This window comes from Helobdella robusta (genome assembly GCF_000326865.2).
Source record: "Helobdella robusta unplaced genomic scaffold HELROscaffold_13, whole genome shotgun sequence".
Lineage (NCBI taxonomy): Eukaryota > Metazoa > Annelida > Clitellata > Rhynchobdellida > Glossiphoniidae > Helobdella > Helobdella robusta.
The window spans coordinates 2,063,500-2,202,689 of NW_008703718.1; the positions used below are offsets into that span (position 1 = coordinate 2,063,500).

General features: G+C 31.5%; 23 protein-coding genes across 23 annotated transcripts in view; 2 read left to right on the forward strand and 21 right to left on the reverse strand.

The window, feature by feature from the left end:
* The window catches only part of HELRODRAFT_185341 (hypothetical protein), a 5,792-nt gene extending 1,015 nt beyond the window's left edge, over positions 1-4,777 (forward strand). The window contains exons 3-9 of the mRNA XM_009014214.1: positions 72-240; positions 468-593; positions 806-967; positions 1,799-2,042; positions 2,589-2,759; positions 3,379-3,608; positions 3,966-4,777. Of these exons, the coding sequence (XP_009012462.1) occupies positions 72-240; positions 468-593; positions 806-967; positions 1,799-2,042; positions 2,589-2,759; positions 3,379-3,608; positions 3,966-4,153 (1,290 nt within the window). The 3' untranslated portion in view covers positions 4,154-4,777. The remainder of the gene's footprint in view (positions 1-71; positions 241-467; positions 594-805; positions 968-1,798; positions 2,043-2,588; positions 2,760-3,378; positions 3,609-3,965) is intronic.
* An 809-nt stretch (positions 4,778-5,586) lies between these two features.
* Positions 5,587-8,457, reverse strand: HELRODRAFT_190479 (hypothetical protein; the record flags this gene model as incomplete). Its single annotated transcript, XM_009014215.1, has 7 exons — positions 5,587-5,679; positions 5,713-6,538; positions 6,739-7,095; positions 7,283-7,334; positions 7,516-7,550; positions 7,818-8,064; positions 8,437-8,457. 6 exons carry the CDS (start codon positions 8,455-8,457, stop codon positions 6,270-6,272), a joined length of 981 nt encoding a protein of 326 aa, XP_009012463.1. The 3' UTR covers positions 5,587-5,679; positions 5,713-6,269.
* A 4,326-nt stretch (positions 8,458-12,783) lies between these two features.
* HELRODRAFT_168350 (hypothetical protein) lies at positions 12,784-13,847 on the reverse strand (the record flags this gene model as incomplete). The annotated part of the gene is made up of 3 exons (XM_009014216.1): positions 12,784-12,846; positions 13,289-13,494; positions 13,766-13,847. The coding sequence occupies 3 exons, from the start codon at positions 13,845-13,847 to the stop codon at positions 12,784-12,786; spliced, it is 351 nt and encodes a 116-aa protein (XP_009012464.1).
* A 5,281-nt stretch (positions 13,848-19,128) lies between these two features.
* HELRODRAFT_168352 (hypothetical protein) lies at positions 19,129-23,863 on the reverse strand (the record flags this gene model as incomplete). The annotated part of the gene is made up of 11 exons (XM_009014217.1): positions 19,129-19,296; positions 19,984-20,121; positions 20,681-20,738; positions 20,831-20,909; positions 21,249-21,375; positions 21,522-21,626; positions 21,785-21,951; positions 22,290-22,396; positions 22,808-22,991; positions 23,164-23,292; positions 23,740-23,863. The coding sequence occupies 11 exons, from the start codon at positions 23,861-23,863 to the stop codon at positions 19,129-19,131; spliced, it is 1,386 nt and encodes a 461-aa protein (XP_009012465.1).
* A 7,496-nt stretch (positions 23,864-31,359) lies between these two features.
* Positions 31,360-32,930, reverse strand: HELRODRAFT_168354 (hypothetical protein; the record flags this gene model as incomplete). Its single annotated transcript, XM_009014218.1, has 6 exons — positions 31,360-31,575; positions 31,850-31,999; positions 32,155-32,212; positions 32,345-32,423; positions 32,517-32,643; positions 32,817-32,930. The coding sequence occupies 6 exons, from the start codon at positions 32,928-32,930 to the stop codon at positions 31,360-31,362; spliced, it is 744 nt and encodes a 247-aa protein (XP_009012466.1).
* A 766-nt stretch (positions 32,931-33,696) lies between these two features.
* HELRODRAFT_168355 (hypothetical protein) lies at positions 33,697-35,840 on the reverse strand (the record flags this gene model as incomplete). Its single annotated transcript, XM_009014219.1, has 6 exons — positions 33,697-33,866; positions 33,990-34,096; positions 34,285-34,459; positions 34,824-35,054; positions 35,468-35,545; positions 35,660-35,840. 6 exons carry the CDS (start codon positions 35,838-35,840, stop codon positions 33,697-33,699), a joined length of 942 nt encoding a protein of 313 aa, XP_009012467.1.
* Positions 35,841-39,182: 3,342 nt separating this feature from the next.
* On the reverse strand, positions 39,183-43,817 carry HELRODRAFT_168356 (hypothetical protein; the record flags this gene model as incomplete). Its single annotated transcript, XM_009014220.1, has 11 exons — positions 39,183-39,365; positions 39,594-39,743; positions 39,949-40,006; positions 40,285-40,363; positions 40,619-40,745; positions 41,065-41,200; positions 41,410-41,587; positions 41,658-41,764; positions 41,868-42,063; positions 42,528-42,758; positions 43,697-43,817. The coding sequence occupies 11 exons, from the start codon at positions 43,815-43,817 to the stop codon at positions 39,183-39,185; spliced, it is 1,566 nt and encodes a 521-aa protein (XP_009012468.1).
* A 1,545-nt stretch (positions 43,818-45,362) lies between these two features.
* On the reverse strand, positions 45,363-50,070 carry HELRODRAFT_168357 (hypothetical protein; the record flags this gene model as incomplete). Its single annotated transcript, XM_009014221.1, has 11 exons — positions 45,363-45,713; positions 45,855-46,007; positions 46,117-46,174; positions 46,427-46,505; positions 46,648-46,774; positions 47,302-47,406; positions 47,985-48,148; positions 48,246-48,352; positions 48,565-48,745; positions 49,214-49,447; positions 49,866-50,070. 11 exons carry the CDS (start codon positions 50,068-50,070, stop codon positions 45,363-45,365), a joined length of 1,764 nt encoding a protein of 587 aa, XP_009012469.1.
* Positions 50,071-51,141: 1,071 nt separating this feature from the next.
* Positions 51,142-55,349, reverse strand: HELRODRAFT_168358 (hypothetical protein; the record flags this gene model as incomplete). The annotated part of the gene is made up of 10 exons (XM_009014222.1): positions 51,142-51,651; positions 51,922-52,031; positions 52,480-52,563; positions 53,510-53,662; positions 53,731-53,813; positions 54,119-54,305; positions 54,474-54,734; positions 54,807-54,808; positions 55,003-55,031; positions 55,107-55,349. The coding sequence occupies 10 exons, from the start codon at positions 55,347-55,349 to the stop codon at positions 51,142-51,144; spliced, it is 1,662 nt and encodes a 553-aa protein (XP_009012470.1).
* An 800-nt stretch (positions 55,350-56,149) lies between these two features.
* HELRODRAFT_168359 (hypothetical protein) lies at positions 56,150-58,518 on the reverse strand (the record flags this gene model as incomplete). Its single annotated transcript, XM_009014223.1, has 4 exons — positions 56,150-56,356; positions 57,204-57,284; positions 57,804-57,937; positions 58,272-58,518. The coding sequence occupies 4 exons, from the start codon at positions 58,516-58,518 to the stop codon at positions 56,150-56,152; spliced, it is 669 nt and encodes a 222-aa protein (XP_009012471.1).
* Positions 58,519-60,243: 1,725 nt separating this feature from the next.
* On the reverse strand, positions 60,244-65,013 carry HELRODRAFT_168360 (hypothetical protein; the record flags this gene model as incomplete). Its single annotated transcript, XM_009014224.1, has 12 exons — positions 60,244-60,353; positions 60,500-60,623; positions 60,704-60,814; positions 61,043-61,206; positions 61,271-61,377; positions 61,465-61,566; positions 62,095-62,182; positions 62,407-62,625; positions 62,888-62,989; positions 64,287-64,497; positions 64,724-64,846; positions 64,939-65,013. 12 exons carry the CDS (start codon positions 65,011-65,013, stop codon positions 60,244-60,246), a joined length of 1,536 nt encoding a protein of 511 aa, XP_009012472.1.
* A 2,461-nt stretch (positions 65,014-67,474) lies between these two features.
* Positions 67,475-69,530, reverse strand: HELRODRAFT_168361 (hypothetical protein; the record flags this gene model as incomplete). The annotated part of the gene is made up of 7 exons (XM_009014225.1): positions 67,475-67,642; positions 67,973-68,083; positions 68,567-68,634; positions 68,721-68,844; positions 68,912-69,022; positions 69,130-69,293; positions 69,479-69,530. The coding sequence occupies 7 exons, from the start codon at positions 69,528-69,530 to the stop codon at positions 67,475-67,477; spliced, it is 798 nt and encodes a 265-aa protein (XP_009012473.1).
* Positions 69,531-69,652: 122 nt separating this feature from the next.
* Positions 69,653-70,905, reverse strand: HELRODRAFT_168362 (hypothetical protein; the record flags this gene model as incomplete). The annotated part of the gene is made up of 3 exons (XM_009014226.1): positions 69,653-69,762; positions 70,141-70,359; positions 70,779-70,905. 3 exons carry the CDS (start codon positions 70,903-70,905, stop codon positions 69,653-69,655), a joined length of 456 nt encoding a protein of 151 aa, XP_009012474.1.
* A 1,911-nt stretch (positions 70,906-72,816) lies between these two features.
* Positions 72,817-75,978, reverse strand: HELRODRAFT_168363 (hypothetical protein; the record flags this gene model as incomplete). The annotated part of the gene is made up of 10 exons (XM_009014227.1): positions 72,817-72,959; positions 73,205-73,409; positions 73,490-73,627; positions 73,980-74,037; positions 74,299-74,377; positions 74,532-74,667; positions 74,751-74,861; positions 75,117-75,301; positions 75,377-75,499; positions 75,780-75,978. The coding sequence occupies 10 exons, from the start codon at positions 75,976-75,978 to the stop codon at positions 72,817-72,819; spliced, it is 1,377 nt and encodes a 458-aa protein (XP_009012475.1).
* A 609-nt stretch (positions 75,979-76,587) lies between these two features.
* On the reverse strand, positions 76,588-77,839 carry HELRODRAFT_168364 (hypothetical protein; the record flags this gene model as incomplete). The annotated part of the gene is made up of 2 exons (XM_009014228.1): positions 76,588-77,120; positions 77,593-77,839. 2 exons carry the CDS (start codon positions 77,837-77,839, stop codon positions 76,588-76,590), a joined length of 780 nt encoding a protein of 259 aa, XP_009012476.1.
* Positions 77,840-79,879: 2,040 nt separating this feature from the next.
* On the reverse strand, positions 79,880-86,062 carry HELRODRAFT_168365 (hypothetical protein; the record flags this gene model as incomplete). Its single annotated transcript, XM_009014229.1, has 9 exons — positions 79,880-80,016; positions 80,271-80,481; positions 81,202-81,327; positions 83,429-83,539; positions 83,833-83,996; positions 84,199-84,321; positions 84,726-84,842; positions 84,908-85,168; positions 85,822-86,062. The coding sequence occupies 9 exons, from the start codon at positions 86,060-86,062 to the stop codon at positions 79,880-79,882; spliced, it is 1,491 nt and encodes a 496-aa protein (XP_009012477.1).
* Positions 86,063-87,351: 1,289 nt separating this feature from the next.
* Positions 87,352-94,997, forward strand: HELRODRAFT_190480 (hypothetical protein). Its single transcript, XM_009014230.1, has 12 exons — positions 87,352-87,692; positions 87,889-87,981; positions 88,285-88,449; positions 88,644-88,840; positions 89,165-89,297; positions 89,560-89,615; positions 90,107-90,184; positions 90,420-90,530; positions 90,836-92,565; positions 92,738-93,115; positions 93,258-94,086; positions 94,349-94,997. Exons 1-12 carry the CDS (start codon positions 87,435-87,437, stop codon positions 94,380-94,382), a joined length of 4,062 nt encoding a protein of 1,353 aa, XP_009012478.1. The 5' UTR covers positions 87,352-87,434; the 3' UTR covers positions 94,383-94,997.
* A 1,054-nt stretch (positions 94,998-96,051) lies between these two features.
* On the reverse strand, positions 96,052-98,992 carry HELRODRAFT_168367 (hypothetical protein; the record flags this gene model as incomplete). The annotated part of the gene is made up of 9 exons (XM_009014231.1): positions 96,052-96,197; positions 96,290-96,494; positions 97,214-97,354; positions 97,529-97,586; positions 97,722-97,800; positions 97,935-98,061; positions 98,220-98,330; positions 98,455-98,618; positions 98,806-98,992. 9 exons carry the CDS (start codon positions 98,990-98,992, stop codon positions 96,052-96,054), a joined length of 1,218 nt encoding a protein of 405 aa, XP_009012479.1.
* Positions 98,993-99,200: 208 nt separating this feature from the next.
* On the reverse strand, positions 99,201-108,473 carry HELRODRAFT_168368 (hypothetical protein; the record flags this gene model as incomplete). Its single annotated transcript, XM_009014232.1, has 16 exons — positions 99,201-99,412; positions 100,478-100,849; positions 101,054-101,152; positions 101,418-101,659; positions 102,080-102,204; positions 102,271-102,310; positions 102,902-103,153; positions 103,422-103,498; positions 104,043-104,116; positions 104,664-104,790; positions 104,892-105,002; positions 105,129-105,292; positions 105,430-105,544; positions 105,663-105,802; positions 107,150-107,482; positions 108,233-108,473. The coding sequence occupies 16 exons, from the start codon at positions 108,471-108,473 to the stop codon at positions 99,201-99,203; spliced, it is 2,724 nt and encodes a 907-aa protein (XP_009012480.1).
* Positions 108,474-109,997: 1,524 nt separating this feature from the next.
* On the reverse strand, positions 109,998-113,713 carry HELRODRAFT_168369 (hypothetical protein; the record flags this gene model as incomplete). Its single annotated transcript, XM_009014233.1, has 8 exons — positions 109,998-110,155; positions 110,854-111,058; positions 111,255-111,383; positions 111,706-111,763; positions 112,196-112,274; positions 112,703-112,829; positions 112,943-113,053; positions 113,537-113,713. The coding sequence occupies 8 exons, from the start codon at positions 113,711-113,713 to the stop codon at positions 109,998-110,000; spliced, it is 1,044 nt and encodes a 347-aa protein (XP_009012481.1).
* Positions 113,714-114,404: 691 nt separating this feature from the next.
* HELRODRAFT_168370 (hypothetical protein) lies at positions 114,405-115,937 on the reverse strand (the record flags this gene model as incomplete). The annotated part of the gene is made up of 3 exons (XM_009014234.1): positions 114,405-114,595; positions 114,762-115,304; positions 115,718-115,937. The coding sequence occupies 3 exons, from the start codon at positions 115,935-115,937 to the stop codon at positions 114,405-114,407; spliced, it is 954 nt and encodes a 317-aa protein (XP_009012482.1).
* A 1,664-nt stretch (positions 115,938-117,601) lies between these two features.
* On the reverse strand, positions 117,602-120,056 carry HELRODRAFT_168371 (hypothetical protein; the record flags this gene model as incomplete). The annotated part of the gene is made up of 3 exons (XM_009014235.1): positions 117,602-118,739; positions 119,745-119,832; positions 120,017-120,056. 3 exons carry the CDS (start codon positions 120,054-120,056, stop codon positions 117,602-117,604), a joined length of 1,266 nt encoding a protein of 421 aa, XP_009012483.1.
* Positions 120,057-131,142: 11,086 nt separating this feature from the next.
* HELRODRAFT_168373 (hypothetical protein) lies at positions 131,143-136,566 on the reverse strand (the record flags this gene model as incomplete). The annotated part of the gene is made up of 4 exons (XM_009014236.1): positions 131,143-131,259; positions 132,992-133,971; positions 135,888-136,009; positions 136,334-136,566. The coding sequence occupies 4 exons, from the start codon at positions 136,564-136,566 to the stop codon at positions 131,143-131,145; spliced, it is 1,452 nt and encodes a 483-aa protein (XP_009012484.1).
* Between the last annotated feature and the right edge of the window lie 2,624 nt (positions 136,567-139,190).

A 139,190-nucleotide genomic window follows, 5' to 3' on the forward strand; every position in this document is an offset into this window, starting at 1 on the left:
AGTATTTTTTGTAAAAACTTACATTATATTTTGTTTGTATATTTTATAAATCATAATTATTATAACTTCAGGTTGGAACAGAGACCATAATAGACAAATCAAAAAGTGTAAAGACGTTTTTAATGCAATTGTTTAAAGACAACACAGATGTAGAGGGCATTGACACAACGAATGCATGCTATGGAGGAACTTCTGCTCTTTTCAACTGCATCAACTGGATTGAGTCCAGTGCCTGGGATGGTATGATGTTTTACTTTTTTTTCCTATATTCATTTCAATTAATTTTTGAATTATTTTATTGTGATTCATTATCTCAACTTTCTTGGTTCATGCTTTGAAATTTTCATTCTACCATTATTTATTTGCAGTAGTTCAATATTTATAATCTATTATAAGAATTATTAAGCCATTATGCGCTGCTTCTATTTATAAAATAAATTAAAGAAATTATAATTTGTGGAGCGCAGGTCGATATGCACTTGTGGTATGTGGAGACATAGCAGTGTATGCTTCAGGGAATGCAAGACCAACAGGTGGAGCTGGAGCTGTGGCTATGTTGATTGGTCCTCATGCTCCTATCATTTTCGAGCGAGGTTCGTTTACGAGTGAATTCGCATTGTTTGAATATTTTGCATGTTATTTAATATACTTTATAAAGTCCGACAATTTTTGGAATAATATTTACCTTACTTGTGAGGAAAATAAGACTGTTGGTGGGAAATGTGAAAATGTCTTGATGTTCTGGATGATAATTAAACAGCAAACATGCCAAATTACCTACAACAACAACCACCTACCAATCAAGGCATCAGATCAAGTCACATGAAGCATGCATATGATTTCTACAAGCCTGATCTCATGTCAGAGTACCCCGTCGTTGATGGCAAGCTGTCTGTCGAGTGCTACCTCAGTGCTCTCGATCAGTGCTACCAGCTCTACAAGAAAAAAGTTGCTATCACTAGCAAAGGTTTGTTTGTTGCTGCTGTTATTGTTTTTATAAATTGCGGGTTGAGAGAATATGTCAGTTGATATTTAAAAGCTTGATGATGAGGTCGAATGATCAAGAGGTTAACAATTTTTTTTCTTAAGTTGGTGGTGCAAAAAGGTAAAGAAAGTTGAAAATATCGACTGCATTAACTTCAAATAATGAGCTTACATTTGTGAAAAAGACACACCTTTGTTATGACATATGTTTGTAATATTTCGAAATTGGAAGTGTACCATACATTTCTGAGGAGTTTTTTAACTAATGTGCTGTTTCAAGATGAAAGGAGTGTCAAATGAAAACAAATATTTTATTTAAAGTTAAATTAATGAATTTTTCTAAAAATTAATTTATCAACTTCTCAACATTTTGAAAATAATAGCCAAGTGGTAACTTGGTAAAATTTGTAACAAAATTTTAAAATGTGAGATTTTTCATTATGGTTAACTTGAATCAAGTGTTTGTTTTGTAACCATTCTGAATAGTACATACTGTTGATAATTTTAAATATAACATTTTTCATGTTTTCATCATTCTTTCTTTGAAATATTCTGACTTTATTCCCTCTCTGGGTCTGCTAGTATGTTGTATGTTATGTAGGCCGATAGTCCTTGAACTTGTGCATGTGTCAGCCAAAATACATAATAGTTGGGATATGAATGTAGTATGCATGAATGATACATTCCAAAGGTCAGTTATTTAGTGAGGGATGTATGTTACAGTATGTGTGTGTGTGTGTGTGTTTGTGTGCGTGCGTGCGTGTGTGTCATAACAGAAGTCATAAAAGTTTACTTACATGAATCTTCATGACAGGTATGAAAGAGTCAGCAGAAAACAGTTTGCCCCCTCCATCTTCAGTTTCTTCATCTTCCACTTTCACAATTCAGTCAGCAGATGCATTTCTCTTTCACTCACCGTACTGCAAACTCGTCCAGAAGTCACTCGCTCGATTGTTGTTTAATGATTTCTTGTCGTCATCTTCATCTTCCACCACCTCTCCATCTTTCAATCATGATGATAATGCCAGCAAGTTGTTTGCTGATCTTGAGAGGTTTAGGTTTGTAGCATCCCATTTTTCACAAAATTTTTCCATTTGTATGTTATTAATCAATCTTCGTTTTGCGTCCAGAGACCCGGTTTCCCGAGGTAGGACGTATTTGTATGTTATTAAACACTAGCATTTTAAATACAAGTACTCATTGTTTATTAATTTTGAAATATGTGTTCTTTTTGTGACCAAATACTTTATTTTGTGCGTTGTAGTTGTCGTCGTCATTGTACAATAAAATAAATGTACAATCGCCCTGTAGCTATCAATTGACTGAGACAACTTCATGACACTTAGATTATATCAAGGACAAAGTTCATTTATGCCTAGAAATGTTCATTAAACTAATTGATAATATTATCATTATGAATCTCTACAATCTTTACATGTTTACATCTTTACTTGTAAATTTTTGTTATCATTTAATCAGCAAAATCATTTTAGTCATTTTATTGTTACTTTTTGTGATATAAATGATATTGTTGTTTCATATTCTTTTTCATATTCTAATGAACCATATTTTATTAACAGTTTGCATTTTTATTATATACACAGGAATGTCAATTTGAAAGAGAGTTACTTCAACAAAGATTTAGAAACATCTTTAATGAATGCCAGTCGAGACTTGTACAACAGCAAAACAAAACCGTACCTCTACTTATCCAACCAGATTGGTAACATGTACACGCCATCCTTGTACGCAGGGCTTGCTGTATACATTTTTAGGTTTGTAGATTTCTCGCATGAATTCTGTAGTTTTTTATATCTTCTAATCTAAAGTATGTTTTAAATGGGAAAGTTATTTGCAAGTCCTTAAATTGATTAATCTGATAACTTCTTGTTTTTAAAATTGTGCTATTCCTTTCAAAAATGAACCTTCAATATTCAGTGGCTCTGTTATTAATTTGGATAAATTTAGTGAGAATTTGATTGAAGTGAAAATGTTTGGAGGGTATATAATTTTTTCTACAGGATTTAAACTCTTTGAAAAGATATTTTAGCCAAAAGCATGACAAATGATTTTAAATGATTTGTTTGTAGATAGTTAGAAAGGAATAAAATTCATGTGGTGAAAAATTTTCATGTTCATCAGTATTGTCAGAATTAAACTACTGAAAATTGCACTTGATGTTTTTACAATAAACGCTAGGAGATCTTTCATTGAAGTGGATCGATCAATCATTGTATTGTATTTCTAGTTGCATGAAACTCTGGATGATACTTCATTTAAATGTTCAAACTATATAACTGCTGTTATAAAATTAATGTTAGGATGATCGTAATGATAATGATGATATTGATTCGTAATTTCAAAATATTGTTTTTTGATTTCTTTCCTTTGTAGACACAAAACAGTTGATGAGATGTTGGGAAAGACAATAGTGTTGTTTTCGTATGGTTCAGGACTGGCGTCATCAATGTTTTCTATAAAAATTTCAAATCAAAATACTGAGACCCTAACGAAAATTCACAATTCACTAAAAAGTCTTTCAACGAGGTTGGAGTCTCGAAAGAAAGTTGAACCACTATCTTTTCAGAAGATGATGAAGCTGAGAGAGGAGACTCATCATTTGGGTATTGGTTGTTGTATATTGTTGTGAGTTGCGCGTTGTTGTGTTTTGTTGTTCTGTGTTCCTAATTACTACTGTATATTGTTTTGTTGTTTTGTGTTCTGTCGCCTTCAATTATTGCTATAATTTTTGGTAGCGCTAGGTCGGCTGTGTTTTGGTTTAATGAGTATTTACTGTACAAGTGTAAATATGTTGATGCATGTATGCTTTTGTTTTTGACATTTTCATTTGATTAGAGCGTCCACTAAAGAGTTATGCCATTCTTTAAGCCAGTTTTTTATTTTGTTGATTATTGGGTCATCAATTGAATAACCCGACCAATTTATGCAAATATGCCCGACCTATTTATGCAAACATGCAGCTCCTTATGAACCAATATCCTGCACTGATGATCTTTTCCCTGGCACGTTCTACTTGAAGAAAATTGATGAAAAACATCGAAGGACCTACGAAAGGAAGGTTCCGTATCATCTCAACAATGGCACTTCAGCATCATCAACTGCATCCTCGCTATCATGTAATCATGTCCATTACAATAACCACCATTAATTTTTAAAAGATTTTCTCTTGTCAAGTTAATTCTAATTATGTTCAACGAATTTTAAGCTAAAGTGATACAACAACGAAACAAAAATAACTAATAAGTTAGTTGAAATTATGGATAACTGTTACAAGTCTTTCATTTTATATATATTTGTATCTCTCAAACTTATTGAATGCATTACGTTTTGAAAATTAAGATGATGGTACATTTATTTTTCACATTGCTAAGCTGACTGATGTGAAGATTGATCATTTCTGTACTTGGAAGACTTTGTGATTAGTTGTACAAAAGTATTAGGACATTGTTCTTGTTTCGTGTTTAGCTTATTTTTAACCTAACTTTATCTACATACACTCAATATATAAATATATAATATATATTTTATATATGTGTTTATGCCATATATAAATGAATAAACGTTACATTTTCAGGCATGCATACAGTGATTTATCTGATCATGCGTATAGCGTTGCTGTTTTCATATGCTTGGTCTGTTTTTGTCGTGATTAGTTGAACGATTCTGTAAATAATTTCATTATCTAAAAACTGAAAAATATAAATTAGTTTTCATCGTATTCAATGGATGAGTTTTTTTTATTATGTAATAAAAATATTTTGGTATTAATGCATTTTTTGGAGTTTTTTTCATGCTAGTAATTTTCTGGAAGTTTAAGTTAATTTAAAAAGCTGAATTGCGAGGGTGGTTTTTAAAAAAATAGCTAAAAAAACCGCAGACGGTGGAGTCGTTGCGTTTACCTCATTTTCAAGCTGTATTGCAGCTATCAACACAGAGCTCTAGTTACAGCCCTTGAAGCCCCTTAGTCATTAAATTTCGTTATTTTTTATTTTATATAGTTTAACCAATAAAACCTATACGTATAACCGTAAATGATTTATAGAGCTGCTGGTTTTTCTTGATGTATTCATCGTACACCACCATTCTACTGTTCTAATTTTATATTGAAACTGAAATATTTCATCGGGATTGTTCGTTCTAAAAGTGCGAGCTATGTAGGTAGGCCTATAAGTTGTATGTAAAAATACTTGGGTAAGTTTTGTAAAAAAAATTTATAACCACGAATGTTTTAATTTTTGGTTTATTTAAAAGTTAGAACATTGAAAAACTGAGTTCAGTAGCAGTAGTAAGTAAGTATATTAACGTTAAGTGAAAGCAGATGTTACCACAAATGCGAGCCTAAAACAATCGGCCTAAAATATGGCACAGGCGTTTAAATGCAAAATAAAATTAAATTGCGTTAACAGTTAATGGGAGAACACTGTTTAGAATTAATAACCAGAGTTGACCATCAAATAAAAATTATTTTGTTCGTTTGATCGCACACACTGCTTCTCTGTCATCCTAATTATAATTGAAAATATTTTGAAAGCTTCTGTTACGTAATATAAAACGCGATGTTGAGTAAATGAAAGGAAAAGAAAAAGTGTCAAAAATGTTTTTTCTGAACCAATCTATACAATAAGGACCCGCCTTTCGTTATGTATGTTAATATGTGTGTATATATATATATATATATATATATATGTGTGTGTGTGTGTGTGTGTGTGTGTGTGTGTGTGTGTGTGTGTGTGTGTGTGTGTGTGTGAATGTTACATCATATTTTTACAAATAAATAAATGAGATTCAAGATTGCACAATCATACATAACACTTTTTGAACATATCACTCACTTCAACGTACAAATGAAGAATCGATTGAAAGTTTGAGAATTAAAAACTCGTTCAACAATAAAGAAATGTATGAAACACCGAAAAAATATGTCTAGAGATAAATTTAGCTCATTCTGGCATCGGCAAAAATATTTTGCTCCACTGTCTCTTTAAAATTCATTCAGCCTCAGTGGGGAAGTTTTGAATTTCAGATAATGGGCTTGTTCTATACATTCACACACCAACCAATAATATTAATTTAGCTTCAGTTGCTGTGTCGCTGAATAATTAATTAATTCTCAATGTCACGAATCGATTTGAAGCTATTATGTTTCGTTAAAAGATAAAATGCTTATCCAGATGTGGATTTGTACATCGTTTTGACGAATTAAACAATTTCTCCTATTTATTTATTTTTACACGAAATAGTTTTTTCAGCCAAACACGCGCCAACTAGTTGCAGAGTTTTCTAATCTTGCAGACGTAGGGCAGCGGCGTGGCACAGAGCGTCTTCTCCCAGTAGTAACCTCTCTTGTCAGCATCGTAATAGTAGCTAGCACAAACATCCAACGAACTTGTGGCGTTCACCGGGTTCTTGTCCTTCCAGTTCGTGTAGGCTCCGAAAGGTTGGAGGTTGTCACGCGGTAGAAGATTGTTGAACCAGAACCACTTGCCGTCTGGTAGGCTGTAGATGGTGGACATCCAAAGTCGGAAAGATGGCGCTGTGCAGACAATTTTAATCATAATTGTGGACTTCGGTTCAAAAGTACAATATATATATTATTGATTTAACAACTTTATTTTATTTTGATAAATTAATTATTTTTTGATTACATGTCTCAAGTTTATAAAAGAGGCTATTATAATCATACATCTCTTACAGAATAATCTAAGAAAATGAAAGGTACAGGACAAAACGCACTTGTGCCAAAACCGTTGGACGAATTGTATTTGCCTGCTACAAACTCTTTTATGAAGTTATCTTCCGTTTTATCTTTTATAAAGACCAATCTAGCTCGGTCGGTGGTGCAGTCGATGGCAGCCTTAGCGAGATAAGCAGGTGTTTTGAAGAACTTGTAACAATATCCAAGTCCATATGATCCGACTTCATAGCTGCTGTCAGGACAGAATCCAAGTGGGATCCTTCCAATCAAATAATCGTTTAAAATTTTTCTCAACTGGTTAATTTTTATAATAAGTTGATTGACGATTTCTTGCTGATCATCTATCAGAGTAATTGTTTTGTTTGTAGGGTCACATGTACCAATATTCTGGGAACCTGGATTAAATTTTTAAAGTACTGCTATAGTTTCCTGACTCTTTACAAATTAAATTTGAAGAACAGATGAAAATGTTAATAGTAAATATTTGGATTAAAATAAGAAATCTTGTAACAGGTTTGTAGTCAATTATTTGCGGACTATTAATGAAAAATTACAAAACGAACATTTCCAAGCAGCACCAACCTCCGCAGCACGTGGCGGGAACTGTGATGTACTTTGAGTAGGAAATTGGAAGCTTTATTTGGGAATTTTTTCAAAAGTATTAAAATTTAAAATTTTCATAATATTTTTATAGAAATTTAAATATTTAATTTTTTAAGATGATCAAAACAATATAATATTTTTATTGAAAATAATCGATAAAAAACAAAATTAAGTAAGTCTTTATGTTTTATGCGTAATAAATGGTCACATACCGACTGAGAAGAATTCGTTGTGATACTCGGGCAACCTTTTAGAATGAAACAAAACAAAATGAATAGTATTCAATTTTTGCCTATTTATGACTGTGTTTACTTCAACTAATGCATTTTACATTTTAGAAATATAACCGTATATATACGTTTATATTTATATATTATATGTATTGTATATTTAGGTATATGTAATTGAACATGTTTTATTCTTCAGTTTATATGTGTCTGTTTATGTATGTATTTAACTATGACACAAGACCTAATATGCAAGCAGACAGACGAATGATTAATGGATAGCTTACTAGTATTAGTAACGCAGAATTTGACGAAATTCGAGAAGCTCCTCTTCCAACTCCAACTCTGAAGCGAGACGTTGCTGCTCGCTGGCAAGATGAACGGCGTAACGTAGGATTGGATCGATAGTCGGATGGATGAAAGCGGGTCGTCACTGAACGGAACCGATATTTTCATGTACGAGTTTCCGGGCGAGAATAGTCCCAAGTAGTCGTTTGAATTGATTGTAAGCGGGGCTGAACTAGGCAATGTGATCTGGCGAATGAAAAATAATTTTTTTCAATCATCGGTTAATCAAAAAAAGTTTGTTCACAGTCATTCTCATTCAAACAATGCTACATAGTTTAAAATGCTTCTTTATAGTTGATACCACGAGATATAAATTTTAAAGCGAAATGTTGATATATTAGCTCATCAAGATGTTTTTTTTATATTCAGAGTATATTCACAAGACAAAAAATAGACTTTTGTTAAAAGTTTTTAATAAAGATGTTTGCGTTGATCGTTGCTGTGGTTGGATAATTTTAGAATGCTTTTCGTGAACGAACACGTCAAACAACGTCAAAAAGACGCCAATAAATATTTTAATAAATCTTAGTGGGTAGTCATAATCCTCATAAGAATTACCATCATCATCACTAACGTCATTTTTGACGGCATTATGTTTCTCGTCAAACTTACACTAGTCTTCATAATCTTTTAAAGGTATTTTCAACAATAAGGTAATTTCATCGTCATCGTCAACATCATGATCATTAGAGCCATTATTATCATCATAGCCATCATATCCCCACCATCATAGACATCATCATTATCCCCATTGTAATAAACAAAGTTATCATCATTATCTTAATCATCGTCGTCATCATTCTCTTCACCCTCATCGTAATCACCGTTACCACCGCTTCCTATTATCACCATCATCGTCATTGTAATCATCAACATAACTAACGCCATCATCGTCATCGGCAAGAAACGTTAAACCTCTTTACAACAACAAACCATGTGACAATACTTTAACAAAGTCAATAGGCAAGTAAATGAATGAGTGAGTGAATGAGTGAGTGAGTGAGTGAGTGAGTGAGTGAGTGAATGAGTGAGTGAAGTGAGTGAGTGGGTGAGTGAATGAATGAATGAACGAATGAACGAATGAATGAAAAAACGAATGATCAAATGAATGTATGAATAAATAAATAAAATTCATACATGTCCACTCAAACATACACACACATATAAAATGTTAATAAAAGAATTTGAAAAGGGCAACGATTTAAAGTTAGCGATTGATGTATAGAATGTACAGTACATACGGTACAGCATTTGCGTTAATATTATTATTATAATATCGTCGTGACTGACTGAATGCGTTAGTCTTATTTAAAGCGCATTTGTTGAGTTGTGTGTGTGTGTGTGTGTGTGTGTGTGTGTGTGTGTGTGTGTGTGTGTGTGTATGTTTAATTTGTATATTCATGCCTGTGTTTTATTTATGTGAATGTGCGTACTTGTACACACCCACACAGAAATACGGAGACATTGTTTTCTTCACAAATTCCATTATCTTCAATTATTCAAATGTTTTGAACAGTTTTAATTTATTTATTCAATTAATTACTACAAACATTCAATCGAATGGGAAATGAAATAAGCTAGATAGAAAACTTGAAATGAAATCATTTGAAAAAAATCTTTAATTCGAGTTAATAAAAGCCGCATATTTGTTAGTTTGAACAGTTGACAACGACTGAGTTGACGAGTACAAAGTTATTAACATCAGTTACCACGGTGCGTTGTTAGCAGCCGAACATTTAATTAAAGTAATGTAATAAAATGGAATGATGGTTAGACAGAGACAAAAAATAGAAAGAAAGAAAGGAAAACAAGAAGATAAAGAGAGAAAAAATAGAGAGAGAAAGAGAGAGAGAGAGAGAGAGAGAGAGAGAGAGAGAGGAGGGCAAATCATAATAATTAGCCCAATTATAAATTGAGACCTCAGTACAAACTCTCGGTAGGCTATAATGGTAGTGAAGTGAATGTTGATTTAATTGATTACAAATATTGAATTAAGTATAAACGCCAAGACTATCCATCAAAATATAAATGAAAATAAATTATTTGAATATAAAAATAAAAAAATATATTAATATAGATAGATAAATATTGAATAAAGATATATTAGTTAGTATGAAAATCAAGAGATTTTAACGTTGTAAACGTGATAGATGATATTTATATCTTACATATATTATATATATATATATAAGATATATATATATATATATATATATATGATGTATAGATAATGTTAGATAAATATTAGATATAAGTATCATAGATTAATCTATAAATAGATATAAGACTTGAAAATCTCACCTGGTAACAACATTCCAAGATATATAAAAATGGCTGTACTTTGAACTTAGAAATTCCTCAAAATTAGAATAAGTCAGTCAGGCCACTGTTTGAATCGTGCAAATATTTGTCTTGTGGTTCGTGCAATGCGGTTTGCAAAATGCAAAAAATACTCTTGCATGAATTAAAGAAAACACTTAAGATATGGATATTAGTTAGTGAAGAAAAACAACAAAAGGACAGGATGTAGAAGGATGTATATACATGTAGAGGGGAGATTTTGTTACACGCGTATGTACAGCATGTACCTTAACCATTTGGAATCAAAAAATAATATGCAGCGAGTACTATATTACTTTTAACAAAAATCCAACAACATCATTAAAAAAGACTCAATGAAAAATATGGTGGGGGCCTCTTATTTTGTGAAAAGCCATGTTTCTTGTGAAGGCCCTTATCATTAGCTCTCTCTACCCTACCATAAATTTATTCCAGCAATGTTGCCTTCCACACAGCAACGTTGCATAACAGCAAGGTTATTAACGACATAAAATTATCATTTCTCAGCTTGATACAGTTTGGCGCTCGAACTAACTTGGCAACATTCCGCGCTGAATCATTAAAATCGCTACAGGAGTCATATGAATCGTTGACGAATGAATGAATGAATGAATGGATGAATGAATGAATGAATGAAGGAACGTATAAATGAATAAATGCAATAGAAATAGTAGCGTTAACAGCAGTAGTACTTTTAGTTATAGTAGTAGTAGTTGTAGCAGTAGTAATAGTAGTAGTAGTAATATTGAACTGAGTAATACCGCTTCTGAAGTCAACTCACAAGAGGCGCTATACAAATTCTGCAATACAATAGAGTGGTGGTTGTAGTGGTAGTAGTAGTAGCAGTAATAGTATTATTATTAGCAGTAGTAATAGTAATAATGTCAAACGTAATAACGTCTTAACAATGGCAACATTCAAAGTCGTCTGAACATCACAACAATGGCGGATAACTAGCTCACTATCCAATCAGCTGAAACACACACACACACACACACACACACACACACACACACACACACACACACACACACACACACACACACACACACACACACACACACACACACACACACGCACACAAACAAACAAACAAACGTATATATTTTAGTACAGTATTGTGTTTTTTTGGTTATATTAAATATTGCATGTAATAAGAATTCTAGCGCAACAAATTCTAACGAGTAAATGCACCATCAATGTTAATTAAATACAATATATTTTATGGTGAATAGACTAAAAGTACATTATTCATACAAATGTTATTTAACACATTGGCGGATTCTGAATTTAGCAATAAGGGATGATTTTCAAAATTATCAAGTAATGAGACTTGTTTTTGCTAAATCTCGTTTCGGTAAGAAGATGAACTTCAATGAAAATGTTTAAGAAAACGACCTTTTTTCCTTTTTCTAAAACACAGAATGTTTTTTTTCGCGGTTTTGTGGATGGTTAGGGGCTAATTTATCCACTACAGCTTATTGATTGCAAACTCAACACTTACATTCTTCTATAATATTTCTATATTTTAGTTGTTTCTATACATTGTTATAATAATGCATTGTATATTTGTATGTTTATGGAAAATGTTTTGTATATTTATAAACTAGCTTAAATTAAAAAAAAATTTTTTATTCTCTCAAACGCAGAGTGAGAGAGAGTAAGTAACTAACAGCATGCAAGGTACGAAACGATGTAAATTAAATTGTGAATATAGAAAGCATTAGTTGCATTTAGTAGAAGTCAGATGAAATAATATAAAAAAAATATATTGGTGACAGTTAAGTAAAATAAATAGAATGTTTTGGATAAATATATGGTGTCCTTTTGACGCAAATGAATAACACAATGTGTTTATTATACATACATGGCGCCAATCAACCACCGGAAAGCATTTAAAAATTATAGCTTTAAATATTTTTAACGATTGTGCTATTTGTTATAAACCAAGTTACAGTTCGCAGATAAATAAACCATTGTGTGTATTTGTATGTCTGTATTTATGTGTACGTATGTGTGTTTATCTTTGTATATTTTGTATGTCGTATGTGCTGCCATGTTTGTGTAAGTCTGAATGTTAGTGGGCTTGTTTGTTTGTTGTTTGTTTGTGCGTGTAAAGACATGCATGAATGAACACGTTTTATTGCAAATTTATATTCTATAGTTTGAATAATTAAATGCCTAACAGTCAGTTTTTAAACTCATAAATTTTGTATCTACAAATTTTTCAAACTACTACAACTGCGTCTTAAAAAAATGAAATATGATGAGTGTTCATAGAAAGATAGCAAGACAGCACCAGTAGGACAGCCACTTAGTGTCAAAGTTAAAAAATAACAATATTATTAACCCGAACATTAGCAATATTACTTATTAATAACAGCAAATAAGACAGTGCACATTATTATTGTTATTTTCTTTCATCATTCTCATCAGCGTTTTTATTTTTGTTTTTTAGTTTGTTTTCACGTTCAAGCATAGTTTTATTGTCTGGCGTGTATTTGCTCTGAGCAAATTTAAATATTTTTAACACCGCAAAAAAATTTTTTTAATGCTCAAGTTTACTTAACTGATCATTATGACAATATTGAAAATTTGTGATAATAATGTGTAATTGTGCTGAAAGCTCTGGAAATGTTATTATCAAACACTTTAGCAAATGACATTTAACAGTATTTGTAATAGTATATCTACATGATATTGAAGTTATTTACTTTCATTTAATAAATCAATCATAGTTTGAATTTAAAATTTCGCTAGAACTTTTACTTATTCCAATGTTTTGGTGAAAGTGAAGTGAATGCAATGTTTTATGTGATAGAGGAAATCGTTATTGCGCTGCTTATTTCTCACAAACAGAACTTCGTTGAAGTAGTTTTCAGTTCATATGTACAAAAATAGTCGTGGATGGGTAACTTTTACAAAAAGTTGACTGAACAAAATGAAAAAAATCTTAGTGAGTTGAAAAAATGATGACAATTACAAAAAGCGGCAACAATTATAAATTGTAGTAAATTAAATATTATGATGTTGACCGTGCCTTACTAACCACCAATTTTGGCTGGCTGACTTGTTCCAAAGAAGCGTTGATATTGTAGGACCACTTGAGGAGATATTGGTTGTCATTTAACCGTGTCCACACCTGAATTCTTAGCGGTTCAGAAGTGCAAATTTTCAAGGTCAATGCTCTGTACGTGCCAGCAACCAAGGGCCGACCGTTCTCTATGGCCACACTGCTTTGTGAGTCGAGCAGTTTCGATCCACAGCATTCAAAAACTGAGTGTTTTATTGGAAAATATTTGTGGGGTGCTACTTTTTTGTATGTAAAAATGTTTTAGGTAGTTTTGCTGTGTGATAATTTTAGAAAGTTCATTTAAATCTTACTTCCATCTATCAGTGACTAAACTAGTGTAAAGAATTTATAACAATAACATCGTGTCAACAATTTTGACTTTTTTTTAAATCCGACAATGTTTGTACTAACTAAACAACAATAAGTTAAAAATATCAACCAAGAAAAGCGAATCGGTGATTTTTTCTGCCCTACCTTGAGCAATGGAAGTTTGGAACGTTGAGATGATGATGATGGAAAAAATGAAAGTGAAGTGAGATGTTCTTAAAGGCTTCATCGTGGTTGCGTTAGAAGACTGTGAGGTTGTTCTATTGTTGTTGTTGCGTTAGAAGGCTGTAAGGTTGTTGTGTTGTTGTTGCGTCGTTGTTGCTGTTTTGTTCAGAGGAATCCAGCAGTCTAGCTATTTATAAAAATGAAACAGGCGAATATTACAATATGCAATATACATCGCTACAATATTAACACAAACCGATCAATAAATTTTTTAATTCATAAATTTTGCTACCTTGCTGAATTTCATTTGGTCATTTAAAACGTTAAATAATTTAAGTCTCATTTTGTAATATTGCTAGGATTTAAAAAATAATTTGAAATTTTGAAAAAAGCTTACCTGCTTTCATACAAAGAGATAAATAATGCTTAAATGGCTAGGTTTTAAAATTAATAATTCATTTAAAATGCAGTTTTTTCGAATAACTACACTCACGTCAGCTGATAAACATTCAAATAATAAAGCGTTATATTTCGAAATGAGAACATAGAAGCCATTTATTTGTACAAGCATTTTTCCAGGCCAATATCAGCTAACAATAGAAAATATTTCATTGTTCGCGTTAGGCAACCATTGAAGTGCTCGTATTTTTGAAGAAATGAAGAAATTAATTCGATGCGTTTGAAGAAGAAAGTATGAAGGTGCAGATTGCTTTATCAATGCGTCTGTTAAATGTTTGGTCACTGGTCACATATATTGCGTGTTGCGTCTTGATATGTGATTTGTTGTGCCTGCAAGCCATTTATAGATTATGTGGAATATATGTTACGATTTTTAAATTCATTTATTCGGGCTAACAATCAGTTTCCTTTCTGTACACAAATATGGACGGTGTAGATAGATTAGGTTTTATATACTCACTTATAGTTAATTATTTCCAGATAGATAGGGTTTATATACTCACTTATAGTTAATTATTTCCATTGTTTAAATTTCTAAGAGTTTTGTAAAATAATTTTTACAAGAAACATTAACTAAATTTTCCTCTTCGTTCTCTTTTTTTTCCTTTTTGGTTTCTCTATGTTTCATTTCCATGTCTTTATAGATTTTATTAAAATAATTGTTATCAAGGAAAAAGTAATATTAATATTTTTTTAATTCAATAAAACAAAAGCGGGGATTGTTTACACCAATCTATCGGAAGTAAGGAAGGCTTTGACGTCACACATTCACCATTTATCATTATGGAAAAAATAAAATTGGCTTGTAAATATCAATTTTGGGTGATGATTACACAATATAGCAAAAGCTTTCTGGCAAACGTTAAGTTCATCCGTTCATTCATCCATTTATTCACTCATTCATTCATCTATTTATTCCTCCATTCAATCATTCAAATACCTAGTATGGTAGAACATCACCAGGTCAATCGTGTTTTAAACGAACGTCGTTCTTCGAATGAATGGAATACCTCCAACGCACCCATGCATGCATTTGTTACAAACTTCTGCATAATGGTACTGAATACAGTGTAGAATAATATTAATACGTCATGGTCTTTCTTGTTTTTGTTATTTCATTCTTCTTCTTCTTATAATAATTCTCATTTGTATGTTTGTACTATTTAACATTATCATAATTCAGTGTTTATTATACTTTGTTATTGTTATTTTTCTTTTTACTATTATTATTATTGGCACAATGTTTGTACATTTTTCATGCTTGCCAAAGTCTTGTTGTTTTTCAAAGTTGTTGCTGATTAATATTGTTGATCTGTTTAAAATAGTAATAATCTTTCTCCGTTGAAAGCGTAATTAGCACGTAAACGTATGTACATATCAGCATTAATTTGAAATGTTTAACATTATTGAAATAATTCTGAGCAGTGTCACATTTTAGCTTATTATTATCATTATTATATTATTATTTACAATACATTCCCTTTTCGTCATATTATTATCCAGCCGCTGTGTAGCGCAAGTTGTACGAATGTCTGCTAATACGCACTTCGAAAGCTGTTTGTGCGTGACAGGAAGACAACCATCTTTCTTATTACAAATATGCACGTGTGGCTTGCGGGTGTTGGTTTAACCCTTAAACACCGAAGAAAAAAAAACAACGTTGAAGTCGTTATGGGTCGAATCGACCCACGGTACATAGAAATCGTTTTTTTGCCCCAAAAAATTAATAAAAATATTCTTAATTACAAACAAATAAAATTTAGCAATAACTTTAAACAATAAGTTATTAAAAATTTAAAAAAATTACTTTTAAGACGTTAAAGATTTAAATACTTAAATTTCCTTTTTGCGGCAGGATATGTTAAACTTGTTTATATCAATCATACATTTTTCTTTCTGTATCAAATTAAAAATAAATGTGATTATGTCTCGTCGCGTTTTTGCTCAAAAAACTTTAGATATTATCCTTGATGATGATGATGATGATGAAAAAAGTGGAATTGAAAGTCTGGGTAGCCTCTCTGATGCTGAATATAAAAATAATGAAAATGTAGATTCAATGTCCAGTTTGTCATCAACATCAATCAGGTCTGTTGAATATGACTTAGAAGAGAAATTTCATGCTGGAAAGTTTGCAGATGAGGAAAAAAATGGAAATAACAGAAATGATGATGACATCCTGGCTTGTAATTTTTGTGAGGATGGTTCTAATAGTGGTTCATGTTTGATGACAACTGATATGGAAAGGCATATATATGAATGTATTGATTCAGTAATTGAAAGGATTTGTGGAGCATATGTAAGTGCAGACGGCACTGTGTGGAATTCTAAGCCTTATTTGACTGGGAAAAGACAGTCTGTAAATGTAATGAGAGCAGCTGAAGGACTGAGTGCTTACGGACGTCGTCATTGCATCAATACTGCTCTCTCTATTTGGCAGATTTTCATGGACAATTCTCTGATCGATATAATTGTTGATTGCACTAACGACAAAGCTGCTAGTTTGGGTGCCAATTTTGTTACGAACAGAGAGGAAATCAACACTTTCATAGGTGTAAATATTTTAGTTGGGGTATATAAAGGGAAAGGAGAACACGTGCGTGCACTTTGGTCAAAGTCAGAAGGCCGACAATGCATCAGACAATTTATGTCAAGGACTAGATTTGAAGAAATGACAAAATTAATTAAATTTGATTTTACTAGCAGCCGAAGTGCTCGACGTAAACTATCAAAGTTTGCACCGATGGGTGTGGTGTTTGACATATGGAAAGAGAATCTTGGAAAACCATTTATTCCATATGAGTATGTAACTGTAATGGAAATTGTTCCATTACATGATCACGTGGAATAAGTACTAGCACAAAGCACGTGTGCTTACCTAGGAGAGAGCGCCGTATGGTCACGTGGGTCGATTACTAGACCAAAGTACAAGCGCTTACCTAGGAGAGAGCACCGTGCATGCCTATAAATAGCCTACGCAAATAAGTTAGCTCTCTTTCCTTTATGTGGCTCTTGGGTCGGAGTTGACGTTAGTAAAATTGAGTATTGTATTGTTGCATTTTCATTAATTTGGTTTATTCGAATAATTATTTAGTTAGGTTTTAATAAAGGAGGATTAATAATATATCTGTCGTTGTGTTTAGTTAATATCGAACCCGTTACATGTAACCGTAGATGAAACACTTGTACCATTCAGAGGCCGCTGCAGTTTCAAACAATATATGCCTTCCAAACCTGCAAAATATGGCTTGAAGTTTTGGTGTTTATGTGATGCCAAAACCGGCTACTGCTTGAAAATGAAACCGTATTTAGACACAGATAATGGAGCAGCGCGGGCAAAAAATTTAGGAAAGCAAGTAGTGTTAGATTTGACGGAGAACTTAGACATTGGCAGAACCGTTGTTATGGACAGTTTTTTTTACATCTTTGGAACTACTACGTAAGATGCAAAATCGTTATTTAGGAGTCATTGGAACCATTTGTAAAAATCGGAGAGAACTGCCACCAGAATTTGTAAAGAAAAATAGCGAAGGTGGCACCTCTTTATTTGGATTTTTACCTGAAGCAACTCTAGTTTCTTATGCACCAAAAAAAATAAAAGAGTAGTTTTACTGTCAAGTGAGCACAGTAATGAAAAAATAAATGACCAAAGTAAAAAACCAGAAATAATATTAGTTTACAACAAAGGTTAAGGAGGAGTTGATCATTTGGATCAAATGTGCGCAATGTACACTACTCGAAAGCGAACCTTTCGTTGGCCTAAATGTGTTTTTCAACACATGGTGGACGTCACTGCATATAATTCATTCATCCTTTGGCAAGAAGTTACTGGACATAAAACAGAAGGCAATTTTTAAAAAGTTTGGGAGCAGAATTATGCGGGGGGGAAATTGATGACGATGGAAATATAAAGGTGATCCAATCTCAGTTAGCACCTGAATGTCAATCATCTGTTAAATCTGGAAAACGGTTGAGATGTAGAAAATGCGTTTCAAACAAAACGGTCCAACGTTGCAACAAATGTTTGAATCCATTATGCATCAACTGTGTCAATTACCAATGTCATGACTGTTAATTTTATATAAATTTGATACCTGAATATAATAAAATGTTTATTTTATGTAAATTTGGTGTTTAAAATCAATAAAATGTTCAATATTATAATATCGTTTCAATTTATTCACATGGGTCATTTCGACCCATGCGGTCGCGAACGCAAACATACATTTTTGGAAGACTGTTTTTATATACAAGATATCTGATTATTTAAAATCAAGCTACATTTATGAAAAACTTATAAAAAATTAGACAAAGTCAAAAAATTTAAAATTGTTAGATTAAAAAATAAGCGAAATATGATTTTTTTAAAAAGTGTGCATGGGTCGAAAAGACCCATGTTGGTGTTTAAGGGTTAACGGATTGAAAAGTATGAAGATGTAATTGATGAAGGAAGGTTTTTAAGCAGCACTTCGTTTGCAAGAATTGCTAACACACCTTAATATCGGAGATGTGTACAAAAGGGATTTGCAGACGGAAAACACTTCAGTATTTTGAGTGTTCGTTTAATAATTGTAATCTACTACTCTAACGTAATTACACCAAATATGATACTTTCCTAGTTAATCTATAATATTTGCACGTAAGTATTTCATAGGTGGTTACTGAAGTAGGGTAGCGTGTTAACGCAAATTTTATGTGGCATTATTTTCCGTTTCGAAGTTTATTGAACTGTGTGTTAATAAAAATTTTTGCTATTAAATAATAACACAAATTCTTAATTATAAATTATATAGTTTACAAAATTATATTCTCCAATACAGCGAAGAAATGGAAATGAACTGTCCATACGATTGTCAACTATTTCAATGTTATATGGTTCACAAGCGTCAGATAGAACATTCAATTTTTTTCTCCTTATTCTTTCCGCTGCATCTTCTGCATACGCCAGCTCTGACGAGGTTGATGAGCAGCTCAATGAACTCGATAACAGTCAGCACGGAGAAGCCGACGTAGAGACCCAGGACCCCACCGATATCAGAGAGTAGTTGGTGAAACTGCGATTGTGAGTGGGGTGGTCATTTTTTGTTGCTTTCAATTTAATTTTAATTGTTAATTATTTATCAGTATTTATTAATGTAATGATTATTACTTCTGAAAGAATTAGGAACGTCTGTTCGCGCTTATATTAATTTTTATTTATGTTCTGTTACGTTAGCGTGTGTCATAATGGTTACAAATTTATCCAGTCGCAGATCTTGGGGGCGGAGGGACCGGGGGCCAGTGCCACCCGTTGTGAGCATTATTTGTGTTAAACGTTAGTAAAAGTCGTAGTTTTAAGAAAACAAGTACTGTTTTTGAAACAAAAACTTACATTATAAGGCGCAAAAAGGTGATAAGTTAAATTTTGACCACATTAACAAGAAAGTTGGCATCCCGGTAAAAATTGATTGAAACATTTTCCAAACAAATTAGTGAAAATTCCTTCTGGTCGTCAGATGTTTTTTTAAGAGACTTGCTATCCCGCCTAAGTTGTCAAGATCCGCCACTGAATTTATCTGATTACGTACTTGCAGTTATACGGTAGAAGTTATAAATGTTTACGCTATGAAGTCATTTGAAATCAAACTGTTTTTGAATAAGTTTAACAATAGTATGGATGATTAGATGCAAAATAAAAAATATAACATGAAAAATGTTGTGCACACTTCGTATGACGGGGATTCCTCAACTATCGCACGAACCAAATTTTCATAGTAGATCATAACTTTGCCAGTGTCATCATGGTTGAAACTGGATATGTCATCAGTTGTAGAACCCGAGTTCTCGAAAATATAATCCACATTTCTAGTCAACATGTTTATGAAGGGATTCATCTTTTTCTGTTTAATGATCAGTTGTGTGTGTTTAATACTTTATACTCACCTCGGTTGCCACTTAGGACTCTCGTTGATGTGGCAACTAACTTAGACAGATCATTGGATCGAATTAGTTGAGCGCTAGTTATTTGATGCTTGTGAATTGAGTAAATGACTGATTGATAGTCTCGATTGAATATCTTGAAAGAAACTCATAGAGGAATGAGATCCGCTCCTTGTGGTTGTTATTTGTGTTTGTTTTCCGGTGCCTGCTGTTGTTTAACAGTGCACGTATTATCGCTATTGCTTTGAGTTTTTTCAATAATTCTAGCTTTTCAAAACTTTTTGAGCTACGTATTTACCGATTCTAAATTGATCTATCAGCGGTTTTCTTTCAAGAATACGCAATGTCAAGTTGTGGTAATAATTTGTATTATTTAACGGCAAAAATGCTGCAATCCAAGTTAGGAACTAGCACTATTGTTTTTACTTCGTAATGAGATATAAACTAATCTTTCAATTTAGCTTAAAAAATATTTTTAACAAATAACAACAGTACTGCTAATAAGAGATTTTGGTTAACCTTATAATTGCGGGACGGCCATTTTGAAGAACTGATCAATGTAACAAATGAGAGCTCCCTGGGGAACGGATGAAATTGATATTATAGACTATAATGAAGTCATGAAGAAAAACACAAAAAAGGTTGAAAGTTTGTAGCAACCAAATGAACCTGCAAGGAGGAGGACATGTTTTGGTGCAGCCTAATCTGTCATTCTCATACAAATTCAAAATGTTGAATACGCATTCATCTGATTATGCGTGTATGTTTGTGATGCAAATTTGTATTTTAACAGAAACAATCTTGATATGTAAGTAAATTAAAGTAAAGTTGAATTTTTGCTTGTTAGAAATTTGAATATGAACAGCCATGTTAATTGTTCAACCGAACTTTTAAGGTCGTTTTATTTATAATCAATTAATATTGGTTTAGCCGTGTTGAGGTTTGCTATAAAAAAATAGGAAAAACACAAAATTAAATAAATGTATGTATCACATTTTGTTTGTTTCACTTCGATTTTAAAACCAGTAATTAGTTTTAACAATTAAATAAAATGATCATCCAATCCCATTCGTCAACTTTTACTCACTTTCGGTCTGGTTGCTAGAGGAGCAAATCTTTTTTTTACCCAGCACACTCGCGAAGATGGAGAACTCGACGTAAATGCAAGAACAGCTGTGGTATATACTTTTCGCAATACACGAATAGTAACAACTCTTAAAGGTATATTTTTTAATGATGTAAAAAAATTTTTTCAATTTTATTATTATTATTATTCACTCTATTGGCATTTCAAAATAATTAATCTAGCCTCTTTGTAAGCATTTTTAAATAAACCATAATTTCAACGTTAACATCTAACCTTCTGACAATATGATTTGTTAAAAACTGTTTGAAACTTGGTCAATTTAGGCAAGCCCTCTGCATAGCAGTTTCCGTAGCTACCATTCATTCTCACCATTTCTCTCTATCAATTTATTTTTAGTTTTATTATAAGTTTCGAATTTAAATTTCTAAATTTGTTGGTTTAAAATTAGACATATTCAATTTTTTTAACATTTTTGAAACTATATTTAAAACTAAATTTTTTTTAAAGACCAGATCATACATAACAGGCAATATAACCACCATGCGGACTCCAATGTGTGTGAGTGTCCGAGGGGCGACGAGGACGCCTTCATCTTCAGGGAAGGGCATTTTTCTTGGATCATGAACGACCACTCGCAACCCTGCTGATTCTGATGTTTCTCCGATGTACTCATCTTCTTCTACGTTGAACGTTATCGACAACCCTGTTATTATATTGTCAAAAAAGAATTTAAGTTTTTTTTATAGAAAATTTTTTGTAAAAACACGCTTTGGGTGGCGAATTGGTTAAAGTCAGCGAATTAGCGAATTGGTTAAAGTCACTTTTAATTCTTTCTGTTTCTGTCATTGACCTGGTTTGAACGCAACAAGATCCATGCCGATCATGTGCAACGTGTGTAATACATTCTTTTTACTTGCGTGTGTGTGTGTGTGTGTGTGTGTGTGTGTGTGTGTGTGTGTGCGTTGATACCGCTGAATGTTGAAGCAAGTGTCTTCATTATTTAATTTAAATTTTCATTACTTGTATGAAAATTTCAACTACCATATTTAGGACCAGACAGTCTAGATGTTATGGAACTTCCATTATTCCGTGCTGAGTTGAAAGTGAAGCAATTTCCGAAGAGGTAGTTGGAAAAGTGAACAAAATCTCTGTTTCAGTTATCAGTCAACAATTTTAGGTAATAAATTTGTACTAACTACACTTCAAAAGAGAATTTTTAATTTAAAACGTTACACCTGATCATAAAAATAACAAAATGCTTAACGACAAATTTGCAAATAACATAAATGTAAGAAATTATTTTAAACCGTTTTAAGTACATTAACCAAGCGAACAAAAAAATAGTCAAAACGTATTGGTTAATGAAAAGTATATTCTTATTTGATGAATTTTTATAGCCATGTTAAGCGGTCATCTATATATTTGTCATTTTTCTAAAACAGATGACAAAAAATCTAATGGCGTTTTGATTTATAAAAAATTCACTAATTAATTGTAATATCCTTGCGAATAATTACTTGATCGATTCGATTAAAATAGCTTACATATTTAACACCTACTCTTCTGAGCATTCAACGCCAGCAAATTCACATTCCCAAAATAAATCGTTCAATTTATGACCCAAGTCATGTTTGATGTCTTCATTCAGTGATTCGTACATTTCTTGGTGTTTCTCATAGTTACTCTCAAACTTCAGGCCATTCAACTTGTCAAGTTTTTCCAGTATTGTTGGTGTACAGTTAACTTAAACATAAAATATATATTTCAGACTGGATGGAATATTATTTTACATCACTCAAATGAAATGTATAAAAACCTTGTTTTGAATGAAAAATATTGTTAATTTTTGCTGAGTTATTTGCAAGAGAATTGTTATTTGCTTGACTAATGCCGTTTCTCATTAGGTTACAATGACTTTTTAATTTGTTAAGAGCTGATTTTTTGATGGCGTTTGTGTTGCATATTGTAACTGCTGGGAACTCTGCTGACTTGCTGTGCTCCACTCGGAAGTTCACATCCACTTCGTATTTCATATATTTGTCACCTGTATCAATTATTTTGGTTAAAGGTCGACTGATTAATAGACAGAATTAAAAAATTCATTTAAAGCATTATTCTTGATCTGTCTGATAATATGTATAAATCAACTCACACAGGAGATAAAAGTTCACGGACAATGCAATAATGCTAGCCAGAATGATTATTATCCAGATGTTTTTCTTTAATTTGCCTAGACAAACGAGTGAGGTGTTGAAAATATAGGTCGATTTAAAATAACAGGGCTTAAAATACCAAAAACTATGAAGTGTATGTAAGATTATCCCATCACAGTAAATTAAAAATTACTATTAAACTTAGAGACAGGGTCTTTTAAATGAAACACGACGATTGCCGTTGTTGCAACAATGATTCATGAAAAACAGAATATCGCATTCTCTCAAATAAATAAAATTATTTTTTGTCTTTAAACTTTAATATTAATCTGATTTACTTTGAGCGTGGTCGACATGCTGAATGCCATGCGAGGAAGTTACATTCGCGAATTCAGCCCATATTCTCAAAACATTATTCTCATCGTCGACGAAATTGTTTCTTACATCATTATTTTTATCCATTTAATTCGAACAAATCACATGCAATATTTTGGCACATGCATTAAAATCGTTTCGTAGCGAATTGTCCAAATCGTTTGAAAGCAGTGAACGAGCTAGCATATTTATATAAGTTGGCTCGAACACATCATCCGTGCAATTTCATTGTATAAATAAACATCGTTTGCCATCCCAGCAGGCATATCACATTTGTGAAATGAAAGCAACCAGGCAACTGTTTATTTGTATAACAAAGTCATCTGCTTGATTTATTTTACTCTATTTTGCTTCGTGATGTAATTTCTCTCAAATGTAGAACAAACTCGTTGTTCTATTTTTTGGAGAGTATTTATGAACAAAAAAAACAAAAAACCTAAAGTCTAATACGTTTTGAATAAAGAATACGTAAGTACAAAATTGAAATGAAGTTTAATTTTTAACTCTAAAACTGTATGTTTATATGAGTGTAGATCAATGAACATCTCAATCATTCGATTAATTTTGGGATTTCAAATAATGTTGGACTCCTGTGTTTAGGAACGTTAAGCAACAGTAGACAAGGAGCCATAAATTAACGTTTAAAAATGTGCAATTTGGTATTCCGCGCATATTGTTTGATTTGTCAAATTGTCTAAAATTATAAATTATAAAGTTGACAGTGTATATCTGTATTTGAACTTTCAAAAACAATTCGCCAGGAATTCGCCACAATTTTCATAGGTTAAACTAACACCAAAAAAAATGAATTTAAAACATGGCAAAAGAAGTAATCACAAAAACGAAACACTAAAAACGTGATGTGTCTATTTAGTTATACGAAAATATAAAATTTAACATGATGATGGATAAGCCTCTCAAAGTAAATAGAATAGTGAAAGTTTAAAAATCAATTAATTGAAAAAAATTGTGATTTAGATTGACCAAGCTACCAAGTGCCACACAACTCGGAAATCGTTGAAAATAGCTGGAACATTCTACCAGCCGATCAGCACAAAACGACGATGAGGTCGAGATGTCATGATATTATACTTACTATTTTCATTTAAAGTTATAAAAAATGGCTTTATTCTTCCAAAGTTATGAAATTAAAAGACCATGAATCAATGATTTAATTACTTGTTTTCTTTTTTAATTTTTTATATTTCTTAAGTCCAGCTTTGAAAAGATCATAAAAGAGCTCAATGAACTCAAAAATAGTCAGCAATGAGAAGCCTAGGTACAATCCCACAATTCCTCCAATGTCAGACATCAACTGATGAAACTGTTGAAATAATGAAAGTATAGTATTTTTATATTAATATTACAAGACTATAAATTCAAAATATTTAATGCAGTAAGTTTTTGTCACACTTCAACTAACTTTAACAATCGTTGTATTTTTAAATATTTGTTCAATCAAACTTAAAAAAATGATTGCCTAACATTACAAAATAAATAAAAAAAACATGGTAGGATAAAAAAAAAATCTAAGATTAAAAAAGAAACTTGGTAAGATGGAGATTCTTCAGTGACAGTGTAGGAAAAAGTTTCGTAATAAACTCTTAATTCACCAACATTTCTTGATTTCACGGATTTACACGACTTAGACTCAAAACACCTACTATCTAGAGCAAATTGCCATATATCCTGTTTATTAAAAAGTAATTTTCAACTTATAATTTTTAATAGGCAATTAAAATTGATCCGAATATTTAATACAAAGTTATATACCAAGGGCATCAGCGAGTAATTAATGAGTATTAAATTGTTTTATATTATAACAAAACTGAGCAAACATTGAGCTTTACTTTAAAGTGTTTTGGTGGAAAAGGCAATGTGCTGACTGATGTTGTGTAAACTGTTTCTCTGTAGTGCACAATTGAAAAATATTTAAATAAAAATTGGGCAAATTGGTATCGGATTCACAATCAATAACATTAACTTAAGTAAATCACTGAAGACCTGAGAAATTAAAAATGGTTAAAAATACTTTGAATCCAACTATAACATAACATAATATAACATAACAAAATTATTTAAACTCCAAAAATAATAAAATGATTATGCAGTTATCATCAGCATCGAATCCAAGATTGAAGAAATTGACAGCTACGCAAAAGTCTGGTTGTCACACCTTACACAGGTAGATGGCGTTACACTTGAAAACTAGCTTTTTTGTACAATGAGGCTTTTATTCAATCTGTTCTAGTGCATGAAAACTTGTTTCGCTACTTGCAATTTAGTAAGCCTAAATATTATAAAACCATTGAGATCAAATATAAATTGAAAATATCTATTAGTTAAAAACGTTTCAACTCATCAAATTTTGCGTTTGAATGAAAAGACAAAATAATCAAATGGAGTAGTGAAGAATGAACTGAAAAGAACAAACAGACCTGCACGGAGGAGGACAGTATTCATCGCATGCCGTCAACCCACTCTTATACGCTTCTATTGCTTTCTTGACGCATTCTTCTGTTGATTTTAATAATGCAACACATTTTATAGACGCAATTATGGTCGAGTGCAAACGTTAGCAAATATGTTCATTTATTTACTAAAATTTTTTTTTCAATATAAAACATAATTTTGTAAGAAAAATTAATAAAATAATAACCTGTTTTGTTACTTTCTGCTTTGTTACTTTTTGGACATAATTTCCTGGAACTTGGTATATCCAACATAGGAGTGTATTTGGGATCAACACAGGAACATCTGCGATATATCTCTCTACTCAGACATGTGTAATGACAGCCCTATATTAAACCATGTATATTTCAATTAAAGTGTGTCGGATATGTTAAAAAAATATTTCCTTAACCAGCCTTTTGACAATAACTCATGTTGTAATCATTTTGATAGTTTGTTCGCTTCGCAAGACCTTCGGCGTAACAATTTCCGTAACTACCGTTCAGCCGGCGCGTTTTTTGCTGGAAATTTTTTCATTATAATTATAAAGTCACGTTTTGTTTATAAAAATAAAATTATGTTCAAATTTTTAATTCAATAAAAAACTTGAAACTGCTTTCTTAAAATTGCTATATGACGAAATTTTTCAAATTTTGGTTTTGATAATATATACACAATACATTAACAACCATTTTTATTCCAACGTGAGTAAGAAACCCTGGAGCCACAAAAAATCCTTCGTCTTGAGGGAAAGGCATGAGTCTTGGATGGTGAATGAGAACTCTATAGCCTACTGAGTCCGTTCGGTCTAGATACTCCTCTTCCTCGACGTTGAAGTGGATGATCAAACCTGAAATCATCGACACTGAAGTTAAAAGGAAAACAAATTTTATGAAAAAATAACGCACCGTTATTAAGGCCTGTCAGTTCGCTAGTTTTTCGACTATTGTTTAAGTATGCTGAGTTGAAAGTTAAACAGTTACCATAATCACTATTCTGTGTCGTCCAAAATTCCCTGCCAGATAAAAAAAATTATGGGCTAAAAATGATAGAACGCATGTTATAAGAAGCATTTTAATTGATAGAGCACTGAAACGTTCTTGCAAAAAATTTTGTATATCTTAATCAATAAATTTTACAATTCAATTTACACAAACAAATTTAAATTAGAGTTGGAAAACTTGTAAAAACCAATAAATTAATGCAACAATCAACTAACATTTTATGGAAAGATATTTTGCAATAAAATTTAAAAGCATTGGCTGAACAAGAAACATCGGGTCCTGGTGCAGCTGTTGCAGAGACTGGGTTCGAACGGGAAAAATTTGTTTCCAAGTGCATTTGACATGTGTGCTGAGTAGATTCATGCAGTGTGTGCATTTTTGATACACCAGAGTAACATTTAAAAAATAATTCTAAACGAAAAAACGATTATAAAAAAAACAAACAACTAAGACGAGTAAAACGGATCACTGATATATACTACAAAAATAACAACAAATTAAGTTTACAGGAATATTTTGTTTAAAAAGCGAATAAATGTTTGAATCAGTATTTAATTTTTTATGCAATGCTGAAACTCAGATTTTTAATAGTTTCGAGTTAGAACAGTTGGTCTTTAGTACGTATTATACGGTTATGCGACTAATGTTAACAAAGTTATACAAAAATCAAATAAACTAGACATAAAGGAATATTTGAATGTTTTATCCAACCTGTTTGATCGACATTTGTCATTAGCAAAAAGGCATTGAAGAATTGACTTTTCAAAAGTGTGACCAGCCTCATGTTTTTGAGAAGAATTCAAATTTTCATAAGATTCCTTCAATTCCGTCAACAAATGTCTATTTAATTTATCTTTTAATGCTGGATTAGAGTTTCGGCAATTGATTTGTCTTTCTGAAACGATGATTAGAACGTTTTCTTAATTTTGAACATACTAAGAAATTAGATTACAATGTTTATGTAAAAACGCTGAATAAATTTATATAATGTTTTGAGAGTCAAAATTTATTTAAAATACAATTATAAGTTTAAAGCGGTTTGAAGTTTTTAATTTAAAAGCAAGGTTTATTTTAACCTTACAAATGTCACTGATGTGAGGCGGCTGCGATAGTTTCAAATAAAAATTTCTATACGGATTTTGTTACAATTGACCTTAACCTCAACAAAAATGCTTCCTATGCCAAAATGTTTGAAAATAACCAAGGCTATTGAGCTATACACGAGCATTTTCCTGACAAATTGTACTTAGCGGCGAATACCAAAATCACGCGTTCATGGAGAGGTTGGGTTGATATAAACGAAACTTTCTACAACGGACCCGAAATTCTTCGCCTATTATTTTCCTGCGATGTACTTTTAAAAAACAAAATTTGTCCTTTAGATACCTAACGTTCAAATTGTTGAATTAAATTAAATATTTCACGTATTCATTTATTGGCGACTGAATGAAAGTTAAACTTATAATTAGAGCGACAATGAGTTTTGTGAAAACTTAAATTTTTAAATTTTCATTGATTGATTCAAAGTTGAAATGTTCAACTTTTATTTGTACAAACTAATGAATTTATTTAAATAATCAAAAGTTGCATAAAAAATTTTGATAGCAAAACCATTTTTGAAATAAATATTAAAATTTTATAGGATCTGTTCAAACGTTTTTATTTAACAATTGAAACTCACCGAACTCTGAAGAGTCATTCAAAAGGGAATTGTTATCCGCACAAAAGGGAGGTTTATAAACCAGAAGAAAATCATTGATTATATTGCTGATATTTTGAAGAGCAGGCGATGTTTTGAGAGCTGACTTTCTGATTTTATTGAGGTTGCACATAGTTATGGCTGGAAATTTTAGTGAGTGGTCTTGTTGTACTTTCATGCTTACATCGACATCGTATCGCAAGTATGTTTTACCTGGGTTATTTATTAATAATTTCACTAAGTAGCAGAATATATATATATATATATATATATATATATATATATATATATATAGCCTGCAATTTTTAACTTAATTAAAATTAAACGAAATTTCAAAACTACTTTTTGATAAACTTTAAAACGTGACTTACATAGAAGAATCAAGTTAGCGGTCATTCCGAGAACGCTGACTATTATAATCAACAGCCATAACATTTTTCTAAATTTACCTATCAAATATTGAATTTTGTTCAAAGTTTAACTAATTAAAATAACACGTGAGCCACAGTTAAGCACAATACAACAAACACAAATTTAAAATTGGCATCTTCATTATCTTTTTATTTATCTTACAAGTATCACTACATAACCAGTTCAACAGTCTTATATTAAACCGTAAAAGACCAATTAATTATATTCAAAAATGATAATTATTCAAACAAATTTACAAAAATACTTTTATTATTTTCTATTCTCTGGATTCCGTGTGCACTTGAAAATTCATTCCATATTTCTGCAACCTCATCATCGTCATCCACGCTGTTGTTATCGGTTGACTCCTCCATTCCTCTAAATCAATTTCTTGAACCACCTAATAAATGGATTTAGAAAGTTTTTAAAAATACGCAACAATAATAATAATAGATGATAATAATAAAAACTGGTATACACAAACTTTAATAACAAATACAATATAGCTTTATATACTACTAGATAGCTTCAGATACAAATTTATTTCTAACAAAGATTGTTGAAGCACAAATGGATTAGAAACATTGTTATAGATGCACTTTTGAAATATATTATTAATAAATTTCATAAAGTTTAAAGTGTTTTTAATTTCCATTTCAGACCCATTTTGTCCCCAACGTATTGGTGCCAGGAGCAGTTACCCCCTTATTCCACCCTTGGTACGACGTTTCGTATATATTTACATTGCATATATATACTACCGATTACTTAAATACTTATTTGTATACATTTATGTATTATACACGTAACTTTAGACTATATGTTCATATATTTATAATATTCATACAAATCTTTAAAAATTCATTCAGTAGCGTTTCTAGAATAATGATAACAACGCAGAAAGTAATAACATTATGTACTGCCTTGTTTTTTGCCTCACATTTATGTATATCTAAATAATATACTTTCACTTCATACCGTTGCACTGAATATGTACTAGATACACACATAAAGGCTTTTTTTTATTTAAAAAAATATAACACTATTCATTTCAACTGTATTTATAATTTTATAAAAAAGTAAAATTCAAGAATTAATGTTTATATTTATAATTAAATTTCTAAAAATATCTCCTCAAATAATTTTGCCAATTCATACACTACCATTAAGGCGTTAATACTGTAAAAATATAATTCATTCCATAAATGTTTTGTTGACGTACAATTTTGTGATACTCTTTAAAAATCTAATAAATTAAATATTAACAATGAAATAACTTAAGTTTATTCATAAAGAATAACTAAACTTCAAAAGAGAAATGTATAAGTGGATCTATCTCTAACCTGTTCAACATGTCTAAACTACCTTAACAATGTATCATCCATAACTCACACAGATGCTTATATAGGATGCATCGAAATTCATACACTATATACATGCGTCTGCTTATCTGTAGTATATTATCATATATATCATAGTATATATCAGTACTTCTAACAATAAAGTTAGCAATGAAAAAAAAACACATAGCTTCAGTTAAAGCTTCGGGTAAATGTTTACATTTATTTATTTATGAATACATATATCATTATTTATTGTTTATCTTTTTTCAAGCATTACTTAATTTTAAATATAAAATAGTCAAATGATCAATTACAATAATATTTTTGAGGTAAGTGCATGAGATAAATACAATTCGAAACAATACAATTAGCAACCATTCTGAATAAGTGTTCTTATCAAAAAGGAACAAAAGAAGTCATCCTATCATCAATGTCAATTTTTACAGAGTTTTATATTGACAAAATCATTTTCTCCAATTTTAAACGACAAAATCAGTTAACTTCTATATAAATATTTGTACACTTGTGATGATCTAATTGATTTCAAATATTTCCGTTGTCATATTTATTGTGAAATTTTCGCATACATTTTTTACGTCTTCTGGAGTTTTATTCCCACTGTTGAAAATCTCAACATTCGGATCTACTTTTCTTTCATAACCATTATTACGATGATCATGGTTGGTTGCTGTCGTCGTATTCAAAGTTGCTGTTTTTGACGGAGTTTTTAGGATTGTTTTGAAATGTTTTGGCTCTCTTTTTAATGTACCTGCTGTTGAAGCCGGAGAGACAGAGGTCGTAGATGAGTTCGATGAATTCGACACCAGTCAGCACGGAGAAGCCGATGTAGAGGCCCAGGATGCCCCCGAAGTCCGATAACAACTGCTTCAACTGTTTTCACGTTATTGTGTTGTTTTCAGTTATATGAATATAATTAGACGATTTTTTTTGTTTGTAAACCCATGTGGTTCTGTGGAAGTCAATAGGTTTTCAGTAAAATATATTAAAAAAAATAATTACTTAATTTAGTAAACAAATGCAATTGTTTTGTTGAAGTTTTCTGATTTGGTCATAAATGAAAGTTTTTTTAAACAAATTTTTGATATTTCTTAAAATTTCAGAAGAGTCTAAAATGATATTATATTATTGTTCGAATTAGACACACCTCGTATGATCCAGTTTCGTTGTGTTCTGTGTACGTCAGCGTGCTGAAGTATACAACAAACCTGCCAAAATTAGTTTTTATGTAGTCATCATCGATGTGATTCCTGGAGAAGTTGTTGTGATGTTTCTGGAGCATGGTCTTCAGTGTTGCCTCAGGGAATAATTTATTAAATAATTGTTCTTTTTTTATTTGAAATCAAACAAAGTATATTGTTAGTAGCAAAATAACTTAAAAGTTGTTATCACCGTTTATTAAAAATAACAATTTATTAAACGGCTCTTTATGTTTAAACTAAATTTTCAAACTTTGTGACTTTCTGATGGCCACACTGACGAACTTAACGATATGGGATAAGCACTTTCCCTGTTGTAACAATGCGCACCATAAGATTTATCAAAATTAATTTAACTAATTACTGAATTTACAATCAACAAACAAACTAAGGAATGATGAAATAGCATGGTTTATTTAAATTGAAACAAATTGGGGACTTACTCGCACGGTTCGTAGCATTTATCGATGCATTGTTGAGAAATGCTTTCACTGGATTGCAATACACCCATCGTGCATTTTTCTATCAAAAAACATCATTCAAAATAATCATGCTTATCAAATAAAAAGTATTCAATAAATTGGAAACGATTATTAGATTTTTTAGATAATTCACCATCGTCTGGGTTGTCAGTCTTACACGTTCTCCTGTTCTTATTGTCCTCTGAGAATACTGCATACTTGTAAAAAATGCAGCCACATGCGCTAAGTGTCTCAGCGCTTAGACATGTGTACTGGCAGCCCTGCGTGTTATGATCGACTGATGATTAATTTGTTTGGCATTACATATTTCGTAATTCCATTATCAAAAACTTCGAATTGTTTCAAACGAATAACAAAAAACTTGTTTCTAATGAATAGTAAAGAATGTTGAGAAAAATATTTGAACAGAATAACTTAAAAAAGGCGTTGAAACCTTCTGGCAATAGGACTTGTTATATAATTTTTGGTAGATTGTTTTTTCAGGCGAATTTTCATGATAGCAATATCCATAGTCCCCGTCCAATCTCTTCGTTTTTTTCTTAGCCATTAATGCAAAAATATAAATTAAAACCTTCGGTTAAACAAAAATGCTATTGAAATTATAACATAAAACTAATATAGAAATTATTACAATCAATATTTCATTAAAAAACGTATTATTAAATTGTGAACTGGACTCTTAGAAGTTAATGATTAACTGAAATATTTTAATTTGTGTTTAAATTTATATAGCGCCTCTCTTTCAAAAACGTCAGAAGCGCTTTTTACACTGCTATAGGCACATCGTTGTATTGTCGATGTCTCCAAAATCCTTTGAAAAGCAATCAGTTGTTGGTAGAACCATTCTTCAATTGAGGCACAAATTTTGCTGGTACCAAAGAAAATGTTTCAATTTGAAAAACAAAATTCTGGACCGAACGCATCCCAGTGCCGTCATTTTGTTTGTGCATAGGTTTCAAAATTTGAAATATAGCTACCAAAGATAGTTTCATGACCGAAGCGTGCCAAATTGCAAGAAATTCTTCACACTGCAGCGGCAGTCGAGAGATTCCCCACGCAGTAGCAGCAGCAGCCCAACTGATATGATATCATCAACTACATTTGAAGATTGAAAATAGTATTCAAATTTGATATTAAATTTGAGAGCTTTCTTAAAAAAACTTTTTGTAAAAAACGCTGTCGAAGTGTTCAAATATTAATAATGATTGTATTAATAATAATATTAACATTTTAATTAATAAAAATTATCATGGAAATAATAATAACAATATTATTAGCTGCGATGTAACTGTAATCAAAACATCAAAAGTATTTTAAACCAGTTGAATTCCGATATGGGTGAGAGCGTTTGGAGCCAGAAGGATGCCCTCATCATCCGGGAAAGGCATATTCCTCGGATGATGAACCACCACTCTCAATCCTGCGTATTGCGTAATCTCACCGATGTATTCATCTTGCTCCACGTTGAATGTTATTAGAAGTCCTGTATTTTGTATCAATTTCATGTTTGTCAAGCATTTTTAATTCCAATTTAAACAGAAGACTAATATTTTAAATCAAAATTACAAATTGATATGATTTGATAATGTTATTTGCTAAAACTGACCGTTGTTTGGTCCAGAATTGTTTATTGTTTTAAGATACTTCCCATCTTCAGCTGAATTGAACGTAAAACAATTCCCATATCGCGCGCTGTACATGTGGGTGAACTCTCTACGTTTTCAAAAATTCATTATTTTTTTTATATCTTTAGAAATTATTTACATGATTTTAAAAGTCAAAAAAAAAAACAAAAAAACATTTTGTTGCGTCTGTAAAAATAATTCTATTTTGTTTTATTATTTATGAAAATTTCATTTTTAATTTGTAGTTTGTGGCTTTCAGAAAATCTCATTGCTAACCCAAAGCAGTATTTCCCAGAAAATTGACAGTCTACAATCAAATCATCAATGGTGTGACCGATGTGATAAAATTGGGCAGAGTTTCGCATTTCGTAATAAATTTCGCCGGCGAGATTCCTCATCTTGAAATCAATTTTCTCATTTTTGTTGTTTCCACTGGTTGGAATACATTTTGCTGGAAACAAGAATTTGTATATATCTTGTAAGCCATTTTATTTATTTTAAAATTAAGTGTTGTAACTGTAAAAATTATGTCAGTCATCCTCACAAGACATGTGCTGTTCATGAGCGTCATTGTTAGCTTATGTAATAATCAGCGTAACGTAAGCACAAGCCATAGATGGTCTTAATTTAATTTGCGTTTGAACCAGGTAAGCATGCAATTGTTTTATAGAAATCATAACATCTCACCTATAAACAAAATAAAATTAATAACTCGAGGTAAAGAGTAGTTCATTATTATGATGATTATGTGATATAGTAGTTCATTATATGATATAGTTCATTATTATGATATTATGATATATTTGAAAACGTACTGTTGTTTGAACTAGGTGGCGGTTTCGATAGATAAGAATCATTCACGGAACACTTCAAGGCTTCAATCTTTTTGTGATAATTAATAATAGATTCATTTAAATCTTTAATTTCTGGAATTTTCGATTTTTTCATCGGGTTGTTGTTGCATATCGTCACAGCTGGAAATAGCAGGGGGAGGTTGTGCTGGACGCTAAATTTCATATCAACTTCAAAGTCTAAATACTTGTTGCCTAATAATAAAATAATATAAACAAGAATTTTAATCAAAATTAACAACTCAGCAAAAAAATTTTGAATTCGTTAAATAAACTATTAGCTATTGAAACTCTAATGTGTTATAGCATGTTATATTGTATGATGATTTATTATAGAGGGGGCGTTGGTAGGAAGAGGTAAAGCAGCCAGTCTTGCCTTGATCTCACTAGGTTCAAATACCAAAAAAGCCCCACCTACCATGCTCCAATGCGTATGTTGGGTCATTTAATACGTATGCTGTTTATCAGACGTTGAAAAAGCGCAAATAAACACCACAAAAATTGCGTTGTACAACTTACAACTAATTTGTTAAAATTAACTATGACTGAAAATGTTTTAATAAGTCATTGTTTTCGATGCAACAATCCAAAAAACATCTTACACTTACATAGTTCCTTCATGTTGACAACCAACATACCCAAACATATTAACGTTAGTACCGTCCACAAAACCTTTCTTATTCTCCCTTTTTATTAATATTAATTTCAATTTATAATTTAACAAATTTTTTGTATTATAAATTTATTTTAAAACATTTTTCAAAGATGTGGAATTAAAAAACTAGATCAAGCATGGAAACCTCTGGCGTGGTCAATGTGTGGAATGCCGTGCGATGTTGTGAAATTCGCAAAGTCACTCCAGATCTTCATGATTTCGTTATTTTCGACGACATTCATTGCTTGCTGCGCGATGATTCTTTTTTTATTCTGATCAACTTCCTTGCCAATGTCAAGTCCATTCAAATTATTTGGATTGAACATCCTGCCACTAACTATTCAACAATGAAATGTCAGAAGAACTCTCCGGAGCTCATATTGAGAATGCGATTTATAGAAAAGTGATATTTAAAAACCTAAATGAACCTTCAGTGCGTACATTAAAAATGTTTCACATTATTTTCACAAAACAATGCATTACCGAAAAACAGCGAGCCCTGTCTCGATGCAATTTATTAAGTAAACATTTTGAAAACATTTTCCTCGGTTTGCTTCCGTTCCCGACCTGATCGATGCCCCATTGAACCGATATATTTGTTTTGTTAAAAGGTTTACAGCCATGTTTGTCCAGCTAAAAACTAACAGGGTGTTTTTTAAATAACGTAGTTAACGTTTCATTCAAAAGGCGTCGAATATAGAAATACACATGCAAACACACACACACACACACACACACACACACCACACACACACACACACACACACACACACACACACACACACACACACACTCACACACACACACACACATATATATATATATATTTATATATATATATATATATATATATATACGCCAACTTAAAAAGAAATGATTACTGGAAAACGTTGATTGCTGATAGTAATGGTGATTCAAAGGGTCTATGGAACGTAGTAAACAAAATTCTTTGTAAAAGTAACTATAGCTTACTTTATGATAATGTTGACATCACGGCTTCTCAATTTATGGGTTTTTTTCAAGAAAAGACCGATCGGATCAAGCATACTATTAGTATTAACGAAAAACCTACTTTTGACAGATGTAGGCTTACCGAAAATTGTCTGCTCACAAATTTTGCCGTCGTTGAGGAACTAGACATAAAGAAAATTGTGCTTGATCTACCGGCTAAAACCTGTATGTTAGATGTTTTTCCGACTCATGTGCTTAAAAAACATATAGATATTTTTATTGTTTTTCTCGCAAGCTTCGTTAACTTATGTTTGCAAAAGGGAGTATTTCCGAATAAATGTAAGCACGCAGTTATTACACCTGTCTTGAAGAAAATGAAAGACGATAGAAATGAAATGAAATGAAAAGTTACAGACCCATATCAAACATTTGCTTCGTTTCTAAAGTTATTGAACGAGTTGTTGCCAGTCAGCTACTGAGTCATCTACACAAAAATAGCTTAATACCAGTATTTCAATCTGGATATAAACGTTATCACTCAACTGAAACAGCACTGCTGTATGTTATGTCTGAGTTGTTTAATGCAATTGATAAACAATATGTTTCGTTGCTTACATTCTTGGACATGAGTGCTGCCCTCGATTGCGTAGACCATCAAATCCTGATGAATCGCCTACAATGTGATTACGGAGTTACTGGAATTGTAGCTAATTGGTTCAATTCGTACTTGTTTGGTAGAACTCAGCAGGTTTTTTTCGGGAACAAATTATCTGGTATTGAAGCAATGTCATCTGGTGTACCACAAGGCTCAGTCCTGGGACCTATTCTGTTTGTACTGTACACTGCTGAAGTATATGAAGTAATAGAATCCTTTGGATTTTCATATCATGCGTACGCTGATGATATCCAAATAATAGTTAGCAGTGAACCAGAACTGTTTGAAAGTAAAGTTGAAAATCTCATTGAATGCTTGACTATAATAGGTACATGGATGTCAAGAAATCGTCTCAAATTGAATCAAGATAAAACTCAATTTTTACCTGTCGGTACATGGCAACAGCTTTCTAAAATTAATATTAATTCAGTCAAAATTGATAATAATGAAATACAATTCTGTGAAAATGCAACAAACCTAGGATGTATTTTTGACTCGAGATTATCTTTTAAAGATCATATAAAAACCATATCCAAATCATGTTCTTATCAGCTTTGCCAGTTATACCGCGTTCGAAAATATTTACATCAAACAACCATGCAAACACTAATTCATGCGTTTGTTTATTTACGGTTAGACTACTGCAATAGCTTGTTCAATGGATTACAAGAGAGATCTATTGCTTTTCTTCAATCGATATAGAATAGAGCTGCAAAAATAACTGTTGGACGTAGAAAGTATGACCATGTGACACCCATTTTAAGAGACCTACATTGGCTAACAGTGAAAAAAAGAATCAACTATAAGAATTGTGTGACTATGTATAAGGCTTTGAACGGGTTGTTACCAGAATATCTAGCAAATAAAATCTTAAAAAAACCAGCTTCTTCAACAGGTGTAAAATTGAGATCAGACTATGCCAACCTACTGGGAGTGACAACAACTCAACTACAAACTGCAACTAGAAATATTGCCGTGTCAGAACCAATTGCCTGGAACAGTCTTCCGCAATCGCTCAGAATGCCTGGACTAAAGCTTGATGATTTTAAGAGGAACTTAAAAACATATTTATTTTGACATAGAAATACTTTATTGATTTGTACTTTATTGACCTTCACTGATTTCATTTATAATAGAGAGCGCTTTCGAAAAATTTCAATTTTATAATGCGCTTAATAAATTGTTGATAATAATAATAATATATATATATATATATAGGGATGTGAAATAATTATAACAACAATTTTTGTTGTGCTTTTGTTAAATTTACTCGGATTGCTGTGAAACTGTGCAGCTAAATTTATTAAACACACACATATACATACAAACACACAGACAATCGCACACATACACTTTTATAAGAGAGAGAGAGAGAGAGAGAGAGAGAGAGAGAGAGAGAGAGAAAGAGAAATGAAGAGAGAATATGAGTGAGAGTATATAATATGTATGCTCAAGCTTAGCACAATTTGTATTTTCGTATTTTTTACTGGACTTCAATATATTTCTAGTAAAATTAAATACATATACAAGTTGAAGTTGTTCAGCCTTAAACTTATAATAATTAGTAATTATAAACAATCATTACAAATTTCTGCGCATATCAAATTTCTCTACCTCATAAAATTTCAATCAGACAGAAATTAAAAAAAATAACATTTTTGCCAAAAAAACATATGAAACACGAGAAAAAGAACACTCTTATCAAAAACTCATTAAAAAGTTGGTGTATTGTTTATTTTCAACGTTGTTGCTACAAAGGCAGATAGGCTAACATTCAGCTTTACGTTTAAGATTAAATAATTGTTACATTTTTTACAATTTTCTTTTCAGAATTAAATTCCTAACAAGTTTATATATAATGTCATTTAAATCAATATGAAAAAATTCAACGATTAATTTGTTACGAATAAAGTAAACATAATTGAAAAAATTTATGAAATAACTCGGAAAAATTGAAATGAATTATACAACACAAAACATAAACACAGTGTCAAAAATTGTAAATAACTTTCAAGAACAATTGTTTTACTATTTCACATGTTCAATGTTCTTGGAGTAGTAATTAACTTAATTGGCGTAACTCAGCGGATCTGGCGTTTGAAATCTTTTTTCTTCTTAAACATCTTTTGCGAAATCTCGCTCTACAAATTTCAAAAATTAATTCAATGAACTCCACGATGGTCAGCAGTGAGAAGCCTATGTACAATCCCAGGACACCTCCGATATCAGACAGCAACTGATGAAACTGTTTCAGATTTAAAATTTATTTTATTTAAAATTAATGTTGTATTATTTGTTTCACTTTTTTAAAGATTTTCAATTTTCAAAAAAGCAATTGAAAATAAAAATAGTAATTATAAAGCATCAAAGTGTTAGTAATTATAAAATTTAAAATAGATTGGAGGGAAGTTGAATAAAAACAATCAAAAGTTTAGAGACTAAAACTGAAAACTGAAATCCAGACGAATAATACTTCATACGACGGAGATTCTTCGACGATTAAATGCGAAAGAGTTTCAAAATAGATGAAGAGCATCCCGCAATCTTTTATGTCTATGTTACATGACTTATCTTCGTGTTCGGCTACACGACAGATTTTATCTATGAATGATGCCATTAGATCCTGTACGATTTAACGAAATGTAGATCATAATTGCTAGTATAAAGGTAACAGTACATTTATCAGTTTTTATTCAGCGTTCTTCACTAATGTAATGAAACTGTGTCACTTGAATTGCTTTGTGATTTTAAATGGTTTGACATTTTCAAGGCTAGAAAATAAAATGTCGAGGATAGAGTTGTTGGAATATAGAACATAGAAAATAAACCTTTGTATTTTTGGCTGGCCATTTAGATGAGCTGATAGATGTTTTGTAAATATTTTCCCTAATGACAAAATAAATAGGTTAAGATTTATTTTAAAATTTTAGCAACAAAAACAGTTTGATAATTAAAAAAAATAGAACTTTGATTACAATAATCTAACAATGAATTATTGTGGCAAAGTCACCATTGAGTTAGGAAAGTTTTTAAAATTATTTGATATCGGTTTATATATCACATTTTTACGGGAATGAAATATTTATAAATCAAAAACAACCGCGCTTCGTATAAGTCAAATATTGACAAAGTCTATAACTGCAGCTGATATCAAACGGACTGACTTGCAAGGTGGTGGACACATCTCATAACCAAACAGTAAGCCGTCTTCGTACGCTGCTAAGGTTTCGTTTGCGCAGTTTTCTATGAGAGAATTTAGTGAATATTTCTCATCAGAATAAAGAACCAGAACTGTACATACTAACTCGCAACATATATATTTAACTCGCAACATATATATTTTTTAGTGATTTAATAAAATTTTAATTAGTAATTCTCAATATTATCCTGTTAAGAATTTAACTGAAAAAGCAGCTAAATTTTACCTGCTTTTTCACCATCTTTATATTAATGTTAACAGTTAATAAAACAAATTTAGAATTATGAAACTATAGTTACTTTCAATTTCGTTGCTGGTTGAACAAATTTTTCTGGACTTCGGCACATTCAACATCGCAGTGAACTTGACGTCGACGCATGCACGCCTGTGGTATATTTCCTCGCTCAGGCGTGTGTAATGGCATCCCTGCAGGTTAGGTTTCATTTTTTGCTGTCGAAACATTTTTTACTTTTATTAACAACTACACATTTTGAAATTTGCTTATCAAATTTTTGTAACTTTGAAAAACATCATCACTAATTAACGCATAAAAACGATAATAATAAGCCAAGATTGAATGTTTTAGAAGCGAGCCACTGTCACTAAACTTATTAATATTATCAGTCTCTTTGTTTTCCACGAATTAAAATTTAAAATATAATTTGAACTATTTATTCACAAACTCAACCCAAAAATCAAATCTAAAATTATTACCAATTATTCATCTAATAGTAAAACGAAATACTTTTTGGCAGTAGCTCAAGTTGTACTGATGCTGATAGTTTGTTTCCTTTGGCAGACCTTCTGCGTAACAATTCCCATAACTTCCGTTCATTCTAAGCATAGTTTCCTTATAATAAAATGTTACTAATAAAAAATTCCTAAACGTACAAAAATGGTTAATATATTTTTCTTAATTTTTTCATCTATTTTTTCAACGAAAAAAATTTGCTCAGAATGTTTGTACAATGATGTTCATTAATATAACTGAAACCGTTGAAGTAACTACCCGACAAATAAACCTTCCATTGAAACCAACCCCTCGATAAATCCATCTATTTGGTAAAACCAACCACCTAATAACACTGACCCTCTTACAAAACAAACCACTTCAACTGCAACATGGGTGAGCGCGTTTGTAGCCACTAAGAAACCTTCATCCTCTGGGAAGGGCATACGTTGGGGATCGTGAATGAGAACTCTCAAGCCTGCAGTTTCAGATGTCTCAATGTATTCATTCTGCTCAACGTTGAATGTTATTTTCAAACCTGTCAAATTAGTTTATGTTATAAGTGAGCGTTGGATTTGCAAGCTAGACACCACCAAGTCAAACATTACCATATTTAGGACCAGACAGTTTGGTTACCTTGATTTCTTTAGCTAACAATGCAGAATTGAAGGTGTAACAGTTTCCATAGACATTGTTTACAGTATGCACAAAATCACTTTTTAATATGATTTGAAGTGAAATTTAACACAGAGAGAAACTCATTTGTATGAATGCAAAAAGTTATGTGCGTCTAGAATTATATAATAGTTTGCACAAACTTGGTATCCATGCAAGAAACACCAGCGAATTCGCAGTCCAATATTAATTGATCAAATTGGTGACCAGCATCAAACTTGTAACTTTCTTCTAAAGCTTCATACGTTTCTTTTATTCTAACTCCTACATCAGTGTCTAAACTTTTTTCAAATTCTGAAACTGACGCCTCTGAAAACGGAATACAATCACTTGCCTCCTCTGTTCGGCGTTATTTTAAACATTTCAAAATATTGTAAATAGATAGATAACATTATAACATTATTTCAATTGTGATAAATAAATTAAATAAAAAATGAATATATACTAAAATCGGTTATGAGTTAAACAACGACATTAAACAGCAAGTCGGTGACAACTTGCGGTCAGTGGCTCAACCAGAAATTTGTTGTAGAAGTGGCTTATACTTTTAAAAAATGTCGGTGACAGTAATAATTATTTATTATTCTTTAAAAAATACGAATCTGACACTGACCGTTATAGAGAAGGAAAATTGAAAGAACAATTTTGTACTGTATATAACTGTATATAATTTATTTAAATGACTAAATTTAATTGCTTCGCAGTGACCAAAATTTAGTGAAATATAATCACCTCAAAGTAATTAATAATAACATTACGTTCAAAGCACCATACATGTCACATTGGCGCAAGAAATGACGAACCGTTTTCGTAAGAATCTTCCGAAAGTGAATCGTTGTCACGGCAGAAAGAGAATTTATATATCTGGACGTATTCTTCAACCAGTGCATGAATTTGTTCAAAAGCAGGAGAGCTTTTTAGAAGGGATTTTCTAATGGGATTGTTGTTGCAGATGGTGACGGCCGGGAATTTTAATGACTTGGCTTGTTCAACTTTGAAATTAACGTCAACTTCGTATTTTAAGTATTTTTTACCTAGATGATGAACAGTTTTGTATTATAATATGTAAAACAATTGAACAATAATCACACCTCTTAAGTTTAAATTTTTAATAAATAATTTTTCAAATTTTCAAGTATGACTTACATAACGAATAGAAGTTGATAGTCAGTCCTAGGACACTGGCCAATATAATTATTAACCATATGATTTTCTTCAATTTGTCTTTAAAATTTTTTAATTAATTGTAAGTATGAAAAATTTATTTATAATGAGAAGTTTAAAAAGGATGCTGATAGAACCTAGCAGTAAAAACATTAAACAATCGTTCATCTAGAACAATCTTTAAATGATAATCTGTTGAATATGTACCAAAATAAAATGCTAAAGCAAATGAAATATAGAAGGTAGAAGAATGAAGTCAAATTCTTTTGGAATAATGATTCTGCTTTGTTTTCCTTCATTAGTATGATAAAAAAATATTATAAGCTAACAAATAATTAATTTAAAACATAGTTTAGAAAGTAATCATTTCCCCAAGTATTTAAAACGTAATAAACTTTCGCATATGATGAAATGAATTTTTGAATTTGAACTTGCTCACTGGTTACGGCACTTTGCCTTCCAAAAAATTGCTTGTGCACGTTAAAACTTTAAATTTTACTAAAATTTGCACTTTTCAGCTATAAGGAAAAAATTTTATTTGTAAATTTTTCAATGATAGTATAAAATGTGTTGTTCCGAAATGTTAACAGCCTTTTTATTCTATCACTGTGCACCAGCAACGCTCTCACTGTGAACCTATCCAACGACATAAAAACTTTAACAATCATCCCGCCTATAGACTTTCTAAATTTGTTACAAATCAAAACGGAAGTACCAGTCGCAATCCATCTCAGTCACTAATTTAAAATATATTTAAGAATCAAAACATTGTTTGCAAAGCAATTTATAAAAAAACGAAACAACCGACTTTTAGCATTATTCATGCGCTGAATGCCGTGTGAGGTGGTCACACTCGCGAATTCGCTCCATATTTTACTAAGATCACCTTCATCGTTTGTCCCGTCTTGGTCAACTCGTTTATCCTCCATTTTGTATTCTTCTAATTTTAATATAAAATTTAAACTTGTAACTCAAGAGAACTACTGACTAAAATAATATTTCCGAGGCGGTGTTCTGAGCTATCCATACTCTCTACTGCTTTCTCAAAATCACATAACGAAAATTTTTCAAACGAATTACTCACTGAACATTAGAATGACTAGTAAATGTTGTTCATATAGTTCTATTTTCAAAGACTTTCAAATCATTTCACATTGAATGGATATAAATTTCAAAGTCGTTCGATTATGCACGATGTGTGTATCTTATTAGAACATATGTTAATGTAAGCATTTATTTTTGATTCATACTTACAAATCCGCACGTTAGCATAGATATACCCCCACACACACACACAAAGAAATGATTTACACACACACACAAAGAAATGATTTAATAAATCTCTACATGAGGATTATAATGCGCATATTATAAGTGCTATATATGGGTACGTGTATGAATGAATAGGCTATATAGTATATATGAGTGTGTGTGTGCCATATTTTTTTTCATCCGATGCTTCTTTCGATAGTTCAATATTTATTACAATATTATTCAAATTGCCATGAAAAATGTCATATTCCGGTATTTTTATTAGGGCAAACTAACATCCAAGTTGAATTTTTTACACTCAAACAGCCTTTACTGAAGTTTTTGTGATCTGTACAACTTTGTATAACATCATATATTCAAATAACTACCATTATGTGTTTTATATTTTGTTTATTATAACTATTTATATCTGATTACATTTAATGTACATAATTTTCAAAATGTTATTATGTCCAAACAACTACTTAGAAAATTTTACAAACAATTATTGAACAAAATTTTGAATGTTATTCGTCACTCTAGCAGCGTGCAAACACAAGCATCTGTTTCATGTTCATCATAGAATCTATGATAGAATCAATTCAAGAACTTATTCCAGGACACGTATGAAACTGTCGATCGAGAGCATTATCGTTAAATAATTAACACACACGTCTGCTGCTGGCTGCTCTTTATAAAACTTTATTCATTCGTTGATGAGACTCGCTGATTAACATTCACTGAATAACAGGCAGATTACAGCTGCATAATAGGGTTAGTTACAGTCTAGTGCAAATTTAGTTTGCTGAAATACACATAACAGGAAATCAATGACTCGCAAATTTTTCAAAATCTTCAATTTTAAAATGTGATAAATAACTTCATTTTTATGAATTTTTAAAAAATCAAGTGGTTAATAGGAAATTGTAAAAGGTGTTTATCAACATTGAAACATAAACAGTGATTTGCTATACTATATCACGCTTAACTAAAACTAAAAAAACAATTCTGTCAATGAAACGAAAAACCAGAACTTATCTCTTATTTGCCACATGTCATTTGTCTGGGAAATTATACCATCTTTTGATTCAATTCAAACATATACAACAAAATTTACCACCCTACTTGTAGGTCTTGTAACAAATGTGTTGTTAATCGTAGTACTGGCGGTGAAACAATCTAGCAATAAAATCATGAGCAATTAATAACACATTCCTCACTTTCTAATCAACATCAACTGTGCCGATGTTAACTGTAAAACCGTCGCAAATTTCGTCAATGTTTTTATAAATTTTATTGCAATTTGTTGCGTTTGAAGTATCGTTTTTAACTTTATTCAAGTTGTCAATTTTGTTGTTGTTGTTATTGGTTATACCATTGTTGTCGTAGTTGTAATCGAAACTAGAGTTGTCAAATTTTTTATGAAAAATTTTGTATTTTTTTCTCGAACATCCACCTGTGAACATGGACAGACAAATGTCGTAGATGAGTTCGATGAATTCTACAAACGTCAGCACGGAGAAGCCGATGTACAACCCAAGTATGCCTCCGATGTCAGATAGAAATTGTTTCAACTGTGGCGTTGTGTTAAAATAAGATCTAATTAATTTATTCAATTTTAAATTTAAATTGTGCACGACTCGTTCTTCAATTTTTAAGTGTTCATGCGATAATAATGGCAACTGTTGCAATTAGTTATGATGCTCTGTTCCTACCTCGTACGACGGGGTCTCACTAGTCTGCGTGTAGGCCAGCGTGCTGTAGTAGACGACCAACCTGCCGTAGTTCGAATCGATGAAGTAATCACTGTCGTTGAGTTCTCTAGGGAATATGTCGTGGTGCTTCTCTAGTATTTTCATTAATGTTGCCTTGGAAAGGAAATTTTTTTAAAATTCTAAATTAAAAAATGATAGAAATCAAAATAGCTTTGTTTCGATTGGTTGAAATTTATTTTTCAAAATAAATAAATTAGTTAACCTTATAATTTTCTGATGGCCACATGGATGTGCTGATGGAGATGACGTAGATATTTTCTCTGTTGGAACAAATTCAGTTGACGAATTAACGTGCAAATAAACAAATTGATCAGCTAGCTGCAAATATCGAAATAAAGAATAGAATAGAGAGAACAGATTAAAAAAATAATATCTATAATCTTAACTCTTCTTAAAAACTTTCGCCACATTTATTTCAATTTTATAATTTACTTTGGCATAAATACTGATTTTTTTAAATTTTATATGAATTCAACTCATAATAATAGTGAATAATTTAAAGTTAAACTAACTGGCATGGTTTAGGACAGTCATTATTGCACTGCGATGAACCATTTTCGCTGGATTGTGTTACCTCCGCCATACATTCTTCTGTTCAGTTATTTTAATTTTCTTCAATATAAAATAATTTTCAAGAAAAAACAATAAATTATACGTACATAGATAAAGAAACGTGAAAAACAACGAATTGGACACGCATTGACGACAAAATGTGATTAATTTTTTTATCTACCGTCGCTTTTGTTTTGTGATTGGCAGGTTCTTATTGGGTCTTCGTTAGCTGGGAAGACGGCGTATTTGACTGCCTTGCATTTGCATCGGTCGATAACTTCTTTTCCCAGACAAGTGTATTCACAACCCTGTAGGTTGCAAAAAGTGGAAAATAAATTCTAAATTTTCTTACGTAAAATGCATATAAATCAATCATGACTCATTAATTGATATTCCTCTCACAGCAACGACATAACAATAATTGAGATTATAAAGGTACGTCACACGTAATTGACCATTTTTTTGGCTGTAAGAAAAGTAATGTAAGAAATGGAATGTAAAAAATTTAGGAAATAGAATGTAAGAAATAGAATGTAAAAATGGAATCCAGCTGCTTGCTCAGCCAAAGAGCTTTATCAAAACAAAAACTTGGTGTAAACTAAAAAGTTCATTTTCTTGTTTAGTCTTTAAAAAAATTTTGATAGCTATAATAAATTTATTTTTCAATTTAAATTTCTTTTCTCGTTTGCTAGAGGTGGCTTTTAAATTTATATGTTGAAGCAGGTTAATTATGAACAATTTTATATTACATAACCATCAAATTTTATCATTAAAATTTATTAAACCATATTTTAAATAATTCATAAGGCCAGTTCATTCTCAAGTAATTATAAACCTTCTGGCAATAGGATTTGTTGTACGTGAGTTGGTAGTTGGTTTTAATTGGGTTGTCATTGCTGTTACACTTGCCGTAACTTTCATTCAGCCTCGAAACTGTCTCCTACATTATTTCAACAATTTTAGTTACATAATTTTGTACAAAAAACTTGAAATATTCAAAATTTCAATTAAAATTAGAAGATCAAGAAGTAGAATATTCTTATAAACAAGCTCTAAACATCGTACTACGAACACAAAGTGGGTTTATATTGTTATAACCGTTGACTCTCGTAACTACCAACACCGATGTTATAATTTCAAAGATCTCTATATTTCCAACAAGTGTTGTAGCTTTCGACGATAGTCAAAAGCAAAGTTTGTTGAACATTTATTTTAAAACCAACAGTAATAGAAACAATAAACTCATCCAAGTAACTACAGAAATCACATTTACGACTTCACTTTCTCTGCTGGAAACCTGACTTGTAAACCTGACTACGTAGGGCGTATTTATAACCAATTTTTAGCATAGATACAATTTTACAATCTTTCCAAAGATTAAAAATACAGCAAAGAAAACAATAATCAAATGATAAATAATTTAGCGCAATTCGATCATTCCCGCGGTTATAACAATATTATTACTCTCCACCATACAATTTAATAGTACTAATGATTTATTCATTAACACAAACAAACCAGTTGTACTCCGATATGAGTAAGGGCGTTCGGAGGCACAAGGATGCCCTCGTCATCTGGGAAGGGCATCTTCTTCGGGTCATGAACCACCACTCTCAAGCCAGCGTATTGTGTCACTTCTCCGATGTATTCATCCTGTTCCACGTTGAAAATTATTGAAAGACCTACCGTGGTTCCATGAATAAAAACAGTGTTAAATTAAAATAAAATTGTTTAATTGTATGATGAAATTTCAAGTGACGCGTTCGAAAAAAGCTTCACCGTTGTTTGGACCGGGATAATTGATAGTCTTCAGAGGTTTGCCTTCTTCGGCCGCGTTGAATGTGTAGCAATTCCCATATCGTATATTGTACATAGTCGTGAAGTCTCTAAATTGAAAATGAATTAACATTCAAAGTCGAGCAACTTATTATTTAAAAAACTTATTATTTTTAAATATAATTTCTGACTGGGTACGAAACATCTTGATGCCCTCTGGTCAGTTGTTAAATAAATAAATAAATAATAAAATTTGCTAAAACTATTGAAATTAAAAAAAAATAATATTGCTAAATCAAATGGATGTCTAATTTTTTCCAACCCAAAGCAGTACTTTCCTGAGAAGCGACAATCAACCACCAGGTCGTCAATGATATGTCCCTTCGAATATATGTCAGTGCTACGCATTTCGTAGTAGATCTCTTGTACGATTTTCCTCATCTTGAAATCAATTTTTTCCTGCTTGCCATCCTCTGACGATCCACTGCTTACGATGCATTTTGCTGTCAACAGTTATTTTTTGGAAATTTGTTTTCAGTTAAATTATTTCTTACCAAATCTTTGACATGTATGACTGGACCAAACAGTGCCAATGAAATTTATAACATTATGGCTTCTAAAAATTTATATCTCTTTACTGTAAAACAAATTTTATTAGATACCTTTATTATTTATTATGTTTACTTACAAATAAGTAACTTTATCCTGATGTTATTATGGAAATAAACAAATCCATATATAAATTTAAAAATTTATTCAATTCTATTTATATATTCATGTTGATCTATCAATGTATATTTAATGTTTAGTTCAAGTTTTGAAATCGCTTAGGAAAATCTGACAATTGAATAATATAGAAGTGTTATCGGCTCTATTATTTTAAATGGCCATTTATAATGAAACTAAATATTTTAATAAAAAATTAAGCATAAATAATGTAAAATATTTCATCTTGCCAGATAAAAACCTACATGAGTTCGGTGCATTGACAGGTTGTTTGGATAGATAGGAAATATTGTTTGAACATATGAGAGACTCAATATCGTTGTTGTAGCTTATGATAGAGTTGTTCAATCTTTGAATGCCGGCGACACTTGATTTTTTGATGGGGTTGTTGTTGCAGACCGTCACAGCAGGGAATGTCATCGGATTGGCCTGTTCAACGCTGAACTTCACGTCAACTCCATATTTCAAGAATTTGACGCCTGAAATATTATATTAGTGTTATCACTGGGTGCTTAAAATTTTCACGCAATAGTTACAAATAATGTAACAGACTTAAGAAGTTTCAATAGCCAAACTTAATATTTAATTAAATAATTAAAATTGCGTCATTCATTAATCGAATGTGATAGTTCAGATTGTTTTTTAGAGCTAGAAGCAAAATGCTAACAGAGTTCATTCATGTTGAAGATCAACCCGCCAACACAAATTAATGTCACCAAGATCCACAAAAATTTCCTTAACCTCCCTGGAGATAAAATACGTCGAATTATATTTACAAAATAATTATTATTGTTGATGTTTGTTTAAATATAAAAAAACGAATTAACTTGTGTTTATTTAGATAAAATTCATAACTTTCTGTAGCAATAAAATTAATAAGTGGAAACGTTTTGAAACCTCTGGCATGATCAATGTGGGGAATGCCGTGCGAAGTTGTTAGACTTGCGAAATGACTCCAAATTTTTACGATTTCGTTTTTTTGCTGAAATTTGACTGTTTGATTGCTGCCAACATTATTATTATTACCATTCAAAATGAATCCACTGCGGTAGAAAGATTCGTCGTAGTCGTTCGGATTAAACATCTGACAACTTTGTAACATTGGGAATGAAAGAAACAGTGTGATAGCAAACGAATTATCTGTAATTTTTAAGAAAATAGTATGGTAGAACTGCAAAACGTTGTAAGTGATGATGTATCATGTAAAAAGAGCTGAAGGTGCTTTTGGTGCAAATTTATTAAACAAACAACAACAAAAAATTGCTGTTACCTTGTGCTTGGTACTCGAACCAATCGATGATTCTCTAATCAGATTTGTGTATTTTGTTGAAAGGGTTTTTAGAGCTGTTTAAACAACCGGCTGATGAAATGCACGAACGACGTGTTTTCAAGTTCGCTTTCGTTCTTTCATTCTTTTTTCGCGACTTCAAATCTTGAAGTAAAATGTTTAAACCTAACACGTCCACAAATGGAAAAACCACCAAATTGGTTGTAAATATATATGTTTGTGTATATTTATACTTTCTTCTACTTTGTTAGTTTAGTCTGGCTTGGACACATTTGATAATCTCAGTGAGCAGAAAATGGGCACAAAGCTATTAAACTAAATCACGGTATTGTTTGTTAAAACTTTTAATGGAGCTAATTTATAAAAATGAAATATTATCTCAAGAAAAATAAAAATTTAATGAAATTTGTGTGTCGTTCACTGGCGAATTATTTATGTGATTTCAATTTTATAAAAGTTTATATAATTTTCTAATTTTCTAAAAAAACAATTTTTTCATCCATTGTAAATAAATAAATATAAATAAATATAAATAAATAATGGGCTTTAACGCAAGTTATATATGCCAAATTTTTAAATAAACAAAATAAACAAAATTTTTAAGAAACTTTCATCTCTATCCGTTTATATAACCGTTTCTTCAAATTTAATTAATCAAATCTGAAAAATTATTTAGAAATAAGTTTCGTTGTTTTGACTGAGGGCTGGATTAGCGTAGGAAGTCGATTTTTCATTTTTATTGCAGTACGTGCAATTGTTGCCAGTGATAGAGTCTCTGCTGTTGCCGTTATCCTTATCGAAATTCACATTGCTGAGTGCAAGATTGTAAATTTGGTCGTTCCTGTTATTGCTATTGTGATTTTTAATGTGCTTTTTTAAATTTGGTCAGATGCCTACCAGGTCAGATGTGATGATGAAATTTTCATTCTGGTGTGTACCACGGCTATTGAAATCATTCCTTCCAACTATGCCTTCGCAGTCGTTGATTTTTTGTGGGAATTCTTTTTTGCAATCACCGGAATTAATTTTTAAAACTTTTTTCCCACATTCTTTACCATAATGATTGAAATGATCCGTGATTTCGTTGATCTTATAACCTTCATGTGTGAAGTAGTTCTTGTCGATGCTGTTCTGAATGTTAACGCCCATGCCAACTCGATCATTTATGGTAGCTACGTTGTTCTTAATTGCATCGTCGAAATAATAAGTGTCGCTGCTTTTGCCGCGGATGTTATGACGGTTAAAATTTGATTTTGTTTTATTTTTCCTGCAACGATTACTCAGGCCAACAAAGCTGAGATCATAAATAAGAACGATGAATTCAACGATGGTCAGCAGTGAGAAGCCGATGTACAACCCCAGGACTCCTCCGATGTCAGATAGCAGTTGCTGCACCTGTTTGTATATTTCATCGCTGAATTATCAGTTCTTTAGCTTTAATACAAAAACTATTTTATAATTGTAAATAAATGCTATGTTAACAATACCAGTACATGCTCCAAAAAAAACCAATTTTAATATCAAAGGGTTTTTTCGAAAATGAACAAAATATTTCGTTTCAAGTTTAATAACTATTTTTACAGTTTTTGCTAGCTAATATATAACACAACAGTAAAAAATAAAACTTAACGTTAATTTATTTTTTATATTTTTTTGTAACTGTACCTCACAGGAGGGAGTTTCACTGATGGCCGAGTATGAGAGGCTCTCAAAATAAACAATTAATTTGCCAAAGTTATTGTTTTTGATGAGGACTGGAGACAGATTATTAGGATCTGCCGTGGTTGAATCGTTCATGAACGATGCGCCATCTCTCTTGCTTTATCTTTGTACAAGAACCTCAAATATGAATGAAATTCTTTCTGAAATAAATGTTTAATTGGCAGTGTTCTTCTGTTACGTAACGTTAATCGATTTGGGCGGTGTGGTGGGGTAAGGGTTAAAGGGTTAACTTTCAAACATTTCAAAGAGTGTGATAATGTTAAAAAAGTTAGTTTTGTGGATTGTTACTGAAATAATATATAGTGCAATTTGAACTAAGTAAACTTATAAACTTATTATTATACATTCTGAAAGATAAAACAATAAGTTTCAAAATGCTTATATGTACGCACTTTGAAATTATCTGCTAAATTATAAGTAACTTTTATTAATTCTTTAATATGAGATATTTGTACATCAATAAACTATGCAAGAGGATGGTTGTGTAAAAAAATAACTAACCAACAAGCAGGCACGCATCTTTGGCTGCACAGCACATGGAGGAAGTGTTTTTGCTGCTGCAAATTGCGGAGAATACGCAATCTCCTAGAAATTGAAATAAACCAATGGATAAGTTTAAAAGTTTTTATAATTTAATGTTCAAACAAAATTTTTCTGCCAATAATTTACCGTAGACAATTAAAATTAAATAATTGACAACAGTTTAAAACCTCCAGTCTTGTTGTTGCTTGAACAAATTCGCCGGTTGTCAGTCATTCTTACCTAAGACGTTGAAGTTGGAATCAATGCAAGAACATCTTTGGTATATCTGTTCGCCAATATACGTGTATTGGCAGCCCTAATATTTTTGTAGGGTTATATTGCATTTGTTTTTGATTGCTTTAGTTGATGTTGAAAACTGCTAATGAAAAAAATGTAAAACTTCTTATTAGTCATGATGGGTTACATGTGAGGCTTAGATTATCTTGCATAAATCAAGAATACAAAGCTTCATTGAATTGCATTGTTTGCAGTCGTTTGTACATTTCGACAACATTCATCTCATACAAAAAATTTATCGCTTAGTCTAAACTTTTCAAGTTAATTTTCACAATGTAAAATATTAGGCAACAGCTTTATGGCTAGTTTAACGGAAAAAAAGCAGCGTGAATATAATTCAAGCGTTAAAATCAACAGAGTATATCAGGCACGTGGCAGCAGAATAATTGTTTTGATCGAAGGATTTCAATATGATCCTTATAAGAACAAGTTTTGTAAAAAATTAAGGATGAAAATTTTGAAAAAAAGTCAACAATCGTAACCCGTTGTGTGTACGACAAGTTGAAGATCTTTTGAAACATTGACCGCTTCGGCAAACCCTTAGCATAACAATTCCTATAACTTCCATTTAGTCTTGACAGTGTTTCCTAGAAACCTCAAAAAAGATTTCAAGTCCACAATTATTTTTTTACTTAAAAAGGCATTTCAAACCAATACAGAAGTTATATCATAAAAAATCTTAAAAATATGAACAGAAATTTAAAATGCACACCATTTTGATTCCAACATAAGTGAGAGCATTGGGAAAAACAATCTTCTGGAAAGGGCATTCTTTTGGGATCATGGACGACCACCACCAACCCTGCCGTCTGCGATATCTCATCTATGTATTCTTCCTGCTGTACGTTGAATGTTATCGACAGTCCTGACAAATTCATTAAATAGAAATATTTTATTGGTCCATTCATTTTTTGCTTGTACTCCGACATTTACCATATTTTGGACCAGACATCACTGTTGATTTAAGAACTTTGTTGTTTAAAATTGAGTTGTATGTGAAACAATTTCCATGTTGACTGTTTATGAATAAGTTGAGATCATTGAAAATATAATTAGATATGTTTGACAGTTAATGAATTTTTGTGCGAAATAATCCCACATCATTAACTATGAGTATTCATCGAAACAAACAGAATTTTTGAAGTGTTTCTTATGTAAAACAACTTTCAAAATCAAATTGTTACCAACGTAGTCAAAATTTATGATATTTTCATTCATTTAAAACGCTTTATTTATTTAAACAAATTTTATTCTTTTATTAGTTAAAAGTGGCACTTTATTTAATGATTTATTGTTTGCGTGGTTTTTATTTGGAGATAACTTTTCAAGAACACACAATCCTCCAGAATAATCGCATTCGACAACCAGGTCATAAATATCATGCCCTATGGTATACTTGATAGAATCGTTTAACGTTTGGTATAATTCTTGCATTTCATTTGAAAATTGGAAATCCAATCGCTCGTCTCTTCCATCTTTTGTTTGGCCGAATTTTGGAATACATCGATCTGAAAACAACAAATTACGTCAACTTCGCCATGTGATTATACAAAGTTTAAATACACTTTTACAAACTAATTACTTTAAAATTTCAGTTATAACAAAAAAAGTAAGCATTTTTCCTCTACATGACTCATTTCTAAAAATCTAATAAAAAACTGAAATAATTTGTGAACCGTGAATAGTCGTCGGCGTCTTGATGAATAAATTGAACAGTGACTGTGGTATCAAATTGTATTTTGAAGCGCTCCTATTGCAATTAAACTTCTCAATTTTGTTGTTATATTTCTTCACCAAATGATTCATTTCCGCCACGTTCTCAATTTGTGATTTCCTGATTGGATTGATGTTGCAGATGGTAACAGCGGGAAAGGTTGTGGACATGGCTTGTATGACATTTATTTGAACGTTAACATCGTAGTTGAAATATTTATTGCCTGTTTTGGGTTAATATTTTGCATGATATTATAAATCAATTGGTGAAAATCTTTTATAAATTACATAATAACTTCTGATTATGAGAAGATTGGAAAATTGATCGGTTTAATTTTAAAAATAATGCAAGCTTAAATTTCTTTTTAATATTAACTACAGAGTAAGTAAAAATTGAGAAAGTCATAAACGTACACAAATAGAACATGTTAGCAATTAGTGCACACAGACTGGTCAACATTATTATAACCCACAAAGCCTTTTTGCATTTACCTATGGTCAAAAAATTTTCTGAAATAATACTTAAATTATAAAAAAAATTTAAAAGTGTTAAAAAAATTCAATGTTTAAATTTGGTGTCGAAAAAATCATCCAACCTTTAGCTTTATTAATTTGAGCGATTCCGTGGGAAGTAGTATGTTGGTGAATTCTGACCATATCTCAAATGTTTTGTTCTCGTTGTCGTTATTGTCACAAGCTGATGGAAAGTCATTTCTTTTGACAATGGTTGACAGGAGAATATTTATTTGGTTCCTTGTGACTCTTTCGCCATTAGGCCAGGTGTTATGCTCTGACGGCTGAACACGATGGTTTATATCATTGGGTCTGGAGTTGCCCATTTTTAGCTACTTGCTTATGTTACAAATAATTCTCTAAATTCTCAATAAATTTTGAAAACTTAGGAGAGAATTGATACCATTTCTATAAAAATATAACGACTATTAGCATCATGCAGTATTTTAAACAATGTAAAATGATATCATACAAAAATAATACAAAAAAGGGATCATCATTAATTAAAACGTAACATTAAACACGATATATAGCAAGGACGATAATGAAACTAACAAAATGATGGTGTTAATTTATATTCGTAATGTTTTCATTTCATATTTTCCTGACTTTTGTTCACACTTGTGTGCTGTTGAATCGTAATTATTATTGATACAATGACACTACTACACTGTTTAACATTATTCAATCAATAACTTTGTTCATTTTTGCTAGCACTAGGCCAGATTTGTTATTTATAATCGATTGACATTTTCAAAGTTTTGTGTTTGATTAACGATGATATGAACAATTCACTTTTCATATTTTCATCTAAATTTTCACTTTCTATTGATAAATTGTATCTAAACATTTTTTTAAAGTCGCGAGTGTTCTGCTATCAATTCTTTAAAATTTGGATAAATGATGAGCGAGTTTGTATGCGATAAAAATCCAAATTATCGCACACAGAATGTTCAGATAGTAGAGGTGCTTTACAGAAAAATTAATCGATTCATATTGATCTACAATTTTTAGTCTACAGTTTAGTAATTTATTTTTGTTAAATTTTTTTTGAGCTGATGAAACGCTTCATTCTAATTTAAACTTTAAATTTCACTAAAGTTTCACATTGTCAGCGTTTATTCAATCAACAAAACCAAGCACAAATTGATGTCTTAACGACATGATGAAAACTGTTTCTCTTGACGTGCTCCAAAATGTTATTGCCATTCCTCTGAAGAACTGCAGCTCGAAAGAGATCATACAACAGGACAACAATTTCAACGATGGTCAGCAGTGAGAAGCCCATGTACAGACCCAACGTACCTCCAACGTTCGAAAACAGTTCGTGAAGCTGTGTGCGGGTGGATTTTGTTTACTAGGTTTTTATTAAACGAATGAACATTGACATTTTTGGTTATGTATATTTTGTGAAAAAACAAATTTTCATAAAAACCTGAAAACTTGGTGATTCACTAATATGAGGATATGTTAGCCTTTCATAATAAACTACTAGCTTTCCGTAATTTTGCAAATTAAGTTTTATCACCGTACTTCATATGGAAGCTATTTTGAACGTGTTCCTGTGGCAAGAAACGGTATTATTATAGCTATTTGATAAAATTATTTAAATCAATTACTTCAATATGATGGGATGAACCCTTCAAAGAGCTGATGGTTGGAACGATAAGCACCTGCCTGCTTGCACGTGGAAAAATAAATAGAATGATCACAAAAATGTGAAGTTGAAAACTTATTTTGGTTTTTATAATTTAATTGATTCAATTTAAAAATTTGTATTTAATTAAAAAACTGAAATTAAATTATTTTCCAACATTTTGAAAAGCATATATTGAGCAACAACTATTTAACCGGCATGGTAGCGGACATTTTTCGTTGCATTTCAGGGATATATTGTCGTGGGATCTCAAAGTTTCAGACAAGCAATCACCTTAAATTTTTAAACTTTTTAATTGTAGAAGCTTATAAAATTAATTGTAAAAACAAATATTTGCATTAAAATTCCAACATTAAAAATTTAAATCTATTTTAATGAGCTGAAAATGTTACAAATTTTAATTTTCCCTTTCATTTCCTTTATTAGGTCTAATTTTGAATATAAATGTATGAGATGAAAAATCGTAAAACATACTTTTTTTTGTATTTGTGCTAGAGCATACATATTTGCTATGAACTCCAACTTTGAACTGAGTTGCAAATTTGACATATAAGCACGAACATCTACAAAGAACCTCCTCCCCTAGGCACCTGTATTGACAACCCTGCAACAATTAATCAATGAATTTCCAAATCGCAAACTCTCTGAATGATTGTTAATGTTATAACTGAAAAGAACATAAGCATCAATCATTTACATTGCGAAAGTAGGACAAGTTGTAGGCTTGTTGAAACGTCTTTGTTTTCGCACTGCCAGTATGTCATTTTCCAAACTTTCCGCCCAATCTCGATCTTTTATATTTAAAATAAAATAACAATCAGATTAAAATTTTATAATTAATTTTTTGGCCATAATTTTCTAATTTTCAACTCGTAAAAATTTAAATCGAGTGAATAACGTTGCCAGAATAGGAAGCAGAAAGTGACAAAAAAAAACATATATTTATACAAACTAGATCAGATAGCAAACAAAAAATCGATCAACCCAAATAAAATTAGTTACACTGTGTTGAATATGTTTTGAAAAAAGATAGGTTGACACTAAATAGAACAACTACAGAATTACTAATCTAAAAATCTTTCGTTTTTTAATCAAATGTAAGTAATAAAACATAAAAATTAACCCTTTTAACACCAATATGAGTAAGAGCATAAGGAGACACAAATATTCCTTCATCTTCAGGAAATGACATTCGTTTAGGGTCATGAATCACAACTCTCAACCCAGATGATTCCGTTATCTCTTCAATGTATTCTTCTTGTTTTACGTTTGAATGTTATCGAAAGACCTTGGTGAGTTTTGACATATTTTTAATGGATGATCCGTAGCATTTAGGTTTTAGCAGGGTAGGTTTTCTTTCAATCAAAAATAATTAATTAAAAAAACATAAATGTTTAAAATATTATCATACATTCTCTTTGAATTTGATTTCTCAAATTACTCAAAAACGACATACGACATTTGTTTCTTAAAAACCCAAAGTAATTCAATTGAAATCAAGCAAAGACTTTAATTACAAGACTTTAGTTAAACTTTGAATGATTGTTGGAATAATTCTTTAAAAGGGTTATTTAATAATTTTTAACTAAACCTTTTGAAAATAACAAAGCAAGAGATTGAAAATCCTCTTGAATGATCTGATACTCAGCAATCGTGTGATTGAAACTTTCGTTCTCATTTCTGTAAGCAGCTATCAAATCGTGCAATCCTTTAGAAAACTTCAGCTGCGATTCTCTGATGGGATTGTTGTTGCAGACAGTCACCGCAAGGAAAGGCAACGATCTCACCTGTTCCACGCGCAGTTTAACATCTTCAGCGTACAGTTCATCATTATTCATTAACCAAAATTAGTATTATAATAGCTCTATGAATGAATGCTAAATAGGATTAACAACATTGAGACAAAATTCTAATCAAACTATTAAAATAAAATGTTGTTTGAAAAAAGTGACACAGACTTACAAAGAGAATACATGCTGACCAAAAATCCTATCAAGCACACGACATTTATAGTATACCACATTATTTTTTTGTATTTACCTTGAATAAATAATGTTTCAAATCTTTTTAAGACCAAAATTTACAAACGTTTGCTTGATAATTATTTTATTTTAAAGAAGCTCTTATTTTTTTCATCAATGAAGAATAATGTTACTTTTAGCTCTCACAACGTGAGGTATCCCATGATATTTGGTAGAATTTATGAATTCTTCCAAAACATTTTTTCTTTTACTCTTATTCATATACTTATTTATTCAAATTTTATGTTAAGTTAATATTTTTGAAAAAGAGATAAATTTTGTTTTGATAATTTGATAGGAAGCCATGTATTGATCTGTAGTACAACATACGGCATGTTAGTTCAACACGTTGTTCAAATTGTAAAGCAAACACTTATACTTACATACGTATGTGATTTAACTTTACAATAAATCATGTTAAGAATGTTTTTATTCATCACGAATTCTCTAAAATGTCATTTTAATTTTCAGATTACTTATTTATACTTAAAGTTAAAACTATGATTACTCATTATAAAATTAAATATATTAATTTGCATTTTCATATAACTTACAAACTAATGGTTTTAAATACAGTTATTAAATGAATGGAACATCTGATCATAATTGAAATTTATAAAAATTTAAAATTTCATACAAAAAGTACATTTGAAAAACTTTAGCAAAATAACTCCAGCCACGTCGAGAATGAATTCAAAATATTCGATGATGGTTAATATGGACATGCCAATAAAGAGGCCGAGAATTCCTCCAATGTCGGACACCAACTGGTTCACCTTCAAATGAAAAGTGGGCGGTGGCCAAGGTCAGTGTTAGTTTTTACGACAACGGTTTGCAATTAAATTTGGTAAATGAGAAAATTTTTGGTTTATGAGCATTTAAATATAAAACAATTTTTTGAGATATCTTCAATAGTAATCTGAAGTTTATTTAGACAAAGTTTTATAATATATTTTGTTATTTAATCAAAAATTTGAAATAGTTCCATCGTTCAAATAAATAAATAAATGATAATGAATTGTAAAATTTACATCGTAGCTTGGTTTTTCGTATGTTGTACTGAAGTACATGCTTTGTATGAAGACGACCACCTTTCCAAAATTGTCTGCATTCCGATTGGAGTGCCTTCCCACCGTGGAGATACTATTGAACTGGAAGACAAAATTTGTTTTAGTCATTACGAACTCTCTTCTCTGAAAATGTTTCTGAAATGTTCAATTCGCTTAAAAATTTATTGAATCTGAAGTTTTTTCTAATTAAAACACAAGTATGATGAACATGTCCAATAGTTAATGAAGTTTTATTTAAAAAAAACTGATTATTTATAATGTCTGTTATTCGAAATTAGAAAAAACATAAAATTATTCATTACATAGCCTTTGTAAATCCACTCAGCTGAGCTTATGATTGGGCTGAAATCGATCGTTCTGAGTGGTTGTGTGTTTAAATATCTTAACAATTTGCAATATTCTTTTTGATTTTATTCATTACAAAAATTTTTTCAAAAGAATATTTTAGTTTCTCAAAGAATGTTTATAAATCCTAAAAAAAAAATACGGTAGAGTGCGTTAACTTGCAGGCGGATGTACATGCAGGATCACACTTAAAGGTCTCATTTTCAAAACTTCTCAAAATTTCTTCAATGCAGTGATCTTCAAAATTAATTAAAATTTATCACTCAGTTTGTGTTTTTCCCCATTACACGTTATTCTAGTTTGATGTTTTTCACAAATTAAAATAATTTAATTTATGTGAAGGCTAAAAGAATTCTTTTAAAAAATTAACAAATTTTATTAACTTGTACTATCGTCGGTAACCGAACAGAGCTTGGTTCCATTGGGAAACAAATCTTTCGAAAACTTCATGTCATTACATTGGCATTTGTCGTAAATAATTTTGCTCATGCACGTACGGAAACATCCCTTTAAAATTGTATTGATACTCAAATAATTTACAAGTCGATATATTTTGAGTTGAAAAACAAATTTAAAACACCACTGACCTTTTCGTCGTAATTCAGTCCATAGAGGGTTTGATAATGAGATCTTCTGTCAAGTTCGACGCCATCTTCATAGCAGTCACCATACGGATCGCCCAGTTTCTCTCTGAAAATCTGCCCAATATAATGTTTTCATTGTTTTTCGATCAGATTTCATAAATTTTATAACCTTTCAAATTCAAACATTTAAAGAAAAGTTAGGAAACATTATGCTACGTGCTCACCCGTTTAATATTCTTCACAAGTTTCAACTGATGTGAAATGATAAATGAAGTAGATAAAATGATGAAAACAGTTTAGAATCTATAATAAAAATGGTCAACAAATTGAAGTAGTAATAACCGCGTTAACGCCAATATGAGTGAGAGTGTTTGGAGAGACCAGGATGCCTTCATCTTCAGGATAGGGCATTCGTTTGGGATCATGAACCACTACCCTCAATCCGGCTGACTGAGATATCTTTCCAATGTATTCATTCTGATCCACATTAAATGTTATCGATAGACCTGCAAAATTTTTCTTATGAGATGCTACACGCATTAAAATCAATGAACTTGACTTAGGACAAACCGTAGAGAGGTCCAGATCTTTGAGCATTTTTGAATTTTTTTCCGTTCATCGCTGAGTTGAAGATGTAACAGTTGCCGTGTCGAATGTCCACAAAATGATCAAAATCTCTGTGAAATTTGCGTAATAAAAATCATTTTAAAAATTTTATTTAAAAAACAGTTAATTCAGCAAATAAAGTTTTCCTCTCAATGTACTTTCTATGTCGACAGCTGACTCCGTTAAATGAACAGTCCTGTACAATATTCTCTATTTCATGTCCTCCACTCTTTGGAAGAAAATCCATTTTTTCATAATGCCTAGAAACAACATTGATATTAATATATCACGCAACTGCATCTGCAACACATTGAAGAACGCAAACGAATACGCGTCAATCAACGCTTCAAATTGCATATGAAAGGGATGGGTCACTGCAAAACAGGACTAGAGGCCTTTAGCCGTTACAACATCTTGCAGCCCAAGGTCGATCCTGTTACTATTAAGAATTTTGGTCATTGCTGCCGAATTTCGAATACATTCTACAGATGATTTAGACTATTTAGACTATCACACAAACACGTACGTATGATGCTGAGTTTGCATGCAAGGAACTAAAAAATGTGATTGTGGTTTGTTGGGTGTGGATATTACGTTCCAGGGAATTTGATTGAGTCTCTTGCAAATAAAATGAATAAATTTTACCAGCTAATCGTTATCAAAGTTGAATATTCACACACACTGTTTCTCTCTTTTTTTTCTCTCTCTATTTCTCTCTCTCTCTCTCTCTCTCTCTCTCTCTCGCCACACCAAACACACAAATTTAGCAATGTAAGAATCATTTGTACTTTTCCAGGAAAAGATTGAGGAAAAATAATCCACATCGAGGTTTTTGGTCACACGTAGTTGTGCAGTTTCCTGTTTTTGAATCCTTTCCTGTTCAATCAAATTGAATCAAATTTTTATTTTAATAAGTGATAATAATCAAATGAGATGAACTAATCTTTGAAAATTTTGAAAATATATTTATAATTAATTTCAAACGCAAATATAACAATCAACGTTGTACCTTTTTTTAATTTTATTGTTAATATATTTGTAACATTCATTAATATTTTTATTTTTTATATTTTCATGTTTGTTATCATCTTTAATATAACCTCTATGAGGGACAGAAAATTTATTTCTTTGGCATTTTACGCTTTCCATAGTTTCACTGAAGTTCTTCATCAAGTTTTTATAATCCAGGTACTTGATAGCTACACTTTTCTTAATGGGATTGTTGTTGCATAACGTAACAGCTGGGAAGGGCATCATCAAATTGTGGTTGTAGTCGAACTTCACTAACGTTTCCACTGGTTTCTCAAAATATTTTTTACCTGTTAGATGCATGAGGTTTAACCTCATTTTACGGTATAACTATTTAAAAATTAAACTCACAAATGTCAGATAAGTTCACGGTAAAACTTGTTACGCTGATTAGTGTCAAAATAATCCATGATATTCTTTTGAATGTATCTGTAGAAATTTAACAGTTGATATTTTCTTAAAACATTTATGTGAACAATTTAATAAATTTGAAAAATTTCTTTTACACTAGTTAATCAATAAATATTAAAAAACAGAAAATCTTTTTTGAACTTTTAGCTTTTCCAATATGAGGAATTCCGTGGGATGAAGTTGTTTTGTAGAATTCATTCCATATCAAAGTCAATGATGTCATTTCATTTTTGTTTTTATTTCCTTTGGTCGTTTTGTTATGGTCATCGTTTAAATTACTCGCGTCATATTCAAATTTATTCATATTGTACAACTTTTATGAAAAATTTTACTGATAGTTACAAAAGCATTTAGAGCGTATAATTTATCCTAATATAAATGAATCTTTTAAAAATATATTTTAGCAAATTATTCTTGCCTTCTAGCTTGAAACGACAATCTCATTTTTTAATCCCTCTAACAACGATAACAAATATATAAGTGGGAAATGTTGCAACTTCACGGCGCGTTTGACATGATGTTATTCAGGAAAATGTGAGAGATCAATAAGACAAATATTTGTCATTCATTAGGACGGATCTATTAGGATTCGAAGCTCACAATGTTTAACAACTAATTATTTAAGCAGTTCATTCTATCTAGTTGAAAGTGAAATTCTATAAGAGAACAGAATTGCACAAGTTCTCTATGATTTTTATCATTTAGAAGAAATATGGCTTATTTTTCTGGAATTAAAACAGGCGTGTAAGAAAAACCTAACATAAAATTGCAGGACAGGGCATGGCACAAATAGCAAAACCTTGTGTAATTGTGAAACAATGAACGCAATTTTTCATGCATTATTTATTCATTGTTTTACAAAATTTTACAATATAGTTTGTTGATCATAACAATAATACATCTATGCCAATTTATTCCGGTGAACAGTGCTGAAGCATTAAAAAATGTGCACATGGGTTTATAAGATTTGAATATGTTTTTTAAAGAATGTGATGCCGTGCACTGATTGCCAATAGCATCTCCATCGAATTCGTCATTTCTCGCTGATTTTCTCTTCATTTTTAAAACAAATATATAAAGCAAAAATAAGCAGCAACCATATAGCAACAATTATAGGGAAAATTATAAATCTTTGAATGTTAGTACAATAATTTGCGTAGTTCTCGTGAAAATCACTAATTATTTTCACCATTGTTGGCACTGTCATGATTACAAAATGGAGACTGAAGGGAGATCTTCATTGGTTGTGAATGGGAGTTGGTTTAAAATTTCATTTCCAATCCATCTCCCTTTTCTACGCTTGTCCTGTTGTATTTGTCCATGTCCACTGAACTTTGAAACTCTTTTGAAAAACAGAATTAGTGAAATTAAAGGAGAATATTTTAATTAGTAAAACGTCTGGCAATACAAATATATTTAACAAAAAATTGTTATAATGTTTTTCAAAATTGCTATTACTAAAAATAAAGACGAAAAATGAAAACCGTTAAAACTTAAAATTATAGAGTTGAAACAACTTGATAATTTTTGTGAAGTGCACCTGCAGTTCTGGAGGAGGAGACGCTGGGATTAAGCTTTCTTTTCTTCGCCTTCTTCCAATTCGTGATGACATTCTTACTTGAAGCTTGAGCCATATGGCCACCAATCTTCAAAACATCCAACGCCAGTTCAAAATATTCCACAATCGTCAATATGGAGAATCCAACGTAAAGACCTAATATGCCACCGATGTCAGAAATAAATTCCTGAATCTTAAATTGTGTCGTATCGTTTCATAAACATATAACAAAAATTGTTGCAGATTGTTTAAAAGATTACGTTGAATATTTTTTTATTATATGCTTTTAACAAGTATCAATTCTTGTTACAAAATGGTTTCAATGTCGAATAATTAATGATCATATATTTTGATCTTAGTTAAAAAAATTTGTGGTAAAGTTTTTAGCTTAACATTTAAAAAGTTAAAATATAAAAAACCTCATAAGCCGGCGATTCGACAATGCTCGTATAGCTTAACTCCTGGAAATACACCACAAAGACACCAATATCCTTGTTGCTCACGTTCTGATTATTACCACCAGTAAAGCCTTTCATTTCCATCTGCAAATTATTACAAAAACATTTCATTAATAATTGAAAAAGTTTATTTATATTTTTATAACATAATATTTATTCGTTAAGCCGCTACCAACCTCGTAATTATCTGACGGCCAAATTTCTCGGCTAATAACTGGATTGTACTGGATATCGCTTGTATTAAAAAACATATCATTAAAAGATATTAGATTTATCAATTAAAAACAATTCAAAAATAAGACAAATTGTATTTCAGGAAGTTGTTGATTGTATAATAAAAAGATGAAATCGAATCATATTGAATCTTTTTCATCTAACTTCCAAAAGCATAACTGAATGAATGAACCTAGTAGTCAGGACTGCAAACATTTTAAGAAGTTACACATATTATTTTTTTATGGTTATAATTTATGGTTATAATTTAATAAAAGCCGTAATCTGTAAAAAAGTTGTAGATTTTGAATTCAAAAATTGAAATTGGATTAATGTCCGTTTAAAAAGAAATAATTTTTAGGATTTAGAAAGAAAGATGATTGAAATTTGGATTCAATTTCATTGTTTTCGTTGAGTTAGCTTAACGGTTTAATCCATGTCCATTAAAGGGACCAGCTGCTTAATCTTACCACTAGATCAAGTCACGATGTAGCATAGTTTATATTTGCAAGGTGTTTAATGTATGGTAGAATGAACAGATTGCGATTTTTATATTAAATTCAAAGGTATAATATCAAACTTGAAAAAACATTTTTTCTGCTTTCTAAACCTGCACGGAGCAATGCACTTAGCACTGCAAGGTAGATTTCCATTCTCGTATGCACTCCAGATCCCACGAGAACAAGATGCTAAAAAAATAAATCATTGCATTTTACTAACGGACAGAAAGCCTGTTAAAAAAGAAAGTCTGATTGTTCGTCAGTGTCGACATCTGTGCAACTGGTTGTTCAGCTAGTGATTATTCATTCAATAATTTAACCAAGTTTGATATTTTTTGGAGAATTTTAAAATAGACTTTAGCAGATTGATAAATTAAAAATAATTTAGTAATCCAATTGTAGAAAACATTAACAAGAGTGAAAAAATTGTTGATAAATCAATTAAAAACTTTACTGCAAAAACACCGTCAGAAATTGGAAAATTACTCAAGAAATCCGGAATGTCAATTACAGTAATGTTTTGTGAAAAACTCGGATCACTGCGATGCATTTTTGTTCGATGTTTGAAGAACAAATTGCAACTTAATATTAAATGTTTTGATAATTTTAGGTGTTTTTTTTGTTTTAATTTACAATGTGATAAGATCAGACGTCACTAAGCCTCAATTGGATATCTTTGAAGTCTTTCAACAACCTATTCTCATTTTTCCTACAGCATACAAGTCGGTCACAAGTTATGATTTATAAACATCACATCAGCTTTCACTAATTGATTAATTTCATTTGTTGACTGGCGCTCCTTCTCAAACAAGATTATCGTATTTACAAGAGAACATTTTTTTTCTTTCATTATATTAACTGTCATTATAATCTTGAATATTCTTTTTAATGTCTTTGTCCTGCTTTTAACGTTAAGGTAATAAATCTTAAAATCAAAATCATTCATTAGCAATTAAAAAGTGGCTACTGGAACAAACCATACGCCGTGAATATAAGTATAATAACGATTTTGAGGGCGCCGAAAGGTACTCCATGTGATTAATTTATGGGACAACATCAATAACCTTTTAGTAGCAAATGTACATTTAGGTTTACCGCATCTATATTCATTCTCTAACAGTTCAAACAAATGTTTTCATATTTATACTGAACCATAATTACATCCGACAGAAGAAATATTACAACAGTTTAATTAATTAAATTTTATTTAACTAATTTAGAAAGCCGATCTTATTTATCTGTCCCATTTAAGCTATTTGTTTCTTTGTTTCTTTGAACATTTGATAATGTGAAGAAGTTATTAATACGCTACGATCTATTTATTGAATTCGTTTTTTAGGGAATGAAAAGGTAATGTCGCAAACCTTTTTTAGTACAATAATATGTATAATACTACTACCACTACTACTACTACTACTACTGCTACAACAACAGCAACAACAACAACTACTACTACTACTACTACTACTACTACTACTACTACTATTACTACCACTAATATCAATCTTCGTTTGGTCTCCATTCGTTATGGGTAGGACTACTACTACTATTACTACTACTAATAATAATAATAATCATAATAACACTTTACGCAATATTGGCCAGTAAAATTTGCCAAAACGCCAAAAAATGCAAAAAAAACATTTTTTGATTTCTTTAAAACGATTTTTCAAGTGATACAGTTGTTATAAATCAACTAACTTAAAACACAATAAAGAACAAAAATAATGTAAAGATATCATTATCCAATTATATAAAATCGTTGAGAAATTTTATAGGCATTGAAAGTTATCGTTTATCGAGTTGTAATTGCTAAAATATTTTAAACTATCAAATTACACCTAATTGTTGAACTCAAAAAATTGATAATTAAATTATAAAACAGTTATTAATTTTTAAATAGAAATGAAGATATTGAACAAAGTTAAAAAAAAACAACTTCAACAACTGTTTTTGGAATTAAATTAGCAAAAAATATTTTATTGAAAGGCATTGAAAGTTATTCCTTAATTGAGTTGTAATTTTTTTTATGAAAATACCTGACACATGAAAGGCAGATAATTTTGAGTAGATCAAGAAGGAATTCTAAATATTCAACGATGGTGAGCAGGGAGAAGCCTATGTACAAGCCGAGAATTCCACCGATGTCTGATATGAACTGCTGAAACTAAAAGTTTAATAATTATTGCGTTGAATAATTTTAGAAATTTTTTGAAATAAATTAACTAAATTTTTCTTATTTTAAAAGTAAGGTTTCAATGAATGAATGAATGAAAAATAAGCAAACAAAAGATACTTGACAAAAATTAATAACAATATCTTTTAATGTGAAGAATTGAAGAATTATTTTTAAGCTCCATGCTGATAAAAGTAGCTCAATTTCAAAGACAACAAAAATTTGAATTTTCAATTATTCCCATCACAGTTAATTATTTCTTCAGCTGTCTATAGAAAGTCGTTTAGTCTGATATATTTTATAAGACTTCATGACACTAACCTCATAATTTGGCGATTCGGCAACGACTTTGTACGAAAAATCTCTCAGATAAACCTCAAGTTTTCCATAATTTTGAGTGTTATTCAGGAAAGATTTTTTAAATCTTTTCATCTGTATTTTGAATAAAATGAATTATTATAAGTTTTTATTTTATTATTCAGCATTATTCTTTAAGAAAATAAAATTTACGTGGTTCATTAAATAGTTTTGTGATGGCCACAACTCCGAACTAACGAGCGGCTCGTAAACTGTTTCTCTGTAAAGTTTTGATCAAAGTTGAACAAATAAGAATTTTTAATTCAATTTTTTATTTCAAGTTTATTTTAAATGTAATCTTAGTTTGTTCTTCAGAATTTAACTCAAGTTGTAATATTTCTCATCGAATTTTTTTATATTTTTCAATACATTACACACTAATCAATCAAGCTCTTTCATCTAAAAACTTAAATGCAGCAGAGAAACGATTGAATTGAAAACAAATGATAACTAATACGACAAATGAGATTAAGTCACTTTTAACTTTTAAATTTGAATTACAAGATTGGGGAAAGATTAAATTAAATATTGGGAAAAATGAACCGACAAGCATGGCACCGGACAGGCTGGATCGCACGCGAGGCTTCCATTCACGTACATCTGCCATACTTTGTTCACACATCTGACTAAGTTATTTTATTAAAATAATTTTCAAAATAGAATTTCAGATAATTTTAGAAACAACACGTCACGGATCTGAAAAATGACTTACTATCTTGTAGACTTTTCACAGAACATGGCTTGATCATGTCAAATTCATGAAAAACGTTAAGTGTTATATCATTGCATTTACATTGTTTGACAATCTCTTTGCTCAAACATGTGTAGTAACACCCCTTTTTAAATAATGTTCGTCTATATGTTCTAGTTTTCAAATTATTTTTATGAATTAAAAGTCAGGACCTTTTCACAGTAGCTATAATTAAAAACTCGTTGATAATATGTTCTAATGGGATTGTCATCGCTCGCTTCATAGCAACTACCATAAACGCCGTTCATCTTTTTCGTTTTTATCTGAAAAATGCATTAGATTGCGTCGATTTTGGCAAAAAATCAATTATAAAAACAATCTAACGTTTTTATTTTTGAAAAACAAAATTGTATGGATTTACGAGACTAACCATGGTGACTCCAATATGAGTGAGTGCATTGGGAGGCACAAGGATACCTTCATCTTCTGGGAAGGGCATGCGTTTGGGATCGTGAACGACCACGCGCAATCCTGCCGACTGGGATATTTCTCCGATGTAGTTCTCCTGCTCCACGTTGAACATCACAGATAATCCTCCAGATAAAGTTGTAAATAATTTTTCATCAATCCGGTTGATCAGTTTTAAAATAGATTTGTTTCATTTAATACGATGATGAACTGAAGTAACTCTTTTATCATAAACTATTTTACACAAAGTTAATTTGCTTTTTTCCAACTGTAATTATTGCAGTTTTATATATACAATTGAATATTCCTACCATAAAGTGGGCCAGCTTTTTGTGAGTATTTGTTAGATGGCATGTTGAACATGGCTGAGTTGAATAAGTAGCAATTTCCGTGATAGTTATTGAAAATGATCCGGAAATCTCTGATTTATATAATTTGTAGAAAGGTTGTTTTATTTTTTATCTATAAACTTTTGAATAAAATTACTACTTTTCATAATCACATGGAACTCCAGAGAAGAAGCACTCGGTGAGCAAATGTTTCAATTGGTGACCAGACTCCAACCGCTTGTCGTGGAAGATCTCGATGAACTTTTCTTGCAACAAATTTGTGAGTCTTCGTAGTGAAAAATATTTGAATACGCTAAGTAAATTAAATTTAATTCATTCTTTACATTCAATTATAATAAAATTCAAAAAATAATTTTCAAAATTTTAAATTTTAGAATTTAATTTCATTAGATTTCGTCATTAAATAAAAATTTCACCTTAAATCACTCCGCATACCATTCATGTTGATAACTGGTTGTGTCTTATCTATCAACAATTTTTTTACAAAATTATTAAATCAAGAAAATCAAAAATAATTTATAAACTTGCTAGGCACAACAAACATCTCCATTCGGTTAACTTAATTTTGTGAAACCATTTTTGTATCAACGATTTTTAAAACATAACACTATAAAAAAGCCAACCTATTTTTTCTAACTCGCACTCAACTCCACCCATTCCGTTACTCTTGCTGTCACAACTCTTGCTGTACTCCAACATAAATTCGGTCAAGTTGATAAATTGTGAGGCGAAACTTTTTCTGATGGGGTTGTTATTGCAGATGGTCACTGCCGGGAAGTTCATCAACTTTGAGAGGTGGATTTTGATTGTTGTGTCAACGCTGTACCTCAAGTATTTATCACCTGGCCAAATTTTACGTAATACATTTTTTTCATTTGTTTGATTTGTTTAGTGTTGTGTCTATAAAATTTTTAGTTGTGATTCAATTTGTGAAATTGTATTTGTTTGATGAATATATATAAACAGAGCTTTAAAATATATTGTATTTGTTGAACATTGTTCTTGAGGTAGTTAATAATTGTACTTTGTAAAAATAGGTTAATAATTACATAAAAGATAGAGATTGTAAGACAATCCTACAATGCAAACAGTTGTCGATATAATCCACAGAGCTCTTTTGAAGTTACCTGAAAATGAATTCAAACACATAGGATAACGGTCAATGAAAATAAACTTGAATAAAAATAATTTTTCAAATTAATTCATATATAAAATGAAAATTTGACCATCAAAATTTTGATAAATGCAGCAGAAACCGAACTTCTTGCCCTGACGATGTGTGGAATTCCATGCGAGGTTGTGTGCGTCTGGAAGCTGTGCCAAGCTGCTGATAGTGTTAATTCTTCGACGTTTGAACTTCCATCAACTTTTTTATTACTTTCGTTCATATCCTTATCTCACGGAGTGTGATTTTTTCATAGTTTTGTTTTTATTCTATATAGTCGAAAGTTACATACATAAGATGTGTTATGGTTTACAAATTTTTTAAAAATTTGATTAGCTTAAATAAATTTGATAAATTAAATTAAAATAAAATAAATAATATTCTTCAACTAAACACATGAACATTGAAAATTTGATTTTATATATTAATAATTGAAAATGAATCTGATTTAGTATGAAAGATGTAAATAATAACTGCTCTAATTTTTTTCTTCAAATCAAAACTTTCATTATTTTTGCTTTCTGAAGGATTGTACGTATAATTTTTTCTCTTCTGAACCACGTACTAAATGTCAATTTCAGTTTCATCAATCTTAAATTTATCTCAACAAAACTTATGTGAGTGTGTGTGTACGTGTGGATGTTTGTGTATTATCTGCAGCATATATTAACCATTTGCTATACACCTTATTCGTACGAATGAACGTAAAATAAACCCGAAATTTCTTCGACAAACATCTGTCCATTGCCGTATTTGTATTTGTATGCAGTGCACATCATCTTAAATAACACGTTACACGATGTCAAGCAGGCTTGTTTTCGCGACAATTAGTGTTCCCTTTTCATACCGTAATATCAATGTTAAGGTTTTGAAATTATTCATATAAAATAATTAACATAGATGTTGAAAAATTGACAATGGGATTTCAAAATAATTTTGGTTTGTGCGTGTAAGAACATTTAGCTGTATAAGTTTTGGCAACTGTAAAAAATTATTCAGAAATAAATAATTTTTAGCGTGTTTTTTAAATTTTTTATTTATATCATCATCTGCACTTTGCAGCAAGTCTTAATATGATTAAAGGGAATGAAAATAAATAACGGAAACGATGACGAGAAGAATGATGTTAACATCATAGTGATGGTGGTTAATTTTAAGCAACAGACAAATGTTGAATTTGTGAGCAAGAATCGAGAATGTCTGCCTGTATATATATATGTGTGTGTGTGTCTGTTTAGGCGTGCGTGTGTGTGTGTGTGAGTGTTTTATGTTAATGATGGTCATTAAATCACTTTTCGGTCCGTACAATTGTTTATATTGATCGTAGATACATATATATTCAACTTTTCAAAACTACTGGTGAATTTATAATGAACGGTGGGTTATAAAACAGAATTATTGTAAGAGTAAAATTTATTTTACAAAATTTACTTTTTTTTTGTTCATGGTTTGTATCTTATTATTATAGATGTTTTTTTAACAGTTAACATTAGCGAATGAGATCCTATTAATAAATTAATTCACCAATTATTAATAAACTAAAAACATAAAGTTTTATTCACAAAAAACAACCATCTAATTTTAATATGCCACAACGATTTTCTAAAAATAAAATTTAAATTCAAAATTATGAACAACATCATTTTGTTTATATAATCACACACAAATAAACAAACAAACAAACATCCGCACACATGTTAACGGTTATAACATAAGTTCTGTGTGTGCAAAAATAAAATGTGCAGGCTCACAACATTGGCAAATTAAACTGCATCACAAACTCTATACGGTGCCATGGATTTAATGATAAGTTATATTTCTATGACGCAGAAACTAAATTAGCAAATAAATATAAAAAATATTTAAGTGATTAATCGTTATTAATGTTTTATCATCATATCAATTTCAAGTTTTTGTTAATAAATAATGATAGATAAAAAAATAACAAAGAATTTGTATGATGTTAGTGAGATTGTTTTTGGGAAATAATATCATTTTCACATTTTCAATTAGAAATATCCAGTGCAAATATCAACTCAAAAGTTTGTTCAAACATTTTTCAAACTAAATTAAAAATATTATTGAAAAACTTTTTTCTTTAAATTGAAAATATATTTTTATCTGGTGGTGCACTTCAGATATGCACAGATGTCATATCTCGCCTGTTAAGGACAGAAGCTCTGGAACCCGTTCGCGGTTTTCCACGGGGATCCATCTCTTCTTCGTCCTCGTCATCTTCGCCGCTCACATATATTTCGTTCAATGAAATTTGCGATTCTTTGAAGATTATTAGTTTTATTTTATTTTTATGTATGTATTTATAGTTTTTATTATTTGTTTTGTTATTTAGTTAGAATGCTATTAATTTACGGAACGTGAAAATATAATGTTTTATTCAATAAAGAAAAATGTCGTAAATTTATTAAGTTGTAAAACAATCAATATCTGACAGTTATTGTTAACAACTTAATTTTTGTTTTGAAAACTGATTAAATGAATTGAAGGATGGTAATGTTTCGTACTTTTAAATGGAAGAACTCGATTGCAGTTTCGTATTTTTTTTTCTCTCCGCCAGTTCTTCACGGATGTTTTGCTGCTTGAATAAATGTGAAAGCAAATTAGTCCTAAGATATCTGCTGCAAGTTCAAAGAACTCAACGATGGTCAGTATTGAAAAGCCAACGTACAAACCAAGTATGCCACCAATGTCCGAGCTGAACTGCATGATCTGTCGAGTAGGCACATTTTTCAAAATTGTATAAACTTATTTGAGTAAATGAGAATTTGAATATAAAGTAATCAAGCAACTTCGTAAGCCGGAGATTCGTCAATGCTTGTGTAACTGAAATCCTGAAGAAAAACTACAAATTGTCCATAGTCTTGGCTGTCAGATTTGTTCAGCTCATTGAAGAGCGTTAGGTAGTTTGGCGTTTGTGCCATTTGAGCCTGGTAAAATTTTCAATTTTATTTAATAATGAGTTACATGAAACAAAGAATAATTAAAAGAGGCTGATGTTATGTATTCAGTCTTTGAAAAAAGTTTACTTTGTTTCTAACGGAAAGTCCCTAGAAAAAGTAAAAGCTGACAAAATAAATGGTGTGAATAGTAGTAATCGAAAAGTTCTTGGTGCTAATAAGTAGTGAAATTTTCGAATAAATAAAATGCTGTAATACAAATTATATCAATTTGACGAGATAAGTATCTGATTAGAAGAATGTTGGTCAGAGTACTCGGAATGTTATAAACTTATGCTACTGAACAATATTTACGCTATTGCGTAAATTAAATTTTACTTACCAAATAATTCTTGGAAGGCCAAATTTCTCTGCTTATAACTGGCTTGTACAATGTTTCGCTATCAACGATAATTAATATTTATCAAATAAATAAGTTAGATATGTTAAAAAGTTTTCAATTTATTGAAGAAAAAAAAATGTTGGTCAAAATTAGTCAAATAATAATCGTGTAACTAAATGAATACACCTAATTGCAAGCATGAAAACGTTTAAACAGAAAAATATGCTTTTTGACTTTAAAAAAACATTGAAACAAAAATTCATAAAAAAAAGAATGAAATTCGTAAACAACAAACAGCAGCAGATTCATTTCTATGAACCTGCAGGGAACAGTGCAATCAGAGCTGCATGGAAGATTCTCATTCTCGTAATCACGCCAGATTTTATCAACACACGCGGCTTCATTGGAAGAAAAATGTTCATTAATGAATGAACGCTTAATTAATACCAAAAAGTTAGTTGCACTTGTTTAAGAATTTTTCAAAGTTGAAATAATCGAGCAGATTTAATAGGAAATAGGATTGGATAGAAAATGTTTTTCCATAAAACTTACTGATAGTCGAGTTGTCAGCTGAGCATGGGCGAAGGTCGGTTCTGCTGTTTTTATCAGTTGGAGGCTTGGGAAATTTGATGTCCACACAGTCACAATTTTGTATTATTTGATCGTTCAAGCACGTGTATAAACAGCCCTGTATAATTAACAAGTTGAAATTAAATTAAATAGTTGACTATTTAATATTTCTTGTAAAGTGAATTGAAGATTATTAGAAACCTTTTCACAATAGGAAACATTATATAGCTTTTGGTACATTGTTAAATTTTTATCTGTCTGATCTGTGCTGCGACAGTTTCCGTACAAACCATTTATCTTCTGTGTTTTAATCTAATAACAAAATAAGGAATTATTATTTCGTAATGTTTTTATATTCTTTCAACAAGTTATTTTTATTTATTTCCTTCTATACCTAATTTATATTTTTGTTTTCAGAAATGTCATGGCTTAAAAAACGGCCTTCAGTACATTTATAAAAAAAATCGTTAGTTCAATACTTTTACAACAATCTAAAAAAATTTATTTTACCACTTTAAAATTCAGTAACTCCAAATTTTTTACTTCTACTAACTTCTAACTACAAACCAGAAGTAGAAAGTTATTAACCATGGTGACTGCAATATGAGTGAGTGCATTGGGAGCGACGAGAATGCCTTCATCTTCAGGGAAGGGCATGCGTGCAGGGTCATGGACGACCACTCGCAACCCTGCCGACTGCGACATTTGCCCGACGTATTCCTTTTGCTCAACGTTGAACAAAATGGACAGGCCTAATTTGGTTCATAATGAAAAATACGCTGCGTTTAGCTATTAAAAATTAATAGATTAGAAATTATTATAGAAACCGTATCTTGGTCCAGCTTTTCTTGACATTCTCATGCTAGAATTTTCGTTCCAACTCGTTGCAGAATTAAAAGTGTAACAATTTCCATGATAGTTGTTTGAAAAATATTTGAAATCCGTGTGTGCTGAATCAAATGAGAATTAATTTTTAATTAAACTTCACAATATTTTATTATTTTAATCAATCCATTTAATTGATTTATTTTATTGCAGAGCATTGCCGCCATTTTCTTGTTACGCATTTAGCTACCTGATGAATTTTGATAACAGATACGTAATGTAAACTCTATTTTACTTTCAGGTTAATTGTGTTGAAGTTAAAAAATAATATTTCACACAAATAACTCAATTGCGATAAACTAAAAAAATCTTGAACACATAAAATTAAATACTAATCTGTAACACATTTGCCTCCAGCGTAAACACATTCAACGACCATGTTATCCAACGTGTGACCTTTGTCCTTCTTGTCTGTGAAATTCATGCTACTGAACTGCTCCATGACCTGGTTGAAGAATTTGAAGTCGCTACGTTGCTGCCGACCGTCCGGAGTGAGGCCATCATACTGACCACAAACTAACTCGAGGCAGGTGTGTTCGTTCATTATTCATTCGTTGTTTATTCGTTACTTATTTGTCATTGATTCAATACACGATGAACGCACAATGGATGCATGCAGTTAAAAATGCTTACTAGCGTGACAAGCCAACTGATTTATAAAAAAATAACATATGTAAGGTTAGGGGCCATTCAAGAACGATGTCACGTCTTGAGGGGGAATGGGGAAAAATGTTGTGGCATTTTGTAGCAAAGTAAGATGGAGGCAGGGGTGAAAGCTTGTGTGACGTCACGATGTTTTTTATTGTGAAATTATGAAAATCTTGTTACAAACATTTTGTCATGGTGGTGGGTTTAAATTTGGAAGAGTTTGGGACAGTGGGAAGGAAAAAAACAAAAACACACAAAAAACGCGTGACATCCTTCATGGTAGTTTTACAGTTGCGTATTTTTAATACTATGATTTGCGAAAAAAAACTGTTTGGAAAACATCCAATACTTTACAAATATTCATTTGTGGAACATAAATAAACAACCAAATTTATCTTTATAAAGTCTAATAGAGTGAAATGATTAGGTAACTTTTTTGCTTGCATTTGAATTTTACACCGCGATAATGATATACCTTATGAAGATAAATAGTTTGCGTTGTAATCTAACCCATTGGTAGGGTCGTAGTGTTAGTGTTAGTTGTCGAATTTTGAAAAACATTAGTTGTGTTTGACGCAGTTGATGAACTATTTGGACTGGCAGAGGCGTTGCTGACTGGATTGATGCTCGTGCCAACATTAGGCGTGCCACCACCGGCTGGGTTACCACCACCACCACTCGGTGTACCACCACCACCACTACCACTCGCTGTTGGGCCGCTAGGATTGTTATTAATAGGAGATAGTGTAGTTGACATTAAACTTTTAGGGGAGGTTGAAAAGTTGTTGTTCGAAGAAGGAGGGTTTGTAAGGGGTATGGCACCACTGCCGTCTGGATTCGGTCCAGGGCCTCCGTTGCAAGAAGAACTTTGAAATTGGTTAGAGTATGAAGTCATCATTCTCATCATGGGTTTGTCGTTTTTGAAAGAAGACAATTTGATTGCGTTGTTGTTGCAGATGGTCACCGCCGGGAACACCATGCTTTTGTTGTTGTTCAACTGAACTGCTACATTCACTGCAAAGTCCATATATTTGTCGCCTGCATTATTTTATTTACAGCACTTCATCATACAGAGTTGATGTTTTTAATTTTTTTAATTAAAAAACCATCTCAAAGAATAAATTAGAATCACAGATAATAACTGACGCCCAAACAAAACGAACTTAAGAGGAAGGCATTGTAGCAGAGACCACCCAAGCATGCCAACGTAGCAACCAACCACAATAATTTCTTCAACAGACCTTAGACGATGAAAATGCGTTTAATTAGTTTTTCATTCCTATTAAAAAACTAACAAAACGATAATAGCTCAATAAAATATCAGAATAATTTTCAAAATAGTTTAACGGGTTGTTAATTTTTTAAATTTAACTCGACCTACATATATCTCTGCAATAAATATCTTCTTTCATGAATAATTTATATTTAAAAAAGAACGAATTGTTAAAGCACATTAATTTTTTTTAAATTAAATGTTTGTTAATTTAATAAGGAACTTTTTAATTTTTACCTTTAGCTCTGCCAAACTGTGGGAGGCCATGGGACGTTGTGGCGGATTGAAAGGATTCCCAGGTTGTCACTAGGGATAAGTGCAGGTTGATATGTGTCGGATCAACTCTCGAGTTGGAGACTGCGTGTTTCAAATCGAAATTATTTTTAATTCCGTTCGGATCCATTTTAGCGTAGCTGGCGGGTGCGTTAATAAAATCGTTCATTGATTTCTTGTCGGGTACGTTTATATTTGTGTAGGATTGCATTTTTCTGTCTTATCAAGTTGAACTAATATTCGGTTCAAACCCGTCTCTTTTTTTAAGGAGGTCTGAAATTTATTACGACTTTTTTAATTTGTGTTATCACAACGTTGAATAGTTGACAAATATTTATTGTTTGTTTGATAGTTTTAAAAATTGTGGTCAAAAAATCTTTCAACTAAATGAAAGTAAAAATTAAGCTGAGCATTTGATGAAAAAATATTTTTGGAATGTAAAAAACCCACAACCTATATTACACCTGCTTTTGTATTATTTGTTTAAATAACTTTGGTTGATTTATTGATAATTAAGGTTGTCTCAACTAAAACAAATAAAAAAAAACAATTAAAATAATTATAATCCAGATATTAACAGTAACATATTTGTTAACACCAATTTAAAAGTATCACATTATCGCAAAATCTTATATTAGCAATATTGCAATAGAACGTGCCAAATAATGAAAACGCCAGGCAATTACGGAAACGCATGACGAAGGTTACAAATGGACAGATAATGAAGCAATATCGATTAAATTTTTGGAATGCATGCACGTTACTAATAGTACAATATACAAAAAAAAAGCATTACCAGACGTTGACACGTTGACAGCTACTAAATATGTTTCATTTACAATGATTTTTCTACAGAACAAAATTTGACATTAATGCAACAATACCATACAATATCGACTGATCTCTGCAATTATCATCAAATTATTAATTAATCCCATCTTCGTAATGTCATCGTCAAATTATCACTGCGCGTATAAATAATTTTTGAATAAAAACGTTTAAGGTAACTTAAAAATAAAAGAAATATGCGAACAAATAATAAATTTAGTTGTGTCAAGAAATATGTATTGGTAACAAAAAGGTTATTGTTGTATAATATTAATACATTTTAGTGTACGCAATGATTTTGTTAACATTTTCATTTATAGGCATCAACAGGTTCCAACTTCGTCAGCATAATTGTCGGAAATGTTGTCACAAGTTTCCAATTCCACTGTTTAGTAGGATGAATGATCGTGAAATTATTCCCAACATATTCATCAGAATTATCATTTATTTAGAATCATCAATCCATGATCAATTCACATTAACTGCTAGCTTTCATGCCGTCGATAAATGCATGCATGAATATGGACAGGCTGCTCGTGAAAATTTGTTTTTTTTTGTTGGTTTTCCAACGTATTCATCAGAATTGTTGAATAAATTGGAAATTGATCTATATGTTTTTAGTGTTAGAATGCACGGTAGTTTGTTTTAGCATGAAACAAAAACATTTTAGAAGGAGTGTTAATGTTGATATTTCAACATAACGTTATTGCAACGTCAGGTTGAAATGTACATGGTAGTTACGTACAAATTTCATACCTTCTATTAGAAATACATCAAGCTACAAACTTAAACTATGATGGTGTGTGGTAGGCTACTGGATTTGATTTTTTTATATGTTGGCCATATTTTTAAATTTGGTAAAATTTTTGGTTATTTAGTATATTAGTACCAAGAAAATGCCAACACCTTAATGTAAAATTTCATTTTTTATACTGGCTAAGAAATTCCTATCAATAGTTTCTTAATCGGACCACCCATGATTTGGTGTTAATTCGACTACATTTACTAAAAACTTTAACAATTTTTTAAACAATTGAAGTTCAAGAACACAAGTTTTTTCAAAAATCACAAAAAATCATTAATTTCTGAATGTTAGCATATATTTAAATTTATCAAGAAGTTGTCATTTCAGTTTCATGTAACACATGAAATATTCAAAAAGGTTTATAGTGCAGTGAGAATTTGATACTAATAAGTGCATAAGCTGAATGATTAAAAATATACGTTCCAAAAGTCAACATCTAGTATAATAATGTTAATAGAAAGTTTCATTTTAAATAAGCAATATACACTAAACAGTATATAAACAGTTGATTCAACATTTTCATACTTTTGTCAGCATCGTAAATTTTAACTTTAAAAATTGATTCAATTTTCATTTCAATTTTTTCCATCCTTGCACTGATATTTGCTTTGCTCGATGTCAGATAAAAACTGGTGTCATATTCAGCAAGACAGGTGCTTCAGGTTTTGAACAGACAGCTTCAATGTGCGGTTTGACAGTATGATCAACTTCTTCTTCACTGCAAGCAAATACCGTGTTCACTGAGCTGTGAGAGGCTTTGACATGATAAGTTTTAAATACGCATATAAATTTACATATACACATGCATTCATATATGCAGTAATTTATGAAATCTACCGAATTTCTAACGTTGGATGGTTTTTAATTACATTTCTCAATTTTTCTAACCAAATTCTTGTCGTTATTATTTTTTTCTATTAAAGTTAGAATAACACACAGTTATCCAATTCATTCTCAATTATCCCGATCTTTAAATAATTTTAAATAATAAACATTACTCTTATTTTACTTGTTATTTTGGAAGTTTTGTCATCGTGACCAATTTTTCTTCCATTCTCTTTCCTCCACTTTTTGACAGAGTTTTGACTTTTGAGATAAATCTGGTAACCAATAATTCCCAGTACATCAACCGCAAGTTCAAGAAACTCTACAACGGTTAATATAGAGAAGCCAACATACAAGCCCAATATGCCTCCAATGTCGGAGGTGAATTGTATTGTCTTTAAAAATGTTAAAAAATATCAATTAATTAAAGTTAATGCTAATGCCGTGTGACGTAATATATAGTTGAAAAAAAAATTGAATTCAACGTCGAGTTGATTTCGTATATGAGATTTGACAAGTGAGTAGTTGAAACATAGGTAGACGAATGACGATGAAGTTATTGGTGATCAGGCTTTAGTTGAATGTGCTGAGTTGTAATGAAGTTATAATTTTGTACATGACAAAGATACTGTTTTTTTGCTAAAGACTTAACTAAAAATGAAATGTTTTATTGACAAGTGAACATGGAAGCAAAATATCGGTTGAGTTTGTCATCACAGAGTGAATTAACGAAAGACTTTGAAGATTTGCTAGCAACTTTAGTTTTATTGACAGTTTTCAAAGAATTTTGCTACAACATCTACTATCATTTAGTGATAAGTTAATAATAGAGGATGGGGATCAGCGCAGCAATGTTTAATGGGCAGAAGTAACAGTCATCAAAATAGTTTTGTACAGCAGCGTCCTCAGGTTATTAATTGTGCCACATAATAAGAAGGAACTAATAGTATAAAACAACTCATCAACTGGCTACCGAGAATAAAATCATATTCCACTTCACCATTTTAAATAAAAAATCAGTTTCCAAATTACGAGCAAAAAAAAATTTTTGACCAATGAATGAACGGATAAAAATTGAGTAAACTGAATATTCTGAAGTTCTATTTCAAAATAACCTCATAATCAGGAGATTCTTCAATGTTTGTGTAGCTGAAATCTTGAAAATAAACAAGAACCTGCCCCATACTCCTCAGGTTATTTAGTATATTCCGATAATAAACATATGAGTCAAACATAACAACCTGAGAACATAAACAAGTAAAATATAGCGGCAATGTTTATTAAAAGCACAAGTGCTTACACAAACCTGGGTATGCCGGCAGGCGTATTTAAAAAATTGAATTAAAAAAACTATGAGAACAAGCAAATAAAGTTAACAATAAATAATTCCAAAAAGCGATGGTAAGATACATAGACAATGTAAAATCAATCAATCAATCAATTAGATTTTAAAGCGCCATTTCCACGATGTTCAGTGAATTGTTTATACATATCGGTCTTGAGATCCGCTCTGAAATTTGTAAGTGATGGAGAAGTAGTTAGAAAATATGTAAGAAACTTTCATAGAAAATGGCCAGAAAAAGCAAATGTTGCTTAAGCATAAGAGTGTTTAACACGACTTTAAAAGAAGTAAGAACGATAAACTATAAAGTAAACCAGTGCGTTCATGTTTAATTAATATATCTAATATATCTGATAAGTACTTTGAAAATAATTCAGATTGAGAGCAAATTTAAAAAATTATTCTATATTTTATAGGTAGCTAGTACAAGAGAACAAAATAAAGCAATATATGAGAAAGGATAGGAGTACGAGCAACTAGACTAGTAGCAAAGTTATAACCTTCACTTAAAGGATAGAGTTTAGATTAATGAAGACCATAGTAGAGCGATTTACAAAAATCAATCCTGGATAAAACTAATGAAGAAACAAGTTGGAGAAGAGTAGGACCGTCAAAAAAAAGCAAAAGCTTTTTATTTTACGTAGATAAAAGTGAATGATCAGAAGAAATACTAATAAATTAAATCAAGAATCAGGAAAAATGGTTTTCGAGTTTATCGCCATGTAACTAACGTCAATTTTTTTTCAATACATTTAAACTGGGTTTTATATTAAACGCATATTTCTGACTACACCAAACTTCACTGATTGTTTAGCGTCAATGAACTTTGAACTTTATGCCAATTAAAAATGCTTTTAACTTGATTCTTCATTATTTGCAATTATTATTTTCAAGAATATTTTAGATGCTAGATTTAAAAACTATATTATATTTTCCATTTAATTTGTAAATTTTACTTACATAATAGTTTTTTCTCTCTCAATATATATGAATAACTTTTTGGTCACCGACAAAAGAAAAGGTTTAAATAATATGCGTACTTATCCAACTTGTGTGTAATGCAAGTAACTCATTAAAATGTATGTTACCCAGTAGTTCTCGGAAGGCCACATTCCATTGCTAATAACCGTCTTATACAGCGTCTCCCTGGTGTTAATATTTATTTGTGTTAACGCACATCTAGACAGACATTAACAAATTTACAAATAAATATCGACCGCTGTCAAAAACAGGAGTATTTTAAATCATGTTTTTTTTTATTATTAAACGAGAACAAATTAAATAAAGATTATTCGGAATAAAGTTATTCGGAAAATAAAATAATTATTTCAATGAATATTTTCAGACACATATTTTAAATAATCTCCAATATAATTTAATACATCAATAAACTAAAATACTATTAAAAAAATTTAAAATTTAAAGTTTAAAAAATGGTAAAACATATGATAACCGCCGACAACAAGGATGAAAATATTTTCAATAAACCTGCAAGGAACAGTGCATTTAGAGCTGCACGGGAGCATTTCATTTTCATATTCATGCCAGATTCTTATTGAGCAACGTGCTATATTTCAATTATAAATGACGATAAAATAAAAAAAACGTATTCGTTATAAATTTATAAAATATTTTCAGCTAAAAACAATACGAAAATAAAATTTAGCGGTGGATTTGTGATGAAAAAATTACTTAATTTTATTAGTCTGTAAATTTAAAAAAAAATTGAAATTTAGTTGTTCTGTAATGATATAAATTGTAATACTTACTCAAAGTATCATTAAGTATAGAACATGGTTGGAGATTAGTGTTATTGTCATTATGTATAGGAAATTTGATGTCCGCACACTGACATTGTTTCATAATTTCTTCATTCAAGCATGTATATAAACAACCCTGGCATTAACAATTTGTTGAGAGATCATGGTTTCAAAAATTCAATGTTTGTGTTTTTTAATTAAATTAACAAAACTATTTTGATTTTTTTAGAATAAATAGACCTTTTCACAGTATGAAACGTTGAAGAGTTTCTGATACAAAGTTTTACCAACACTGGAATCGTTTTCAACGCTGCAATTGCCGTACAAACCATTTATTTTTTTGGTCTGCGTCTAGAGGTTGAATAAAACAAGTTGTAAATGCATTATTTAACCATTTATTGTGGTCTACCTCTAGGGCAGTGCACGCCCCAGCGGGAAACAATTTCATTTTCGAGGGAGAATGAAATTGGCTTTACTGGTTAGGGCGGTGAAAAAAGATTGTAGTTACCTAAGACAAGTTGTATTGCCTTATTTCACCGAAGTAGTTAAAAATTTGTTTCTATTTTACTTTTATCAATGGCATAAAATTCATTGTGAACTTAATCTTATTACTGATTACCCAAAAAATTATATTTGTCAAGTACCATTGTGAGTCCAATCTGAGTGACTGTCCATGGAGACACAAAAATACTCTCATCTTCAGGGAAGGGCATGCGTTTTGGATCATGAACAACCACTCTTAAACCTGCCGATTGTGCTACTTCCCCGACGTAATCATTTTGCTCTACATTGAATGTGATGGACAAACCTGTTATCACGTCGTAATACATTCATTATATTCAAATCATCAGATTTATTTCAACGTTCAACTATTTTGACCTGGATAAATGCAACGCCCTTCAAATAAATATTTGAATTGTTTTAGAAAATCAAAATGAACATGAAAATGTTGTCTTAAAAAATTAAATTTAAATTATAAAATAACGAAACCAGTTTAAAGCTGTGATTACCATAACTTGGACCAGTTTTTCTTGAAATTTTGGAAATCGCACCATCTTGTCCACTCGAAACAGAATTGAAGGTGTAACAATTTCCGTAGTAGTTGTTGAAAAAGTACTTAAAATCCCTAGGTGCTAAAAAATCCAAAAATAAAATAGAATAAAAACATAAATGAAATTCTTGGGAATTTCAAAAAAATCTGTGTATTTATTTCGATAAAAGATAAATTTGACGTTATGCTAACAAGAAACGTTGTCAGCGATAAAATTTCGAAATAACAATTCGTTTATACTGCTCTTGGTGGCGTAGCCATAAATTTGCCGCTAGGGCATTGAGTTTTTACAAAAGCAGGAAAATAAAAAATGCCATTTTATACAGAAACTAGAAAACTTTTCCTATGGAAAGCATCAGCCGTGATTATTAATTATATTTTAAAATGAGACTTTGTTATAATTAAAAAAAAATCGATTCTACTAATCTAAATCACACATATATCCCGCAAAGTTGCAATCATAAACTAGTTGCTCAAGCTTGTGACCACTCTCCTTTCTCTCAGTTGCGTTCATCCGCATGAATAGTTCCATGACCTGGTTAAAGAGCTTGAAGTCCCTGCGTTGTTGTATTCCACCAACTTCGTCGTCATATTCGGTGCAAACTAATGAGAAGAAATTAGTTTAAAAATAGCATTTTGTCAATAATTTTCTAGTTTCATATTTTTACTTTGAGTTTTGGTTGTGTATTGAGATGAAGTTTCACGTGTGGTAGTCAGAGGAGCAGGTGTCGACGTTTCAGTCATAGTGCATGTCGAGTTGCTATTTTTCAATTTGTAACTTATTAATATCTCTTGAAGTTTGCTATTGGCACGAAAAGATGACAATTTCATTGGATTGTTGTTGCAAATAGTAACTGCAGGGAACTCCATGGATTTAGCGTGGTTCAACTCTACGGCTACACTTACGGAGTATTTCATAAATTTGTCACCTGAAGTTTTTTTAAATTTTATTTCATAAATTTAATCAATTTCAATAACAAAATAAAGTTTTTCCATGAATATGTTAGTAAAAGTTAATTTTTCTGTTGTATAACAACTTGAAATAAATTGGTAAAATAATAATTAGTAATTGGTCTTGACAAAAAGTAAAAAAAAGGATAAAGTAACAGTTAACTTGGATGTAATGACCAAAAATAAAACATTTTGTTACCTAGTAAGAAAGCATTGTAACAAAGGCCGCAAACGCATGCGAAGGTGATCAGCAACCAAAACATTTTCTTCAATGGACCTTACAATTTTTTTTTCAAATATATAATTTTAAAAACATATAATTTTATATACGTTTAAATCAAAAAACTAGGAGCAACAACATTTTTAAAAATTAATATAAAAAAACATTTAAAATCAAATTTTTATATTTTGTTAAAAAATTATTTCAAAAATTGTCCTTGCGATTTCAAAATCACATGAAGATATTTTGAACTTTATTATTAACCTATTCATTGTTATTCAGTTATTTTTCAGATAAAATTCATTATGAAGCTTATATTATTTATTATTTCATTTCTTAAATCCTACCCATTCGTTAACAAAATCGCTCTACCGTTTATTTGTGCAATACCAAAAAACCCGCAATAAAAACCTTTGGCACGACTGAAGTGTGGAAGACCGTGAGAAGTAGTAACATCTCGAAAGGCTTCCCACGTCGAGATTAACGACAAACGCAGATTGCTAGGTGTGGGTTCATTGTCACCATTGGTGCCATTTAGGATGAAACCTCCATTCGAAATCTCGTCACTTATGTCTATATTGCTGGTGTTAATGTGGCTTATTTTGTTAATGTTAGTATTCTTTCCCGGCTTGATTGATGTTGAATTCTGCATTTTTATTTATGTTTCAAATTTGAGATGCAAATTTCTACTATTTTAGGCGATATGAAGAAATTTCTTTAAATTCGTAATGCTCCAGCAGTTTAAAAAATTCATGATCTGCAAATTTATTCAAAAATTGTCTCACTATAAGTTTTGAAAATTTCAGAGAAAGATCCCTTAAATAAGAATTGAAGCTTTGATTATAAACTTGTCAACTTCAAAATGCCACAGTTAAAAATAATTGATTGATGAAAACATTAACAAAATAATCACACAACACACACGCACACCAACTTCCCCAAATCGAGCACATACACTCAGATATACACATAAACAGACGTACACAAAAATATATACACACACACGTATATATGTATGTATATACTTTTTATTACATTATAATGGTAATTTCCAAATGGTCAAAAATGAAATTAATTCAATAATTTTTCATATAATGCTGCGCGGCTTTTATTTCACTTTGTACTTTTTGAAAACAATTTCCCAGCGCAAAAACTGTTGACGGAACACATTAGACAATCCATGGTTATTGTTGTTGTTAAGAGCTAGTGTCATTTATGTTGACAACAACCTATTCGCGATTGCGTGCACTCTGTTTATAATATTTGGAATTTGTAGATAACGATTCAAAATAAAAATGCTGCATAATTGCATGGTGTCACATAATCATTCATCATTCACACATCAAAAACGCTGCCATATTGTAATTTAGCTTCGCCACACAACGACTTCCACGACTACAATTTTTCAGTTTCATTTAATCTTTCTGATGTTTTCTGATTTGCTTTGAACTTGTAAAAACAAAAAAATTTTTGAAATTGATTAAACAATATTTTGGATCACTTGTTCATTATTTTGGCAATTCCCACCAATAGTTATATCAGAATTTGTTAGATGGTAAATATTCTACTTATTCTGAAAACCATTAGCTCTTCACCGTTCACTCGTTCGACTTGATTTTTTAAGTACTACCCTATATCCTATATGAAGTTCAAGTTTAGTTACATTTTACCATTTTAATCCAACAAAAAGTAAAATTTGGTAAATCAATTATAAATATTGTTAACTTTAAATTAGATAGTTATTTTTATGGAAATAAAAAGTTTAGTGCATATTTGGAATAATGTTACTGTATAAGTTTGGACTTAAACGTCCAACTTGCATATAATGTATGTGTGCCATGATGTTGCTTACGATCTTAAATTATCTTTTTTGATTATTATTTCGCTTCCAACTTATATGATGTTGAGTTCGTTGCTGTTTAAATGTTGTTTGATTGATAGTCTTTGACCCAGTAAATAATTTTACTAAGTTTTTTAACAAATCTTAATTTTAAATTAAGTTCCGCAATTATAAAAATTGAAACATGCCGACAATACTTCATGTCCGTCTCCCCCTACCAAATTTGAAAATGTACGTAACAGCCAGTATTCTGGTTACCCTTGTGACAGTCGTCATCGCCAGCTACTGGACTGACGAGGTGGAAGCTAGCAAGTTACAAGCGGTCATTGACTGGGTCGACGTTTTCAATTTTATCAAGAAAGATGAGCAAGAAAATACAAACTTTTTTAAAAAGACCATCCAACTTTTCAAAAGAATGGCCAAAGAGCCATGGTGTCTTGTGGTAATTATAATATTTATTAATTTTTTATATTTTAATCACTTGAGAGATTTTCAGTATGTATGTGCTACTATTATAAGCTGTAAAGTAAACTATACTATATATAAGGATAAGCCAATATAGGCAATAAATAAAAGACAAAATGAAAAATTTTTGAATTATTTTGTTTATTCTTTAAATATCAATTATATTGTTTTAGATCTTGATGAACCAGGCATATTGTTTTTTAATATTGTTGGGTAAAGTCATTCAAATGTTTGTATTTGGCAAGCTGAGAGTCATCGAACAACAAGTATAAATTTTGTGATTTTTTTTCTCTTTTAAATCTTTAAATTAATGTTTAGTTAAAAAACTAATTTGAGCATTAAAGAAAATAATTACATTAACTTTATTATTATTATGTTTTACCCAATTTATATAGCTTTTTTAAAATTTATTAATAATATTTTAGTTTATTGATAAAAGTTTAAATACTATCTCTATGATATTTAGACTCTGAAATTAGAAGGAAAAAATAACTTTGTATCTTTGATATTTTTTCACAATCGAAGCTGTTCACATATGCACACAATCACACATCTTTATGCACTTACAGCACATCAGAGATAAGTTCTGGAACTTTGTCTTTTACAAGTTCATTTTCATATTTGGAATTCGTAGTGCTCAGGATACAGGTGAAATAATATTCTGGCTTTCCTGGTTCTCCATACTCGGCTTTTTCCATACACTTGCAACTCTATGCAAGGATAGATTTGAATATGTGAGTATTAATATTTCAGTGCTGTTATCAAAAGAAATATTTGGTAGAACTAGTATTACACTATTCTGACATTGGAGTATTGCTGTGATGATTGTTATGTTAAACTTTGAAAATTCTTTTTGACATTTTACGTCGTTGTTATCTCTGTCGTGATCATCTTCACTATCACCATCGTTGTTACACTCACCATACAGTACTCGTCCTCACCATTCGTGTTGAGGACTGCACACAACAGAGTGCTGACTCTACTTCACTTCATCTTCGTGGCAAGCTTGCTGCTACTCTGCTTCTCTGTTGTTCTGCTGTTCTTTGTAGCTCCATTCAACATATTTGCATTCATGGCTGCTGAATGCCTTCTTCTTTCAATCAAGTCCCTCTATGTCCTTATCAAGTAAGTTCTCGGTGGTACTTGTATTTATAATAACTTTGGTGGGTTTGTAATGATAACATCCATGAAATTAAGTCAATAATGATAATTGTGGTGCTACTAATGATAATGACGATGACGATGATGACTTATATTCACGTTTATAGTGACAATGATGATTTAAATACCGATTCATGTATATAATGAATATCATGTTCATTTCAATGATTATGTTGTGTTGATCACATTCGTATTAGGATGTCGAGGTTAATTATATTTATCATTTGTCACCACAGTTACAACACAACAACAACCACTATCACAATTCTCATTCACTGTCCTTTGTAGGTACTACATTCACCTGCGTGACGTCGCTCACGTTGGTCAGTGGGAGGGCAAGGTCATTCTCGTTTATTACCTCGACCTCTGCTTCGAACTGGCTGCCCTCTGCATTGACTTCTGTCATCATCTCCATATGCTGGTTTGTAATGGTGTGGCGTTTTGTTTGTAGTTGTGGTGATTATTTAGATGTTGCATATATCTGATGGGTTAATTTGTTATGATAATGAGAACAGTGGTGACGAAGAATTGAGTTTGTTTCAGGAAATAACTGTTGATGCTATTTATTCATGTCACATAAAAATTCTCTATAACCATTATCTTCTTTCCCATTTGTACAATCGTCATTATCATCGTTACAATCATCAGAATCATCGTTACAGTCATCTTAATCATCGTTACAGTTATATGGTAATATATTCCTCAGCATGGCTAGTCTCGTTGTCGCCATACAATTGAGGTTAGGTCTGTGATTGATTGATAGTTTAACAGATGAAAAAAGGAATTTATTTCATTGATTTATTCAATTTTATAATAAATAAATTAATTAATTAATTAATCAATTAATGAACGAAAGGATGAGTATGGGAATGAATGTGTGAATTAGTAAACGAATGAATGAATGAATGTGTGAATGAATTGATGAATAAACGAACGAATGAATAAATAAATTAGTAAATGAATAAATAAATGAATTGGTGAGTGTGTGAATGAATGAATGAATGGGCAAATGTGTGTATGAATAGATGAATGTGTGAATGATTAGAGGAATGAATGAATAGATGAAAGTGTATGACGAAGCAAATGAATGGACTGACAGATTTATTCATTGTGTAAAATTTTAAACTAGCATATACTTCCACCATAAACTCAACAGGAATGCACTCACACCAAACACTCACTCACGTACGCACACACACGCGCACACACACAAACCGGCACATCTCACAGACATTTATTCATGGAGATTTTGAAGCGGTTGAGAAGGCACAGGAACTACAGATCCCTCGTCAAACGCATGGAGTTGAGGTTAGTTTTAATTTTAGCTTATTTAGAGATGAATATTGTATCGCGATGGTAACAACGCATTGGTATCTATAGTGCCGGCAGTAGATATAATGGAATAATGTTGTTTGTACTTTACAATTTTTAATAATTTGGTTACTTTCGTTTTCATAACAATTGCTGTCGTTATAGATGTCGCTATCATCGTCAACATCACGTCATAAATACTATCACCATCACCACCACCATCCATGATCAGTTTCCCGCCAGTTTCCAGAACGGAGCTAGCCCGCCACGATGATGATTGCGCCATCTGTTGGGAAAAGATGTTTAGTGCAAGGAAGCTACCCTGTGGTCACATGTTTCACGAGTGAGATTGCGATGATGATGATGATTGTGATGATGGTGATGATGATTACGATGATAATGGGATTGCAATGATGAGGAAGAGGATTTTGATAATGATTTCGGCATAGATAATTATTACTTTTGATACATGTTGATGCGTGTAATGGAAAGGATGGAAAGAGAATGACTCTGAGGTTGAATGAGTGATGTGCGGCTTATGATGTGCAAGGGTGTGAACAGTTCAGTTTGTGGTTAACGATTATTTCAACGTTACTGACGAAGACGAACACGACAGACTGATTGTACTAACTACTCTCACTTGCACAGAACCTGCTTGCGATCGTGGCTTGAGCAGGACACCAGTTGTCCTACATGTCGCTACAACCTCAACGACATCCCCCGAGCTGATGGCACTCGAAGAGGTGACCAGCACAGCAACCAGAATGACATCTACAACACAATACAGATGCGTCAAAGTCTCCTCTCCACCATCAATAACGTCAACAATTTAGATGACGGTGTTTTTAGCGACCCTGTGACAGCAGCCGCTAATGCAGTTGCAGCAGCTTCAGCAGTCGCAGCTTCATCAGCTGCGGCTTCAGCAGTCGTACCTACCGGAAATGTTTCATCTACTTCTCAGGCTTTTGTTCGTTCTCCTCTATATCCTCAATCAATCAACATTGTTGCCACTAGGAACACACAGCAGGCTCATGGTGGTATGGCGGTAAGCAGTGCAGACGTCAGATTGTCAGCGTCAAGGAATGTGGTCGCTTCAACGACTTCAACTGTTTATAACGCTGCCACTGCTCCCGTTGATTCCAGCTTGCTCAGAGCTACTGCTCTTGATTCAGCAGTTGGTACATCCTCAAGGCATGCCATCACATCAACTGGTGCTCTTAGAAGATCTGGTGCCGTGGTCGATGGTGAATTTGATGGTGACGATTTCCATTATTTTGATTACGACGCTCATCATATCAGTGGTTTTGATTACGATGATGCTGATGATGATTATGATAGTGATAATCGCGTTCTCCAACAAATTCGTCGCTGGAATAACAACAACGATGATGATTACGCCTTCTCTACTGCTTTCGATTCACTGGCAAGAATGCACTTGAATGAAAGTGACCAGCTGAGAAGAAGCAGTAGACCCAGCAACAACAACAACAACACTCTGGCAAATAACAGTGACAGGGATGTACTTTGGCACTACTGGTCAAGAAACACCATCCACCATCGACGTCGTCGCCACCGCAGTAACAACGATGACGCCAATGTGGTCAGCAGTAGAAGCTGCAGAGGTGCGGGTACGAATAACGAAAGCACAATTGCCGAATGTGGAGAGGGAAATGATGGTGGCAATAAAATGAAAAATAAAAAAGTTACTCATTCTTCTACTAACACTGTTGATGATGTAGATACTGTGGCTGCCACTACTATTAGTAACAACACTGGCGGCACCAGCACTACCACAACTACCACCTCACGACAGTGGCAGCAACAGCTTCGTTCTGTAAATAAAGATCGTCATGCACTTCATAGGAGCAGAGAAAGTAATACTACAGACAATAACAACGTCGAAGTTGAATGTCCTATTGACTCTGGGGGGGATAATGCAATTGATAATGCTAATAGCCGTGATAGTCTACTAAGAGAGAGATTGAGAAATAGGAGGAGAAATGATGAACATGGTGGGGACACTTTTGAAGATGATGAGAAAGGTGAGAGTATCAAAAGCTCTGGCGAGAGTGACGTCCGTTCCAATGAGGTTATCAGCAGCAACAACTACGCTTACAAACTTGGCGACAACGTCGACAACGATGACGTCATCAATGAGAATGCTTGGTTGCTGATACGAGAACAGGAGCAACTACTGAGAGACGCTCGGCTGCAGCGTTCTGCAGCAAATGTGGGCAGCAACTTCGAAGAAAGAATTTCCAATGACGTCATAGCTGCCTCTGTTGTCGATAATAGTAGCAAGAATGATAATGCAAGTAGCAATGGTAATAATAATCCACCTGATAATTTCGGTAACAGTTTTCTGTCTGATCTCTTTGGTTAGTTTTTTTTCATTATTCATTTGTTAACAATTATTTAGTCCATAGTATGCTATTAAATTAATTATTTTGATTAATTGGTAAGTTGTATAATTTGTCTGTATGTTTTAATTTGTCGTTTTTTCGTCGAAACTTCATTTCTTCACTTCACTTCATTCCATGTTTATTTCAGGTTCCAACAGTTGGTTGTCCTCAATCTTCAGAGCATCCTCCTCCAACATCAGTGACCACTCGCACATGAACATGATTAGGCAGATACAGACCATCTTTCCAGATTTTCCCACTGATGTCTTGTTAGCAGATTTGCGTATCACCCACTCTGCTGATGAAACTGTCAATAGGATTTTAGAGGGTGCATTGGTTATACCCCTAAGACTTAAAAAACAACAACAACAACAACAACATGCACACTTACAACAACAACATATACAGTCGCAACAACAGCATTTTCAACAACCAGAAAAGATACTGCACCAACAAAGTGTGCAACAAAATGAGAGATATAGTCCACAAAGACATCAGTCACATAAGATGAAGAATGATGCTTCAAGTATGTACAGTGCACGTGTGTGTGTGTGTGTGTGTGGTGTGTGTGTGTTTGTATATATGTGTATAACGTTTTTTGATTTCAGTTGTACAGAACGTTTCATCACATTCCCTATCATCACCATCTTCATCATCTTTACTGTCAGCTTCATCATCACCGTCTTTCTCCTCATTGGTTTTGACCTTATCCTCATCGCCGTCTGTATCGCTCCATGGTGACAGCAACGTGGAAAGTGGTGCTATCAACAGTAGTAATAGTAATAATAATGATAATAATAATAATAATAATAATAATAATAATAATAATAATATGAAGAAGAAGAATGATGATAATAATGATAAAGATGATGTCAGCAATTTCAAGAACACCACAAGCCTCGTTACTAATATTAATAATGATGATGATAATAAGACTAGTGGTATCGTCGATGATGATGGTTATGAATTCGTAACATGTCCCACTGGTGATGATGATGACAGTAAAACTGATAATAAAAATAGAGATAATAAAAACGATTATGACGTTGTCTGTGATGATGAGGTTGACGATGGTACAGCTCACTTTGTTCAAGCTCCGACCTGCAATATTGAAAATAATAATAATAACACTAATAACATTAACAACAACAAGAATTATAATAATAATAATATTAAAATTAATGATAATAATGATAAAGAAAATGTTGATGAAAATGTGCATCACTTCTCAGAGGACTCCTCTGATAATACTGTTAATAAATGTAAAGATAGCAGTAATGATACTACTAAAAGTAGTATTAGTAATAATAATAGTTGTAGTGGTAGTAGTGGTGATAGTAGCTCTAACAATAACAGTGGTGGCAATGGTGGCTGTGTTGGTCGTAGCAGCTCAAATTCCAGTCCTGTAGATGGTGGAGTGACTTTTTCCAATTTCCCTTGGGAGAGAGAATCAAGTCTCTTAGAGAGGAAGAAGATTATGATTAAGGAAGCTAAGAGGTGGTGATGATGATAATGATGATGGTGGTGATGATGATAATAATGTTTATGAAGCTGGTAGGGTGTGATGATCATGGTGATGACGTTTATGATAGTTAAGATTGTGATCCATGGTGCATGGCATGGAATATTCATTTTGAAGCGTGTGTTGGATGTGACGCTGGTGATAGCGAGTTGTAGAAAATAGGTGATGATGTTGATGGTGATGAATTTCTTAACCGATGTTTTATATTTATATTAATGATTCATTCATTTACCTCAGGAAGTACATGCAGAACGTGTTTCGGAAAAAATGATGAAAAGGCAAGGTTGATGCAGTCAATAATAACAGACGATGATGAAGATGATGATGTTGATGATGGCGATGTTAATAAAGAAGGCAGTGTTGATTTCGGTGAGAGCAATGAAATGATGATGTGATGAGTATTGCAGTTTTGTTTTGTTACATAAAACTAAAATAATGTTTGTATGATAAAATGATGATTATAGCTAAGAAGGTGATGGTGATTATGGTGATGACGGTGAAAGTTGTGGTGAATGTTTCACTAAAATCGAAATTCGATACTTTTCGTTTATAGTCATTTCACATTCATTACTATTTATTATTATATTTTACTTTAACAGATTAATTCTTTCCGTGCATGACAATTTGTTAATTATTGACTTGACAATATGGATAGTTTGGCTGGTTGTATGTACAATTGAAATTTGCATGTGTGCTGGATTTTTGTTAACAGTTGAATACTCATTTGATTGTTTGATCAATTTAACTTTCAATTGTTGATTTAATTGGTTAAAACTTCAAAACAGCGAATAGTGGGAATTATTAACCTATCAAAGGTTTTTAATTTGGATTGAAATTGTTAAATTCATATTGAACTAATGAACATCTTGAAGTATTTGTCTGAAAAACGGTGTTTATAAAACAAAGAAAGCGGTTGAAAGCACGTCTAAACTTCAATGAAAAAAACTTGTATGTTTACGTTGCGTTCTTCACTAGTTCAGCATAGCCTCTTGATTCATCCAAATAAAATGCTTTATCATAATTTCTTTCAAATCTCACCAGGTTTGTAACAACAGGTCTGTCTAAAATTTACGCTTATAATAATTGAGTTGTTGATGTTTTTTCTATCGTTTCCGAATGTCTGTAGTTCGCTGGCTGCTTCGTTCTCTGAGATACGTATTTTATAAAGAAAATCATTGAAGTTTTATTTACATAATGCCAAAAATGCAAAGACGAACATTACAATGAAAACATAATAGACAATTCCTTAATGGAACCATATTATCACAAAATACTTGCAACATTGATATTTTCTTTGCTTAGGTTATTGTATTTTTATTGACAGCCAGAATCGTGATAACTTTTTTTTTGTTTTTTTTTTATAAAATAACTTATTTCAGTTATAACAATTAAGATAATAAGACAATCAAAACACCCTTAAATTGATTTGGTGTTGTGATTAAACAAACTACACAACGTTAATGGGATAAAAAAATGTACTTTTTGTTGAAATAAGCAGGCACACACGCCATGGTTTTATTCATCGCAAAAATTTAATTGTGTTTGAAATGAATCAGTGATTATATAAATCAATTGTTATGCCTAACATGCATTTCTCGAATGGTGTTCAATCATAAAATAAAATCAAACCTGAAATAAATCATTCAAGTGAAACAATCAAACAAGAGAATCTTCAAAGAATGCAAATGAAGGTTTTAGTTTAATTTACTTTGATTGCAGAAAATTTAAGATGTTTTTATAATAATATAAATGAAATAATACAATATACAACAATTATTGAGAAAAGTTGTGAAAAAAGAACTGAAAAAAGTTGTGCATATGTGGAAAAAATAGCACACACAACAACTAATCTATGTAATACTTGACAATATGACTTACAAAGCTTGTCGTTGTTTAAATTGTTCTTTCATCATATCAATTTAAACAATATCAATATATTTTCAAATATGGACAGACGTTAATTCTTGCTTGGCTGGACTTGATAGTTTGTAATAAGGGGCTCCAGTTCTCGGTTTAGCGCGTGGATCCATGTCACGTTCTGCTACTTCCTCGTCATCCATCATTATGTTCACTGTGCTTTTGACTTCTGTAACCAAGATTTTTAGATTTTATTAAAATCTACAACATTTCTTCTATCCAAATAATTCCAAACAATCACTGAGTTAATTAATTTCTTACCTTTATCGGGGATCACACGATTGCAATTCTTTATTCTATTCTCTCTCTTCCAGTTCTTGAATGTAGTTCTGCCATTGAGATAAACCTGATAGCCAATAATTCCAATGATATCCACAGCAAGTTCAAAAAACTCCACAACGGTGAGTAGCGAGAATCCAATGTACAAGCCCAATATGCCTCCTACGTCAGATGTGAACTGCATGATCTGTTTATGAAATAAGACAAACGATTGAAGTTTGTAGAATAAAATATCAAGTACAAAATGTTAAATGCAATCGACACTTAGCTAAACGTTTGTTTTTTTTATTTACAACCAAATTTATTATATATATGCATATTATTAAATTCGATCGTTGTTAACATTTTTAAAACATCGATTATTAATTTTTCTATATTTCGAATCAATTTCTCATCCATAAGAATTAATAAATAAAGGAAACACGTCTAGAATTCATTATTAAAGTTTATTTAGACGACATTTCGACAATCAATTTGTCGGTCTCCATCCTCGCGAACCAATGAGAAAAATGGATGAAGTTTCGATGCAGATGGTTTTCAAATAATCGACATGTCAAACGCTCACATTTCATCCCTTTACTGACATTATATACATTTCCAAGTGTTTTAGTTTTATTCGCCGATATTTTTAAACTCCTTTGCCAAACGTGAGCCAACGACGGCATTCGGTGATTGACGCCTCGATGGCTCATCGGTTAGAAGCGCCTGATTGACATTGCAGTAACTTGGTTTGAATGCGAAAAGATCCTCTCCTATCTATGCCGAGTGTGAGGTGGTAGTTTCCATGCAGGCTCAAATGCGTTGCATATGTGTCATGTAATATGCCTGAAGCAATCGCAGTTGGAGAAAATAAACTCAAACTTAAACTTTCGCATTATTTCTGGTGCATTTATTTTTTCATTTAACCTGGTACGCTTCCGATTCTTCAATGGTAGTGTAACTGAAATCTTGAATGTATACGATGAACTGACCATAATCACGTTCCCCCTCATAATCTGATAAGTATTTAGCTATTTTTCTTAAACTTGGTATGTTCTGAATATCTGCCTAAAAATGTTTCGAATCAATAGTTTTAAATATTAATCGCGAATCAATAGTTTTCAATGTTAATCACGAACATTTAAATAATTAATGGAAAATATTAACTATTATTAATCATTATTTAGTCTTACACAGACATCAGAATATAGCTATTTGAAAAATTTAATAAATAAAACTCACCAAATAATTGCTGGATGGCCAATTTTCTCGGCTTATAATTGGCTTATAAATGGTCTCCCTTGTGTGATAGTTTGTGTTTCGAATTAGAATTTAAAAAAATAAAAAACTAAAATAATTTTATATAATTTTCAAAATAATGTAAATTTTTCAATTTTGCATTATTTGAAAAAAAGGGATAAATTTTTAAATTAACCTGCAAGGAACAGTACATTTTGAACTGCAAAGAAGACTTTCATTTTCGTAAGCTTTCCATACGTTATTAGCACATGTTGCTACAATTGGTGTTTTTTATACGGTGAATATATTTTTTAAAAAGGCACGTTTAAACCAGCATTTAAAAGTTTAAATAAATGTTTAATAATTAAATAAATTGTCAAAAGTTAATAACTCATGTTCAGCTACTTACTTAGGCTTTCATTGGCGACGGAACATGTGTTAAAACTAGTACGCACTATTTCGTCCAATGGAAATTTTATGTCAAAACAGCCGCAATTTTTCAAAATTTCGTCATTCAAGCACGTGTACAAACAACCCTAGATATTTTATAAGCGAAATATGAGCTATTAACACCAATTCCGTGAAAATTTATAAAATATGAAAATCAAATTTACATTAACTTATTTTTGAAAAATGTTGGAAGCGTAACAAAAATTTATTGCTATACCTGTATACCAAAACAGAAATAACAAACTTTTTGACAGTATGAAACTTTAAAAAGTTTTTGATACAAAGTTGGACTTCTGTCCGTATCGTCCTCACTGCTACAATTTCCATACAGGCCGTTCAGTTTTTTTGTTTGTGTCTGTAAGATTATGCACTAAATATTTCATAGTGTGTTTGTTTTTTAAACGTTCATCAAATGTAAACCTCGCTCGAATCATTTGAGATCATTTTATAATTAAATAATGCAAAAAACATTATATTACCATGGTAACTCCAATGTGAGTTAGAGAGTTCGCAGCCACAAGGATACCTTCATCTTCTGGAAAGGGCATGCGTTTGGGATCGTGAACGACCACTCTCAACCCTGCTGACTGGGCCAGTTGTCCAACATATTCATCTTGAGCCAAGTAAAACAAAATGGACAATCCTTTTGTTTTAAAGTTTTAATGATAATTGAATTTCTTAAAATTTAGTTTTTTTTATCAGATGCTATTTGAGAGAATATTTAATTTCAGATTGTTTCCATTTTGTTTTTCAAAAAAGGTAAAAAAAATTATTTTTCATAACAAACACTTATCATAAAGAAAAATATCGACAATAACGTTTTCAAATACCGTATCTGGGACCAGATTTTCTTGAAATTTTCAGGGTTGAGTTTGGACCCGTAGCAGCAGCAGAGTTGAACGTGTAACAATTTCCATGGTAGTTGTTGTAAAAATATTTGAAATCCCTGTGTGCTTGAGAAAAAACATATATCTTATTGCCAACTATGTTTAAAAATACAATTAAATAAAATAACATGGTCTTTCATTTTAAAAGCTCTGTTCAAGTAAGTACATTTGTTAATTTATACATTTTTATCATTATGAATTTATTAGCAAAATGTTATTAGACTAAACTAGCATTTATTTAACGTATTTATTGGGAATTAATAAAACAAATGTCAATCTCACTATCGATATAACAAATGTTCTTTTCAATAAAATTTAAAAATTCAAAAGATATAGCACTAATCTTGATTACAGTTTCCTCCGGCGAAAAAGCAATTTACAAGTATGCTATCTAAATCGTAGCCACTTTGCTTTTTTGTTGATGCATTTTGTTTTGAAATTTCTTCCATGACCTGGTTGAAGAGTTTGTAGTCGCTACGCTGCTGGCGACCATCGTCTGTGATTCCATCGTATTGGTTGCAATCTAGTTTATTGTTGAAAAGTAGCCAATCTTGTTTAAAATACGTTCGTTAATTAATAACGTAATTTTTAAATTGCCTTACCCTGTTGACAACAGTGCACGTAAAATGTTTCAAGAGGAAAACAATTTTGTTATGTTTCACAATTATTGACAAATTTCATCGTGAAGTTTTGGTAATCAGTTAATCACAAGTTCAAATTTAAACGTTTATGTGTTTAAAAACTCTTTCTCTAATGAAAAATTTTTTAAAATTTCTTACCAACAAAATTGACTCAAAATTCTGTTAACACGGACCACAAAAATTAATTGATATGTATGATTTCAAATTTGCATTCAAAAAGATTGGCCATGTAAGCAATTTTGAAATTAAAATTTAAAATTTATAAAGTAAGCGACTCAAGTTTATAACTTGCTATCCGTTGAAATTAAGCAAGTTTAAATAACATGACACGTTTCTTGGGTGTTCTCAATAGAAACCAATTAACAATGCTCGATTTTCTATTACACAAACATGACGGGACGACAGTTAATGAAATCTATTAATTTTTGACATAATTACGTAGTCATTAAATTAATTTTAATTTTGCTAAAAACTTCATAATTTTTTAGCGGGAAAATATTTCCAAAAATAATTCAAAAAGCTCAAATTAAATAAAATTTTTTTTTGTCGGTTTTGACCGCATATATATATATATATATATATATATATATATATATATATATATATATATATATATATATATATATATATATATATATATATATATATATATATATATATATATATATATATATATATATATATATTCGTCTGCTTGTCCGGTTGAAAGTTCGCTTGCGTACTGAAAGATTGAACGATAATTCTTTAGAAAATTATACCAAATACACGCTCACTACATAGCTTAGATATAATTTATTTTAAAAAACATTTTTGGTGAAATTTAAAACCACTTTACAAAGTAAATTATGGATACCTCTATACTAGTTCGAGGCGGTATTACAATAAAACAGAGTTATTACTTTAATTTTGAAGTTCAGAATTTTAACACTTGAACAAGATTTAATAAATAGTTTAAAATTCAAATTGCGACTCACCTGAAGGTGTAGCTGTAGTATCGGGAACTGTGATTTGATTCACTGTATGGTTGACAACATCCCGAGTTGCAGTTGTAAAGATGGTTGGATTCAAAGTAGTAAATCTTGTATTTCCAGGAGCGGATGAGCCAAAATCAAAAATCGGAGTCGTGGGTGGGTCGTCAACGGGAGTAAGCGGATCTACTTCATCGCAGGTGGTACTTCTCACTCTATCATTGAATGATGTCAGGGTTTCCTTCAAAGGTTGAAACTTATCAAAAAAATGTTTAAGGATTGGATTGTTGTTGCAGATGGTGACTGCTGGAAAAGTCATTGTGTTGGCGTGATTCAACTGAACAGCCACGTTCACTTCATAATTCAGGAATTTACTGCCTAGTTTCATTTTACGATATGTTAAGTTACATCACACCAATCTCTCTTTAAGCAATATGTTATATGTTTTTACTAAAAATATAGATAAACTAAATATTTTAGTTGCATAAAAGACGGTTTAAAAATATTTAACAAGTTATTTAAAATATTTTGAAAACATTTAACTCATCCGATATTATTTTTAATTTTATGTTTGTAGAATACTTGATAGCAACGAATACGAACAAAGTAGATAGGCATTGAATATCAGTCCTCCAAGACCTGCCAGGGTAACCAACAACCAGAGTGTTTTTTTGAACGGACCTTGAAAGATTTAATTTAATTATTATTTATAAAAAATGTAAATTGAAATTCTTAAATTTTTTATAAAAATAAATAATTGTGAATTATTTTTTTGAAGTAAACAATTACAACTTCGACTACTCTATGTTTTGAGCAGTGCGAAGTAATGTTTTTGGTAGAAATAAAATTTTTCATTATTTTAAACAACAGCTGAAAGCATAGTTGAAGTATGCCGTGACTTAGTTATTAACTTAAACTTTGAAAACAAAAAATTTGAAGAGGAAACCTTTCGCTCGACTGAAGTGCGGCAAACCGTGAGATGTTGTGACAGATTGGAAGGCTTCCCACGTTGATATAATGGACAAATTCACATTATTGGAGGCTGGAGTTTCTTTCAAAGTACTCCTTGCGTCTTTGAATTTAAAATCATCGTGGAAAGTGTTGTTGGTGCTTTCAGGTACGTCAATTACCACGCTCCTCACTTCCTCACTGGATGGTTCTTTAGTTTCAGAGTACGGCATCTTCATCCTAGCGGTGATTGTTTAATAAGTTAAAATTTATTTAACTTTTTTAAATCGGGATGTCAAAGTTTTGTTTTATTTCTGTTGTAATCAAATTTATAAAAAAAACATTAAAAAATTAGTTTATTATAAATTAAAAAATATTTTGATAGAAATGAAACACGATCAGTTGTAATAAAAACTTTTCCAAAGTTTGAAATTGTTTCCATTCCAGACCACGGAAAGACACAAATGTAACAGCTAGTAAAACTTTTTATTGAAAAAAATATTCCGCCTCGGTAATATTACCTGGCATTTGAAATTGACTAGCATAATTAGACAACTTTTATTGATCAATATTCGGGCTCAAGTTTTGACTGAGAGTCAATGCCGTGCATTCAGGTTAATAACCAGGAATAATTCGTAGCCTAAGTACGTACGCACGAACATGTTAGAGATATGAACAACGGATTTGATCTTAAATGATTTGCACTTATCAACTGCCTCAAAGTAAAAAAAGGTTGTGTTAGTCACTAATGTTTGTTGCTTATTTTTATTTGCGCTTTTGATTTGCTGAAAAATGCGTTGAAAAAACTATGATTTGAAATTTTAATGATAATACTTTTATTAATAACACACCTGTGATTCTAAAAACCAGTACAGAAAAGTTGTCATGTAACTGAAGTTTAAGATACGGACGCATTAAAACGAGATAACATGAAAATACAAATACTAAAAATCCAAAAGAATGAAACAATAATTTAAAAAATTTTATTAGAAGCTTGAATTATGTTTAAACAAATTTTAGTAACATTTTTTAACAAAACACAACAAATTAAATAAGTTTCAAGTAAAAGTAAGCGACTAAAAAACAATAAATTTGTTAGACCAGCTAACTTGCTGCTGAACTGAATAAGCTTGGTATCAGCTGATATCATTCACAATACAAATATACCAACCATTTGATATTAGCAACTATAATTTGGATGAATTGTTTGGAAATTTTTTTCAAAATGCAGCGATAATGTTATTATTATTGAATACATAGCATTCTAAAACAATGCAACCGACAACATGAACGTGAATACAATGAGTATTGAACCAGTAACATGTTATTGACATTTTCCACAATTTATCAGCTCAATTTATTTTTTTTGTTCACATTTGGCTGTTGTTGGTATAACTGTCATTAATATAGTTTGTTTTCATTTTTCATTACACACACCGCACACACACACACACGCACATGCATATGCACTCACACACTGACGTATATTGAATAACAGCGTGCGTCTGATTGTAGCCCATTGTATGATAATAAGCGAAGGCTTCAACTACGAACAATTTTTTCAAAATGGCGAAAGCTCCAAATAAACAATTAACAAATGATAAATTATTATTTTGCTGGTTTAGTAAAGTTGGTAAACTGGATAAGGAAGTTTTGAGTAAAAAATTTTCCGAATAGTACTCGGCTTCGCACGTATGGAAACCAGAGAACTGCTGTTTGCCAACCTGACGAAAGCTGGATTGTTAGAGATTGGATTAGCAAAATCAGTATCAACAGAATTAAACTGAATATAAACACGTGAACCTATAAGAACGTACGCAAAAATTAAAATGATGATAAGTCAGTTAAATCACAAATGAAACTAGTTTTGATTCAACAAGCAAACTTTTCCAGTTCTTGAATGCAGTTCTACAATAATTCGCATAAATTTCTCATTTATGAATTTATTGCTGGCGTCTCTTCGATTTCAATGTAACTGAAATCTTGAATGTAGACAACGAACTGTCCATAATCACGATTTCCCATTATGTTTATATCTTGCGCGTGGACTTCGTAACGCGGTATGGAGGCCATTACCGTCTAAAATTTTTTTTTTGTTATGATCGTTACTGTATTTAATTAAATTTTTATTTTTATCAACTGAAATATATATATTTTTTTACTATATTAAAGCGTTTATGAGAATATTGAGTAATGTATTTTTCAAACATTTTTTTGGTTAACATAAAAACATTTTGGAATATCCAGATACGTCTGATATGATTGAATTTAAGCATTTATTTTTTGTCACCATTTCCTTGTTTTGTTCAAGCTTTTCTTCTAGTTAACTTATTTTTGTTACTAAGCTCACTTTTGTGGAATGTGAGATTATTAAAAACGATCAATGTCAATGTTATTTATCAAATTTCTTTTGGTTCTAGTTGTTTTTGAATGGAGTAATTAAATTGAATTGAGAATAAATTGAGTTTGTTGGGTAGAGATTTGTTATGTTCACATTAAGTAAATTTATATTTTGATTACTTGATTTGGCAATTTACTTCCCTAATATTTCATTGTTGGATTTTTCCAGGTTATGTCTCAGTCTCATAGTCATGAAACAAAGTTTAAAATTGAACAAACTTACCAGGAAGTTGTCAGATGGCCAGAGTTCTCTGCTTATAACTGGATTATAAATGATTTCTCTAGTAAAATGCTTTCCTTAAAATTTTCAACCAACAAGAATTTGGTTAAATCGTATTAATTTGCTTTACTTTATGTTACAACGTTAATTTAAAATATTTCACTAAAATTACTATAATTCGTACATCACAAATAATGTTAAAATCTACAGAAAATTTATTTAATTGTAAAATGTTGTTAGCGATGCATCAAGATATTTAGGTTTACAACCATTACTTTAAATTTAACTTGTTGAAAAATTAACCGTAAACAGAATTTTTTTCTAAAACAGGGCTTGACGCCCTTATAATTTAACACATACAAAAAACTGAAAATAACATTTTGGTACAAATCATAATTAGACCAAATGTGGAAAAAACCTGCATGGCAGAGGGCAGGTCAAATTGCAAGGAAGACTTTCGTTCTCGTAAGCTTTCCACACCTTATTGGCGCATGCCGCTTAATTAGATGATTTTGTAAGCAACGAATGAATAAATGTTTTTAAACAACAGTTTTACGTTTTAAATATTGCTTAAAAATTATGTTCAAAATTATTTTGAGCTAAATATCCTGTTGGCAAACTCACTCATTGTTTCGTTGTTAAAGGAACACGGGCTTGTACTGGAGCGCACATTTTTAGTCAATGGAAATTTTAAATCGTAGCAGCCACATTTTTGTAATATTTCTTCATTCAGACACGTGTATAAGCATCCCTGGAAATATTTCGTGGCAGACAATTTATGCAAAAGCTCGTTGTAGGTTGTTGTGAACAATTGAGTTTGACAAAATGCTTTTAGAAACAGAAATAACCAACTTTTTGACAGTAGGAAACATTGTAGAGCGTTTGATACAACGTGGGACTGCTATCATGGTCGTCTTCACTGCGGCAATTTCCATATAGACCGTTTAATTTTTTTGTTTTTGTCTGTGGAATATCAATGTTTATATAGCAGTTTCATTTTTTGAATAATATAAGTTATTTTATTTCAAATTTCACTGTCATACGATCAAAACATTTTTTTGACTAATTGAAAAGTTTGTTCATAATGACCACTGTGACTGCAATATGAGTGAGAGTCTGCGGACCGACGAGAATTGCGTCATCTTCCGGAAAGGGCATGCGCATGGAATCATGAACGATCACTCGCAATCCTGCTGACTGACTGATTTGTCCGATGTATTCAAACTGGTTCGCGTAAAACAAAATGGATAACCCTGTTGCGTCAAATTTGATGCAGCAAATGTTACCTGAAGCATATCTTTCATAGCTTTTTTAATTAATATAATACAATTACAGTTATTTCATTATTCCCCTTTTTTAAACGTGTCAACAATTCAATAACTCTTGTTACCGTATCTGGGACCAGCTTTTTTCGAAACTTTCAACGTCGAGTTCTCAGCCAAGTTAACACCATAATTGAACGTGTAACAATTTCCGTGGTAGTTGTTGAAAAAATGTTTGAAATCCTTACGTGTATGAGCAAATATTTATGTAAATATTCAAAAATGAATATTTTTGAAAAAAACTAGTAACAAAGTACTAATCTAAATCGCATTTTCCTCCGGCGAAATAACACTCGAGCACCAAGTATTCTAACGTATGACCACCAATCTTTTTTTGTTCGTCTGTTAGTAAGGAATATTCCTCAATGAGTTTGTTAAAGAGGATGAAGTCGCTACGTTGCTGGCGTCCGTCGTTGGTCACTCCATTGTACTGCTTGCAATCTGATTCAGTGCAAATATTTTCAAGTTTTTCAATGACTGCTCACATTCGATTCTGTCTAAAGTTCGTTTCCTTAACATTTATTTGATTTTTTTTAAATTCATTGGCGTCACACAATACCCTAAAACTAATAATTTTTATTCTTTACAAGTATGTTGAAAGCTTGTGGCGATTTACATGGATGGAGGAACTTACGTGATTTATACGCATGAATTGTTTATTGTTTTGTGTCACATTGATGGACAATTTCAAAACTTCATCTACATTTCGTTCGGTCATTGGGAAACTTTTTGCAGAGTTTTGAGCTTATAGGCATATAATAATAAAGGCATGGCAAATACATATTTTGTACAATATCCCGGTATCATCACAATTATATTCAAAAGTCTGTCAAATAATATAAAAATGAACTAAAACTCTAAGTTTAAAAATAATATCTATATATAATTTAATAAATAAACAGTGGTAGCATTATTGTAAGTGCAACTACCGGCAGTGATATCTTATTATGTAGATGATTATTTAGGTTAGGAGGTATAATTAAGTAAATATAAGTTGTATATGTGTTAAAGTGGGTATGTAATGTAACTATAATGATGGTTAAGTTATAATAATAGTTCACGACGAGACAGCAAATTTACAGACATAAAACAGCTTAATATAAGATAATATAACGTAAGTATAATTAATCAGAGCATACTTTGTATAATAAGAATGAGGTGACATTCAATAGGGACTGACTGATTGGAAAGAGTTAGACAATTAGTTAAACTCTAGGAAGCAAAATCTCCTGATAAATAATAGACGAGCACAAAAGTTAAGAGTTAAGTTGAGAGTTAAAGTTATTTCTTTTACACATTATTATTATTATTTTCATTTTAATTCTTCGTTTAAATTTTGTTATTTTGTTATAATAAATACATTTAATTACAACAGAAACAATACAAATATTATTAACAATAATGGGTGAGTTGTTTCTCATTTGATTATTAAACTTTATAACATTTCAAACAATAACTAATACTTAGTTAAAGTCATCTATCATTATTTTATGTACACGAACAATTTCGAGTTATTTAACGTTGAGCAAGCGAGTTTACAGGAACAGAAAAAATTTCCCCAAGAACAAACTACGTTGTTCGTTCAGTAACCGTTGTAGAACGGTGAAGAGCGATCAATATAACAATATTTACAATTTATTTTAATGGTTTGACACATTATAAAAAGAAAAAATAGAATGCATGAAATCAAAAACTTTCAGCTTCGACATATCGTTAAATATTTAAATATTTATTTTTCAATGATCTTAATGGAAACGACATAGCTGTGAAACATAAATATTGGTTAACCTGGTAATGGAGATAACGTGGCTGTAGTAGTTTGTTCCACTGTACTCCGACTTGCACTGTCAAATGTGCTATCGATAAGAGAATCATTTAAAGAACCATAATAAATTGGTCGGGCTGGAGTAGGTGGATGGAATTCTGGGTTAGTTTCGATGCAGATAGAAATCTTCATTTTGTCATCCAATGATTTGAGTATCTTTACCATTGATTTCATATTATCAAATTCCGTTTTCAAAATTGGATTGTTGTTGCAGATAGTGACAGCTGGAAACTTCATGATACTCGAACGTTTCAACTGCACTGCCACATTCACTGAATAATTCAGAAACTTGCCACCTAGAAATTTGTTTTATAACAAGAATATTTTGTCAAAATGATCAATAAAAATTAGTGGCGTGGCTATGGTAAAATTACTTTCATTCAAAATAGGAAAACCTTTTCTTTCTTTTACACACACAACTGTTGACAAATTTTATTATCAAACACCGTTGTTTTGTGCAAAACTTAACTTAATTTTATTTTGGTCGGCCTGAAATATTTTTCAACACAAATTTTTATAAATTTATTTATAAATTTTGTTTAAATCTATTTTAATCCTAGCAAAGTTTTTATTGTGTGGAGGGTTCAGCCCCAAAGCCCCCTTGCCTAACCCTCTGTCAAAAATTAATTCAAATTTTATCAATGTAAAACGTTTATAAAAGCAATTTCTGATTAAAAAGAGATAAATATACATGATTATTGTTTAACAAATATTTGAAGTTAATCAACATTTAAATTATATCGATAAATTTAGTTAAAAATTACTAACAAAGAAAAAAAGCATTGAAGCGCAAACCAAATAGACATGCAATCGTGGCTAACAACCATAGCGTCTTTTTAAAGGGTCCTTAAATAAATTTATACAATTGAGCATTTTGAACCGTATCAGTTTTGCTTCATTTATTTTACAAATGTCGTTTAAACTATAATACTTCAAATGTTTTTACAGCTTATCTGCTTTAAACATTAACCGTAAATTAATTCAAAAAATTCTCGTAACCAGGTGCACATGAAAAAACGCATCAAAATAATTTTTCAAATAGAAACCTTTAGTTCGGTCAAAGTGCGGTAGACCATGAGAGGTTGTGACAGATTGGAAGGTCTCCCACGTTGACACAATGGAAAGATACACGTTGTTGGAGGTCGGGGTTTCTTTAAATGTAATTCCTGAGTCTTTTAAATCAAAATCTTCGCAGAAAGTACTGTTGGTGTTTTTCGGCTTGATAAGCACAACGCTTGTTGCCATGCTGCTGTCTGGCTGTTTAGAATCTGGACGTTGAATTTCCATTTTATCTCTGATTGTTACTGCTTAAGTATAAAGAAAACAGTCTTGTTTAATTTTAGGTTCTATTGCCATTCTATGATAAACTTTTTATTATATTTATGAGTGTTGGTCATCAATGAGCAAACTTTAGCGCAAAACAATTAAATGTTTTTAAAATTTTCAAATAAGTCTCAGTTGAAACAAAAATTTATTCTTGTTTATTTTGTCTAATTTTTTTTCTTCGTCTCCCATGTACATCTGATAGCACTAAAAAATTTAAAAAATTACAAAGAGAAATGACTTATTCTAAAATGTCATTGACGACTTTTTATCATTTATACAACTGTTTGTTGTCAGTAGCCCCCTCCCCCATTAATTTTGAGTTGCACTACTCCCAATTTAGTAAATGTTTAAAAGCCTTTGTCTTTGCGTCCATCACGTTAACATTGATTTATGCTTTCATTCGTTAATTCATTCATCCATTCATTTATTAGACCGTGCATTTATTCATCTGTTCGTCCATTTATTGTTCATTCCTTTATTCATCCCTTCATTAATACACTGATATACCCTTTCGCTTCGTAATTCTTTCATTTATTTTCATTTTTTTATTTGTTTATTCATTCATTCATTCGTTTACTTTTATTTATTTGTTAACTGCTTAATTAATTCGAGTTTTACTCACTCACTCACTCACTCATTCACTCAGTTACTCACTCACTCACTCACTCAATTACTCACTCACTCACTCACTCATTCACTCATTCACTCACTCACTCGTTCGGTCACTCAATCATTCAAACAATATATTTTCAATGACTACCCATTTGTCGTACAGACCTAGTCAATATAAATAAGTTGTGTCTGGTAAAACAATAAGCAGACGATCATAATTAATGTGATTTGATTTGTTCAGAATCATTCATTTAATTATATATCATTTGTTGGTTTTAAAAGTGCTGAGTAAAATTATAGTTTTTTCCTCTAAATATAAATCAAATTCAGGCTGTTATAAATGATTTTGAAGTTAAGATTAAAATCAAAGGTTTAAATTTTTATGAAATATGGTTGGAAATAAAATCAATTTTTAAACAGTTTAAAATTACAAAAAAGAGAGTTATGAAGTTTTACATCAATTAAACCGAAAAAGAAATTGTTCTTTAATTTGTTAGTTTTTATAATATAATTAACAAGCTACTAGTTTCAATCAAGTTTACAGTCTGTTCAAATTTCAAAAAATCAAATATTTCAATAATTATTTTTTTAAACGTTTTTTTCATTTATTACTTGATTAAAAGATTGTAATAGATATAAAGTCACGACAGTTTTCAAGCATTTGAGTTTGTCTAAATATTAGAAAAAATAAAAAAGCTCTGAAAATTTAAACATTTAAAATTGTGTGAAATTGAATCATGTTTTATAGCAGATTTCAAAATAGTTAAAAAAAGTCTGTTTTTAAGAATAAACTTTAACTTTAAAGTTAAACTTTAACAATAAATCGTTTATAATAATCTTTTATAGCAATGTCATGGTTTATTAAATCAATTGTTAAATATGAACTGGAGTCATATCTTGCTTATCATGGGCCTTCCTCCCTGAACATTCTCTACCAGCGCGAGGCCCACCAAGGGTACCCACCTGGTAATCCTCTTCTTCTTCCTCCTCCTCTTCCTCCATGTTTATCATCTTCACTGAACAGCGGAATCCTTCAAATGAAATTATTTATAAATTTAAAACTATTGATTTTATATTAGAAGTTTATTTTAAGTTCATTGCAGTGATAATAATAAGTGCTTGATAATAAGATAAGGGCTTCCGTTTCGAACAACAAACATTTTTTAAATGAAATCCTTCCACAAAATTTACGTTACTTTGATTAGTTTTTAAAAATTGGAATTAGTTTGCTATAAAAAATATGTGCCCTACAACTTGCCGCTATTTTTCCACCACACCAATTATAATATCTTATTTAGCTCTAAAATTTTCCAATTAGGCTTCATTTTGACTTAGTTCATGTTTTCGTTGGATTAGAGATTTTGCTTAAATTTCTCATTTGCATTTCTTTGTTACTGAAGCTTGAAGGAATTTTCAAAATCTTAAGTTTTTCTGTTCCAGATAAATTTTCCGTACTAGAGGAATGGTTTTATGTTCTAAATTAATAAAACAAAAACTCATTAGATCGCAGTGTTTCTGTAAAAGACGATGAAGTTTGACTTTTCTTTAACAAAAATCTTGTTGACAAGAATCGCAAAAACGCGTTATACATTGCTATGTAACAGAGATTTCTATATAATTTAATTGACAGATTTGAATGCAATCCCAATAACTTAGTTTTATATCAGTATAATCAAATATTAAAGTATCTGTATTTTAATGAAGTATATATTAAAACAAATAAATATACTTTTAATAGGATTAACGCGATTGCAATTCTGTATTCTTTTCTCTCGTTTCCAGTTTAGAACAATTGATTTAATCTTGACAAGGACTTGATAGCTAACAATTGCCAAAATGTCAATAGCCAGTTCTGCAAACTCAGCAATGGTCAGTATTGAAAATCCGATGTAAAGACCCAATATGCCCCCTATGTCCGAACTGAATTGCTGAACCTTTTCCATGAAATTAATGTTGGTGCAGAGAAGAAATGAAATGGCGTGAAAATACAAATTGTAAAAATTACCGAAAAAATGGAACATTTTGGTGTTACATGTTACGAAACAAAATTTTTATATAAAAAGTGAAAAAAAGCTATTTGGACATTATTTATATTTTAATCCTATTAATGAAGAAATGTAACAAATCCACCTCATAAGCCGGTGACTCCTCGATGCTGGTGTAGCTGAAATCCTGAATGAAGACGATGAACTGCCCCAGGTCCTGTCCGCTCTGGTTGTAACGGTTGTAAATATTTCTATTCAATTTCTCCATCTCTTTCTGAAGAAAGATAACGGATGCAGTTTGTTTTCAGTTATAAGATCAAATACAAGCTTATATGAAACATAAACAGCAATGTAGATTTAAAAACTTAGGAACACGAAAAACATAAGAAAGAAATGTAGAAAATGTTACGATATAGGTAATTACACGGCTTCATAGGAATTCATTCAATCGCATTTTTTATTTTCATTTACGATAATAATTTATTAGCCATCTAATTAGAATTAAACAACAACTTTTATTTATATTTATTTTTTATTGTATATCTAGATTTATTATTTATATTTATGGTATAAATTGGTCAAAAACACTAACTAACCAGATAATTTTTACAAGGCCAAATTTCTCTGCTTATAACGGGTTTGTAGAGAGTTTCACTAAAAATTCAAGATAACAGACGCAAAGTTAATTTTGCAATTAAGTGCTTTCATTACAAAGAATCTTATTTCAGTATATCATATAAATGAATTGAATTTTTTTTATAAAATCAATAAAACATATTAATCTTATAAATAATGTTTCATTATTCATCGTCATGCGTGAAGTCTGTGAAGTGAAATGATTTAATTCAATAGTATTTGAGCGACAATTAATTTTATCAAACTATCTTTTAATGTCACTATTGTATAATGTCACTTAGATGGCAAAAAATCCATTCAAACCAGCTAGTGGAGTTATGCTATGTTGGGTATTTCTGCCTAATAAATATTTGGTGTAAAATCGAAAAGATATTAAATATTACAAATTTAATTTGAGGCGTTCTGATCAGTTGGTTACTGAAATTATGACTCATAGCGTAACATACCCACCTGCAGGAGATGGTACAACCTGCATTACAAGGCAGGCCATCTTTTTCATATTCCTCCCATATCTTTTTAGAACATTTTGCTGCAATGGATAAAGTAATTGGATATGAAAATGATTCAATAACGAAGCCGTAATTAACTTAGTCTACCAAGTAGTGAGTGAAAGAGATGATGGTGTCATGATGATGAGATGATGACGTCATGATGATGAGATGAATTGATGATGTCATGGGCACTCAACAAAAAATCACTTCCGCATAAATCTGTACCTGAATAAAATCGTAACTCAAAAATTTGTGTTAATTATGTTCCGCAGAAAAATAATTTTTGTTTAATTTAATAACATGTCCAATGTTTAGTCTGGTGTTAATTTGAAGTTGTAATTTGATTTACAATCCATGGTTTCATTGTATGTTTTTACATTTTGAAACGATTGATAACACAAAACAATTTGATTTTTTAGACTGATCCGATTCAATAATAGAAATATTTATTTAAAGTTAAACTGACTTGAAGTGTCGTTATCGACTGAACACGGCTGAAGGGTGCTGTTTTTCTTATTAACGAGAGGAAACTTCGTGTCGATGCAACCACAGGTTTTTATTATTTCATCATTCAAACACGTAAATAAACATCCCTGTGAAAAGAATTTTTTATAATTTAAACTTAACACTATTGAAATTTCAAAAGTTTGTGAATGCAAATTTAATTCAAATAAAAATTCCAAGAAAACTGACAACTTTAATTAACCTTCTCGCAGTAGGAAGCGTTAAAATATTTTTGATACATGGTCGGCTCCTTACCTGGCTCATTCTCGTCTGTACAATTCCCATATAACCCGTTCATTTTTTTTGTTTTACTCTGGAAAAATTAAAAATTGTTAAAAAAATTACCAAATTAATTCCAAAATTACTGAATTACAAAATTTGACTCTTTCTCTAAATTGGCACCTATGCACAAAATATAATTTAAATTTATTGATGTATTTTAGAACAAAACAATGCTTTTAGTTTAGAGGTGCGCAAACTTTTTGCTGTAACAGCCGCATTGAGAAATATTTTACTTTTGAAAGGCCGCATATGTACTTATATAACAAATTTTTTCGACTTATATAACAAATTTTTTTAAGATTTTTTACTATTTGGGTCATAATGTCCGGCTGACAACCTTATTTTGCAAAGCGGCCCGCGGGCCGTAGTTTGCCCACCCCTGCTTTAGTCGAATGATTTTCAAGCGAATGTAAGGACTATCCAAATCAATTCGCCGATATATTTTTCTAATTTGTCGTTTAGGTTATTATAATTCCTTAATGAAAACTGCAAATACAACAATTTATGATCCGACCATGGTGACTGAAATATGAGTGAGAGCATTGGGAGACACAAGGATGCCATCATCTTCTGGGAAGGCCATGCGGCTCGGCTGGTGAACAACCACCTTCAAACCTGCCGAATGTGTCGTCTCTCCGATGTATTCTGACTGCTCCACGTTGAAAATTATCGAAAGTCCTACATTTTTCATTATTTTAACCTATTTTAGCTTTGTAAGGGTACAAAAAACGTAATTTTTCTCGGAACACTGCACTCCCTGTTAGTCAGTAATGCTCGTTCAATGATGCATGTTATAGAGATCACCAAATTGAAATTTGCAGAAAATTCACCATGCAAGATTAATTTACTTTTTCTCTAAAATAATAATTGAATTTATCGTATTTAAATAATTTTTTAATAAAAAAATGACACATAGTTTAACACAAAATAGTCTACATCCAATGATATTAGTTTTTGTTTGAAATACATTATCTCATTATGCAATAGTTCTGAAATGTATGATTGAAAATAGTTGGTTTAATAAAAAAAAATTATCTAATTATCTATAAACCGTATCTTGGACCAGTTTTTCTGGAAATTTTTCCAACGTTTTTACTATTGAATGTGTAGCAGTTTCCATGGTAGTTGTTGTAGAAATAATTGAAGTCCTTATGTGCTGAATTCAGTCAAAACGAAAACTAATAAGCATCTCATGATATTTTAACAATAATATTATTTATTTTCAATTTTTCTGTCACGTTCTTCAACTTTACAAATTTTCATTTCATTGATAGCGCAGAATCACAGTTATAAACTAATGTTAAAACGGTATCGAACATGTTTCATGCAATAACATTTTAAACATTGTATTGAATTAAATTTGGATGTAACAATTGATAGCACTAATCTAAATTGCATTGTCCTTCAGCGTAGGAACAGTCAATGATCATGTCCTCCAACTGGTGACCTTTGTTCTTCCGGTCAGTTTGTTCCATGGTCATTAGTTGCTCCACCACCTGGTTCGTAAGTTTGAAGTCGCCACGTTGCTGTTGTGACTCTTCAGAGTAATCGTTGTCTGTTTGGCAGTCCACGTCTGAAATTTCATTTGAAAATTTTGTAAAAAAACTTTTTTTAAAATTATTTTCTATCATAATAAAATGTTTAAAATTACAAAAAAAAACTGTGAATGGTTTTAAATTTAGAAAATATTTTTGGCACAAAGCAAAATAAGGAAGACCAAAATTGACTTGACCGCTCACTTGCAGGTTGCACAGTGGTCGTATGAAGAGTCGTGTGAGCAGCTGTGAGGACTGCTGTTACTTCCAATCCATCCTCCGTGGTATCGTTCAATTGCACACTGTTACCACTGCAACATTCACTATCGTTATTGGAAATATGACTACAGTTCATCTGGGGGGTTGTGTTGTTTGGATAATAAAAAGTCATGTTGTTATTCTTAACAATTTTTATGCCGTATCTTTGGTTGCAATCAAGGTTTGAAATATTTAAGAATAAGGATTCACTGCCAGGAGTGAAGTTTCTTGTCATTGTGGTTGTTGTGGGTGCTGCTCGAGTGGAAGTGGTTTCGATCTTGGAGGAGGAGGAGGAAGAAACGCACGATCGATGACGAGTGTTCATATCCAACTTGTACATGTTTATTTTTTTCATGAAAAGTGAGTTGTTTTTGAGATTTGAGATTTTCATCTGGTTGTTGTTGCAAATAGTCACAGCTGGAAACTTCATGGTCTTCTCGTGAACCAATAGAATTTTCACATTCACTTGATGCTGCATGTACCTTTTAACTGGCGTATCAACATTTAAACGTTAAACATTTGAAAAGTTCATAAAATTCTTTACATAATAATTTACAGAAAAAAATAGAAAATTTAATTTGATTTTGAATAAGAATAAAATTAATAAATGCCACCTAAAAGATTCGCATTGTAGCCCAAGCCGCACAAGCAAGCGAGGATTGCGACCAGCCACAACAGCTTTTTGAACGGACCTTAAACGATGGGTATATGTGTTTCATGTAAAATTCCATCGCATTCAAATATTTTCGTAAATCTAAAACGGTTAGATTCATACATTTCTAAATGCATGAATTTTAATAAATTTATAATTTCAAAAATGTGTTCATATTAAAAACTTTTTTAATAATAATTAAAATAATTTCATTTTTTTTGCTATAACCATTTATTTCATTAAAAATAACCTTTAGCTCGTCCGAACTGTGGAAAGCCATGCGAGGTGGTGCCGTCCTGGAAGGTCTCCCATGTTGTGACTAACGATAAATGAACGTTCTTCAAGTTGGCATCTTTCTCCTTCAAATCCTCACAGTAACTGCTGAAATTGAAATCTTCGTGGAAACATTTACTTCTGTCTACAGCGGTGTTCTCGTTGAGGATGGCTTCAGGGACGACATTCATGTCCATGTTGCTGGCGTTGGTGTTGGAGACTTTTGAGTTATCTTACTGCTATGTTTGGTTGTTTATCAACGAACAAATGTCTGAAGAATAAAAATTAGTTTTTCTAAGCTGTTGTGTTTAGCGTAATTTTGTTAAAATGTTTGTATCAGTTTGAGAATCTACTTTCCAATTCACTATAACAACGTATAACCAATTGAAGAAAGAATTTATTTAGAAATAAAACTAACTTCAACGATGTCAATTGACAAATAAAGAACGAATTGTGATTTTTGGTTACTTTCTTATTTTTACAGTCACGTCACCGTGGTTTTATCGTCGTCATCTTGATTTCCATCATCAATATTGTCGTATTTGAAAACACGGCAAACACGAGTTGAGTTTTATCATTTGTTTGTGCTTGGTCTGCCCGTCTTTCACAATCAGTCGATATCTATTAACAGATTTTAGCATGAATGCATTTGTGAAACGATGGTTACAATTAATGCAAACATATGACGTTGGTTGCAATTAACTTTTAATAGTTTTTCTGATTTGTTTGTTCATATACTGTGCTCGTTCGTTCGTTCGTTCGTTTGTTCATTAGTTAGTTTGTGTGTGAACCAAATTTAATGAAGAACGTGTAAATGGTTGCAACTACGCAATACAATGTTGTTTTTAATGAACATTTACTAGAAAGATGTATATTATAAAGCAATAGAATAGAAGATGGAATAGGCATTTTCTCTTATCATAGACAGTCTAAAGAAAATTGTATTTACGTCTGATATAAATTATGTATAAGATATGAGAACGCCGATACACGCACGTACCTGAATTATTTTATTAATGACATTACAATTGATTTAACTGCTCTTGATTGACTGACCAGTTATGTCATTATGACGTCATGTGTGGTTTGCCTCTGCTACGTTGAAAGTTAAATGAGTATTTAGTGTTTGTTATATTTTTCTATTACAAACCATTTTTTGGATTGTTAATTACAATTGAAAATTTTGGTAGCATTATAAATTTTGGTGGCATCAAAATATTTTGTCACCTTTTAAACGGTTTTCTAATTTTTCATTCGTTGTTTGATGAAAACACTGGAAACATATGGGCGAAACCAATCACGCATTTTTTTACGTACGAGCCTGATAGATGTGATAACGCTTAAAAAATATTTACACTCAAATATATTAAACACGACAGTATGATCAAAATGTGTGAACATATCAGCACTTTTTACCCCAATAAGTTTTGTAGGTTGTAATTTAGAGACACGTTAAGTTTGAAAAAACTGACGATTTTTTTTTATTTAGTATCATGAAAAGATTTAGCAGGTGAAAAACTAAAAAATAGAATCAATTTAACATCTTGTTAAAAAAATATTTATTCTGGTTTTGATGTTTAGAATTCAATTGACACAAAATTTTCAAAAATCAAACAAGCCATAATATGAATCAGGTAACTAATATCTTGAAATTACTTTACATTAACAATATCGATCAAAATAAACGTGCACAAATCTAAAAAAATTAAAAAAACGTTTGATGTAGATCGCATATACACACAAAAATATGGCCCCACACGTCTGCCGTAGTAGGTGTGTTATTTAGGTACGTTAACACTAACAGGAGTGCATATGTACACTCCGGAGATTACACGTACAAAGTTCTGTTGCAATTGGGCTATTAATTATTCATTTGAGTTAAGTCTGGTTTGTTGCTGCTACTGTTTATGTTACTGCTACTGTTGTTGCTGTTAAGCTTTTGAAAACTCTGAAGAAACTTGTTTTCAAACGCGTTGAAAGTTGTGTCGGAGTGTTCAAAACATGTGCATTTGCTGTTCTCGTTCATGTTGATGTCGTTGCCAACAAATGTTGAGACACCACCGTCCTGGCACGTGCAGCAGCAATGCGTGTTGCAAATGACATCAATTGATGCATTCAGGTTTGCGGCTGTTGTTAAGTTGTTGTTGTTGTTCTGGTAAGCTTTCGACTGATTACGAATTGGTGGTGAGTACATGAGGTTTTTGTTTTTAGACCCTGTAGCGGCTTCATTCAGATTTGTAGGAATGTGTGACGTTGTTGTTGTGGCGTAGAGGAAGGATGTCGTAGTTTTGTTATCAACTTTTTGTGTTGTCTCTTGTTGTGGTTGTTGAAAAATGTGAGCGCCCGCCGTCTGATAATTTGCGCGGCATGAAAAATCACCGACATTTTTGTTGTTAATATGCAACAATTGTTCAGGATTAGTTGATGTTGGTGTTGCTGTTAGGAGTAACGATATTGATGTTGTGTTGATTGTTGTTGTTGATGGCAATGAAGATGTCGGTGGACGGTTGTGTGTGTCGTAAATGTGTTGAGGTGGATACTGGTAGACGTCGAAATCATGTTTCTTGAACACTGGGAAAAATTCAATCATTTCATGTTGAGATGGTTGCTGTTGTTGTTGTTGAAGCTGTTGTTGTTGCTGTTGTTGAAGCTGTTGATGTTGAAGATGTCGTTGCAGGGCGTCGTTGTAAATGGTGTCCTTATGGTAATCACACTCATCTGAATACACAAATGCAGATTGATCGTTTGAATTTATGGCGATCTTCTCAGTGTTCGATGCGGGCCACCTTGCTCCTAAGTTAGCGTTTTTAGGTCCGATTATTTCTGTGAATTTACAACTATTTGTTGTTGAGTTTGTAATGTTAGAGCAGTTGGTGCTGTTGTTGATGATGTTGTTGCTGATGATGTTATTGTTGTTGCTGTTGATTCTGCTGATGTTGTTGTTGACCAGGATGCTCTGGTACTCTGCTGCGGCGTGTTGGCTGTTGTTGGAGGAACACCTGAAATCAGTTGCGTATAAATTTTTTGTTGAAACTTTCATTGTATTCACACTTTATAAATAGTTAGATTTCAAACATTTATTCAGCGTAACAAAACTAACGGCTATAAACTAATTAAATGATTATGGTTGTGACAAAACTATAAACTATTAAACATTTAAAATTCAAACATTCAAAAATTAAATATTGAAGAGTTAATTTTTTTAACAATAGGTTTTTTAACCATAAAAAAGAGCCAACCACTAAAAATCATTACACAACAATCATTATAAAAATCAACTGAGTTTAAAATATTATTTTGACGAATGCATCTCATTGAAATAAAATTTTCATTTCACGTACAAAATCACATCCAATCACATCCTATTCTTTCAACGCTCGACTTCCCAATTAAATCACCCCTCCATTAATTAAACAACGCGAAACTTTTTCGCCATTTATTTTCATTTCTTGGAACTGCAAAAAAAAAACTCAAAAACGTAAATCGAAGTGTTTTCATTCAATTATGCATGAAATGTGTGATTTTCAATTACTCATTCATTGAAATAACTTTTTCGCTTTCTTGCTCTGAATTGTTTTTTTTTATTTTTACGTGGTTTAAAAAACTTAAGAGTGTACATTTTCATTCTGTGCCATCATTAAAATTATGTTATTTATATTCATTAGAAAATACTCTTGAAATGATAAAATAATTTTGTGTCTTAAACAAATAAAGTTTACAAAATTTTTTCAGATATTCTCTTTCCAAAAACCGCTTTATAGATTAAGATATTTACACGTTTTACTGATTGCGCAACAGACTTCATGCAACAACCAAAAACTTGCAACAACAAGCACACAACCAACATTTATATGTAATGTTAAAATCCTCAATGTTTTTAATATTTCAATGGACAAAAACAACAACATCAACCAACAATAACAGCAACCAACAACCAACAATAGCAACAGCAACAACTAACTACAACAACCAACAACAACAACCAACAACAACATCCAGCTAACGTTTTTGTACAGGCAACAACCATGCAGAGGAACATACCACCAACAACGATTCCAATTGCAACACCCACAACAACCATTGCCAATATGCCTGAGATAATTCAAAATAACAAAAATAATTATGTATCAATGAAATAATAATATTACATATCCAAAATGAAATATATTATAAAATATCAAAAGTATTGTATAATTTTAAAAATATTATACAAACAATAATTTTATCGAATTTTATTTTCAATCTGGATTGAATGTGGAAACATTAATGCACCTACCGAATGGAAAATTATCTTCAGCTCCAGATTTCTGGTTCATTTTCAAAATGGATTCTAGATAATAAAAATGTATAGCTGCTTAACGTTCACTTGCTTTTTGCTTTTACTAGTCACCAGACTATGTGCATATACACCACCACATACACACACACACATCACACGCACACACATCACAGACACACACACACACGTTTAATTAAAATTATTATGTAATTCATTCACGATTCAATGTACCAGCATTTTAAATTATGATAATTAATTAAGTCAGTTTTTCTATTTCCAATTTGAAGTTTAAATGTCTATATTTTTTGTTTCACTTTAAAATTAAAATTATTGGTTTACTATTATGAACTTCTAGTTGAGCAGTTCTTATATTTGCTAATAATTGTTCATTTATGTTTAACTGTTTATATTTTGAAACATCAATTTTTATTGAAAATAACACACGTTTAAATAAATGAGCGAATGTTTAGAAAGTGTTGACTGAGCATAATACATTTTTAAACACTAAAATAAAAATGAATAAATAAAATTAATAGTTGATATTACTGTTAAGGAGACTGCAGTTCCCAACATTTCCAACCCACTGCCCATCCCTACAGGTCACGTGGAACATGACGTCACTAGAATGGTTGCACGTGATTGTAATCGTGTTGCCATGACGACGCATCCAGGCGTCTGGAATGGGATCATGGTTGGAACATCCGATGCCTACAGTCGAGAAAATTTAAAAAATGATATCGATTCAAAATTGTAAATGAAAATTTGTTGAAACGTGTGTTGTGTTTGTTAAGTTAGAATTGCAAAGATTGTTATAAGTATGCTGGAATCGTATTTTGTTCTATAAACTGGCATATTTAAATCTGGTGACTCAACTAAAACATGTCGTTATATCGACAGAGTGTGGTTTGGATGGAATGCCTGCTGCGTCAGAGCTGGGTAACCAGATGCAGTGATTTACAATGTGAAAGTTGGATTTAAAACGATGAGTTCTCAAAATTTATTAATAATTCGTTAAACATTTAAACGATTGAAAAAATCAAATGCAAATCAAAATGGAAAATTGGTAAAACTCTGTCTTAGGTTGATGAATGATCTAGTGAAAAAAAACGAGCAGACAAACGAATGCACGAATGAATAAATGAAAAAATGAATGTTTCAGTAGATTGATTTTATTGGACGGGGATAAATAAAATATGCGAGTAATTCAGCGGAGCTCGCTCGGACGAGCGTCTTATAGGCACTGGCACATGTGAAAAATGAGAAAATATCAATAATCATTATTCGCGGTTCTGCTAGGTGATGTCAATTGATTGAGGCGATGATGATGGGAAAGATAAATAGGATAGGAACCTTAATGAAGACAATGATGATGATGGTGACTATAATGATGGTGACGATGTGATGTTGGTGATGGCGATTTTAGGTCCAGATATATAACATATGCACCAAAGTTTCTTTCCATTTTTTGTGTTTTGTTGTATTTTTGAGCCATTCTAATAGTTTTCTTTGGTGACACAATTCCATTGTGCTTAGAACTTCAACTTCCTGAACAATGTATCTCCACTGAAATATTCATGTATCTTTCAACTTTTAAATTCTTAACAATAATATATTAGTCACTTCTCCGTTAAAATAAAATTTTGTCATGCAATGATATACTTGTGATAGAATTTTGATATTTTGAATTTATATCACCATCAAAAGCCTGCCGAATTTTTTACAGGAACAATGTTTTTTTCAACTAAACTTTCCAACTGATGAAACAGTAAAATGGTTTAAAACAGTTCCACATGGTGTTGTCTCTGGAATGATAGCTGAAAATTTTCAAAACATTTGTGAATTATGATATACTGTTATAGAATTATATGTAGCCAGCATTTCAAACGCATGACCGATGTTGTTAGTTAACGTCTTGGTTCTTGTTTACATAGGCATGTGTTTCAACAACAACACACAAACACACATCAATGGCTACGATACGATTTCCACAAACGCTCACACATCGGTCGGATGTATTTATTTACGTTGGTTATTTATTTATTACATATAAAAGAGTGCACGTGTAAACATTTGCATGCAAAACATATTAGGGTTGTAGGGGTGCATAAATTTCGTTTTCTGTTGTAGTTTGTGCAAATGCTCACATAAATCAGGCATAAACATTCCTATGAATGTGGAGCCGGTCGTTCGGCGCGGATGTGCCAATAAGCCGCAGCGGTTATGGGGCCTTGTAAAATATTCTTACGCGCGCATTAATAAAAGTAGTTCCTGCGTTTTAAAAATAATGGTGGCTATCAAAAATCTTTCTTCTTCGCGCCAAATGAAATTGCTTTTGTTGTGCCACTAAGTGCTGATGACCGTGGGCTGGGTCGATCTGATGATGGTGATGATGAGACGATGTGATTGGACGATGATGGTGACGAGATGTCATTGGTTGATGATGTTGATGATGTGATGTGATTGGTTGTAATGGCTATGACGATGTGATCTGATTGGGTGATTACGGTGATGTGATGTGATTGGTTGATTATGATGATTATGTGATGTAATTTTTTGATGAAGGTGATGACACGACGATGTAATTGGCTGATGATAATAATTATGATGACATCATAAAGATTGTAGAAGACGACGAGAATGATGAACATGTGATAAATGTATTTAAAACGTCTGGTAATGGTGCGATGTATGTGCAAGAACGTGTTGGGAATCATGACGACACAATGAGTGTGGTGTCAATAAAAATATGAAAAATCTTTCAAAAATTTCAAAATGATGATGTTGACGACTTTGACGACGATGAAGAAAAAGAAGATGGTGATGATGCTGATGACGCAGATGATGCTGCTGATAATGATACCGATTTCACAATAACTCCACTTTGGCTTATGAGTAAAAATTAAAAAAGATTTTTTGAAGAAAACCTGCCAAAAAAAGATTTTATAAAAATTTGATGCAATGATTGTAGACAAATTAAATGCCAAATATGATATCATCACAGGCGATGTTGTTTGTCCTGTGATGATGACGATGATGATAATAACTTTAATGATACTTTTAGCGCTTTATATGATGAATGGGTTGATGGTGATGATGATGATGATAATGATGATGACGACAATGATGATGATGGTAGCGACGAAGTAACCGTGATTTTGATGGCGTTTATGATAACGATAGTAATAACGGTGATGAAATGTGACAGGTATATAACAGTTGCGATTATGCCGGGCGGGGACGCCGATGATGAGAATGACGTAGAGGCTAAATGATAAAAGTGATGTCGCTGAGTGAATGCGATGAAAGCGACGAGGAGATGTGAGTAACGTTCTGAAGTGAGTAAGGTGAGTGAGGTTACGATGTGATGATGCGATGATGTTATGATGTGGTTATGTGGTAATCTGGCATTAGTCGTGTGGGGACGTTGGTTGTCTGGTGATTTTGTGATGTTAACTGGATGATGAAAGTTAGCTGGTGATGATGACCACGATCATGATGATGACATAAAAAAAGAAAGATTTGAAAAATTGAATAAGTTAATGGTTATCGGGTCGATGATTAAGGTGACAGTGACTGAAATGATGAAGCTATGCAACGAACTAAGCGTCACTTAGGACGATGGCGCTGACGACTTCGCAAAGCATAAACGTTGATGGTGGCAATAATGATAATAAAGGAAGCATGAAATGAAAATTATGATTTCTTTTTGTTGTCATGTCTTTGTAATGATGACATCAACTATTATGTCGAATGTGGTTGATGTGGTGCTAGTGTTGGTGACATTAACTTTTATGTGTGCGTGTGTGTTTGTGTGTGCGTGTATATGTGTGTGTGCGCGTGTGCGCGTGTGTGCGTGTATTCTGTATCGTCACTTTTTTTTTTCTGAAAACTGACCGCAACTTAAAAGTTAGTTTCGTACAGTTGATTGTTGGCGATGGTAGTTGCAAACAAATCAAGTCTCAGGGTGTTAGTTATGATTGCATAAAATCTCAAAGTGGAATGGGGGCGCTAAATTATTCAGACGATGTTTTGAAGAGAGGGAATATTTTCAAATGAAAGGAAATTACGTTAACGATGGCAAATTTAGATACGCTCAGATGTCTCTTAAATAATTCATTATCTTTCAAATCAGAAATTTAAAGGTGAATTTTGTGAAATTCAGTAAAAAAAATTTTATCATAAAAAATGCAGTAAAGTTTTTATCGTTCCTCTTTATGGTGACCATAACGGAGCAGCGGGCTTTTATTGAACTTGTGCTAAACAAATCGCTCAAAATAATAGACGGTCATTCATTATTCAAACGTCACAAGTCACCTAAATTACTTAAGCACTGACGTCCGCACACACACACACGCACTCACACAAACACACTCACGCACACGCGCGCGCACGCACACACACAAACAAACACAAATACACACAATGCTTATTCCACCCACCCAAACTTACTAGGAACAGAGAAAAAATTTATGTCCGGCAAAACGAAACTCGTTCCTATTATAATTTCACAATAATTTCTAAAATTTATTGACCAAGGCTAAAAGCAATTTCCTTATTTACTTTTCATTCCATAGGATTAAAAATGCTATCACTCATAAAATTTTATTTCAATCAGACTTCATACGCGAAGTATCGCCATACTTTCGTTTGGAAACTTAAGCGTTTGAATGGCAACAATTGTAAAAATTTCCATGAAATCTAATCAAACAAGGGCTTGCTTCAACATGTGTGAAACATACTCGAGATCAATTTATGGGTTTGTTTGAAAGCAATGAATGTTATATACATTGAGAAGTCTTTATAGTGCAGCTCTGTCAAACGCAGAACTGTTTACATGTAAGTCTGAAAACCAGCGTGATACAAAGGCAGTACACTATCCACAACACACGATGCACACACACATTATGTATGCACGCACAAGCACTGCAACATACCAGTATGGAAAGTTTGAGCTTTGGACGGGCAGTATTTGAACCATGCCATGGCACTCCAACCGAACGAAGGTTTGCAAAAACCTTGAGCACCTGGATCTTCACAATGAAAATTTAAACAACGAAATGACCAGATTAGTGAAAGATAAGAAATGGTGGAAGAATATTGTTGCTCCTAACAAGCCAGCCCAAGGATGATGATGATGGTGATGATGATGATGATGATGATGATGAATTAATGGGTTTTTGCTCAATCACAAATTGGGTAAATTTGAAAATTTTCTTAAAACATATTTATTAGCGATAAACACTTTAGATTAACAAATTTAAAATACGGAAATACGTGTTATAAAATATTTAACCTAGAACGGTTCTACCAAACACAAAACTGCCTACATGTTGCGTGTTATCTCACTTCGCTGTAGAAATTAAAACATTCCATGTCACAGAACTTTCAATCCACATCAATCGACATCGCAGAGTTTTTGCACAAGAATCATACAAACAAATCACCGCGGAATAAAAAAATATACGTTACATTGCACTTTTTGCTCCGGCTAATTCAGCATTTGAATAATTTTATTTTGAATTATTTAATGAATGTATATTTTGTTCAAACCAAACAAGTGATTCATTTTATAAAAATAATTTAACAAATAATTCTTATGTGGAAAAGTTTGTAATTTGACCCTATGCTTGCTTAGAGTGCCTCAGTTTTTTTTTATAAACATTTCAATCAAAACAAAACTTTGCAAAAATGTTACTGATGGAAACAATTTTAAAAGAAAAATGATAGATACAAGAATAAGAAACGCAATAAAAATAAATAAATAAAAAAGAAATGAAATGTAGGAAAACACAGGACGCCCATCACGGGCATCAATCAGACGGAAACAAATAAGATCAATCACAAACATCCAGCAACTTACAAATACGGGGATGAGCAAAACATACAAGCGCCACATACAAGCATGCACCCACATACAAACATGCACCCACATACAAACATGCACCCACATACAAACATGTGCCACATCCACATACAAACATGTACTATATACAAAACTTACAAACAAACTATGAACCACAGACAAAATGTATAAGCAAGTACCACATACAAACGTACAACACTTCAACAAATAACCACAAAAAACGAACACACACGAATGCAAACAATTACTCAAAAACGCTTACAAACACATATAGATACACACACACATATACACACACACAAACGCACGCACGCAAATTCACACAATAACACAGACAAGCGGAAAGACACGAGCTCATTAACATGCTTCTATATAAATGGTAGGATTAGGGTTCCTTGGTTTAATAATGCAGAAAAAATGTGAAATAACCCCGAACACTTTATAAAAGTCTCTTGTTTTATTTTTATTCTGCCATGCTGGCCTACACATGTGCTAACGTAACACGATTCTTTTCGAGTCACGTCCTCCAAGATGTTGGAATAACATGGAAACGATCAAATATAATATTAACAATTTTGCTGTGTCAATACTATACAATACGATGAAATTGTAGAAGTCAGTAATCTATTTGTAGTGTAGGTTGTAAATGTAGTTTTGGGGAAGAATTTGAAAACTTAAAAACAAAACGAAAAACAATTGCATAGAAAGGCTGAATATTGAAAAGAAATGAGTAAATTGTTTGTTTAAATGAAGCGCGACCTTTCTCAAAAACAATTTTTGCGAGATTACGTCAAAGTGTTTTCATCTTTCAATTTGCCTAACTTAATTAAATTGCGAAAAAGTATAGTGAAATGTTTTTTTTTATAAAATTCGCACTTTTGAAAATCTTTTATTCGTTTGCCAGCAGCAAACAATTACAACATTATAACGCAAAGACACTCAAAATGATTGAAAACAAATTTTTGTCAATTTAAAATGAAAAATTTAACAAAACGTCAACGACTTTAATGTGAAACATGATTTGAAAACTGTGAATTTGTTGAAGAAGACATGTGTCAATAAAATACAAGGAGGCTGATCCGTTTGATCGGAGCTTTCAATCAACTAAACAACAACAAAAACATCAATTCATATCGCTGACTGTTACTCAGTTGCATTTGTCACAAAGCAATTTTTAGTGACAACTAAAGTGACAACGATAATAATAGAAATTATTATTTTTTATTTTCATTTTGGCTTCAAAACTACCTTGCTTCGCGTCATACATTGAATTAATCAAACACGTCAAGGTGATGCTACTTGAAAAAATCTTTTTGAAAAAAAAATTTTATAGTTTATTTTTCAGACAAAAAATTCTAGTTTTTTACTTCTGATGCAGTTTAACATAACAATATAGCAAATGTATTATGATGTTAACATCTGAAATTTCTGTTTAAAATTTTAGTTGATTTTGAAAATTCTTTAAATCACCTGAAGATTTTTAGAAAAAAACATTTAATTTAAATACATGCGATGCAGAAACGTCTTATCTTAAAAAACAAATATTAAAACTTGAAAAAATATTTGCTCCAAACAAATTAAAAATGAAATAAAATTGTTAAAAGTTTTTTAATATTTTGATAGGCAAACAAATTTGAAGTTCACCCTATTTTTAACCGGAGAAATTGTATTCCTTGCCATCTCCGTAATAAAACACTTGGAAACAAAAATTTTGTTGAAAACTTATCTAAAGTTTTATACGAATTGTGTGAGAGTTAATATTCTCTTTATACTTTTGCGGAGTTGTTGTGTCTTTTTGCACTGTAATTATTTTATGCGTCGTAAAGCTTCATTTCGTTAAATGGGGAAATCTCGTTATGAAAGGGCTTGGTCTGCCTGCCTATGCGAAGTGCAATGCAAACGAAAATGTTTTATTCATTACTGAATCACACACCTTAGTAATTTTATTTTATTATTTAAAGAATTTAATAATTATGGAGTTTAAAAAAATTATAAAAATATTTTATATATTACATGATACTTTTTTAAAATATTAAATAAACTTTTTAGAAAAAGTCACAGTCAAGAAAATAAAAACAAAAATAACAAAATAAATATTTTATTCAGCGCGTGTATGTAAATAAATAGAAACGCGCGTATAAAAAATAATGGAGAAACGTTGAATACAACGCTTAACAATGTGTAAGACCCAAGTGAGATAAGCTCTATGTACTAAAGTTTCTCAAATTATTCTATTGCTCGCCCTTCTCCAGAACTCTGCGTTAGTCTCAGTGTTATGTTTTGTTCCGCCTTGATGGGATGGGATGTATTTTATCAAATTTTTTTCAAACAGAGATTTTTTCAGTTATTTTATATTCAATTTGTTTAAAAATGTGTTATTCATGTTGCAAAAATTTTAAAAGTTGAAAATAAAAAAACTTGTTTCTCTTCAGAGAAAAGTCGCAAACAATATTTAAATTACAAAAATTTTTGCTGAAAAATCAGAAAATATTAATTTTTTGTTGCAGAGTTTATGTTGTAAGTAACACATCAGCGTAGACGTACGTTGGCTGGCAAGGCGATAAAAAACCCAGCAGAAACACAACCTCCTCAAAAGTTGTTGAACATGTCGCAGCGCAAAACGTTGCAACAATAACAGCCAATAAACAACAATTCAACCAAGCAGAGCACGTGAAATGATGTTGGGCTGATGTTGCTTGCTTAATAAAATGTAATAACTCTCACCACCAAAATAACTGAACGTAGAAAACCGCATCTACACTAACATACCAACTAGCCTTACGTATAACATACTTCAACACAAATACCAATTAGTCCATAAACAAACATATTAACCACGTACAAATACCCTGCTACAAACAAAACGCAGACATGCAAACATGCAGATGCAATAAATATAACAACAACAATTTACACACGCACGCGCACACACATGTATATGAAAGCACACCGAGAAATTATCGCACGAATCCACATATATTCTTACCTATTAACGTGCTAAATAATTGATTGAGGTACTACTAACAGAAAGCAATAATACTTTCGCGATACAAACGGTTCGGTGTGAAATAGCACTAATGCATATAAGGACATAATTATAACACTTGGTACAACTTAACAACACAAGCTTGCACAAAACCTACATAACCACTTTTATAACGTACCGAGCTATGCTTATAGAAAACTTATTCAACACTTATTATAACATGCAAATACAAGTTGAAACAACTTTGTATTGCACCCGTCATATGGTAACAAACACAAGTTTACTCAAAAGTACGCCACTAAATGTAATGCAGGCGCCCTGATTGATGATGTCTTCGCATGTGTGGAAATTTATTTTGAAGGAATATTAGCAAAATGGAAAAATGATTTTATCCTTGGAATATCCACCATGCGGAAAAGTGGCATTTAATGATTTTGGCACCAAAAATGTTATTCTTAAAAGATTGAAATTTTTAATGTTAATTCAAAACTGCAGCGAATTTTACTACATCCAGAAAAAAAATCAATCCATATTAAATAAAATAAAATGAAATCTATTGGAGTGACATGAAATTTATCAACTGTGAGAAAGTTAACACGCACAAGAACGTTTCCAATGTAACATAATGTAATGTAATGTAATGTATTGTAATGTAATTTAATGTAATGTAAGGTAATGTATTTTAACGTGTATGTAGAGTGCGAGTGAACTCTCATATTTCATAATTTTTACAACGTCACTTATTCATACGCGCACGTGCCAATATGAAAGTGCACTGAAGAAAAATTTCTAACAAACGTGCACACGGACGAAGTTATTGATAAGATACATACATGCATCCAGATATCTATCGAAACGGGTAAACACATATATCCAAACATACATACATCCCTCTTAACATGTATCCACTCATTCAACCAGACGTGCATTCGTACATCCATCCAGACATGTACGCATCTGAACTGAAGAACGCAAACATAAATATCCAGCTTATTCGCTATATTTGCATTAATGTATTTGGGTGTGCACTTGTGTACTACATGCATTCACACAAATACGCGCGTCCTTGTATGCATTCAATTAGATTTTCATATGCTAAAATTAATTAATATTAATTTGAGATGTACATTATTACAACACTTTAAACGTTAAACGAAACTGCACATTAACAACAAAAACACACTTTAGAACAGAAACTAGAAAAGATTAATTAAATACGTAATGCAGCATACTTTTAAAGAGTACACCTACACACACGCAAGCGCACAGACGCACACAGCGAGTATCTATCCGTCGACCACACAAAGTTGTTTCGCGAAATTTCAGTGCATAAGCACACGAACATAACAGCAAGCGCCTGCATAAATCCCTTTAGTAAATCCAGCGCACAAATATAAATCTACCTTTAATGCACTGTCCATTGCTTAGTGACTGGCTGACGGATTAACGGACACTGTGGCGAAAAAATTTTATGACCGAAAAAGTATTGAGGCTTCTTTTAATTATTCAACGGAAGGATTGGACTACCCCGCTAAGTAAATGATGATGAAGATGATGATGATGGTGGTGAAAATTAAATTGATCACATTTATGATGATGATGTTTTTGCTACAATGATGAGATGATGATAAATGGTGTGAAATTTTGTTGTTACGATGTGAGTGTGACTATTGTGATTGTCATTATAACAACTGAAGTTCAATAATGAACATTTCGGTTATTTTATCAAAATTACTAAATGGTTTCATTTGGCATAGAGCAATCTTTTTTTCTAAAGATTCCAGCCAAATAGAATCATATTTAGTTACACTGCAATGATCTTCATCATCATTCTCCATAAAAACATTTTCGTCGTTCATCCTCTCCAGTCACATCACCACATCACCGACAAGCAACATTATCATTTTCATCATTATCTCGATCTTCATCATTATCTCATTATCATTCCATCAGCATTCCATCATCATCTCATCATCATCCCATTATCGTCTCCATCGTCATCCTATCATCATGACATTAACAAAGACACAGCGGACGGCTTGATGGTGGCGTATCGAAGTTTTGAACGATAAACACATTACTCAACACTAAATGTGATAAAATATGCATAAAGATTTCTCTGCCTACATGGCAACATGTTGGGTGTGGGGTGGTGTGGTGATCAGTTTATCTACATGCTTCTTTAGTTGGGTGTAAAAAGTAAATGCTTTTTTTCTCATACAAATTTCTTTCTGAATAATCGATGACGCTAACGTTGAAATTATTTCGAGCCATTTAGGTTGTGGATCGTGGAATTTTTAAAGGGTACTCGAGCGATGTGTGAATATGCCTGCGACCAGATGGTGCCAAAAAAAATCTTTTAGTCGATGCAGAACATAGGAAGGTTTTTTCCTATGAGTATTTTTAAGAATAAAGTTATTTTAAATATGATTTTTTTTCTTAGCATTTTAAAACTTTATTTTTTAACCGAATGGAAGTTGCAGGTCTCCAATAGACACTGTAACCCCAATCAATTTAGAAAGATTAAATAAAAAAAAATGTGAATATTTAATAAATTATTATAATTAATTAATTATAAAAATTAAATTCGTTTACAATATTTATAAATAATATTTTAATATACTAACAGTAACATTATCATTGCCATTTTTGCAATTATTTTTACTGTTATTATTAACAAGTTCAGGTTATTTTTCTGTTCAAACCAGCTTGCTATCTGCTAATGAAAACCTTTTCCTTAGGTGGAAGATATGTTTTTCACATTTTCATTCATTTGAAAATTTTTTCTAAAGTTTTGTTACTCTAAAGAACTAACAAACTTTGCCTAGCAATCCACGAACAATAAGAAAAAAAAAATCTTTTAAGATGACATCATTAAAACCAAACGCTGCCCACTGTTAAACTTCAAAATTGTGGAGACGAAACTCGAAAACTGTGTGGATGGAAAATAATTTGCAGTTACTTAGTTCTCTATTAAATTGCCGTCTTCAAGTTTTAAAAAAATCACGTAGACATGTTAAAGTGAAGTGAAGTCAAGTTTCTTGGAGTGATTTAATTTTGAAAATTAATGAGCCTCATGATCAGACGACTCCTTGCACATTAAATGATCTCCATCAACTAACTTCCTCAGTTAATTTATCAAAAATGAACTTAAATATTTCAAACCACAATTTTTTTGGTGACTCTTTTTAAAAATTAAATTTGAAGTATTGGTTACGTTCATTAAAATAAGTTTTTGAATAAAAAAAAATTGAAAAACAGTTTTAGAAATTTAAATTAAATTTTGTAATTAGCGTCTTTCTAAACAAATTTGTGAGTTAAAGTAATATAAGAAAAACAAAATCAGAAAAAATTAAATAAAATAAGCAATCGAATGATTAGTAATTGAATTATTAACTATCAAGTTAATAAAAATAACTCTATCATCAACAAGTAAAGTATTAAATAATGTATATGACTTTATAAGACATAATGGCATAACAGTTAACAGCACATGGTCCTGCTTTGCTGTGATCTGCTCCGAATACATAAAGTTCCCTAACTGTCAAAGATGATGTGCTGTGGGATGCGTGGCTTAAACGCGTAATTGTGTGTGTGTGCGTGTGTGTGTGCGTGTGTGTGTGTGTGCGTGCGTGTGTGTGCGTGTGTGTGTGTGCGTGTGTGTGTGTGTGTGTGCGTGTGTGTGTGTGTGCATGTACATGTGTGTGTGTGTGTGTGTGTGTGTGTGTGTGTGTGTGTGTGTGTGTGTGTGTGTGTTGATACATAAGCAACATAGATTATATATAGCAAGTAAGTAAAAGTTAGTACAACACGTCCACAGTCAGATACTCGTACATGAAAACATTTTTTTACAAAGAAACAAGAAATTACTTTGGTGTTGCAGTAGAAATAATGTCCCCGCGTCTGAATTATCGCTCGTCAGAGGTGCCGATGATGATGTTGACGATGAAGATGATGAAGATGATGATGAGGAGGAGGAGGATGAGTAACTTTGTACGTCACGATAATGATGATGGTAGAACTCAATTTTAACCTTGTTAGTTCTCGTGACTAACAAATGTTTGTACTTTTGGTCGTTTTGACAAATTTTAATCAAATGTCTGCTAAACTGAGCCGTTCTTACCTCCCGTCTGAAAGTAATTTCTTTTTGTCTCTCAGGCTGCTGACTTCTTTCTACGTTTGCCTGGAATTTCTTGACGTTTTCATCATGTTTGTTTCTTAGTTGAGATTTGTTTGTCAACTCACTTGAAGTGTAATTTACGTTGCGCTTCACTTTTAAATTGTTGTTCTTCTCGTAGACGTTGTTGTGGTTGTTGTTGTTGTGCGTGTCTGGTACAATTTCGATGGCGTAACCTAACACGATGCAGAGTTGTTGAGAATGTTGGAAGTAAGATTGCTGATATGGTGAGTGATGTGGTGGGAAGCGTTCGCGAGTTAACGTTGGAGATGAGGCAACTTGGGCCAGATGCAGTGGAGAGTTAGGATGATTCGAAGGAACAGGTGTCTGCCGATTTGGCGCTATTTTGAAAGTTTTGCTGGGATTAAACAGTTCAGATAAATCTCTCTTTTTAATTTGTAGAAACTTTGTTGATGTGTTGAAAACTGATAGATTTATTGAATTGGTCTTGACAATTTGTTGGAGATTTTTAAATACAGAAGAGTCATTTCGATAGAAACCAACTTCTTTTTCATCGTAATTATCATCTCTTGGAGTCAGGGGCTCGTGTCGCCTTGCGATCGATGATGTCTTAGGTGCGTCCGGTTGGTAGTGGAAAATATCCACTTTGTCATCTGCACGCGCTGTAGAACTGTTGATTCTGTGGTTGTTGCCGCTGATGATGTTTTTATTAGCGCCGTTGTAGTTGTTGTTCTTGGAAATATATTGGTTGCTGAAAAAGTTTAAGATGGTCAAGTTGATTTGCTGTCCTGGCGAGGCTTCGATTATAAATGCACAGTTCGAGCTTGATGATACAAAATTGTTCAAATTTGTATTAACACGCCTGTTGTCCTTTTTATCAATTTCACTTGTGAGAATTTCGCTAGAGATGTACTGAGACTGAAGAGTGGATTTTACTGTTTGGCTCTGGCAGATGTTCCCATCATCTGTAATGTAACAGTTTATTCGGTCAATATATTTCTGGGTGCATATGAAAATCGGCATACAGGATTTTAATAGTTCAAATCATATCTCATCTATATAAAATAAAAAAAAATTATCTATTTGGTTTTGAAAAGATATTGGCAGGTATAAAAAATTTATATTTTTTTTGTAACCTATTTAAAACACAAATTCCAAACACAAATAAAAATAAATACCTATATGACTTATTGCGTCTCGAAAGGTTTCAAAAGCGTTCTGCAAAACTTCATTTGCAGCGAAAAACGTAATGGTTATTAAGAGCGTAAAGAAACAAAAAACGAATCATTAGCAATGTTTTATGTGGCTTTTAAAAGCAAATAAAGGTTCTCTTTTACGAAGACAATCGCTCTTAAAACAATGAAGAAACTGCTCACTACGTTAAAGTGTTTAATGAGCCTGATATATTCATTAGGAGCAGGAGAAGTGGTGATGAAGATGCGAGAAATGTCGGAACGGAGAAAGGTCGAGATTTTATATTTGCTTGTGATAACAATTATTACAGACAATGCAGTAAAAGATTTAAAACTTTTTGTTAAATTTGAAAGTACGTTATCTGGAAGTTACAATCCTAAAAAAATTCACAGTACGTTTTTACTAAACCTCTCCTCATTTGACGAGTAAACAGTATTAAAAGTTATTGCCCATCCAACTTCGAAACAATCAATTTTTCAATTTCCAACGTAATGAAGTGCTGTAGATAAAAAAAATGAAATGATTCGCACCGTAAGTGCTGAATTCAAAAAATAAATTAGTCGTAAACTTAATTGACAATCAGAAATGTTTGTAATTTTATATAATTGTGTTTCTATTTGTCTATGTGTGTATGTACGTTTAAAAATTCGCGTGTGTGTGTGTGTGTGCATTAACGAATGTTGTACATGCATGTGTGTGTACAAGCATGAATATATAATGCCCCTGATTGCATCTGATGAATTAAATGTTAAGTGATGAACAGTAGATAAATATTGGAAGGTTATAGGATATCTTTTAAGTTATACAATAAATATATGTAATGCATTACAAAAAGACTGTGTACGTGTACCTGTACGTGTATGTATTTATGTGTGTGTGATAGTTTTTCTTCCTCTAAGTGTGTGTGTGTGTATGTTTGTGTACATGTATGGCTGTGCTTGGTGTACGACTTCAGTGTGTAAGTGTGTGTGTGTGTGTGTGTGTTGGTGTGCGTTTGTGTGTTTGTGTGTGTATATATATGTGTGTGTGTATGTGTGGATGTGTGCACGCGCACGCTCATATGTTTTCGCGAACGTCATTTAATGAATCTCGGTGTACTTGATATGAATGCGAATTTGATTTATGTCACTCATCAATATTCATTGTTAACGTTTCGTTGTCTAATGCACGTTATTGTTATTAATTATCATTTGCTGCTGCATACCTTTATTGTTCTTCCAAAATTTATTCCATCATTTTCCGTTTTCTTCTTCTGCTTTTTAGCGATTTTCGGCTATAGACATTTGTCAAAATGATATTAATTCTAAAATTAGCCTCATTTCTTATATAAAAATTAATTTATCAAGATGTTCATTCTATTTCCGTACATTGCATGACGTAATATATTTACGATTTATCAAAAAAGGGGATCATCTCATGAAAAATTCATTTTTTTATTTGCTCAAAACTCGGGCATTTCTCTCTGCCGATAAAACAAAAAAAATAAATAATGACCACTAAAATTACAATATAAAAATATATAATGTCGACAATGACCGATAAAAAATGCATACAATTACCTAAAAAAATGTTAGATGAGGAACATATTTATAATATAACATATTGATTAATAAAATTTTTCTACAGAACTTCGAATTTATTATTTTGCAAAATATAATCAACTTGAAAATTTTGAACTTTGACCGACCTTCAACAGGCAGGCAGGAATATTCGACATGCAAGTATGGCGTTACATCGTGAGGGCAGGTCTGGAAAGTGAACATGATTGGGTCTGGAAGTTTGAAGATGCATTTTTCTCTACCCGAACATCTGGTTGGTCGCGTTGGTAGAGCAAATTATCGAGTAATTTTTGAAATATTGATAATTCATTGTATTTGTTATTAACATGTTAATTTGGCAGGTCAAATAGTTGAGTTGTTATTTAAATTTTGCGTGAGTTGTGTAGATTTGCAGATATATTTTTTATTTAGCTGTTGCCAAATTCTTTGAAAACGTTTCAATTAAATAACGCCTTAATTGTTTTTCGTCGTATAGTTAGTAAATAAAATAATTTAACAGTTTATTACACATAGAAATTTTGAAGTTGAACCATCAAACAACTTTTTTATTTTAAAATTTTTTAAAACTTGAAACCTTTCATCCAGTACTTTGGTAACGTCATCGAAACATCCCAGGAATCCCAAGTTTCTCTGGACGCACTTGCCCAACTCCATGCGTCCATATTTGGCCAGTGTCATCAGGACAACACTTTTTAGCGGTTTTGACAAAGAGAATGAAGATGACGAAGATGATGAATAAGATGAAGATGACGAAGATGATGAAGATGATGCCGTTCTGTGGGAGCACGTGATGTTCACTGTTTCCATAGTGCAGAAATCGAACTTGAAAACTTGGCCTTATAAAGTTTATGAGATTTATTTTTAATTAAATTTTAATTTTAGTCTTTGCTTCTCAAAAATAAAATAATTCAAAAAGAGTACAATTATGTATGACCAAATTCAATCAAGTTAACGTTGTAGCTGGAACATACAAGGAAAAAACTGGCAATAAACGATATTCTGATTACCATTTAAAAAATGTATTGTCGGCTTAATTTTGGTGGTTAAAACTATCACTCTGAGTACCACACTCATCAACGTTTCCATCAATCAAAACAAAGTCAACATAATTAGTTTTTTTAGAAAGAGCAAACATCGCTCGCTATTTGTGGAGGGTGTAACGTTTTTGTAGGAACTCTTCTTTTGAGTCGTCATTTTTTTTATCAAGATTACAAAATAACTAGGCAAATGTACGAAATAACACGTGAGCAACAAAAGTTTCAGTTAATATTTTTTAAAAATTTTAAATTTTTTCAAAAGATTGGCGAGATGAAAATACTGGTTTGTTCTCATTTTCGATTATTTAGTAAATAAGAAATGCCTTGTCCCTTTAAGTCAGCGTCTGCATCTACAACAACCATCATCGTCATCATCAACAACACCGTCACCATCATCATGGCTATCGTTATTGTCATCATCATCATCACCATCGTCGTCATCATCATTTCCACAACCATCACCATAACAACCCTGTTGCGTCAATCTATATTTTTCCATTTCCGTTTGAATTATAAAACCGCCATGAAAACACAGAGGGGAGAATAAGCGCATGTCTTAACGCGTTTCATAATGTTGTCGACAACGTCTTTAATGTGGCCGTCGTTGCTATTGTCGTTATTTTTCTTATTGTCCTTGTTATTTCAATTTTTTTTGTTGCTATTTATGTTGTCATTGCTGTGATTATTATTATTATTGCTGTTGTTGTTGTTGATGATGCTTTTAATGGTATTATCTTCGTAATAGCTAATGCCATCGCTTTTAGAAGTGTTGTTGCTACGATTGCTATTGTCTTGGTTTTTGGATGGTACGATTCGTATCAAGTGTTCATTGTTGTAGTCTGTGTTATTCAAGTTAGATCATTTCAGTTGGGCCTTCCACTTGAGTTTTAAACTTCAAGAATTTTTTATTTACTGTTTAGCATTCTGTCACCATGTTGTTGTTACTACTTTACTATCTATATGCTATTCGTCTAACTTTTTTAAGTTATTGTTATCTCAAATTTTCAAATTGTCATTAGCTAATGTTTACTTAAATAAAACTTTACTTTTCTAGAAATAGCACTTATTTTATAATTAACTCGTTTTGGAAAATACTCCAGAGGGATAAAAATGTTTCTCGCAAATTTCATAAAAAACATTTTGAAGTCTGATTTTAGGAATTCTAATTCTAACGAAAATCACGAGAAAGAATGAAGAAGTTAAAAGTTAAAGATAATGATATTAAGAAAGAGGATTTGCGTAGCGAGGTCGATAACAGTGTTAACAACGGAGTTTGCAGGGTAGCTCAGACAGTAAGTGACATGCCTCTCCTATTACAGTTTATATTGAACAGTGAGATGTTTCGAATGCTGGATGCGCTTTGAAACAACAAATGTTTTAGTCGCACTTTGAAACAAAAATTGAGACCTTCAGTTTTTCCTATTACAAATTTTGTTAAGTGCATCACCATCACAAGTTTCTCTAGTATAAATTATACTAAATAGTGTCTATAGAAGTAGTTATTCACGTAGTATTATTAATAATAATAAAATTGTAAATATAATAGTAACAGCAATTGCAGCACAGTAATAGTAGTAGTAGTTGTAATAGTAATAGTAGTAATAGTAGCAGTAGTTCTAGTAGCAGTAGTAGTAGTAGTAGTGGGGGTGGTAGTAGTAGTAGTAGTTCTAGTAGCAACAGTGGCGGTAGTAGTAGAAGTTAGTAGTAGAAGTATTAGTTAGTAGCTAAGAGTAGTCTTAATGAAAATAGTATAAAAAGCAGTAGAAATACTATCATCGTGACTTTTTATTAGGCTGATGTTTACATTATTATTTTGGCCATTAGCGATGCTCGCGCAATTAAATTAGCTTTTTATCGTTGTTGTTGCTACTGCTGTTGCTGTTGTTGTTGCTGCTGCTGTTGAAGCTATTGCTGTTGTTTTTGTTGTTGCTGTTGTTGAAGCTATTGCTATTGTAGTTGCTGTTGTTGACTTTGCAGAGGTGTAGCTGCTGATAATTGTGTTCTTGATGTTTTTCGTTTGTTATTGAGTTTGTTAATCTGACGATAAAAATTGCTGTCGTTATTCATTAACTAACATTGCTGTGTGTATGTATTTTTTTAAATTCTCTTGCTAAAATAAATATAAACTTTCAATAAAATTGTTGATTTGCATTTTTTTTTCATGCTGTTGTGACTAAGCGCATGAGTTTTTTTTATTATTTTAATGAATGTTATTAAATTTTTTCCTGTTTTTTTTTCAGCTTTGTAGCCATGTTGTCGTAACATTTGCACGTATAATTATGTCGATTTCATGACTATTACTGCTTTGATGGTGCTGTCGCTAAGGATGATGATGATGACGATGATGATGACTAATGACGATGATGATGATGATGAAAATTACGATGATGAGGA

Excerpts from the sequence above, each read along its gene's own strand:
- HELRODRAFT_190480 (XM_009014230.1), top strand. The coding sequence starts at position 87,435 with ATGCCGACAATACTTCATGTCCGTCTCCCCCTACCAAATTTGAAAATG. Across the intron at positions 93,116-93,257 it reads GATGAAGAATGATGCTTCAA|CTTCATCATCACCGTCTTTC; the intron begins GTATGTACAGTG and ends CTTTACTGTCAG. Across the intron at positions 94,087-94,348 it reads ATGATTAAGGAAGCTAAGAG|GAAGTACATGCAGAACGTGT; the intron begins GTGGTGATGATG and ends CATTTACCTCAG.